A 144,179-nucleotide genomic window follows, 5' to 3' on the forward strand; every position below is an offset into this window, starting at 1 on the left:
CTGGCTGCGTCAAGCATTCCAATGACTCGGTATCTGCGGCGCCCCCCTCAAGAAGACTCTCAAAGTATTTGTCGCTCATCATGGTACACGTGCGTCGTCAAGTTTGGTCAATGCATTTTCGTTGGCGTTGGTTTACTGCGCTTACCGTTCAACTAGAGCGAGTATAGGGTGACGCAAGCAAAACTCTAACTTCGAGAACTTTTTCGTCTTGAGAGCCTTTATGCACTCTTTTATCCTCTCTTCTGTGAGCTCCGCGCCGTAGTTATGCAGGATTGCTTTCATGTCCGCCTTGCTAGGGGTGTAGGAGACTTATACCCATGGCGCGCGCTGAACGCCAAGTTAACGAGCTGGTCAGAACGCCTCTTAACGTCTTTCGAAGACTGCGAAGACAAACCTCAGCAGTATGTCGATCTGACCCACCTCAGGTGTGACGATAAACAGATGCGACTATTTGGTTGCTGAAGAAGTGGGATTGGGGACTGGGATTGCAGACTCGCAATCTGGTGAGTCCGCGACTGCTACCTCGTGTTGACACCGCGTGTCAGTGCCGTTGGTGTTCACAGACGTGCTACGTGTAACGCCACGACGGCTAAAGCCATCAAACGACCGCAGCGTAGAGACAGGCTTCCGCACAATGTGCGGAGCTCGTTGGTGATGATGTAGTTAGACACGAGGTAATTGTGAAGATCGATCACACTTTCTATCGGCAGCGTCTGTCTGCCAGGGCTTATGTAGTCAGGCTGGCTAGAGCGGTCTCGTATCGCTTCTCGTACTTTCTCACCTCCTCGGCATTCATGCGTTGTTTGACGTCGTCGTGAGTCACGGCCTTGCCTACCATCTCTCTCGACTTCCCCGAGGCTACGAGAATCGCGAGTTTCTCCCTCGCGTCTGCTATCTCAGTTTGCTTACCTCCTGTAGCTGGCTGCGTCAAGCATTCCAATGACTCGGTATCTGCGGCGCCCCCCTCAAGAAGACTCTCAAAGTATTTGTCGCTCATCATGGTACACGTGCGTCGTCAAGTTTGGTCAATGCATTTTCGTTGGCGTTGGTTTACTGCGCTTACCGTTCAACTAGAGCGAGTATAGGGTGACGCAAGCAAAACTCTAACTTCGAGAACTTTTTCGTCTTGAGAGCCTTTATGCACTCTTTTATCCTCTCTTCTGTGAGCTCCGCGCCGTAGTTATGCAGGATTGCTTTCATGTCCGCCTTGCTAGGGGTGTAGGAGACTTATACCCATGGCGCGCGCTGAACGCAAAGTTAACGAGCTGGTCAGAACGCCTCTTAACGTCTTTCGAAGACTGCGAAGACAAACCTCAGCAGTATGTCGATCTGACCCACCTCAGGTGTGACGATAAACAGATGCGACTATTTGGTTGCTGAAGAAGTGGGATTGGGGACTGGGATTGCAGACTCGCAATCTGGTGAGTCCGCGACTGCTACCTCGTGTTGACACCGCGTGTCAGTGCCGTTGGTGTTCACAGACGTGCTACGTGTAACGCCACGACGGCTAAAGCCATCAAACGACCGCAGCGTAGAGACAGGCTTCCGCACAATGTGCGGAGCTCGTTGGTGATGATGTAGTTAGACACGAGGTAATTGTGAAGATCGATCACACTTTCTATCGGCAGCGTCTGTCTGCCAGGGCTTATGTAGTCAGGCTGGCTAGAGCGGTCTCGTATCGCTTCTCGTACTTTCTCACCTCCTCGGCATTCATGCGTTGTTTGACGTCGTCGTGAGTCACGGCCTTGCCTACCATCTCTCTCGACTTCCCCGAGGCTACGAGAATCGCGAGTTTCTCCCTCGCGTCTGCTATCTCAGTTTGCTTACCTCCTGTAGCTGGCTGCGTCAAGCATTCCAATGACTCGGTATCTGCGGCGCCCCCCTCAAGAAGACTCTCAAAGTATTTGTCGCTCATCATGGTACACGTGCGTCGTCAAGTTTGGTCAATGCATTTTCGTTGGCGTTGGTTTACTGCGCTTACCGTTCAACTAGAGCGAGTATAGGGTGACGCAAGCAAAACTCTAACTTCGAGAACTTTTTCGTCTTGAGAGCCTTTATGCACTCTTTTATCCTCTCTTCTGTGAGCTCCGCGCCGTAGTTATGCAGGATTGCTTTCATGTCCGCCTTGCTAGGGGTGTAGGAGACTTATACCCATGGCGCGCGCTGAACGCCAAGTTAACGAGCTGGTCAGAACGCCTCTTAACGTCTTTCGAAGACTGCGAAGACAAACCTCAGCAGTATGTCGATCTGACCCACCTCAGGTGTGACGATAAACAGATGCGACTATTTGGTTGCTGAAGAAGTGGGATTGGGGACTGGGATTGCAGACTCGCAATCTGGTGAGTCCGCGACTGCTACCTCGTGTTGACACCGCGTGTCAGTGCCGTTGGTGTTCACAGACGTGCTACGTGTAACGCCACGACGGCTAAAGCCATCAAACGACCGCAGCGTAGAGACAGGCTTCCGCACAATGTGCGGAGCTCGTTGGTGATGATGTAGTTAGACACGAGGTAATTGTGAAGATCGATCACACTTTCTATCGGCAGCGTCTGTCTGCCAGGGCTTATGTAGTCAGGCTGGCTAGAGCGGTCTCGTATCGCTTCTCGTACTTTCTCACCTCCTCGGCATTCATGCGTTGTTTGACGTCGTCGTGAGTCACGGCCTTGCCTACCATCTCTCTCGACTTCCCCGAGGCTACGAGAATCGCGAGTTTCTCCCTCGCGTCTGCTATCTCAGTTTGCTTACCTCCTGTAGCTGGCTGCGTCAAGCATTCCAATGACTCGGTATCTGCGGCGCCCCCCTCAAGAAGACTCTCAAAGTATTTGTCGCTCATCATGGTACACGTGCGTCGTCAAGTTTGGTCAATGCATTTTCGTTGGCGTTGGTTTACTGCGCTTACCGTTCAACTAGAGCGAGTATAGGGTGACGCAAGCAAAACTCTAACTTCGAGAACTTTTTCGTCTTGAGAGCCTTTATGCACTCTTTTATCCTCTCTTCTGTGAGCTCCGCGCCGTAGTTATGCAGGATTGCTTTCATGTCCGCCTTGCTAGGGGTGTAGGAGACTTATACCCATGGCGCGCGCTGAACGCCAAGTTAACGAGCTGGTCAGAACGCCTCTTAACGTCTTTCGAAGACTGCGAAGACAAACCTCAGCAGTATGTCGATCTGACCCACCTCAGGTGTGACGATAAACAGATGCGACTATTTGGTTGCTGAAGAAGTGGGATTGGGGACTGGGATTGCAGACTCGCAATCTGGTGAGTCCGCGACTGCTACCTCGTGTTGACACCGCGTGTCAGTGCCGTTGGTGTTCACATGACGTGCTACGTGTAACGCCACGACGGCTAAAGCCATCAAACGACCGCAGCGTAGAGACAGGCTTCCGCACAATGTGCGGAGCTCGTTGGTGATGATGTAGTTAGACACAAGGTAATTGTGAAGATCGATCACACTTTCTATCGGCAGCGTCTCTGTGCCAGGGCTTATGTAGTCAGGCTGGCTAGAGCGGTCTCGTATCGCTTCTCGTACTTTCTCACCTCCTCGGCACTCATGCGTTGTTTGACGTCGTCGTGAGTCACGGCCTTGCCTACCATCTCTCTCGACTTCTCCGAGGCTACGAGAATCGCGAGTTTCTCCCTCGCGTCTGCTATCTCAGTTTGCTTACCTCCGGTAGCTGACTGCGTCAAGCATTCCAATGACTCGATATCTGCGGCGCCCCCCTCAAGAAGACTCTCAAAGTATTTGTCGCTAATCATGGTACACGTGCGTCGTCAAGTGTGGTCAATGCGTTTTCGTTGGCGTTGGTTTACTGCGCTTACCGTTCAACTAGAGCGAGTATAGGGTGACGCAAGCAAAACTCTAACTTCGAGAACTTTTTCGTCTTGAGAGCCTTTATGCACTCTTTTATCCTCTCTTCTGAGAGCTCCGCGCCGTAGTTATGCAGGATTGCTTTTATGTCCGCCTTGCTAGGGGTATAGGAGACTTATACCCATGGCGCGCGCTGAACGCCAAGCTAACGAGCTGGTCAGAACGCCTCTTAAGGTCTTACGAAGACTGCGAAGACAAACCTCAGCAGTATGTCGATCTGACCCACCTCAGGTGTGACGATAAACAGATGCGACTATTTGGTTGCTAAAGAAGTGGGATTGGGGACTGGGATTGCAGACTCGCAACCTGGTGAGTCCGCGACTGCTACCTCGTGTTGACACCGCGTGTCAGTGCCGTTGGTGTTCACATGACGTGCTTTACGTGTAACGCCACGACGGCTAAAGCCATCAAACGACCGCAGCGTAGAGACAGGCTTCCGCACAATGTGCGGAGCTCGTTGGCGATGATGTAGTCAGACACGAGGTAATTGTGAAGATTGATCACACTGTCTATCGGTAGCGTCTGTCTGCCAGGGCTTATGTAGTCAGGCTGGCTGGAGCGGTCTCGTATCGCTTCTCGTACTTTCTCACCTCCTTAGCGCTCATGCGTTGTTTGACGTCGTCGTGAGTCACGGCCTTGACTACCATCTCTCTCGACTTCCCCGAGGCTACGAGAATCGCGAGTTTCTCCCTCGCGTCTCCTATCTCAGTTTGCTTACCTCCGATAGCTGGCTGCGTCAAGCATTCCAATGACTCGATATCTGCGGCGCCCCCGTCAAGAAGACTCTCAAAGTATTTGTCGCTCATCATGATACACGTGCGTCGTCAAGTGTGATCAATGCGTTTTCGTGGGCGTTGGTTTACTGCGCTTACCGTTCAACTAGAGCGAATTTAGGGTGACGCAAGCAAAACTCTAACTTCGAGAACTTTTTGGTCTTGAGAGCCTTTATGCACTCTTTTATCCTCTCTTCTGAGAGCTCCGCGCCGTAGTTATGCAGGATTGCTTTCATGTCCGCCTTGCTAGGGGTGTAGAAGACTTATACTTATGGCGCGCGCTGAACGCCAAGTCAACGAGCTGGTCAGAGCGCCTCTTAACGTCTTACGAAGACTGCGAAGACAAACTCCAGCAGTATGTCGATCTGACCCACCTCAGGTGTGACGATCAACAGAAGATCGTCGCCCTCGCGAAGCCTTCGTATGTTTTGTTGTAAACAAAGGTAGGGCGTACGATGTAGTCAAACTTGCCTCCCCGGAGAGCGCCCTTGGGTACAGAACGCCGTGGCCCTTAACGTCCTTATCTTTACACCCCTGAAAAAATCCCAAGTTGATCTGACCTGGATTCGAACCCCGGCCCTCTTGTTTGAGAAGCAAAGCCAGTACCACTGCGCCACTCTCTTGAAAACTAGAAATAACTACCGTATAGCCTTGTTTACCCAGCCTTATAAGGTATAGAGTAGTTTTCCCTTGATATCTCGAGGGTGGCGCTATGGCTCAGTGGTCCAGATAAGATAAACAAGACACTTTTTCAGGGGTGTTAAGGTAAGGACGATGGCATTAGGGGGGTGGGTTCACAGGGGTATAGGATATAAACGGTAGGGTCACAGGGGTGCAAGTTGGTGAGCGCTTGGTCATACATGGGTAAAGCGTAGTTATGTGATTAGGTGTATAGGGTAGTTACAGCCAAGTAATAAGGGTGGGTGAGGGTATTCAGGGGTATAGGGAACTTTGTGCTAGGTAAGAGAGGTGTAGTTTAGTTAGGGTTGGGTACTCAGGAGTATAGAATAGTTACAGCCAAGTTATTATTAATTAATGATTATTATTAACCAATTATTACTTTTAATTAATGTTTATATATTCTTATATATTATTATTAATAATTCTTAATAATTAAATATTACTCATACTTTATTAATAATTAATTAATATTAATTATTAATTATTATTAATTATTTTAATTAAATATTATTAATTAATATTTGTTATTAATTGTCATTGATTATTATTTATTATTATTCATTATTATTTTTTATCAATTATTATCAATTTTTAATTATTATTATTAATTATCATTAATTATTATTGATTATTATAAATTATTATTAATTACTAATTATTATTAATTATTATTAATTATAATTTATTATTTATTAAATTAATTATTGATTATTAATCATTGATTATTGAATATTGATTATTAATTATTGTTTATTAATTATTATTAATTAATATTAATTATTATTATTGATAATTAATTATTATTAAATATTATTAATTATTTTAGTTATTATTAACTATTATTAATTATTAATTATTAAATAATATTATTAATAATCATTATTAATTATTATTATTGATCATTAATTATTTTTATTATTATTATTATTATTATCAATAATGATTAATTATTATTATTAATAATAATTATTATTAATCAATTATTACTTTTAATTATTGTTTAATTATTGTTTAATTATTGTTTAATTATTATTATTATTATTATTATTATTATTATTATTATTATTATTATAATTATAATTATAATTATAATTATAATTATAATTATAATTATAATTATAATTATTATTATTATTATTATTATTATTATTATTATTATTATTATTATTATTATTATTATTATTATTATTATTATTATTATTATTATTATTATTATTATTATTATTATTATTATTATTATTATTATTATTATTATTATTATTATTATTATCTTAATAAATAATTATTACTCTTAATTTATGTTTAATTATTATTAATTATTATTACTATTTATTATTATTTATTACTAATTAATAATTATTATGAATTATTCTTCATTATCATTCATTATCAATTATTATCAATTATTATTAATTATTAATTATTATTAATTTTTATTAATTATTAAATATTATTAATTAATAATTGTTATTTATTATTAATTGTTATTATTATCTGTTATTATTTATTATTATTATTAATTGTTATTATTAATTGTTATTAATTATTATTATTATTATTTATTATTATTATTAATTGTTATTAATTATTAATTATTATATATTATTATTAATTATTATTAAATATTATTATTTATTAATTTTTAATTATAATTAATCATTATTTATTATTATTAATTATTATTAAATATTAGTAATTATTATTAATCATTACTAAACATTAGTAATTATTATTAATTAATATTAATTATCACTAATTATTATTAATTATTACTAGTTATTACTAATTATTATTAATCATTAGTAATTATTACTAATTATTACTAATTATTATTAATCATTATTAATTATTTTTAATCATTATTAATCATTATTAATCTTTATTAATTATTATTAATTATTATAAATCATTAATTATTATTAATCATTAATTATTGTCAATTATTTTTAATCATTATTAATCATTATAAAATTTTATTGATTATTATTAATTATTATTAATTATGATTAATTATTGTTAATCATTATTAATCATTGTTAATCATTATTAAATTTTTTAATCATTATTAATCATTGTTAATCATTATTAATTTTTTTAATCATTATTAATCATTATTAATCATTATTAATCATAATTAATCATTATTAATTATTATTAATTATTATTAATCATAATTAATCATTATTAATTATTATTAATTATTATTAATCATAATTAATCATTATTAATTATAATTAATTATTATTAATCATAATTAATCATTATTAATTATTATTAATCATAATTAATCATTATAAATTATTATTAATCATAATTAATCATTATTGATTATAATTATTCATGATTAATTATTACTAATCATAATTAATTATTACTAATTATTACTAATCATAATTAATCATTGATCAATGATGATCAATGATGATTAATGATGATTTATGATGATCAATGATGATTAATGATGAGTAATGATGATTAATGATGAGTAATGATGATTAATGATGAGTAATGATGATTAATGATGAGTAATGATGAGTAATGATGAGTAATGATGAGTAATGACGAGTAATGATGAGTAATGATGATTAATGATGAGTAATGATGAGTAATGATGAGTAATGATGATTAATGATGATTAATAATGAGTAATGATGATTAATGTTGAGTAATGATGAGTAATGATGAGTAATGATAATTAATGATGAGTAATGATGATTAATGATGATTAATGATGATTAATGATGATTAATGATGAGTAATGATGAGTAATGATGAGTAATGATGAGTAATGATGAGTAACGATGAGTAATGATGAGTAATGATGAGTAATGATGAGTAATGATGAGTAATGATGAGTAATGATGAGTAATGATCGTTCAACTAGAGCGAGTATAGGGTGACGCAAGCAAAACTCTAACTTCGAGAACTTTTTCGTCTTGAGGGCCTTCATGTACTCTTTCATCCTCTCTTCTGAGAGCTCCGCGCCGTAGTTATGCAGGATTGCTTTCATGTCCGCCTTGCTAGGGGTATAGGAGACTTATACCCATGGCGCGCGCTGAACGCCAAGCTAACGAGGTGGTCAGAACGCCTCTTAACGTCTTACGAAGACTGCGAAGACAAATTCTCAGCAGTATGTCGATCTGACTCACCTCAGGTGTGACGATAAACAGATGCGACTATTTGGTTGCTAAAGAAGTGGGATTTGGGACTGGGATTGCAGACTCGCAACCTGGTGAGTCCGCGACTGCTACCTCGTGTTGACACCGCGTGTCAGTGCCGTTGGTGTTCACATGACGTGCTTACGTGTAACGCCACGACGGCTAAAGCCATCAAACGACCGCAGCGTAGAGACAGGCTTCCGCACAATGTGTATATTTATTATTATTATTAATTGTTATTAATTATTAATTATTATATATTATTATTAATTATTATAAAATATTATTATTTATTAATTTTTAATTATTATTAATCATTATTTATTATTAATCATTATTTATTATTATTACTTATTATTAAATATTAGTAATTATTATTAATCATTACTAAACATTACTAATTATTATTAATTAATATTAATTATCACTAATTATTATTAATTATTACTAGTTATTACTAATTATTATTAATCATTAGTAATTATTACTAATTATTACTAATTGTTATTAATCATTATTAATTATATTTTAAATCATTATTAATCTTTATTAATTATTATTAATTATTATAAATCATTAATTATTATTAATCATTAATTATTGTCAATTATTTTTTAATCATTATTAATCATTATAAAATTTTATTGATTATTATTAATTATTATTAATTATGATTAATTATTGTTAATCATTATTAATCATTGTTAATCATTATTAAATTTTTTAATCATTATTAATCATTGTTTATCATTATTAATTTTTTTAATCATTATTAATCATTATTAATCATTATTAATCATTATTAATTATTATTAATTATTATTAATCATAATTAATCATTATTAATTATTATTAATTATTATTAATCATAATTAATCATTATTAATTATTATTAATCATAATTAATCATTATTAATTATTATTAATCATAATTAATCATTATTAATCATAATTATTCATGATTAATTATTACTAATCATAATTAATATTTACTAATTATTACTAATCATAATTAATCATTGATCAATGATGATCAATGATGATCATTGATGATTAATGATGATTTATGATGATCAATGATGATTAATGATGAGTAATGATGATTAATGATGATTAATGATGAGTAATGATGATTAATGATGAGTAATGATGAGTAATGATGAGTAATGACGAGTAATGACGAGTAATGATGAGTAATGATGAGTAATGATGAGTAATGATGAGTAATGATGAGTAATGATGATTAATGATGATTGATGATGAGTAATGATGAGTAATGATGAGTAATGATGAGTAATGATGAGTAATGATGAGTAATGATCATTAATGATGATTAATGATGATTAATGATGATTAATGATGATTAATGATGATTAATGATGATTAATGATGATCAATGATGAGTAATGATGAGTAATGATGAGTAATGATGAGTAATGATGAGTAACGATGAGTAATGATGAGTAATGATGAGTAATGATGAGTAATGATGAGTAATGATGATTAATGATGAGTAATGATGAGTAATGATGAGTAATGATGAGTAATGATGAGTAATGATGAGTAATGATGAGTAATGATGATTAATGATGAGTAATGATGATTAATGATGATTAATGATGAGTAATGACGATTAATGATGAGTAATGATGAGTAATGACGAGTAATGATGAGTAATGATGATTAATGATGAGTAATGATGAGTAATGAGGATTAATGATGAGTAATGATGATTAATGATGAGTAATGATGAGTAATGATAATTAATGATGAGTAATGGTGAGTAATGATGATTAATGATGATTAATGATGATTAATGATGATAAATGATGAGTAATGATGAGTAATGATGAGTAATGATGAGTAAGGATGATTAATGATGAGTAATGATGAGTAATGATGAGTAATGATGAGTAATGATGATTAATGATGAGTAATGATGAGTAATGATGAGTAATGATGAGTAATGATGAGTAATGATGAGTAATGATGATTAATGATGAGTAATGATGAGTAATGATGAGTAATGATGAGTAATGATGATTAATGATGAGTAATGATGATTAATGATGAGTAATGATGAGTAATGATGATTAATGATGATTAATAATGATTAATGATGATTAATGATGATTAATGATGATTAATGATGAGTAACGATGAGTAATGATGATTAATGATGAGTAATGATGATTAATGATGAGTAATGATGATTAATGATGAGTAATGATGAGTAATGATGATTAATGATGATTAATGATGAGTAATGATGATTAATGATGATTAATGATGAGTAATGATGAGTAATGATGATTAATGATGAGTAATGATGAGTAATGATGAGTAATGATGAGTAATGATGAGTAATGATGAGTAATGATGATCAATGATGATTAATGATGATTAATGATGATTAATGATGATCAATGATGATTAATGATGATCAATGATGATTAATGATGATCAATGATGATTAATGATGATTTATAATGATTAATGATGATCAATGATGATTAATGATGATCAATGATGATTAGTGATGATCAATGATGATTAATGATTAATGATTTCTACGGTCATAGGTGAGTTGAGCTTGCTTCCTTGTGTGTCTCAAGGCCGACGCCAAACTGTCTTTCATTGCGTCGGTGCACTGGCTGATAAAACAAAAGAAAGAAAGTCCTGGTTGTGAATTTTGCTTGCGGTGTGTAATTACTAATAGTTCTAAGTTATCATTACATAATCGTTTTATTCGTGAAGAAAATGGCTGATAAACACAGCATGGTGCCGTCCAGAGTCTTGTGGGGGAGTGAGTGATAATAGTCTGCAATGTCATCTACTTAGCATGGAATTCTCACCTGTCCCCATAACAATAAGTCACGAAGGAGCTTCTCAGAAGGTGCAAGTTGACACTCACTCCTGTTAGGTGGTAAAAGACAGACTTCATGTGGGTTGAGAATGCGGGACCACTAAAGGGTTTTCCTTTATCTGTCTAAAAACAAAAAGAAGTAAAGAATCACTCATCAATTCAATATCAATTCAAATGCAATGTTTTTTTCCATGTAACCCCCCCCCTCCCCCCTCCCCCCAAATTAGGGGGTTATAAAATGACCCCACAAAGGGATAGTAGTTGTTTTAAATGCTTTCATAGTCACCCTATGTAGGATTGTTAGATGTTCAAAATATTAATTCACCACCAAAACTAACCCTTCCTAGGATTGTAATGAGAGTATAACCTTTCCTGGGATGAGTGATGATGTACAAAATGTCTTGTTGGGGTGAGACAATTGGTTGAGATAACTTTTCAAAGATGACTATTTCGCTGGATTACTTTAGAAAGATAATTCGCAACCTTATAAGAATTAGGGTCCCATGTTCTATCCAACAATCACTAGTTCCAAGAAGATCAGTGAGCCCTTTGAAGAAATATAATTGGAAACTGAAGAGTCATAACTTACCAGGAGAAGAAAATTGTTGGTTGTGCCATCGTCAGAGGCGTCGAGAAGAATATCTCTGTATTTGTCCAGATATTCCCTTATGATGACGTTCAATCTGTGATCTTCCTGAAAGTGAAAAAAAAGAGAGTCAGCTAATATGATCACGTCACGGAGTCTACACAGAGTATTTAAGTAGAAAATATGTGAAAACAGTAGTAGCACACATAAAATTCAATTTGTGATAAGAAGAAGATTAAATGGTTACTTTATTATAGTTTAAACAAATAATCGTGTTTTCCCATATGCTGTTGTCACGCAATCTACAAGCACATGTCAAAATAAAGGATAAATCACAAATGAAAGACTTACTGGCAAATTTGTGACATCAACCCCATGAGAGCCATATGTTTTGTAATCCTCGAATCTGAACATGAGGGTGCCATCTGAATTCAAGACTAATGAATTCAGTTCCTGGACGTGTTCTCTGTCAACGGACGGGGCAATTCGCAGTGTCCGGATCTCTTGTCCTCTGGAAGGAGGTATCAATACGAAAAGCGCGATCGACAGCAGATTCCTGCTCTCCCTAGCCTTGGCACTCTAGACAAATCAAAGCAAACTTTTTTTAGCAAAATTGTGAGTCGAGTTCCGCTACCGCCGACCCAAGACGGTATGCCTAGGCCTTTCCAACAATGCAGTGCAATGCCCACAAATTACAGCTTTCACACATCAGGACTGCTGGTTGAAATCGCTACCTGTGAGCGTGCCATGTCAAATCTTTCTGTCTGCATGTCCACACAATGAATCACCTCATCCCTGCAATGAATCACATGAAACCATTAGTAACCAGTTTCAAGTTCTCTGGGTTCTGTGAGAGATAGCTAGCCGTGATACGGGGAGCTGTTGCCTACTCTTATGAATAGCACACAGTCATCCCCCCCTTTAAATTCTAAGTGAAGTGTTAGGAGACACGCACTGAATCACCTCATCCCTGCAATGAATCACATGAAACCGTGAGTAACCAGTTTCAAGTTCTCTGGGTTCTGAGAGAGGTAACTGTTCCTTACTTCTACGAATAGCAAACAGGTATCCCCTCCCTATAAATTGTAAGTGAAGTGTTAGGAGACTGTTAAAGAGTGGAAATGCAGGCGAAACAAGTTCTATCCTCTTTCAACCCCAACCTCCAGTCCAGAACTGAACCCAGAGCCGGATTCGAACTAGTTATTCGAACTACTTATTGGATTTATCATTGCAGCATACCATGGCAACCACTTATTTGCATTGACAAGGTCCTCTTGCGTGGGCTGCGCAGCGCGGGCCTGCCTCTGAAACGCATTGCAGGCACCCCTCAGCTGCGAAACGACTTTGACATCCCTGTAGAGGGTGACGGCGTGTTCTCGGTTCAAGAATTTTGCTGGGTAGATCAAGGAGGCAGCGTGATTGGCTGAAGTAAAGAATGATATAATAATGGCGTATGTTGTAACATATCATTAACACAGTCCAACATCTATTAAGCGAGTGTAAATCCCCGACATTAAATAACAACCGTTACAATATAAACATCAGTAGCAACCATGTTAACCCTGACATGAGCGCTCTTTCCAAATGTTAAACCCGGGACTTTCCACCGAATCACACACCACGACACAAGGGTAAAAACAGATATATTCGGTATCAGTCGTCTTGCATACAACTCTCTTCGAAATCCGTAATTGTCCAGTTACACAATAGCGCGATCAAATATCAGATTACTCTATCCGGCGATACTTACTTAAGCATACTTATTACTACTAAGTTTTGCGAAATGTGAATTTAGCATTCTAGACCGACCGCAGTTGTTAAAAAGCAGATGAATTGAACATGTTCACCTAGGGTAGACGATGCAAGCTTCCTGTCCGTCTGCAACGAGAAATGTTTAGCTCAGTTTTACGTTCGCTCGCGTCGTGTCGGTTCCAAAAATTCAAAACATGCCGCCGCCATTTTTAAAAGGAAGAATTGGGAGGGAGGCCTGGGTACTAGTACCGAGTTTCTTCGCGACGCGCTGACACCACATCGACGCGACGCGCAAATTATTGATTAAGCATATTTTCGACGGACTTACCTTTAAATAATCCAGATACCTTTCGAGTAACCGTGTTCTTAAAAATAGATCTGGGCTGATGTCTTTGTAATGAAGCGTGTCTCTACAGAACCCAAGATAACCTAGGGGGGGAGGGAATATAAGTCGTCATGTTGTCATGGTAACAGCTAGCAGCAAGGTGCGAAATCTGACTCTAAAAGAACGCTTACGCATGAAACTCACGAGACAAAATAAAACTTACATAGAATTCTCTCATTTGCCTTCGTCCAGGTCGAGGGAGAAATGGGCGACCCTTTTCTTTCCAAATTAATGTCTTTGGTGAAAAAAACCTTAACATCTCTTAAAAGCTTAGCCATCTCCGTTGTGAGTTCAGCGATCGGTATGGCATATTTTCGCGAAGAACGTTCATCCGCATGCACTTTTTTTTTTACTGTGTCGTCTGTTGAGGCCTGCGGGTCAGTAGCGGTGCTTTCATCGGCGGGCACGTGATTCTCCGTTTCTTCACTGTCATCTGTGATACTGTCATACTGGACCAAGCCCGCGGCCTGCGCCATCGTGTGCACTAAGACGGCTCGCGAGCAAGTGTGACTTGACGCTGACGCGCGCGTCCTTGACAATAGATAATGCGTATTCCAATGAATATGATAGATATGATCAGATATGATTGTTGCGTCGTGTTGGGTTCCCTGTTGATTTCTCGTCATTGGGCAATCACACTGTATAAGATAAGGGTTTGGTGCTGTTGACCGCGATGTATGGTTCAAAACACTAGGCGAACGCGGCATAGAGATAGCCAAGGAGATGGTAATTTATATTTAGTCCGATGCCCTGAAACAAAATTGTTCTTACTGTGGGAGCTGTTCGGTATGCCTGTGGTGGTGACGTCATCACTTCAATGAAGCAATAATCAGAGACCCTAGCGTGAAGGTCAGATCGAGACGATTTTGCGGTAGTGCACACGTGAAGCCGACTTTGATTTCACCTTGACAACGCGTCGTTTTTAGCGTGGCCTGTGAGGTGTCTCCCGAGATGCCTTACGGTCTTATTGTTCTCACTGTGGGGGAAGGGGGTTACCTGTGGTGGTGACGTCATCACTTCAATGAAGCAATAATCAGAGATCCTAGCGTGAAGGTTAGATCGGGACGATTTTGCGGTAGTGCACACGTGAAGCCGACTTTTATTTCACCTTGACAACGCGTCGTTTTTAGCGTGGCCTGTAAGGTGTCTTCCGAGATGCCTTACGGTCTTATTGTTCTCACTGTGGGGGAGAAGGGTTGCCTGTGGTGGTGACATCATCACTTCAATGAAGCAATAATCAGAGATCCTAGCGTGAAGGTTAGATCGAGACGATTTTGCGGTAGTGCACACGTGAAGCCGACTTCGATTTCACCTTGACAACGCGTCGTTTTTAGCGTGGCCTGTGAAGTGTCTCCCGAGATGCCTTACGGTCTCATTGTTCTCACTGTGGGGGGGGGGGGGGGTTGCCTGTGGTGGTGACGTCATCACTTCAATGAAGCAATAATCAGAGATCCTAGCGTGAAGGTTAGATCGAGACGATTTTGCGGTAGTGCACACGTGAAGCCGACTTTGATTTCACCTTGACAACGCGTCGTTTTTAGCGTGGCCTGTGAAGTGTCTCCCGAGATGCCTTACGGTCTTATTGTTCTCACTGTGGGGGAGGGGGGTTGCCTGTGGTGGTGACGTCATCACTTCAATGAAGCAATAATCAGAGAACCTAGCGTGAAGGTTAGATCGAGACGATTTTGCGGTAGTGCACACGTGAAGCCGACTTTGATTTCACCTTGACAACGCGTCGTTTTTAGCGTGGCCTGTGAGGTGTCTCCCGAGATGCCTTACGGTCTTATTGATCTCACTGTGGAGGAGGGGGGTTGCCTGTGGTGGTGACGTCATCACTTCAATGAAGCAATAATCAGAGATCCTAGCGTGAAGGTTAGATCGAGACGATTTTGCGGTAGTGCACACGTGAAGCCGACTTTGATTTCACCTTGACAACGCATCGTTTTTAGCGTGGCCTGTGATGTGTCTGACGAGATGCCTTACGGTCTTATTGTTCTCACTGTGGGGGAAGGGGGTTACCTGTGGTGGTGACGTCATCACTTCAATGAAGCAATAATCAGAGGACCTAGCGTGAAGGTTAGATCGGGACGATTTTGCGGTAGTGCACACGTGAAGCCGACTTTGATTTCACCTTGACAACGCGTCGTTTTTAGCGTGGCCTGTAAGGTGTCTTCCGAGATGCCTTACGGTCTTATTGTTCTCACTGTGGGGGAGAAGGGTTGCCTGTGGTGGTGACATCATCACTTCAATAAAGCAATAATCAGAGATCCTAGCGTGAAGGTTAGATCGAGACGATTTTGCGGTAGTGCACACGTGAAGCCGACTTCGATTTCACCTTGACAACGCGTCGTTTTTAGCGTGGCCTGTGAAGTGTCTCCCGAGATGCCTTACGGTCTCATTGTTCTCACTGTGGGGGGGTTGCCTGTGGTGGTGACGTCATCACTTCAATGAAGCAATAATCAGAGATCCTAGCGTGAAGGTTAGATCGAGACGATTTTGAGGTAGTGCACACGTGAAGCCGACTTTGATTTCACCTTGACAACGCGTCGTTTTTAGCGTGGCCTGTAAGGTGTCTCCCGAGATGCCTTACGGTCTTATTGTTCTCACTGTGGGGGAGGGGGGTTGCCTTTGGTGGTGACATCATCACTTTAATGAAGCAATAATCAAAGATCCTAGCGTGAAGGTTAGGTCGGGACGATTTTGCGGTAGTGCACACGTGAAGCCGACTTTGATTTCACCTTGACAACGCGTCGTTTTTAGCGTGGCCTGTGAAGTGTCTCCCGAGAGGCCTTACGGTCTTATTGTTCTCACTGTGGGGGAGGGGGGTTGCCTGTGGTGGTGACGTCATCACTTCAATGAAGCAATAATCAGAGATCCTAGCGTGAAGGTTAGATCGAGACAATTTTGCGGTAGTGCACACGTGAAGCCGACTTTGATTTCACCTTGACAACGCGTCGTTTTTAGCGTGGCCTGTGAGGTGTCTCCCGAGATGCCTTACGGTCTTATTGTTCTCACTGTGGGGGAGGGGGGTTGCCTGTGGTGGTGACGTCATCACTTCAATGAAGCAATAATCAGAGATCCTAGCGTGAAGGTTAGATCGAGACGATTTTGCGGTAGTGCACACGTGAAGCCGACTTTGATTTCACCTTGACAACGCATCGTTTTTAGCGTGGCCTGTGATGTGTCTGACGAGATGCCTTACGGTCTTATTGTTCTCACTGTGGGGGAAGGGGGTTACCTGTGGTGGTGACGTCATCACTTCAATGAAGCAATAATCAGAGGACCTAGCGTGAAGGTTAGATCGGGACGATTTTGCGGTAGTGCACACGTGAAGCCGACTTTGATTTCACCTTGACAACGCGTCGTTTTTAGCGTGGCCTGTAAGGTGTCTTCCGAGATGCCTTACGGTCTTATTGTTCTCACTGTGGGGGAGAAGGGTTGCCTGTGGTGGTGACATCATCACTTCAATAAAGCAATAATCAGAGATCCTAGCGTGAAGGTTAGATCGAGACGATTTTGCGGTAGTGCACACGTGAAGCCGACTTCGATTTCACCTTGACAACGCGTCGTTTTTAGCGTGGCCTGTGAAGTGTCTCCCGAGATGCCTTACGGTCTCATTGTTCTCACTGTGGGGGGGTTGCCTGTGGTGGTGACGTCATCACTTCAATGAAGCAATAATCAGAGATCCTAGCGTGAAGGTTAGATCGAGACGATTTTGAGGTAGTGCACACGTGAAGCCGACTTTGATTTCACCTTGACAACGCGTCGTTTTTAGCGTGGCCTGTAAGGTGTCTCCCGAGATGCCTTACGGTCTTATTGTTCTCACTGTGGGGGAGGGGGGTTGCCTTTGGTGGTGACATCATCACTTTAATGAAGCAATAATCAAAGATCCTAGCGTGAAGGTTAGGTCGGGACGATTTTGCGGTAGTGCACACGTGAAGCCGACTTTGATTTCACCTTGACAACGCGTCGTTTTTAGCGTGGCCTGTGAAGTGTCTCCCGAGAGGCCTTACGGTCTTATTGTTCTCACTGTGGGGGAGGGGGGTTGCCTGTGGTGGTGACGTCATCACTTCAATGAAGCAATAATCAGAGATCCTAGCGTGAAGGTTAGATCGAGACAATTTTGCGGTAGTGCACACGTGAAGCCGACTTTGATTTCACCTTGACAACGCGTCGTTTTTAGCGTGGCCTGTGAGGTGTCTCCCGAGATGCCTTACGGTCTTATTGTTCTCACTGTGGGGGAGGGGGGTTGCCTGTGGTGGTGACGTCATCACTTCAATGAAGCAATAATCAGAGATCCTAGCGTGAAGGTTAGATCGAGACGATTTTGCGGTAGTGCACACGTGAAGCCGACTTTGATTTCACCTTGACAACGCGTCGTTTTTAGCGTGGCCTGTAAGGTGTCTTCCGAGATGCCTTACGGTTTTATTGTTCTCACTGTGGGGGAGAAGGGTTGCCTGTGGTGGTGACATCATCACTTCAATAAAGCAATAATCAGAGATCCTAGCGTGAAGGTTAGATCGAGACGATTTTGCGGTAGTGCACACGTGAAGCCGACTTTGATTTCACCTTGACAACGCGTCGTTTTTAGCGTGGCCTGTGAAGTGTCTCCCGAGATGCGTTACGGTCTCATTGTTCTCACTGTGGGGGGGGGGTTGCCTGTGGTGGTGACGTCATCACTTCAATAAAGCAATAATCAGAGATCCTAGCGTGAAGGTTAGATCGAGACGATTTTGCGGTAGTGCACACATGAAGCCGACTTTGATTTCACCTTGACAACGCGTCGTTTTTAGCGTGGCCTGTGAAGTGTCTCCCGAGATGCCTTACGGTCTTATTGTTCTCACTGTGGGGGAGGGGGGTTGCCTGTGGTGGTGACGTCATCACTTCAATGAAGCAATAATCAGAGAACCTAGCGTGAAGGTTAGATCGAGACGATTTTGCGGTAGTGCACACGTGAAGCCGACTTTGATTTCACCTTGACAACGCGTCGTTTTTAGCGTGGCCTGTGAGGTGTCTTCCGAGATGCCTTACGGTCTTATTGTTCTCACTGTAGAGGAGGGGGGTTGCCTGTGGTGGTGACGTCATCACTTCAATGAAGCAATAATTAGAGATCCTAGCGTGAAGGTTAGATCGAGACGATTTTGCGGTAGTGCACACGTGAAGCCGACTTTGATTTCACCTTGACAACGCGTCGTTTTTAGCGTGGCCTGTGAAGTGTCTCCCGAGATGCCTTACGGTCTCATTGTTCTCACTGTGGGGGGAGGGGTTTGCCTGTGGTGGTGACGTCATCATTTCAATGAAGCAATAATCAGAGATCCTAGCGTGAAGGTTAGATCGAGACGATTTTGCGGTAGTGCACACGTGAAGCCGACTTTGATTTCACCTTGACAACGCATCATTTGTAGCGTGGCCTGTGAGGTGTCTCACGAGATGCCTTACGGTCTTATTGTTCTCACTGTGGGGGAAGGGGGTTACCTGTGGTGGTGACGTCATCACTTCAATGAAGCAATAATCAGAGGACCTAGCGTGAAGGTTAGATCGGGACGATTTTGCGGTAGTGCACACGTGAAGCCGACTTTGATTTCACCTTGACAACGCGTCGTTTTTAGCGTGGCCTGTAAGGTGTCTTCCGAGATGCCTTACGGTCTTATTGTTCTCACTGTGGGGGAGAAGGGTTGCCTGTGGTGGTGACATCATCTTTTCAATAAAGCCGACTTTGATTTCACCTTGACAACGCGTCGTTTTTAGCGTGGCCTGTAAGGTGTCTCCCGAGATGCCTTACGGTCTTATTGTTCTCACTGTGGGGGAGGGGGGTTGCCTGTGGTGGTGACATCATCACTTCAATAAAGCAATAATCAGAGATCCTAGCGTGAAGGTTAGATCGAGACGATTTTGCGGTAGTGCACACGTGAAGCCGACTTTGATTTCACCTTGACAACGCGTCGTTTTTAGCGTGGCCTGTGAAGTGTCTCCCGAGATGCCTTACGGTCTCATTGTTCTCACTGTGGGGGGGTTGCCTGTGGTGGTGACGTCATCACTTCAATGAAGCAATAATCAGAGATCCTAGCGTGAAGGTTAGATCGAGACGATTTTGCGGTAGTGCACACGTGAAGCCGACTTTGATTTCACCTTGACAACGCGTCGTTTTTAGCGTGGCCTGTAAGGTGTCTCCCGAGATACCTTACCGTCTTATTGTTCTCACTGTGGGGGAGAAGGGTTGCCTGTGGTGGTGACATCATCACTTCAATAAAGCAATAATCAGAGCTCCTAGCGTGAAGGTTAGATCGAGACGATTTTGCGGTAGTGCACACGTGAAGCCGACTTTGATTTCACCTTGACAACGCGTCGTTTTTAGCGTGGCCTGTGAAGTGTCTCCCGAGATGCCTTACGGTCTCATTGTTCTCACTGTGGGGGGGGTTGCCTGTGGTGGTGACGTCATCACTTCAATGAAGCAATAATCAGAGATCCTAGCGTGAAGGTTAGATCGAGACGATTTTGCTGTAGTGCACACGTGAAGCCGACTTTGATTTCACCTTGACAACGCATCGTTTTTAGCGTGGCCTGTGAGGTGTCTCACGAGATGCCTTACGGTCTTATTGTTCTCACTGTGGGGGAAGGGGGTTACCTGTGGTGGTGACGTCATCACTTCAATGAAGCAATAATCAGAGAACCTAGCGTGAAGGTTAGATCGAGACGATTTTGCGGTAGTGCACACGTGAAGCCGACTTTGATTTAACCTTGACAACGCGTCGATTTTAGCGTGGCCTGTGAGGTGTCTCCCGAGATGCCTTACGGTCTTATTGTTCTCACTGTGGGGGAGAAGGGTTGCCTGTGGTGGTGACATCATCACTTCAATGAAGCAATAATCAGAGATCCTAGCGTGAAGGTTAGATCGGGACGATTTTGCGGTAGTGCACACGTGAAGCCGACTTTGATTTCACCTTGACAACGCGTCGTTTTTAGCGTGGCCTGTAAGGTGTCTTCCGAGATGCCTTACGGTCTTATTGTTCTCACTGTGGGGGAGAAGGGTTGCCTGTGGTGGTGACATCATCACTTCAATAAAGCAATAATCAGAGATCCTAGCGTGAAGGTTAGATCGAGACGATTTTGCGGTAGTGCACACGTGAAGCCGACTTTGATTTCACCTTGACAACGCGTCGTTTTTAGCGTGGCCTGTGAAGTGTCTCCCGAGATGCCTTACGGTCTTATTGTTCTCACTGTGGGGGAGGGGGGTTGCCTGTTGTGGTGACGTCATCACTTCAATGAAGCAATAATCAGAGTACCTAGCGTGAAGGTTAGATCGAGACGATTTTGCGGTAGTGCACACGTGAAGCCGACTTTGATTTCAACTTGACAACGCGTCGTTTTTAGCGTGGCCTGTGAGGTATCTCCCGAGATGCCTTACGGTTTTATTGTTCTCACTGTGGGGGAAGGGGGTTACCTGTGGTGGTGACGTCATCACTTCAATGAAGCAATAATCAGAGATCCTAGCGTGAAGGTTAGATCGGGACGATTTTGCGGTAGTGCACACGTGAAGCCGACTTTGATTTCACCTTGACAACGCGTCGTTTTTAGCGTGGCCTGTAAGGTGTCTTCCGAGATGCCTTACGGTTTTATTGTTCTCACTGTGGGGGAGAAGGGTTGCCTGTGGTGGTGACATCATCACTTCAATAAAGCAATAATCAGAGATCCTAGCGTGAAGGTTAGATCGAGACGATTTTGCGGTAGTGCACACGTGAAGCCGACTTTGATTTCACCTTGACAACGCGTCGTTTTTAGCGTGGCCTGTGAAGTGTCTCCCGAGATGCGTTACGGTCTCATTGTTCTCACTGTGGGGGGGGGGTTGCCTGTGGTGGTGACGTCATCACTTCAATAAAGCAATAATCAGAGATCCTAGCGTGAAGGTTAGATCGAGACGATTTTGCGGTAGTGCACACGTGAAGCCGACTTTGATTTCACCTTGACAACGCGTCGTTTTTAGCGTGGCCTGTGAGGTGTCTCCCGAGATGCCTTACGGTCTTATTGTTCTCACTGTGGGGGAAGGGGGTTACCTGTGGTGGTGACGTCATCACTTCAATGAAGCAATAATCAGAGAACCTAGCGTGAAGGTTAGATCGAGACGATTTTGCGGTAGTGCACACGTGAAGCCGACTTTGATTTCACCTTGACAACGCGTCGTTTTTAGCGTGGCCTGTGAGGTGTCTTCCGAGATGCCTTACGGTCTTATTGTTCTTACTGTGGAGGAGTGGGGTTGCCTGTGGTGGTGACGTCATCACTTCAATGAAGCAATAATCAGAGATCCTAGCGTGAAGGTTAGATCGAGACGATTTTGCGGTAGTGCACACGTGAAGCCGACTTTGATTTCACCTTGACAACGCGTCGTTTTTAGCGTGGCCTGTGAAGTGTCTCCCGAGATGCCTTAAGGTCTTATTGTTCTCACTGTGGGGGAGGGGGGTTGCCTGTTGTGGTGACGTCATCACTTCAATGAAGCAATAATCAGAGAACCTAGCGTGAAGGTTAGATCGAGACGATTTTGCGGTAGTGCACACGTGAAGCCGACTTTGATTTGACCTTGACAACGCGTCGTTTTTATCGTGGCCTGTGAGGTGTCTCCCGAGATGCCTTACGGTCTTTTTGTTCTCACTGTGGGGGAAGGGGGTTACCTGTGGTGGTGACGTCATCACTTCAATGAAGCAATAATCAGAGATCCTAGCGTGAAGGTTAGATCGGGACGATTTTGCGGTAGTGCACACGTGAAGCCGACTTTGATTTCACCTTGACAACGCGTCGTTTTTAGCGTGGCCTGTAAGGTGTCTTCCGAGATGCCTTACGGTCTTATTGTTCTCACTGTGGGGGAGAAGGGTTGCCTGTGGTGGTGACATCATCACTTCAATGAAGCAATAATCAGAGATCCTAGCGTGAAGGTTAGATCGAGACGATTTTGCGGTAGTGCACACGTGAAGCCGACTTTGATTTCACCTTGACAACGCGTCGTTTTTAGCGTGGCCTGTAAGGTGTCTTCCGAGATGCCTTACGGTCTTATTGTTCTCACTGTGGGGGAGAAGGGTTGCCTGTGGTGGTGACATCATCACTTCAATGAAGCAATAATCAGAGATCCTAGCGTGAAGGTTAGATCGAGACGATTTTGCGGTAGTGCACACGTGAAGCCGACTTTGATTTCACCTTGACAACGCGTCGTTTTTAGCGTGGCCTGTGAAGTGTCTCCCGAGATGCCTTACGGTCTCATTGTTCTCACTGTGGGGGGGGGGTTGCCTGTGGTGGTGAGGTCATCACTTCAATGAAGCAATAATCAGAGATCCTAGCGTGAAGGTTAGATCGAGACGATTTTGCGGTAGTGCACACGTGAAGCCGACTTTGATTTCACCTTGACAACGCGTCGTTTTTAGCGTGGCCTGTAAGGTGTCTTCCGAGATGCCTTACGGTCTTATTGTTCTCACTGTGGGGGAGAAGGGTTGCCTGTGGTGGTGACGTCATCACTTCAATGAAGCAATAATCAGAGATCCTAGCGTGAAGGTTAGGTCGAGACGATTTTGCGGTAGTGCACACGTGAAGCCGACTTTGATTTCACCTTGACAACGCGTCGTTTTTAGCGTGGCCTGTGAAGTGTCTCCCGAGATGCCTTACGGTCTTATTGTTCTCACTGTGGGGGAGGAAGGTTGCCTGTGGTGGTGACGTCATCACTTCAATGAAGCAATAATCAGAGATCCTAGCGTGAAGGTTAGATCGAGACGATTTTGCGGTAGTGCACACGTGAAGCCGACTTTGATTTCACCTTGACAACGCGTCGTTTTTAGCGTGGCCTGTAAGGTGTCTCCAGAGATGCCTTACGGTCTTATTGTTCTCACTGTGGGGGGTTGCCTGTGGTGGTGACGTCATCACTTCAATGAAGCAATAATCAGAGATCCTAGCGTGAAGGTTAGATCGAGACGATTTTGCGGTAGTGCACACGTGAAGCCGACTTTGATTTCACCTTGACAACGCGTCGTTTTTAGCGTGGCCTGTGAAGTGTCTCCCGAGAGGCCTTACGGTCTTATTGTTCTCACTGTGGGGGAGGGGGGTTGCCTGTGGTGGTGACATCATCACTTCAATGAAGCAATAATCAGAGATCCTAGCGTGAAGGTTAGATCGAGACGATTTTGCGGTAGTGCACACGTGAAGCCGACTTTGATTTCACCTTGACAAAGCGTCGTTTTTAGCGTGGCCTGTAAGGTGTCTTCCGAGATGCCTTACGGTCTTATTGTTCTCACTGTGGGGGAGAAGGGTTGCCTGTGGTGGTGACATCATCACTTCAATGAAGCAATAATCAGAGATCCTAGCGTGAAGGTTAGATCGAGACGATTTTGCGGTAGTGCACACGTGAAGCCGACTTTGATTTCACCTTGACAACGCGTCGTTTTTAGCGTGGCCTGTGAAGTGTCTCCCGAGATGCCTTACGGTCTCATTGTTCTCACTGTGGGGGGGGGTTGCCTGTGGTGGTGAGGTCATCACTTCAATGAAGCAATAATCAGAGATCCTAGCGTGAAGGTTAGATCGAGACGATTTTGCGGTAGTGCACACGTGAAGCCGACTTTGATTTCACCTTGACAACGCGTCGTTTTTAGCGTGGCATGTAAGGTGTCTTCCGAGATGCCCTACGGTCTTATTGTTCTCACTGTGGGGGAGAAGGGTTGCCTGTGGTGGTGACGTCATCACTTCAATGAAGCAATAATCAGAGATCCTAGCGTGAAGGTTAGGTCGAGACGATTTTGCGGTAGTGCACACGTGAAGCCGACTTTGATTTCACCTTGACAACGCGTCGTTTTTAGCGTGGCCTGTGAAGTGTCTCCCGAGATGCCTTACGGTCTTATTGTTCTCACTGTGGGGGAGGAAGGTTGCCTGTGGTGGTGACGTCATCACTTCAATGAAGCAATAATCAGAGATCCTAGCGTGAAGGTTAGATCGAGACGATTTTGCGGTAGTGCACACGTGAAGCCGACTTTGATTTCACCTTGACAACGCGTCGTTTTTAGCGTGGCCTGTAAGGTGTCTCCAGAGATGCCTTACGGTCTTATTGTTCTCACTGTGGGGGGTTGCCTGTGGTGGTGACGTCATCACTTCAATGAAGCAATAATCAGAGATCCTAGCGTGAAGGTTAGATCGAGACGATTTTGCGGTAGTGCACACGTGAAGCCGACTTTGATTTCACCTTGACAACGCGTCGTTTTTAGCGTGGCCTGTGAAGTGTCTCCCGAGATGCCTTACGGTATCATTGTTCTCACTGTGGGGGGGGGGGTTGCCTGTGGTGGTGACGTCATCACTTCAATGAAGCAATAATCAGAGATCCTAGCGTGAAGGTTAGATCGAGACGATTTTGCGGTAGTGCACACGTGAAGCCGACTTTGATTTCACCTTGACAACGCGTCGCTTTTAGCGTGGCCTGTGAGGTGTCTTTCGAGATGCCTTACGGTCTTATTGTTCTCACTGTGGAGGAGTGGGGTTGCCTGTGGTGGTGACGTCATCACTTCAATGAAGCAATAATCAGAGATCCTAGCGTGAAGGTTAGATCGAGACGATTTTGCGGTAGTGCACACGTGAAGCCGACTTTGATTTCACCTTGACAACGCGTCGTTTTTAGCGTGGCCTGTGAGGTGTCTCCCGAGATGCCTTACGGTCTTATTGTTCTCACTGTGGGGGAAGGGGGTTACCTGTGGTGGTGACGTCATCACTTCAATGAAGCAATAATCAGAGAACCTAGCGTGAAGGTTAGATCGAGACGATTTTGCGGTAGTGCACACGTGAAGCCGACTTTGATTTCACCTTGACAACGCGTCGTTTTTAGCGTGGCCTGTGAGGTGTCTTCCGAGATGCCTTACGGTCTTATTGTTCTCACTGTGGAGGAGTGGGGTTGCCTGTGGTGGTGACGTCATCACTTCAATGAAGCAATAATCAGAGATCCTAGCGTGAAGGTTAGATCGAGACGATTTTGCGGTAGTGCACACGTGAAGCCGACTTTGATTTCACCTTGACAACGCGTCGTTTTTAGCGTGGCCTGTGAAGTGTCTCCCGAGATGCCTTAAGGTCTTATTGTTCTCACTGTGGGGGAGGGGGGTTGCCTGTTGTGGTGACGTCATCACTTCAATGAAGCAATAATCAGAGAACCTAGCGTGAAGGTTAGATCGAGACGATTTTGCGGTAGTGCACACGTGAAGCCGACTTTGATTTGACCTTGACAACGCGTCGTTTTTATCGTGGCCTGTGAGGTGTCTCCCGAGATGCCTTACGGTCTTTTTGTTCTCACTGTGGGGGAAGGGGGTTACCTGTGGTGGTGACGTCATCACTTCAATGAAGCAATAATCAGAGATCCTAGCGTGAAGGTTAGATCGGGACGATTTTGCGGTAGTGCACACGTGAAGCCGACTTTGATTTCACCTTGACATCGCGTCGTTTTTAGCGTGGCCTGTAAGGTGTCTTCCGAGATGCCTTACGGTCTTATTGTTCTCACTGTGGGGGAGAAGGGTTGCCTGTGGTGGTGACGTCATCACTTCAATGAAGCAATAATCAGAGATCCTAGCGTGAAGGTTAGATCGAGACGATTTTGCGGTAGTGCACACGTGAAGCCGACTTTGATTTCACCTTGACAACGCGTCGTTTTTAGCGTGGCCTGTAAGGTGTCTTCCGAGATGCCTTACGGTCTTATTGTTCTCACTGTGGGGGAGAAGGGTTGCCTGTGGTGGTGACATCATCACTTCAATGAAGCAATAATCAGAGATCCTAGCGTGAAGGTTAGATCGAGACGATTTTGCGGTAGTGCACACGTGAAGCCGACTTTGATTTCACCTTGACAACGCGTCGTTTTTAGCGTGGCCTGTGAAGTGTCTCCCGAGATGCCTTACGGTCTCATTGTTCTCACTGTGGGGGGGGGGGTTGCCTGTGGTGGTGAGGTCATCACTTCAATGAAGCAATAATCAGAGATCCTAGCGTGAAGGTTAGATCGAGACGATTTTGCGGTAGTGCACACGTGAAGCCGACTTTGATTTCACCTTGACAACGCGTCGTTTTTAGCGTGGCCTGTAAGGTGTCTTCCGAGATGCCCTACGGTCTTATTGTTCTCACTGTGGGGGAGAAGGGTTGCCTGTGGTGGTGACGTCATCACTTCAATGAAGCAATAATCAGAGATCCTAGCGTGAAGGTTAGGTCGAGACGATTTTGCGGTAGTGCACACGTGAAGCCGACTTTGATTTCACCTTGACAACGCGTCGTTTTTAGCGTGGCCTGTGAAGTGTCTCCCGAGATGCCTTACGGTCTTATTGTTCTCACTGTGGGGGAGGAAGGTTGCCTGTGGTGGTGACGTCATCACTTCAATGAAGCAATAATCAGAGATCCTAGCGTGAAGGTTAGATCGAGACGATTTTGCGGTAGTGCACACGTGAAGCCGACTTTGATTTCACCTTGACAACGCGTCGTTTTTAGCGTGGCCTGTAAGGTGTCTCCAGAGATGCCTTACGGTCTTATTGTTCTCACTGTGGGGGGTTGCCTGTGGTGGTGACGTCATCACTTCAATGAAGCAATAATCAGAGATCCTAGCGTGAAGGTTAGATCGAGACGATTTTGCGGTAGTGCACACGTGAAGCCGACTTTGATTTCACCTTGACAACGCGTCGTTTTTAGCGTGGCCTGTGAAGTGTCTCCCGAGAGGCCTTACGGTCTTATTGTTCTCACTGTGGGGGAGGGGGGTTGCCTGTGGTGGTGACATCATCACTTCAATGAAGCAATAATCAGAGATCCTAGCGTGAAGGTTAGATCGAGACGATTTTGCGGTAGTGCACACGTGAAGCCGACTTTGATTTCACCTTGACAACGCGTCGTTTTTAGCGTGGCCTGTAAGGTGTCTTCCGAGATGCCTTACGGTCTTATTGTTCTCACTGTGGGGGAGAAGGGTTGCCTGTGGTGGTGACATCATCACTTCAATGAAGCAATAATCAGAGATCCTAGCGTGAAGGTTAGATCGAGACGATTTTGCGGTAGTGCACACGTGAAGCCGACTTTGATTTCACCTTGACAACGCGTCGTTTTTAGCGTGGCCTGTGAAGTGTCTCCCGAGATGCCTTACGGTCTCATTGTTCTCACTGTGGGGGGGGGGTTGCCTGTGGTGGTGAGGTCATCACTTCAATGAAGCAATAATCAGAGATCCTAGCGTGAAGGTTAGATCGAGACGATTTTGCGGTAGTGCACACGTGAAGCCGACTTTGATTTCACCTTGACAACGCGTCGTTTTTAGCGTGGCATGTAAGGTGTCTTCCGAGATGCCCTACGGTCTTATTGTTCTCACTGTGGGGGAGAAGGGTTGCCTGTGGTGGTGACGTCATCACTTCAATGAAGCAATAATCAGAGATCCTAGCGTGAAGGTTAGGTCGAGACGATTTTGCGGTAGTGCACACGTGAAGCCGACTTTGATTTCACCTTGACAACGCGTCGTTTTTAGCGTGGCCTGTGAAGTGTTTCCCGAGATGCCTTACGGTCTTATTGTTCTCACTGTGGGGGAGGAAGGTTGCCTGTGGTGGTGACGTCATCACTTCAATGAAGCAATAATCAGAGATCCTAGCGTGAAGGTTAGATCGAGACGATTTTGCGGTAGTGCACACGTGAAGCCGACTTTGATTTCACCTTGACAACGCGTCGTTTTTAGCGTGGCCTGTAAGGTGTCTCCAGAGATGCCTTACGGTCTTATTGTTCTCACTGTGGGGGGTTGCTTGTGGTGGTGACGTCATCACTTCAATGAAGCAATAATCAGAGATCCTAGCGTGAAGGTTAGATCGAGACGATTTTGCGGTAGTGCACACGTGAAGCCGACTTTGATTTCACCTTGACAACGCGTCGTTTTTAGCGTGGCCTGTGAAGTGTCTCCCGAGATGCCTTACGGTATCATTGTTCTCACTGTGGGGGGGGGGGGGGGTTGCCTGTGGTGGTGACGTCATCACTTCAATGAAGCAATAATCAGAGATCCTAGCGTGAAGGTTAGATCGAGACGATTTTGCGGTAGTGCACACGTGAAGCCGACTTTGATTTCATCTTGACAACGCGTCGCTTTTAGCGTGGCCTGTAAGGTGTCTCCCGAGATGCCTTACGGTCTTATTGTTCTCACTGTGGGGGAGGGGGGTTGCCTTTGGTGGTGACATCATCACTTCAATGAAGCAATAATCAAAGATCCTAGCGTGAAGGTTAGGTCGGGACGATTTTGCGGTAGTGCACACGTGAAGCCGACTTTGATTTCACTTTGACAACGCGTCGTTTTTAGCGTGGCCTGTAAGGTGTCTTCCGAGATGCCTTACGGTCTTATTGTTCTCACTGTGGGGGAGAAGGGTTGCCTGTGGTGGTGACATCATCACTTCAATAAAGCAATAATCAGAGATCCTAGCGTGAAGGTTAGATCGAGACGATTTTGCGGTAGTGCACACGTGAAGCCGACTTTGATTTCACCTTGACAACGCGTCGTTTTTAGCGTGGCCTGTGAAGTGTCTCCCGAGATGCCTTACGGTCTCATTGTTCTTACTGTGGGGGGGTTGCCTGTGGTGGTGACGTCATCACTTCAATGAAGCAATAATCAGAGATCCTAGCGTGAAGGTTAGATCGAGACGATTTTGCGGTAGTGCACACGTGAAGCCGACTTTGATTTCACCTTGACAACGCGTCGTTTTTAGCGTGGCCTGTAAGGTGTCTCCCGAGATGCCTTACGGTCTTATTGTTCTCACTGTGGGGGAGGGGGGTTGCCTTTGGTGGTGACATCATCACTTCAATGAAGCAATAATCAAAGATCCTAGCGTGAAGGTTAGGTCGGGACGATTTTGCGGTAGTGCACACGTGAAGCCGACTTTGATTTCACTTTGACAACGCGTCGTTTTTAGCGTGGCCTGTAAGGTGTCTTCCGAGATGCCTTACGGTCTTATTGTTCTCACTGTGGGGGAGAAGGGTTGCCTGTGGTGGTGACATCATCACTTCAATAAAGCAATAATCAGAGATCCTAGCGTGAAGGTTAGATCGAGACGATTTTGCGGTAGTGCACACGTGAAGCCGACTTTGATTTCACCTTGACAACGCGTCGTTTTTAGCGTGGCCTGTGAAGTGTCTCCCGAGATGCCTTACGGTCTCATTGTTCTTACTGTGGGGGGGTTGCCTGTGGTGGTGACGTCATCACTTCAATGAAGCAATAATCAGAGATCCAAGCGTGAAGGTTAGATCGAGACGATTTTGCGGTAGTGCACACGTGAAGCCGACTTTGATTTCACCTTGACAACGCGTCGTTTTTAGCGTGGCCTGTAAGGTGTCTCCCGAGATGCCTTACGGTCTTATTGTTCTCACTGTGGGGGAGGGGGGTTGCCTTTGGTGGTGACATCATCACTTCAATGAAGCAATAATCAAAGATCCTAGCGTGAAGGTTAGGTCGGGACGATTTTGCGGTAGTGCACACGTGAAGCCGACTTTGATTTCACCTTGACAACGCGTCGTTTTTAGCGTGGCCTGTGAAGTGTCTCCCGAGATGCCTTACGGTCTCATTGTTCTCACTGTGGGGGGGGGGGGGGGTTGCCTGTGGTGGTGACGTCATCACTTCAATGAAGCAATAATCAGAGATCCTAGCGTGAAGGTTAGATCGAGACGATTTTGCGGTAGTGCACACGTGAAGCCGACTTTGATTTCACCTTGACAACGCATCGTTTTTAGCGTAGCCTGTGAGGTGTCTCACAAGATGCCTTACGGTCTTATTGTTCTCACTGTGGGGGAAGGGGGTTACCTGTGGTGGTGACGTCATCACTTCAATGAAGCAATAATCAGAGGACCTAGCGTGAAGGTTAGATCGGGACGATTTTGCGGTAGTGCACACGTGAAGCCGACTTTGATTTCACCTTGACAACGCGTCGTTTTTAGCGTGGCCTGTAAGGTGTCTTCCGAGATGCCTTACGGTCTTATTGTTCTCACTGTGGGGGAGAAGGGTTGCCTGTGGTGGTGACATCATCACTTCAATAAAGCAATAATCAGAGATCCTAGCGTGAAGGTTAGATCGAGACGATTTTGCGGTAGTGCACACGTGAAGCCGACTTTGATTTCACCTTGACAACGCGTCGTTTTTAGCGTGGCCTGTGAGGTGTCTTCCGAGATGCCTTACGGTCTTATTGTTCTCACTGTGGAGGAGGGGGGTTGCCTGTGGTGGTGACGTCATCACTTCAATGAAGCAATAATCAGAGATCCTAGCGTGAAGGTTAGATCGAGACGATTTTGCGGTAGTGCACACGTGAAGCCGACTTTGATTTCACCTTGACAACGCGTCGTTTTTAGCGTGGCCTGTGAAGTGTCTCCCGAGATGCCTTACGGTCTTATTGTTCTCACTGTGGGGGAGGGGGGTTGCCTGTTGTGGTGACGTCATCACTTCAATGAAGCAATAATCAGAGAACCTAGCGTGAAGGTTAGATCGAGACGATTTTGCGGTAGTGCACACGTGAAGCCGACTTTGATTTCACCTTGACAACGCGTCGTTTTTAGCGTGGCCTGTGAGGTGTCTTTCGAGATGCCTTACGGTCTTATTGTTCTCACTGTGGAGGAGGGGGGTTGCCTGTGGTGGTGACGTCATCACTTCAATGAAGCAATAATCAGAGATCCTAGCGTGAAGGTTAGATCGAGACGATTTTGCGGTAGTGCACACGTGAAGCCGACTTTGATTTCACCTTGACAACGCGTCGTTTTTAGCGTGGCCTGTGAAGTGTCTCCCGAGATGCCTTACGGTCTTATTGTTCTCACTGTGGGGGAAGGGGGTTACCTGTGGTGGTGACGTCATCACTTCAATGAAGCAATAATCAGAGATCCTAGCGTGAAGGTTAGATCGAGACGATTTTGCGGTAGTGCAAACGTGAAGCCGACTTTGATTTCACCTTGACAACGCGTCGTTTTTAGCGTGGCCTGTAAGGTGTCTTCCGAGATGCCTTACGGTCTTATTGTTCTCACTGTGGGGGAGAAGGGTTGCCTGTGGTGGTGACATCATCACTTCAATGAAGCAATAATCAAAGATCCTAGCGTGAAGGTTAGGTCGGGACGATTTTGCGGTAGTGCACACGTGAAGCCGACTTTGATTTCACCTTGACAACGCGTCGTTTTTAGCGTGGCCTGTGAAGTGTCTCCCGAGATGCCTTACGGTCTCATTGTTCTCACTGTGGGGGGGTTGCCTGTGGTGGTGACGTCATCACTTCAATGAAGCAATAATCAGAGATCCAAGCGTGAAGGTTAGATCGAGACGATTTTGCGGTAGTGCACACGTGAAGCCGACTTTGATTTCACCTTGACAACGCGTCGTTTTTAGCGTGGCCTGTAAGGTGTCTCCCGAGATGACTTACGGTCTTATTGTTCTCACTGTGGGGGAGGGGGGTTGCCTTTGGTGGTGACATCATCACTTCAATGAAGCAATAATCAAAGATCCTAGCGTGAAGGTTAGGTCGGGACGATTTTGCGGTAGTGCACACGTGAAGCCGACTTTGATTTCACCTTGACAACGCGTCGTTTTTAGCGTGGCCTGTGAAGTGTCTCCCGAGATGCCTTACGGTCTCATTGTTCTCACTGTGGGGGGGGGGTTGCCTGTGGTGGTGACGTCATCACTTCAATGAAGCAATAATCAGAGATCCTAGCGTGAAGGTTAGATCGAGACGATTTTGCGGTAGTGCACACGTGAAGCCGACTTTGATTTCACCTTGACAACGCATCGTTTTTAGCGTGGCCTGTGAGGTGTCTCACGAGATGCCTTACGGTCTTATTGTTCTCACTGTGGGGGAAGGGGGTTACCTGTGGTGGTGACGTCATCACTTCAATGAAGCAATAATCAGAGGACCTAGCGTGAAGGTTAGATCGGGACGATTTTGCGGTAGTGCACACGTGAAGCCGACTTTGATTTCACCTTGACAACGCGTCGTTTTTAGCGTGGCCTGTAAGGTGTCTTCCGAGATGCCTTACGGTCTTATTGTTCTCACTGTGGAAGAGAAGGGTTGCCTGTGGTGGTGACATCATCACTTCAATAAAGCAATAATCAGAGATCCTAGCGTGAAGGTTAGATCGAGACGATTTTGCGGTAGTGCACACGTGAAGCCGACTTTGATTTCACCTTGACAACGCGTCGTTTTTAGCGTGGCCTGTGAAGTGTCTCCCGAGATGCCTTACGGTCTCATTGTTCTCACTGTGGGGGGGGTTGCCTGTGGTGGTGACGTCATCACTTCAATGAAGCAATAATCAGAGATCCTAGCGTGAAGGTTAGATCGAGACGATTTTGCGGTAGTGCACACGTGAAGCCGACTTTGATTTCACCTTGACAACGCGTCGTTTTTAGCGTGGCCTGTGAGGTGTCTTCCGAGATGCCTTACGGTCTTATTGTTCTCACTGTGGAGGAGGGGGGTTGCCTGTGGTGGTGACGTCATCACTTCAATGAAGCAATAATCAGAGATCCTAGCGTGAAGGTTAGATCGAGACGATTTTGCGGTAGTGCACACGTGAAGCCGACTTTGATTTCACCTTGACAACGCGTCGTTTTTAGCGTGGCCTGTGAAGTGTCTCCCGAGATGCCTTACGGTCTTATTGTTCTCACTGTGGGGGAGGGGGGTTGCCTGTTGTGGTGACGTCATCACTTCAATGAAGCAATAATCAGAGAACCTAGCGTGAAGGTTAGATCGAGACGATTTTGCGGTAGTGCACACGTGAAGCCGACTTTGATTTCACCTTGACAACGCGTCGTTTTTAGCGTGGCCTGTGAGGTGTCTTCCGAGATGCCTTACGGTCTTATTGTTCTCACTGTGGAGGAGGGGGGTTGCCTGTGGTGGTGACGTCATCACTTCAATGAAGCAATAATCAGAGATCCTAGCGTGAAGGTTAGATCTAGACGATTTTGCGGTAGTGCACACGTGAAGCCGACTTTGATTTCACCTTGACAACGCGTCGGTTTTAGCGTGGCCTGTGAAGTGTCTCCCGAGATGCCTTACGGTCTTATTGTTCTCACTGTGGGGGAGGGGGGTTGCCTGTTGTGGTGACGTCATCACTTCAATGAAGCAATAATCAGAGAACCTAGCGTGAAAGTTAGATCGAGACGATTTTGCGGTAGTGCACACGTGAAGCCGACTTTGATTTCACCTTGACAACGCGTCGTTTTTAGCGTGGCCTGTGAGGTGTCTCCCGAGATGCCTTACGGTCTTATTGTTCTCACTGTGGGGGAAGGGGGTTACCTGTGGTGGTGACGTCATCACTTCAATGAAGCAATAATCAGAGATCCTAGCGTGAAGGTTAGATCGGGACGATTTTGCGGTAGTGCACACGTGAAGCCGACTTTGATTTCACCTTGACAACGCGTCGTTTTTAGCGTGGCCTGTGAGGTGTCTCACAAGATGCCTTACGGTCTTATTGTTCTCACTGTGGGGGAAGGGGGTTACCTGTGGTGGTGAGGTCATCACTTCAATGAAGCAATAATCAGAGGACCTAGCGTGAAGGTTAGATCGGGACGATTGTGCGGTAGTGCACACGTGAAGCCGACTTTGATTTCACCTTGACAACGCGTCGTTTTTAGCGTGGCCTGTAAGGTGTCTTCCGAGATGCCTTACGGTCTTATTGTTCTCACTGTGGGGGAGAAGGGTTGCCTGTGGTGGTGACATCATCACTTCAATAAAGCAATAATCAGAGATCCTAGCGTGAAGGTTAGATCGAGACGATTTTGCGGTAGTGCACACGTGAAGCCGACTTTGATTTCACCTTGACAACGCGTCGTTTTTACCGTGGCCTGTGAAGTGTCTCCCGAGATGCCTTACGGTCTCATTGTTCTCACTGTGGGGGGGTTGCCTGTGGTGGTGACGTCATCACTTCAATGAAGCAATAATCAGAGATCCTAGCGTGAAGGTTAGATCGAGACGATTTTGCGGTAGTGCACACGTGAAGCCGACTTTGATTTCACCTTGACAACGCGTCGTTTTTAGCGTGGCCTGTGAGGTGTCTTCCGAGATGCCTTACGGTCTTATTGTTCTCACTGTGGAGGAGGGGGGTTGCCTGTGGTGGTGACGTCATCACTTCAATGAAGCAATAATCAAAGATCCTAGCGTGAAGGTTAGGTCGGGACGATTTTGCGGTAGTGCACACGTGAAGCCGACTTTGATTTCACCTTGACAACGCGTTGTTTTTAGCGTGGCCTGTGAAGTGTCTCCCGAGATGCCTTACGGTCTCATTGTTCTCACTGTGGGGGGGTTGCCTGTGGTGGTGACGTCATCACTTCAATGAAGCAATAATCAGAGATCCAAGCGTGAAGGTTAGATCGAGACGATTTTGCGGTAGTGCACACGTGAAGCCGACTTTGATTTCACCTTGACAACGCGTCGTTTTTAGCGTGGCCTGTGAAGTGTCTCCCGAGATGCCTTACGGTCTCATTGTTCTCACTGTGGGGGGGGGGGGGTTGCCTGTGGTGGTGACGTCATCACTTCAATGAAGCAATAATCAGAGATCCTAGCGTGAAGGTTAGATCGAGACGATTTTGCGGTAGTGCACACGTGAAGCCGACTTTGATTTCACCTTGACAACGCATCGTTTTTAGCGTGGCCTGTGAGGTGTCTCACGAGATGCCTTACGGTCTTATTGTTCTCACTGTGGGGGAAGGGGGTTACCTGTGGTGGTGACGTCATCACTTCAATGAAGCAATAATCAGAGGACCTAGCGTGAAGGTTAGATCGGGACGATTTTGCGGTAGTGCACACGTGAAGCCGACTTTGATTTCACCTTGACAACGCGTCGTTTTTAGCGTGGCCTGTAAGGTGTCTTCCGAGATGCCTTACGGTCTTATTGTTCTCACTGTGGGGGAGAAGGGTTGCCTGTGGTGGTGACATCATCACTTCAATAAAGCAATAATCAGAGATCCTAGCGTGAAGGTTAGATCGAGACGATTTTGCGGTAGTGCACACGTGAAGCCGACTTTGATTTCACCTTGACAACGCGTCGTTTTTAGCGTGGCCTGTGAAGTGTCTCCCGAGATGCCTTACGGTCTCATTGTTCTCACTGTGGGGGGGGGTTGCCTGTGGTGGTGACGTCATCACTTCAATGAAGCAATAATCAGAGATCCTAGCGTGAAGGTTAGATCGAGACGATTTTGCAGTAGTGCACACGTGAAGCCGACTTTGATTTCACCTTGACAACGCGTCGTTTTTAGCGTGGCCTGTGAGGTGTCTTCCGAGATGCCTTACGGTCTTATTGTTCTCACTGTGGAGGAGGGGGGTTGCCTGTGGTGGTGACGTCATCACTTCAATGAAGCAATAATCAGAGATCCTAGCGTGAAGGTTAGATCGAGACGATTTTGCGGTAGTGCACACGTGAAGCCGACTTTGATTTCACCTTGACAACGCGTCGTTTTTAGCGTGGCCTGTGAAGTGTCTCCCGAGATGCCTTACGGTCTTATTGTTCTCACTGTGGGGGAGGGGGGTTGCCTGTTGTGGTGACGTCATCACTTCAATGAAGCAATAATCAGAGAACCTAGGGTGAAGGTTAGATCGAGACGATTTTGCGGTAGTGCACACGTGAAGCCGACTTTGATTTCACCTTGACAACGCGTCGTTTTTAGCGTGGCCTGTGAGGTGTCTTCCGAGATGCCTTACGGTCTTATTGTTCTCACTGTGGAGGAGGGGGGTTGCCTGTGGTGGTGACGTCATCACTTCAATGAAGCAATTATCAGAGATCCTAGCGTGAAGGTTAGATCGAGACGATTTTGCGGTAGTGCACACGTGAAGCCGACTTTGATTTCACCTTGACAACGCGTCGGTTTTAGCGTGGCCTGTGAAGTGTCTTCCGAGATGCCTTACGGTCTTATTGTTCTCACTGTGGGGGAAGGGGGTTGCCTGTTGTGGTGACGTCATTACTTCAATGAAGCAATAATCAGAGAACCTAGCGTGAAGGTTAGATCGAGACGATTTTGCGGTAGTGCACACGTGAAGCCGACTTTGATTTCACCTTGACAACGCGTCGTTTTTAGCGTGGCCTGTGAAGTGTCTCCCGAGATGCCTTACGGTCTTATTGTTCTCACTGTGGGGGAAGGGGGTTACCTGTGGTGGTGACGTCATCACTTCAATGAAGCAATAATCAGAGATCCTAGCGTGAAGGTTAGATCGGGACGATTTTGCGGTAGTGCACACGTGAAGCCGACTTTGATTTCACCTTGACAACGCGTCGTTTTTAGCGTGGCCTGTAAGGTGTCTTCCGAGATGCCTTACGGTCTTATTGTTCTCACTGTGGGGGAGAAGGGTTGCCTGTGGTGGTGACATCATCAATTCAATGAAGCAATAATCAGAGATCCTAGCGTGAAGGTTAGATCGAGACGATTTTGCGGTAGTGCACACGTGAAGCCGACTTTGATTTCACCTTGACAACGCGTCGTTTTTAGCGTGGCCTGTGAAGTGTCTCCCGAGATGCCTTACGGTCTCATTGTTCTCACTGTGGGGGGGTTGCCTGTGGTGGTGACGTCATCACTTCAATGAAGCAATAATCAGAGATCCTAGCGTGAAGGTTAAATCGAGACGATTTTGCGGTAGTGCACACGTGAAGCCGACTTTGATTTCACCTTGACAACGCGTCGTTTTTAGCGTGGCCTGTGAGGTGTCTCCCGAGATGCCTTACGGTCTTATTGTTCTCACTGTGGGGGAGGGGGGTTGCCTTTGGTGGTGACATCATCACTTTAATGAAGCAATAATCAAAGATCCTAGCGTGAAGGTTAGGTCGGGACGATTTTGCGGTAGTGCACACGTGAAGCCGACTTTGATTTCACCTTGACAACGCGTCGTTTTTAGCGTGGCCTGTGAAGTGTCTCCCGAGATGCCTTACGGTCTCATTGTTCTCACTGTGGGGGGGTTGCCTGTGGTGGTGACGTCATCACTTCAATGAAGCAATAATCAGAGATCCTAGCGTGAAGGTTAGATCGAGACGATTTTGCGGTAGTGCACACGTGAAGCCGACTTTGATTTCACCTTGACAACGCGTCGTTTTTAGCGTGGCCTGTGAGGTGTCTCCCGAGATGCCTTACGGTCTTATTGTTCTCACTGTGGGGGAGGGGGGTTGCCTTTGGTGGTGACATCATCACTTTAATGAAGCAATAATCAAAGATCCTAGCGTGAAGGTTAGGTCGGGACGATTTTGCGGTAGTGCACACGTGAAGCCGACTTTGATTTCACCTTGACAACGCGTCGTTTTTAGCGTGGCCTGTGAAGTGTCTCCCGAGATGCCTTACGGTCTTATTGTTCTCACTGTGGGGGAGGGGGGTTGCCTGTGGTGGTGACGTCATCACTTCAATGAAGCAATAATCAGAGAACCTAGCGTGAAGGTTAGATCGAGACGATTTTGCGGTAGTGCACACGTGAAGCCGACTTTGATTTCACCTTGACAACGCGTCGTTTTTAGCGTGGCCTGTGAAGTGTCTCCCGAGATGCCTTACGGTCTCATTGTTCTCACTGTGGGGGGGGGGGTTGCCTGTGGTGGTGACGTCATCACTTCAATGAAGCAATAATCAGAGATCCTAGCGTGAAGGTTAGATCGAGACGATTTTGCGGTAGTGCACACGTGAAGCCGACTTTGATTTCACCTTGACAACGCATCGTTTTTAGCGTGGCCTGTGAGGTGTCTCACGAGATGCCTTACGGTCTTATTGTTCTCACTGTGGGGGAAGGGGGTTACCTGTGGTGGTGACGTCATCACTTAAATGAAGCAATAATCAGAGGACCTAGCGTGAAGGTTAGATCGGGACGATTTTGCGGTAGTGCACACGTGAAGCCGACTTTGATTTCACCTTGACAACGCGTCGTTTTTAGCGTGGCCTGTAAGGTGTCTTCCGAGATGCCTTACGGTCTTATTGTTCTCACTGGGGGAGAAGGGTTGCCTGTGGTGGTGACGTCATCACTTCAATAAAGCAATAATCAGAGATCCTAGCGTGAAGGTTAGATCGAGAAGATTTTGCGGTAGTGCACACGTGAAGCCGACTTTGATTTCACCTTGACAACGCGTCGTTTTTAGCGTGGCCTGTGAAGTGTCTCCCGAGATGCCTTACGGTCTCATTGTTCTCACTGTGGGGGGGTTGCCTGTGGTGGTGACGTCATCACTTCAATGAAGCAATAATCAGAGATCCTAGCGTGAAGGTTAGATCGAGACGATTTTGCGGTAGTGCACACGTGAAGCCAACTTTGATTTCACCTTGACAACGCGTCGTTTTTAGCGTGGCCTGTAAGGTGTCTCCCGAGATGCCTTACGGTCTTATTGTTCTCACTGTGGGGGAGGGGGGTTGCCTTTGGTGGTGACATCATCACTTCAATGAAGCAATAATCAAAGATCCTAGCGTGAAGGTTAGGTCGGGACGATTTTGCGGTAGTGCACACGTGAAGCCGACTTTGATTTCACCTTGACAACGCGTCGTTTTTAGCATGGCCTGTAAGGTGTCTTCCGAGATGCCTTACGGTCTTCTTGTTCTCACTGTGGGGGAGAAGGGTTGCCTGTGGTGGTGACATCATCACTTCAATAAAGCAATAATCAGAGATCCTAGCGTGAAGGTTAGATCGAGACGATTTTGCGGTAGTGCACACGTGAAGCCGACTTTGATTTCACCTTGACAACGCGTCGTTTTTAGCGTGGCCTGTGAAGTGTCTCCCGAGATGCCTTACGGTCTCATTGTTCTCACTGTGGGGGGGGGGGTTGCCTGTGGTGGTGACGTCATCACTTCAATAAAGCAATAATCAGAGATCCTAGCGTGAAGGTTAGATCGAGAAGATTTTGCGGTAGTGCACACGTGAAGCCGACTTTGATTTCACCTTGACAACGCGTCGTTTTTAGCGTGGCCTGTGAAGTGTCTCCCGAGATGCCTTACGGTCTCATTGTTCTCACTTTGGGGGGGTTGCCTGTGGTGGTGACGTCATCACTTCAATGAAGCAATAATCAGAGATCCTAGCGTGAAGGTTAGATCGAGACGATTTTGCGGTAGTGCACACGTGAAGCCGACTTTGTTTTCACCTTGACAACGCGTCGTTTTTAGCGTGGCCTGTAAGGTGTCTCCCGAGATGCCTTACGGTCTTATTGTTCTCACTGTGGGGGAGGGGGGTTGCCTTTGGTGGTGACATCATCACTTCAATGAAGCAATAATCAAAGATCCTAGCGTGAAGGTTAGGTCGGGACGATTTTGCGGTAGTGCAAACGTGAAGCCGACTTTGATTTCACCTTGACAACGCGTCGTTTTTAGCGTGGCCTGTGAAGTGTCTCCCGAGATGCCTTACGGTCTCATTGTTCTCACTGTGGGGGGGGGGTTGCCTGTGGTGGTGACGTCATCACTTCAATGAAGCAATAATCAGAGATCCTAGCGTGAAGGTTAGATCGAGACGATTTTGAGGTAGTGCACACGTGAAGCCGACTTTGATTTCACCTTGACAACGCATCATTTTTAGCGTGGCCTGTGAGGTGTCTCACGAGATGCCTTACGGTCTTATTGTTCTCACTGTGGGGGAAGGAGGTTACCTGTGGTGGTGACGTCATCACTTCAATGAAGCAATAATCAGAGGACCTAGCGTGAAGGTTAGATCGGGACGATTTTGCGGTAGTGCACACGTGAAGCCGACTTTGATTTCACCTTGACAACGCGTCGTTTTTAGCGTGGCCTGTAAGGTGTCTTCCGAGATGCCTTACGGTCTTATTGTTCTCACTGTGGGAGAGAAGGGTTGCCTGTGGTGGTGACATCATCACTTCAATAAAGCCGACTTTGATTTCACCTTGACAACGCGTCGTTTTTAGCGTGGCCTGTAAGGTGTCTCCCGAGATGCCTTACGGTCTTATTGTTCTCACTGTGGGGGAGGGGGGTTGCCTGTGGTGGTGACATCATCACTTCAATAAAGCAATAATCAGAGATCCAAGCGTGAAGGTTAGATCGAGACGATTTTGCGGTAGTGCACACGTGAAGCCGACTTTGATTTCACCTTGACAACGCGTCGTTTTTAGCGTGGCCTGTGAAGTGTCTCCCGAGATGCCTTACGGTCTTATTGTTCTCACTGTGGGGGAGGGGGGTTGCCTGTGGTGGTGACATCATCACTTCAATGAAGCAATAATCAGAGATCCTAGCGTGAAGGTTAGATCGAGACGATTTTGCGGTAGTGCACACGTGAAGCCGACTTTGATTTCACCTTGACAACGCGTCGTTTTTAGCGTGGCATGTAAGGTGTCTTCCGAGATGCCTTACGGTCTTATTGTTCTCACTGTGGGGGAGAAGGGTTGCCTGTGGTGGTGACATCATCACTTCAATGAAGCAATAATCAGAGATCCTAGCGTGAAGGTTAGATCGAGACGATTTTGCGGTAGTGCACACGTGAAGCCGACTTTGATTTCACCTTGACAACGCGTCGTTTTTAGCGTGGCCTGTGAAGTGTCTCCCGAGATGCCTTACGGTCTCATTGTTCTCACTGTGGGGGGGGTTGCCTGTGGTGGTGAGGTCATCACTTCAATGAAGCAATAATCAGAAATCCTAGCGTGAAGGTTAGATCGAGACGATTTTGCGGTAGTGCACACGTGAAGCCGACTTTGATTTCACCTTGACAACGCGTCGTTTTTAGCGTGGCCTGTAAGGTGTCTTCCGAGATGCCCTACGGTCTTATTGTTCTCACTGTGGGGGAGAAGGGTTGCCTGTGGTGGTGACATCATCACTTCAATGAAGCAATAATCAGAGATCCTAGCGTGAAGGTTAGGTCGAGACGATTTTGCGGTAGTGCACACGTGAAGCCGACTTTGATTTCACCTTGACAACGCGTCGTTTTTAGCGTGGCCTGTGAAGTGTCTCCCGAGATGCCTTACGGTCTTATTGTTCTCACTGTGGGGGAGGAAGGTTGCCTGTGGTGGTGACGTCATCACTTCAATGAAGCAATAATCAGAGATCCTAGCGTGAAGGTTAGATCGAGACGATTTTGCGGTAGTGCACACGTGAAGCCGACTTTGATTTCACCTTGACAACGCGTCGTTTTTAGCGTGGCCTGTAAGGTGTCTCCAGAGATGCCTTACGGTCTTATTGTTCTCACTGTGGGGGGTTGCCTGTGGTGGTGACGTCATCACTTCAATGAAGCAATAATCAGAGATCCTAGCGTGAAGGTTAGATCGAGACGATTTTGCGGTAGTGCACACGTGAAGCCGACTTTGATTTCACCTTGACAACGCGTCGTTTTTAGCGTGGACTGTGAAGTGTCTCCCGAGAGGCCTTACGGTCTTATTGTTCTCACTGTGGGGGAGGGGGGTTGCCTGTGGTGGTGACGTCATCACTTCAATGAAGCAATAATCAGAGATCCTAGCGTGAAGGTTAGATCGAGACGATTTTGCGGCAGTGCACACGTGAAGCCGACTTTGATTTCACCTTGACAACGCGTCGTTTTTAGCGTGGCCTGTGAAGTGTCTCCCGACATGCCTTACGGTATCATTGTTCTCACTGTGGGGGGGGGTTGCCTGTGGTGGTGACGTCATCACTTCAATGAAGCAATAATCAGAGATCCTAGCGTGAAGGTTAGATCGAGACGATTTTGCGGTAGTGCACACGTGAAGCCGACTTTGATTTCACCTTGACAACGCGTCGTTTTTAGCGTGGCCTGTAAGGTGTCTCCCGAGATGCCTTACGGTCTTATTGTTTTCACTGTGGGGGAGGGGGGTTGCCTTTGGTGGTGACATCATCACTTCAATGAAGCAATAATCAAAGATCCTAGCGTGAAGGTTAGGTCGGGACGATTTTGCGGTAGTGCACACGTGAAGCCGACTTTGATTTCACTTTGACAACGCGTCGTTTTTAGCGTGGCCTGTAAGGTGTCTTCCGAGATGCCTTACGGTCTTATTGTTCTCACTGTGGGGGAGAAGGGTTGCCTGTAGTGGTGACATCATCACTTCAATAAAGCAATAATCAGAGATCCTAGCGTGAAGGTTAGATCGAGACGATTTTGCGGTAGTGCACACGTGAAGCCGACTTTGATTTCACCTTGACAACGCGTCGTTTTTAGCGTGGCCTGTGAAGTGTCTCCCGAGATGCCTTACGGTCTCATTGTTCTTACTGTGGGGGGGTTGCCTGTGGTGGTGACGTCATCACTTCAATGAAGCAATAATCAGAGATCCTAGCGTGAAGGTTAGATCGAGACGATTTTGCGGTAGTGCACACGTGAAGCCGACTTTGATTTCACCTTGACAACGCGTCGTTTTTAGCGTGGCCTGTAAGGTGTCTTCCGAGATGCCTTACGGTCTTATTGTTCTCACTGTGGGGGAGAAGGGTTGCCTGTGGTGGTGACATCATCACTTCAATAAAGCAATAATCAGAGATCCTAGCGTGAAGGTTAGATCGAGACGATTTTGCGGTAGTGCACACGTGAAGCCGACTTTGATTTCACCTTGACAACGCGTCGTTTTTAGCGTGGCCTGTGAAGTGTCTCCCGAGATGCCTTACGGTCTCATTGTTCTCACTGTGGGGGGGTTGCCTGTGGTGGTGACGTCATCACTTCAATGAAGCAATAATCAGAGATCCTAGCGTGAAGGTTAGATCGAGACGATTTTGCGGTAGTGCACACGTGAAGCCGACTTTGATTTCACCTTGACAACGCGTCGTTTTTAGCGTGGCCTGTGAGGTGTCTTCCGAGATGCCTTACGGTCTTATTGTTCTCACTGTGGAGGAGGGGGGTTGCCTGTGGTGGTGACGTCATCACTTCAATGAAGCAATAATCAGAGATCCTAGCGTGAAGGTTAGATCGAGACAATTTTGCGGTAGTGCACACGTGAAGCCGACTTTGATTTCACCTTGACAACGCGTCGTTTTTAGCGTGGCCTGTGAAGTGTCTCCCGAGATGCCTTACGGTCTTATTGTTCTCACTGTGGGGGAAGGGGGTTGCCTGTTGTGGTGACGTCATCACTTCAATGAAGCAATAATCAGAGAACCTAGCGTGAAGGTTAGATCGAGACGATTTTGCGGTAGTGCACACGTGAAGCCGACTTTGATTTCACCTTGACAACGCGTCGTTTTTAGCGTGGCCTGTGAGGTGTCTTCCGAGATGCCTTACGGTCTTATTGTTCTCACTGTGGAGGAGGGGGGTTGCCTGTGGTGGTGACGTCATCACTTCAATGAAGCAATAATCAGAGATCCTAGCGTGAAGGTTAGATCGAGACGATTTTGCGGTAGTGCACACGTGAAGCCGACTTTGATTTCACCTTGACAACGCGTCGTTTTTAGCGTGGCCTGTGAAGTGTCTCCCGAGATGCCTTACGGTCTTATTGTTCTCACTGTGGGGGAAGGGGGTTACCTGTGGTGGTGACGTTATCACTTCAATGAAGCAATAATCAGAGATCCTAGCGTGAAGGTTAGATCGAGACGATTTTGCGGTAGTGCAAACGTGAAGCCGACTTTGATTTCACCTTGACAACGCGTCGTTTTTAGCGTGGCCTGTAAGGTGTCTTCCGAGATGCCTTACGGTCTTATTGTTCTCACTGTGGGGGAGAAGGGTTGCCTGTGGTGGTGACATCATCACTTCAATGAAGCAATAATCAAAGATCCTAGCGTGAAGGTTAGGTCGGGACGATTTTGCGGTAGTGCACACGTGAAGCCGACTTTGATTTCACCTTGACAACGCGTCGTTTTTAGCGTGGCCTGTGAAGTGTCTCCCGAGATGCCTTACGGTCTCATTGTTCTCACTGTGGGGGGGTTGCCTGTGGTGGTGACGTCATCACTTCAATGAAGCAATAATCAGAGATCCAAGCGTGAAGGTTAGATCGAGACGATTTTGCGTTGGTGCACACGTGAAGCCGACTTTGATTTCACCTTGACAACGCGTCGTTTTTAGCGTGGCCTGTAAGGTGTCTCCCGAGATGCCTTACGGTCTTATTGTTCTCACTGTGGGGGAGGGGGGTTGCCTTTGGTGGTGACATCATCACTTCAATGAAGCAATAATCAAAGATCCTAGCGTGAAGGTTAGGTCGGGACGATTTTGCGGTAGTGCACACGTGAAGCCGACTTTGATTTCACCTTGACAACGCGTCGTTTTTAGCGTGGCCTGTGAAGTGTCTCCCGAGATGCCTTACGGTCTCATTGTTCTCACTGTGGGGGGGGGGTTGCCTGTGGTGGTGACGTCATCACTTCAATGAAGCAATAATCAGAGATCCTAGCGTGAAGGTTAGATCGAGACGATTTTGCGGTAGTGCACACGTGAAGCCGACTTTGATTTCACCTTGACAACGCATCGTTTTTAGCGTGGCCTGTGAGGTGTCTCACGAGATGCCTTACGGTCTTATTGTTCTCAGTGTGGGGGAAGGGGGTTACCTGTGGTGGTGACGTCATCACTTCAATGAAGCAATAATCAGAGGACCTAGCGTGAAGGTTAGATCGAGACGATTTTGCGGTAGTGCACACGTGAAGCCGACTTTGATTTCACCTTGACAACGCGTCGTTATTAGCGTGGCCTGTAAGGTGTCTTCCGAGATGCCTTACGGTCTTATTGTTCTCACTGTGGGGGAGAAGGGTTGCCTGTGGTGGTGACATCATCACTTCAATAAAGCAATAATCAGAGATCCTAGCGTGAAGGTTAGATCGAGACGATTTTGCGGTAGTGCACACGTGAAGCCGACTTTGATTTCACCTTGACAACGCGTCGTTTTTAGCGTGGCCTGTGAAGTGTCTTCCGAGATGCCTTACGGTCTCATTGTTCTCACTGTGGGGGGGGTTGCCTGTGGTGGTGACGTCATCACTTCAATGAAGCAATAATCAGAGATCCTAGCGTGAAGGTTAGATCGAGACGATTTTGCGGTAGTGCACACGTGAAGCCGACTTTGATTTCACCTTGACAACGCGTCGTTTTTAGCGTGGCCTGTGAGGTGTCTTCCGAGATGCCTTACGGTCTTATTGTTCTCACTGTGGAGGAGGGGGGTTGCCTGTGGTGGTGACGTCATCACTTCAATGAAGCAATAATCAGAGATCCTAGCGTGAAGGTTAGATCGAGACGATTTTGCGGTAGTGCACACGTGAAGCCGACTTTGATTTCACCTTGACAACGCGTCGTTTTTAGCGTGGCCTGTGAAGTGTCTCCCGAGATGCCTTACGGTCTTATTGTTCTCACTGTGGGGGAGGGGGGTTGCCTGTTGTGGTGACGTCATCACTTCAATGAAGCAATAATCAGAGAACCTAGCGTGAAGGTTAGATCGAGACGATTTTGCGGTAGTGCACACGTGAAGCCGACTTTGATTTCACCTTGACAACGCGTCGTTTTTAGCGTGGCCTGTGAGGTGTCTTCCGAGATGCCTTACGGTCTTATTGTACTCACTGTGGAGGAGGGGGGTTGCCTGTGGTGGTGACGTCATCACTTCAATGAAGCAATAATCAGAGATCCTAGCGTGAAGGTTAGATCGAGACGATTTTGCGGTAGTGCACACGTGAAGCCGACTTTGATTTCACCTTGACAACGCGTCGGTTTTAGCGTGGCCTGTGAAGTGTCTCCCGAGATGCCTTACGGTCTTATTGTTCTCACTGTGGGGGAGGGGGGTTGCCTGTTGTGGTGACGTCATCACTTCAATGAAGCAATAATCAGAGAACCTAGCGTGAAGGTTAGATCGAGACGATTTTGCGGTAGTGCACACGTGAAGCCGACTTTGATTTCACCTTGACAACGCGTCGTTTTTAGCGTGGCCTGTGAGGTGTCTCCCGAGATGCCTTACGGTCTTATTGTTCTCACTGTGGGGGAAGGGGGTTACCTGTGGTGGTGACGTCATCACTTCAATGAAGCAATAATCAGAGATCCTAGCGTGAAGGTTAGATCGAGACGATTTTGCGGTAGTGCACACGTGAAGCCGACTTTGATTTCACCTTGACAACGCGTCGTTTTTAGCGTGGCCTGTGAAGTGTCTCCCGAGATGCCTTACGGTCCTATTGTTCTCACTGTGGGGGAGGGGGGTTGCCTGTTGTGGTGACGTCATCACTTCAATGAAGCAATAATCAGAGAACCTAGCGTGAAGGTTAGATCGAGACGATTTTGCGGTAGTGCACACGTGAAGCCGACTTTGATTTCACCTTGACAACGCGTCGTTTTTAGCGTGGCCTGTGAGGTGTCTTCCGAGATGCCTTACGGTCTTATTGTACTCACTGTGGAGGAGGGGGGTTGCCTGTGGTGGTGACGTCATCACTTCAATGAAGCAATAATCAGAGATCCTAGCGTGAAGGTTAGATCGAGACGATTTTGCGGTAGTGCACACGTGAAGCCGACTTTGATTTCACCTTGACAACGCGTCGGTTTTAGCGTGGCCTGTGAAGTGTCTCCCGAGATGCCTTACGGTCTTATTGTTCTCACTGTGGGGGAGGGGGGTTGCCTGTTGTGGTGACGTCATCACTTCAATGAAGCAATAATCAGAGAACCTAGCGTGAAGGTTAGATCGAGACGATTTTGCGGTAGTGCACACGTGAAGCCGACTTTGATTTCACTTTGACAACGCGTCGTTTTTAGCGTGGCCTGTGAGGTGTCTCCCGAGATGCCTTACGGTCTTATTGTTCTCACTGTGGGGGAAGGGGGTTACCTGTGGTGGTGACGTCATCACTTCAATGAAGCAATAATCAGAGATCCTAGCGTGAAGGTTAGATCGGGACGATTTTGCGGTAGTGCACACGTGAAGCCGACTTTGATTTCACCTTGACAACGCGTCGTTTTTAGCGTGGCCTGTGAGGTGTCTCACGAGATGCCTTACGGTCTTATTGTTCTCACTGTGGGGGAAGGGGGCTACCTGTGGTGGTGACGTCATCACTTCAATGAAGCAATAATCAGAGGACCTAGCGTGAAGGTTAGATCGGGACGATTGTGCGGTAGTGCACACGTGAAGCCGACTTTGATTTCACCTTGACAACGCGTCGTTTTTAGCGTGGCCTGTAAGGTGTCTTCCGAGATGCCTTACGGTCTTATTGTTCTCACTGTGGGGGAGTAGGGTTGCCTGTGGTGGTGACATCATCACTTCAATAAAGCAATAATCAGAGATCCTAGCGTTAAGGTTAGATCGAGACGATTTTGCGGTAGTGCACACGTGAAGCCGACTTTGATTTCACCTTGACAACGCGTCGTTTTTACCGTGGCCTGTGAGGTGTCTTCCGAGATGCCTTACGGTCTTATTGTTCTCACTGTGGAGGAGGTTGGTTGCCTGTGGTGGTGACGTCATCACTTCAATGAAGCAATAATCAAAGATCCTAGCGTGAAGGTTAGGTCGGGACGATTTTGCGGTAGTGCACACGTGAAGCCGACTTTGATTTCACCTTGACAACGCGTCGTTTTTAGCGTGGCCTGTGAAGTGTCTCCCGAGATGCCTTACGGTCTCATTGTTCTCACTGTGGGGGGGTTGCCTGTGGTGGTGACGTCATCACTTCAATGAAGCAATAATCAGAGATCCAAGCGTGAAGGTTAGATCGAGACGATTTTGCGGTAGTGCACACGTGAAGCCGACTTTGATTTCACCTTGACAACGCGTCGTTTTTAGCGTGGCCTGTAAGGTGTCTCCCGAGATGCCTTACGGTCTTATTGTTCTCACTGTGGGGGAGGGGGGTTGCCTTTGGTGGTGACATCATCACTTCAATGAAGCAATAATCAAAGATCCTAGCGTGAAGGTTAGGTCGGGACGATTTTGCGGTAGTGCACACGTGAAGCCGACTTTGATTTCACCTTGACAACGCGTCGTTTTTAGCGTGGCCTGTGAAGTGTCTCCCGAGATGCCTTACGGTCTCATTGTTCTCACTGTGGGGGGGGGGGGTTGCCTGTGGTGGTGACGTCATCACTTCAATGAAGCAATAATCAGAGATCCTAGCGTGAAGGTTAGATCGAGACGATTTTGCGGTAGTGCACACGTGAAGCCGACTTTGATTTCACCTTGACAACGCATCGTTTTTAGCGTGGCCTGTGAGGTGTCTCACGAGATGCCTTACGGTCTTATTGTTCTCACATTGGGGGAAGGGGGTTACCTGTGGTGGTGACGTCATCACTTCAATGAAGCAATAATCAGAGGACCTAGCGTGAAGGTTAGATCGGGACGATTTTGCGGTAGTGCACACGTGAAGCCGACTTTGATTTCACCTTGACAACGCGTCGTTTTTAGCGTGGCCTGTAAGGTGTCTTCCGAGATGCCTTACGGTCTTATTGTTCTCACTGTGGGGGAGAAGGGTTGCCTGTGGTGGTGACATCATCACTTCAATAAAGCAATAATCAGAGATCCTAGCGTGAAGGTTAGATCGAGACGATTTTGCGGTAGTGCACACGTGAAGCCGACTTTGATTTCACCTTGACAACGCATCGTTTTTAGCGTGGCCTGTGAAGTGTCTCCCGAGATGCCTTACGGTCTCATTGTTCTCACTGTGGGGGGGGTTGCCTGTGGTGGTGACGTCATCACTTCAATGAAGCAATAATCAGAGATCCTAGCGTGAAGGTTAGATCGAGACGATTTTGCAGTAGTGCACACGTGAAGCCGACTTTGATTTCACCTTGACAACGCGTCGTTTTTAGCGTGGCCTGTGAGGTGTCTTCCGTGATGCCTTACGGTCTTATTGTTCTCACTGTGGAGGAGGGGGGTTGCCTGTGGTGGTGACGTCATCACTTCAATGAAGCAATAATCAGAAATCCTAGCGTGAAGGTTAGATCGAGACGATTTTGCGGTAGTGCACACGTGAAGCCGACTTTGATTTCACCTTGACAACGCGTCGTTTTTAGCGTGGCCTGTGAAGTGTCTCCCGAGATGCCTTACGGTCTTATTGTTCTCACTGTGGGGGAGGGGGGTTGCCTGTTGTGGTGACGTCATCACTTCAATGAAGCAATAATCAGAGAACCTAGGGTGAAGGTTAGATCGAGACGATTTTGCGGTAGTGCACACGTGAAGCCGACTTTGATTTCACCTTGACAACGCGTCGTTTTTAGCGTGGCCTGTGAGGTGTCTTCCGAGATGCCTTACGGTCTTATTGTTCTCACTGTGGAGGAGGGGGGTTGCCTGTGGTGGTGACGTCATCACTTCAATGAAGCAATAATCAGAGATCCTAGCGTGAAGGTTAGATCGAGACGATTTTGCGGTAGTGCACACGTGAAGCCGACTTTGATTTCACCTTGACAACGCGTCGGTTTTAGCGTGGCCTGTGAAGTGTCTTCCGAGATGCCTTACGGTCTTATTGTTCTCACTGTGGGGGAGGGGGGTTGCCTGTTGTGGTGACGTCATCACTTCAATGAAGCAATAATCAGAGAACCTAGCGTGAAGGTTAGATCGAGACGATTTTGCGGTAGTGCACACGTGAAGCCGACTTTGATTTCACCTTGACAACGCGTCGTTTTTAGCGTGGCCTGTAAGGTGTCTCTCGAGATGCCTTACGGTCTTATTGTTCTCACTGTGGGGGAAGGGGGTTACCTGTGGTGGTGACGTCATCACTTCAATGAAGCAATAATCAGAGATCCTAGCGTGAAGGTTAGATCGGGACGATTTTGCGGTAGTGCACACGTGAAGCCGACTTTGATTTCACCTTGACAACGCGTCGTTTTTAGCGTGGCCTGTAAGGTGTCTTCCGAGATGCATTACGGTCTTATTGTTCTCACTGTGGGGGAGAAGGGTTGCCTGTGGTGGTGACATCATCACTTCAATGAAGCAATAATCAGAGATCCTAGCGTGAAGGTTAGATCGAGACGATTTTGCGGTAGTGCACACGTGAAGCCGACTTTGATTTCACCTTGACAACGCGTCGTTTTTAGCGTGGCCTGTGAAGTGTCTCCCGAGATGCCTTACGGTCTCATTGTTCTCACTGTGGGGGGGTTGCCTGTGGTGGTGACGTCATCACTTCAATGAAGCAATAATCAGAGATCCTAGCGTGAAGGTTAAATCGAGACGATTTTGCGGTAGTGCACACGTGAAGCCGACTTTGATTTCACCTTGACAACGCGTCGTTTTTAGCGTGGCCTGTGAAGTGTCTCCCGAGATGCCTTACGGTCTTATTGTTCTCACTGTGGGGGAGGGGGGTTGCCTGTTGTGGTGACGTCATCACTTCAATGAAGCAATAATCAGAGAACCTAGGGTGAAGGTTAGATCGAGACGATTTTGCGGTAGTGCACACGTGAAGCCGACTTTGATTTCACCTTGACAACGCGTCGTTTTTAGCGTGGCCTGTGAGGTGTCTTCCGAGATGCCTTACGGTCTTATTGTTCTCACTGTGGAGGAGGGGGGTTGCCTGTGGTGGTGACGTCATCACTTCAATGAAGCAATAATCAGAGATCCTAGCGTGAAGGTTAGATCGAGACGATTTTGCGGTAGTGCACACGTGAAGCCGACTTTGATTTCACATTGACAACGCGTCGGTTTTAGCGTGGCCTGTGAAGTGTCTTCCGAGATGCCTTACGGTCTTATTGTTCTCACTGTGGGGGAGGGGGGTTGCCTGTTGTGGTGACGTCATCACTTCAATGAAGCAATAATCAGAGAACCTAGCGTGAAGGTTAGATCGAGACGATTTTGCGGTAGTGCACACGTGAAGCCGACTTTGATTTCACCTTGACAACGCGTCGTTTTTAGCGTGGCCTGTGAGGTGTCTCCCGAGATGCCTTACGGTCTTATTGTTCTCACTGTGGGGGAAGGGGGTTACCTGTGGTGGTGACGTCATCACTTCAATGAAGCAATAATCAGAGATCCTAGCGTGAAGGTTAGATCGGGACGATTTTGCGGTAGTGCACACGTGAAGCCGACTTTGATTTCACCTTGACAACGCGTCGTTTTTAGCGTGGCCTGTAAGGTGTCTTCCGAGATGCCTTACGGTCTTATTGTTCTCACTGTGGGGGAGAAGGGTTGCCTGTGGTGGTGACATCATCACTTCAATGAAGCAATAATCAGAGATCCTAGCTTGAAGGTTAGATCGAGACGATTTTGCGGTAGTGCACACGTGAAGCCGACTTTGATTTCACCTTGACAACGCGTCGTTTTTAGCGTGGCCTGTGAAGTGTCTCCCGAGATGCCTTACGGTCTCATTGTTCTCACTGTGGGGGGGTTGCCTGTGGTGGTGACGTCATCACTTCAATGAAGCAATAATCAGAGATCCTAGCGTGAAGGTTAAATCGAGACGATTTTGCGGTAGTGCACACGTGAAGCCGACTTTGATTTCACCTTGACAACGCGTCGTTTTTAGCGTGGCCTGTGAGGTGTCTCCCGAGATGCCTTACGGTCTTATTATTCTCACTGTGGGGGAGGGGGGTTGCCTTTGGTGGTGACATCATCACTTTAATGAAGCAATAATCAAAGATCCTAGCGTGAAGGTTAGGTCGGGACGATTTTGCGGTAGTGCACACGTGAAGCCGACTTTGATTTCACCTTGACAACGCGTCGTTTTTAGCGTGGCCTGTGAAGTGTCTCCCGAGATGCCTTACGGTCTCATTGTTCTCACTGTGGGGGGGTTGCCTGTGGTGGTGACGTCATCACTTCAATGAAGCAATAATCAGAGATCCTAGCGTGAAGGTTAGATCGAGACGATTTTGCGGTAGTGCACACGTGAAGCCGACTTTGATTTCACCTTGACAACGCGTCGTTTTTAGCGTGGCCTGTGAGGTGTCTCCCGAGATGCCTTACGGTCTTATTGTTCTCACTGTGGGGGAGGGGGGTTGCCTTTGGTGGTGACATCATCACTTTAATGAAGCAATAATCAAAGATCCTAGCGTGAAGGTTAGGTCGGGACGATTTTGCGGTAGTGCACACGTGAAGCCGACTTTGATTTCACCTTGACAACGCGTCGTTTTTAGCGTGGCCTGTGAAGTGTCTCCCGAGATGCCTTACGGTCTTTTTGTTCTCACTGTGGGGGAGGGGGGTTGCCTGTGGTGGTGACGTCATCACTTCAATGAAGCAATAATCAGAGAACCTAGCGTGAAGGTTAGATCGAGACGATTTTGCGGTAGTGCACACGTGAAGCCGACTTTGATTTCACCTTGACAACGCGTCGTTTTTAGCGTGGCCTGTGAAGTGTCTCCCGAGATGCCTTACGGTCTCATTGTTCTCACTGTGGGGGGGGGGTTGCCTGTGGTGGTGACGTCATCACTTCAATGAAGCAATAATCAGAGATCCTAGCGTGAAGGTTAGATCGAGACGATTTTGCGGTAGTGCACACGTGAAGCCGACTTTGATTTCACCTTGACAACGCATCGTTTTTAGCGTGGCCTGTGAGGTGTCTCACGAGATGCCTTACGGTCTTATTGTTCTCACTGTGGGGGAAGGGGGTTACCTGTGGTGGTGACGTCATCACTTCAATGAAGCAATAATCAGAGGACCTAGCGTGAAGGTTAGATCGGGACGATTTTGCGGTAGTGCACACGTGAAGCCGACTTTGATTTCACCTTGACAACGCGTCGTTTTTAGCGTGGCCTGTAAGGTGTCTTCCGAGATGCCTTACGGTCTTATTGTTCTCACTGGGGGAGAAGGGTTGCCTGTGGTGGTGACATCATCACTTCAATAAAGCAATAATCAGAGATCCTAGCGTGAAGGTTAGATCGAGACGATTTTGCGGTAGTGCACACGTGAAGCCGACTTTGATTTCACATTGACAACGCGTCGTTTTAAGCGTGGCCTGTGAAGTGTCTCCCGAGATGCCTTACGGTCTCATTGTTCTCACTGTGGGGGGGGTTGCCTGTGGTGGTGACGTCATCACTTCAATAAAGCAATAATCAGAGATCCTAGCGTGAAGGTTAGATCGAGAAGATTTTGCGGTAGTGCACACGTGAAGCCGACTTTGATTTCACCTTGACAACGCGTCGTTTTTAGCGTGGCCTGTGAAGTGTCTCCCGAGATGCCTTACGGTCTCATTGTTCTCACTGTGGGGGGGTTGCCTGTGGTGGTGACGTCATCACTTCAATGAAGCAATAATCAGAGATCCTAGCGTGAAGGTTAGATCGAGACGATTTTGCGGTAGTGCACACGTGAAGCCAACTTTGATTTCACCTTGACAACGCGTCGTTTTTAGCGTGGCCTGTAAGGTGTCTCCCGAGATGCCTTACGGTCTTATTGTTCTCACTGTGGGGGAGGGGGGTTGCCTTTGGTGGTGACATCATCACTTCAATGAAGCAATAATCAAAGATCCTAGCGTGAAGGTTAGGTCGGGACGATTTTGCGGTAGTGCACACGTGAAGCCGACTTTGATTTCACCTTGACAACGCGTCGTTTTTAGCGTGGCCTGTAAGGTGTCTTCCGAGATGCCTTACGGTCTTATTGTTCTCACTGTGGGGGAGAAGGGTTGCCTGTGGTGGTGACATCATCACTTCAATAAAGCAATAATCAGAGATCCTAGCGTGAAGGTTAGATCGAGACGATTTTGCGGTAGTGCACACGTGAAGCCGACTTTGATTTCACCTTGACAACGCGTCGTTTTTAGCGTGGCCTGTGAAGTGTCTCCCGAGATGCCTTACGGTCTCATTGTTCTCACTGTGGGGGGGGGGGTTGCCTGTGGTGGTGACGTCATCACTTCAATAAAGCAATAATCAGAGATCCTAGCGTGAAGGTTAGATCGAGACGATTTTGCGGTAGTGCACACGTGAAGCCGACTTTGATTTCACCTTGACAACGCGTCGTTTTTAGCGTGGCCTGTGAAGTGTCTCCCGAGATGCCTTACGGTCTCATTGTTCTCACTTTGGGGGGGTTGCCTGTGGTGGTGACGTCATCACTTCAATGAAGCAATAATCAGAGATCCTAGCGTGAAAGTTAGATCAAGACGATTTTGCGGTAGTGCACACGTGAAGCCAACTTTGATTTCACCTTGACAACGCGTCGTTTTTAGCGTGGCCTGTAAGGTGTCTCCCGAGATGCCTTACGGTCTTATTGTTCTCACTGTGGGGGAGAAGGGTTGCCTGTGGTGGTGACATCATCACTTCAATAAAGCCGACTTTGATTTCACCTTGACAACGCGTTGTTTTTAGCGTGGCCTGTAAGGTGTCTCCCGAGATGCCTTACGGTCTTAATGTTCTCACTGTGGGGGAGGGGGGTTGCCTGTGGTGGTGACATCATCACTTCAATAAAGCAATAATCAGAGATCCAAGCGTGAAGGTTAGATCGAGACGATTTTGCGGTAGTGCACACGTGAAGCCGACTTTGATTTCACCTTGACAACGCGTCGTTTTTAGCGTGGCCTGTGAAGTGTCTCCCGAGATGCCTTACGGTCTCATTGTTCTCACTGTGGGGGGGGGGGGGTTGCCTGTGGTGGTGACGTCATCACTTCAATGAAGCAATAATCAGAGATCCTAGCGTGAAGGTTAGATCGAGACGATTTTGCGGTAGTGCACACGTGAAGCCGACTTTGATTTCACCTTGACAACGCATCGTTTTTAGCGTGGCCTGTGAGGTGTCTCACGAGATGCCTTACGGTCTTATTGTTCTCACTGTGGGGGAAGGGGGTTACCTGTGGTGGTGACGTCATCACTTCAATGAAGCAATAATCAGAGGACCTAGCGTGAAGGTTAGATCGGGACGATTTTGCGGTAGTGCACACGTGAAGCCGACTTTGATTTCACCTTGACAACGCGTCGTTTTTAGCGTGGCCTGTAAGGTGTCTTCCGAGATGCCTTACGGTCTTATTGTTCTCACTGTGGGGGAGAAGGGTTGCCTGTGGTGGTGACATCATCACTTCAATAAAGCAATAATCAGAGATCCTAGCGTGAAGGTTAGATCGAGACGATTTTGCGGTAGTGCACACGTGAAGCCGACTTTGATTTCACCTTGACAACGCGTCGTTTTTAGCGTGGCCTGTGAAGTGTCTCCCGAGATGCCTTACGGTCTCATTGTTCTCAATGTGGGGGGGGTTGCCTGTGGTGGTGACGTCATCACTTCAATAAAGCAATAATCAGAGATCCTAGCGTGAAGGTTAGATCGAGAAGATTTTGCGGTAGTGCACACGTGAAGCCGACTTTGATTTCACCTTGACAACGCGTCGTTTTTAGCGTGGTCTGTGAAGTGTCTCCCGAGATGCCTTACGGTTTCATTGTTCTCACTGTGGGGGGGTTGCCTGTGATGGTGACGTCATCACTTCAATGAAGCAATAATCAGAGATCCTAGCGTGAAGGTTAGATCGAGACGATTTTGCGGTAGTGCACACGTGAAGCCAACTTTGATTTCACCTTGACAACGCGTCGTTTTTAGCGTGGCCTGTAAGGTGTCTCCCGAGATGCCTTACGGTCTTATTGTTCTCACTGTGGGGGAGGGGGGTTGCCTTTGGTGGTGACATCATCACTTCAATGAAGCAATAATCAAAGATTCTAGCGTGAAGGTTAGGTCGGGACGATTTTGCGGTAGTGCACACGTGAAGCCGACTTTGATTTCACCTTGACAACGCGTCGTTTTTAGCGTGGCCTGTAAGGTGTCTTCCGAGATGCCTTACGGTCTTATTGTTCTCACTGTGGGGGAGAAGGGTTGGCTGTGGTGGTGACATCATCACTTTAATAAAGCAATAATCAGAGATCCTAGCGTGAAGGTTAGATCGAGACGATTTTGCGGTAGTGCACACGTGAAGCCGACTTTGATTTCACCTTGACAACGCGTCGTTTTTAGCGTGGCCTGTGAAGTGTCTCCCGAGATGCCTTACGGTCTCATTGTTCTCACTGTGGGGGGGGGTTGCCTGTGGTGGTGACGTCATCACTTCAATAAAGCAATAATCAGAGATCCTAGCGTGAAGGTTAGATCGAGAAGATTTTGCGGTAGTGCACACGTGAAGCCGACTTTGATTTCACCTTGACAACGCGTCGTTTTTAGCGTGGCCTGTGAAGTGTCTCCCGAGATGCCTTACGGTCTCATTGTTCTCACTTTGGGGGGGTTGCCTGTGGTGGTGACGTCATCACTTCAATAAAGCAATAATCAGAGATCCTAGCGTGAAGGTTAGATCGAGACGATTTTGCGGTAGTGCACACGTGAAGCCAACTTTGATTTCACCTTGACAACGCGTCGTTTTTAGCGTTGCCTGTAAGGTGTCTCCCGAGATGCCTTACGGTCTTATAGTTCTCACTGTGGGGGAGGGGGGTTGCCTTTGGTGGTGACATCATCACTTCAATGAAGCAATAATCAAAGATCCTAGCGTGAAGGTTAGGTCGGGACGATTTTGCGGTAGTGCACACGTGAAGCCGACTTTGATTTCACCTTGACAACGCGTCGTTTTTAGCGTGGCCTGTGAAGTGTCTCCCGAGATGCCTTACGGTCTCATTGTTCTCACTGTGGGGGGGGGTTGCCTGTGGTGGTGACGTCATCACTTCAATGAAGCAATAATCAGAGATCCTAGCGTGAAGGTTAGATCGAGACGATTTTGAGGTAGTGCACACGTGAAGACGACTTTGATTTCACCTTGACAACGCATCATTTTTAGCGTGGCCTGTGAGGTGTCTCACGAGATGCCTTACGGTCTTATTGTTCTCACTGTGGGGGAAGGAGGTTACCTGTGGTGGTGACGTCATCACTTCAATGAAGCAATAATCAGAGGACCTAGCGTGAAGGTTAGATCGGGACGATTTTGCGGTAGTGCACACGTGAAGCCGACTTTGATTTCACCTTGACAACGCGTCGTTTTTAGCGTGGCCTGTAAGGTGTCTTCCGAGATGCCTTACGGTCTTATTGTTCTCACTGTGGGGGAGAAGGGTTGCCTGTGGTGGTGACATCATCACTTCAATGAAGCAATAATCAAAGATCCTAGCGTGAAGGTTAGGTCGGGACGATTTTGCGGTAGTGCACACGTGAAGCCGACTTTGATTTCACCTTGACAACGCGTCGTTTTTAGCGTGGCCTGTGAAGTGTCTCCCGAGATGCCTTACGGTCTCATTGTTCTCACTGTGGGGGGGGGTTGCCTGTGGTGGTGACGTCATCACTTCAATGAAGCAATAATCAGAGATCCTAGCGTGAAGGTTAGATCGAGACGATTTTGAGGTAGTGCACACGTGAAGACGACTTTGATTTCACCTTGACAACGCATCATTTTTAGCGTGGCCTGTGAGGTGTCTCACGAGATGCCTTACGGTCTTATTGTTCTCACTGTGGGGGAAGGAGGTTACCTGTGGTGGTGACGTCATCACTTCAATGAAGCAATAATCAGAGGACCTAGCGTGAAGGTTAGATCGGGACGATTTTGCGGTAGTGCACACGTGAAGCCGACTTTGATTTCACCTTGACAACGCGTCGTTTTTAGCGTGGCCTGTAAGGTGTCTTCCGAGATGCCTTACGGTCTTATTGTTCTCACTGTGGGGGAGAAGGGTTGCCTGTGGTGGTGACATCATCACTTCAATAAAGCCGACTTTGATTTCACCTTGACAACGCGTCGTTTTTAGCGTGGCCTGTAAGGTGTCTCCCGAGATGCCTTACGGTCTTATTGTTCTCACTGTGGGGGAGGGGGGTTGCCTGTGGTGGTGACATCATCACTTCAATAAAGCAATAATCAGAGATCCTAGCGTGAAGGTTAGATCGAGACGATTTTGCGGTAGTGCACACGTGAAGCCGACTTTGATTTCACCTTGACAACGCGTCGTTTTTAGCGTGGCCTGTGAAGTGTCTCCCGAGATGCCTTACGGTCTCATTGTTCTCACTGTGGGGGGGGGGGTTGCCTGTGGTGGTGACGTCATCACTTCAATGAAGCAATAATCAGAGATCCTAGCGTGAAGGTTAGATCGAGACGATTTTGCGGTAGTGCACACGTGAAGCCGACTTTGATTTCACCTTGACAACGCGTCGTTTTTAGCGTGGCCTGTGAAGTGTCTCCCGAGATGCCTTACGGTCTCATTGTTCTCACTGTGGGGGGGGGGGCTACCTGTGGTGGTGACGTCATCACTTCAATTAAGCAATAATCAGAGGACCTAGCGTGAAGGTTAGATCGGGACGATTGTGCGGTAGTGCACACGTGAAGCCGACTTTGATTTCACCTTGACAACGCGTCGTTTTTAGCGTGGCCTGTAAGGTGTCTTCCGAGATGCCTTACGGTCTTATTGTTCTCACTGTGGGGGAGTAGGGTTGCCTGTGGTGGTGACATCATCACTTCAATAAAGCAATAATCAGAGATCCTAGCGTTAAGGTTAGATCGAGACGATTTTGCGGTAGTGCACACGTGAAGCCGACTTTGATTTCACCTTGACAACGCGTCGTTTTTACCGTGGCCTGTGAGGTGTCTTCCGAGATGCCTTACGGTCTTATTGTTCTCACTGTGGAGGAGGTTGGTTGCCTGTGGTGGTGACGTCATCACTTCAATGAAGCAATAATCAAAGATCCTAGCGTGAAGGTTAGGTCGGGACGATTTTGCGGTAGTGCACACGTGAAGCCGACTTTGATTTCACCTTGACAACGCGTCGTTTTTAGCGTGGCCTGTGAAGTGTCTCCCGAGATGCCTTACGGTCTCATTGTTCTCACTGTGGGGGGGTTGCCTGTGGTGGTGACGTCATCACTTCAATGAAGCAATAATCAGAGATCCAAGCGTGAAGGTTAGATCGAGACGATTTTGCGGTAGTGCACACGTGAAGCCGACTTTGATTTCACCTTGACAACGCGTCGTTTTTAGCGTGGCCTGTAAGGTGTCTCCCGAGATGCCTTACGGTCTTATTGTTCTCACTGTGGGGGAGGGGGGTTGCCTTTGGTGGTGACATCATCACTTCAATGAAGCAATAATCAAAGATCCTAGCGTGAAGGTTAGGTCGGGACGATTTTGCGGTAGTGCACACGTGAAGCCGACTTTGATTTCACCTTGACAACGCGTCGTTTTTAGCGTGGCCTGTGAAGTGTCTCCCGAGATGCCTTACGGTCTCATTGTTCTCACTGTGGGGGGGGGGGGTTGCCTGTGGTGGTGACGTCATCACTTCAATGAAGCAATAATCAGAGATCCTAGCGTGAAGGTTAGATCGAGACGATTTTGCGGTAGTGCACACGTGAAGCCGACTTTGATTTCACCTTGACAACGCATCGTTTTTAGCGTGGCCTGTGAGGTGTCTCACGAGATGCCTTACGGTCTTATTGTTCTCACATTGGGGGAAGGGGGTTACCTGTGGTGGTGACGTCATCACTTCAATGAAGCAATAATCAGAGGACCTAGCGTGAAGGTTAGATCGGGACGATTTTGCGGTAGTGCACACGTGAAGCCGACTTTGATTTCACCTTGACAACGCGTCGTTTTTAGCGTGGCCTGTAAGGTGTCTTCCGAGATGCCTTACGGTCTTATTGTTCTCACTGTGGGGGAGAAGGGTTGCCTGTGGTGGTGACATCATCACTTCAATAAAGCAATAATCAGAGATCCTAGCGTGAAGGTTAGATCGAGACGATTTTGCGGTAGTGCACACGTGAAGCCGACTTTGATTTCACCTTGACAACGCATCGTTTTTAGCGTGGCCTGTGAAGTGTCTCCCGAGATGCCTTACGGTCTCATTGTTCTCACTGTGGGGGGGGTTGCCTGTGGTGGTGACGTCATCACTTCAATGAAGCAATAATCAGAGATCCTAGCGTGAAGGTTAGATCGAGACGATTTTGCAGTAGTGCACACGTGAAGCCGACTTTGATTTCACCTTGACAACGCGTCGTTTTTAGCGTGGCCTGTGAGGTGTCTTCCGTGATGCCTTACGGTCTTATTGTTCTCACTGTGGAGGAGGGGGGTTGCCTGTGGTGGTGACGTCATCACTTCAATGAAGCAATAATCAGAAATCCTAGCGTGAAGGTTAGATCGAGACGATTTTGCGGTAGTGCACACGTGAAGCCGACTTTGATTTCACCTTGACAACGCGTCGTTTTTAGCGTGGCCTGTGAAGTGTCTCCCGAGATGCCTTACGGTCTTATTGTTCTCACTGTGGGGGAGGGGGGTTGCCTGTTGTGGTGACGTCATCACTTCAATGAAGCAATAATCAGAGAACCTAGGGTGAAGGTTAGATCGAGACGATTTTGCGGTAGTGCACACGTGAAGCCGACTTTGATTTCACCTTGACAACGCGTCGTTTTTAGCGTGGCCTGTGAGGTGTCTTCCGAGATGCCTTACGGTCTTATTGTTCTCACTGTGGAGGAGGGGGGTTGCCTGTGGTGGTGACGTCATCACTTCAATGAAGCAATAATCAGAGATCCTAGCGTGAAGGTTAGATCGAGACGATTTTGCGGTAGTGCACACGTGAAGCCGACTTTGATTTCACCTTGACAACGCGTCGGTTTTAGCGTGGCCTGTGAAGTGTCTTCCGAGATGCCTTACGGTCTTATTGTTCTCACTGTGGGGGAGGGGGGTTGCCTGTTGTGGTGACGTCATCACTTCAATGAAGCAATAATCAGAGAACCTAGCGTGAAGGTTAGATCGAGACGATTTTGCGGTAGTGCACACGTGAAGCCGACTTTGATTTCACCTTGACAACGCGTCGTTTTTAGCGTGGCCTGTAAGGTGTCTCTCGAGATGCCTTACGGTCTTATTGTTCTCACTGTGGGGGAAGGGGGTTACCTGTGGTGGTGACGTCATCACTTCAATGAAGCAATAATCAGAGATCCTAGCGTGAAGGTTAGATCGGGACGATTTTGCGGTAGTGCACACGTGAAGCCGACTTTGATTTCACCTTGACAACGCGTCGTTTTTAGCGTGGCCTGTAAGGTGTCTTCCGAGATGCATTACGGTCTTATTGTTCTCACTGTGGGGGAGAAGGGTTGCCTGTGGTGGTGACATCATCACTTCAATGAAGCAATAATCAGAGATCCTAGCGTGAAGGTTAGATCGAGACGATTTTGCGGTAGTGCACACGTGAAGCCGACTTTGATTTCACCTTGACAACGCGTCGTTTTTAGCGTGGCCTGTGAAGTGTCTCCCGAGATGCCTTACGGTCTCATTGTTCTCACTGTGGGGGGGTTGCCTGTGGTGGTGACGTCATCACTTCAATGAAGCAATAATCAGAGATCCTAGCGTGAAGGTTAAATCGAGACGATTTTGCGGTAGTGCACACGTGAAGCCGACTTTGATTTCACCTTGACAACGCGTCGTTTTTAGCGTGGCCTGTGAAGTGTCTCCCGAGATGCCTTACGGTCTTATTGTTCTCACTGTGGGGGAGGGGGGTTGCCTGTTGTGGTGACGTCATCACTTCAATGAAGCAATAATCAGAGAACCTAGGGTGAAGGTTAGATCGAGACGATTTTGCGGTAGTGCACACGTGAAGCCGACTTTGATTTCACCTTGACAACGCGTCGTTTTTAGCGTGGCCTGTGAGGTGTCTTCCGAGATGCCTTACGGTCTTATTGTTCTCACTGTGGAGGAGGGGGGTTGCCTGTGGTGGTGACGTCATCACTTCAATGAAGCAATAATCAGAGATCCTAGCGTGAAGGTTAGATCGAGACGATTTTGCGGTAGTGCACACGTGAAGCCGACTTTGATTTCACCTTGACAACGCGTCGGTTTTAGCGTGGCCTGTGAAGTGTCTTCCGAGATGCCTTACGGTCTTATTGTTCTCACTGTGGGGGAGGGGGGTTGCCTGTTGTGGTGACGTCATCACTTCAATGAAGCAATAATCAGAGAACCTAGCGTGAAGGTTAGATCGAGACGATTTTGCGGTAGTGCACACGTGAAGCCGACTTTGATTTCACCTTGACAACGCGTCGTTTTTAGCGTGGCCTGTGAGGTGTCTCCCGAGATGCCTTACGGTCTTATTGTTCTCACTGTGGGGGAAGGGGGTTACCTGTGGTGGTGACGTCATCACTTCAATGAAGCAATAATCAGAGATCCTAGCGTGAAGGTTAGATCGGGACGATTTTGCGGTAGTGCACACGTGAAGCCGACTTTGATTTCACCTTGACAACGCGTCGTTTTTAGCGTGGCCTGTAAGGTGTCTTCCGAGATGCCTTACGGTCTTATTGTTCTCACTGTGGGGGAGAAGGGTTGCCTGTGGTGGTGACATCATCACTTCAATGAAGCAATAATCAGAGATCCTAGCTTGAAGGTTAGATCGAGACGATTTTGCGGTAGTGCACACGTGAAGCCGACTTTGATTTCACCTTGACAACGCGTCGTTTTTAGCGTGGCCTGTGAAGTGTCTCCCGAGATGCCTTACGGTCTCATTGTTCTCACTGTGGGGGGGTTGCCTGTGGTGGTGACGTCATCACTTCAATGAAGCAATAATCAGAGATCCTAGCGTGAAGGTTAAATCGAGACGATTTTGCGGTAGTGCACACGTGAAGCCGACTTTGATTTCACCTTGACAACGCGTCGTTTTTAGCGTGGCCTGTGAGGTGTCTCCCGAGATGCCTTACGGTCTTATTATTCTCACTGTGGGGGAGGGGGGTTGCCTTTGGTGGTGACATCATCACTTTAATGAAGCAATAATCAAAGATCCTAGCGTGAAGGTTAGGTCGGGACGATTTTGCGGTAGTGCACACGTGAAGCCGACTTTGATTTCACCTTGACAACGCGTCGTTTTTAGCGTGGCCTGTGAAGTGTCTCCCGAGATGCCTTACGGTCTCATTGTTCTCACTGTGGGGGGGTTGCCTGTGGTGGTGACGTCATCACTTCAATGAAGCAATAATCAGAGATCCTAGCGTGAAGGTTAGATCGAGACGATTTTGCGGTAGTGCACACGTGAAGCCGACTTTGATTTCACCTTGACAACGCGTCGTTTTTAGCGTGGCCTGTGAGGTGTCTCCCGAGATGCCTTACGGTCTTATTGTTCTCACTGTGGGGGAGGGGGGTTGCCTTTGGTGGTGACATCATCACTTTAATGAAGCAATAATCAAAGATCCTAGCGTGAAGGTTAGGTCGGGACGATTTTGCGGTAGTGCACACGTGAAGCCGACTTTGATTTCACCTTGACAACGCGTCGTTTTTAGAGTGGCCTGTGAAGTGTCTCCCGAGATGCCTTACGGTCTTTTTGTTCTCACTGTGGGGGAGGGGGGTTGCCTGTGGTGGTGACGTCATCACTTCAATGAAGCAATAATCAGAGAACCTAGCGTGAAGGTTAGATCGAGACGATTTTGCGGTAGTGCACACGTGAAGCCGACTTTGATTTCACCTTGACAACGCGTCGTTTTTAGCGTGGCCTGTGAAGTGTCTCCCGAGATGCCTTACGGTCTCATTGTTCTCACTGTGGGGGGGGGGTTGCCTGTGGTGGTGACGTCATCACTTCAATGAAGCAATAATCAGAGATCCTAGCGTGAAGGTTAGATCGAGACGATTTTGCGGTAGTGCACACGTGAAGCCGACTTTGATTTCACCTTGACAACGCATCGTTTTTAGCGTGGCCTGTGAGGTGTCTCACGAGATGCCTTACGGTCTTATTGTTCTCACTGTGGGGGAAGGGGGTTACCTGTGGTGGTGACGTCATCACTTCAATGAAGCAATAATCAGAGGACCTAGCGTGAAGGTTAGATCGGGACGATTTTGCGGTAGTGCACACGTGAAGCCGACTTTGATTTCACCTTGACAACGCGTCGTTTTTAGCGTGGCCTGTAAGGTGTCTTCCGAGATGCCTTACGGTCTTATTGTTCTCACTGGGGGAGAAGGGTTGCCTGTGGTGGTGACATCATCACTTCAATAAAGCAATAATCAGAGATCCTAGCGTGAAGGTTAGATCGAGACGATTTTGCGGTAGTGCACACGTGAAGCCGACTTTGATTTCACATTGACAACGCGTCGTTTTAAGCGTGGCCTGTGAAGTGTCTCCCGAGATGCCTTACGGTCTCATTGTTCTCACTGTGGGGGGGGTTGCCTGTGGTGGTGACGTCATCACTTCAATAAAGCAATAATCAGAGATCCTAGCGTGAAGGTTAGATCGAGAAGATTTTGCGGTAGTGCACACGTGAAGCCGACTTTGATTTCACCTTGACAACGCGTCGTTTTTAGCGTGGCCTGTGAAGTGTCTCCCGAGATGCCTTACGGTCTCATTGTTCTCACTGTGGGGGGGTTGCCTGTGGTGGTGACGTCATCACTTCAATGAAGCAATAATCAGAGATCCTAGCGTGAAGGTTAGATCGAGACGATTTTGCGGTAGTGCACACGTGAAGCCAACTTTGATTTCACCTTGACAACGCGTCGTTTTTAGCGTGGCCTGTAAGGTGTCTCCCGAGATGCCTTACGGTCTTATTGTTCTCACTGTGGGGGAGGGGGGTTGCCTTTGGTGGTGACATCATCACTTCAATGAAGCAATAATCAAAGATCCTAGCGTGAAGGTTAGGTCGGGACGATTTTGCGGTAGTGCACACGTGAAGCCGACTTTGATTTCACCTTGACAACGCGTCGTTTTTAGCGTGGCCTGTAAGGTGTCTTCCGAGATGCCTTACGGTCTTATTGTTCTCACTGTGGGGGAGAAGGGTTGCCTGTGGTGGTGACATCATCACTTCAATAAAGCAATAATCAGAGATCCTAGCGTGAAGGTTAGATCGAGACGATTTTGCGGTAGTGCACACGTGAAGCCGACTTTGATTTCACCTTGACAACGCGTCGTTTTTAGCGTGGCCTGTGAAGTGTCTCCCGAGATGCCTTACGGTCTCATTGTTCTCACTGTGGGGGGGGGGGTTGCCTGTGGTGGTGACGTCATCACTTCAATAAAGCAATAATCAGAGATCCTAGCGTGAAGGTTAGATCGAGACGATTTTGCGGTAGTGCACACGTGAAGCCGACTTTGATTTCACCTTGACAACGCGTCGTTTTTAGCGTGGCCTGTGAAGTGTCTCCCGAGATGCCTTACGGTCTCATTGTTCTCACTTTGGGGGGGTTGCCTGTGGTGGTGACGTCATCACTTCAATGAAGCAATAATCAGAGATCCTAGCGTGAAAGTTAGATCAAGACGATTTTGCGGTAGTGCACACGTGAAGCCAACTTTGATTTCACCTTGACAACGCGTCGTTTTTAGCGTGGCCTGTAAGGTGTCTCCCGAGATGCCTTACGGTCTTATTGTTCTCACTGTGGGGGAGAAGGGTTGCCTGTGGTGGTGACATCATCACTTCAATAAAGCCGACTTTGATTTCACCTTGACAACGCGTTGTTTTTAGCGTGGCCTGTAAGGTGTCTCCCGAGATGCCTTACGGTCTTAATGTTCTCACTGTGGGGGAGGGGGGTTGCCTGTGGTGGTGACATCATCACTTCAATAAAGCAATAATCAGAGATCCAAGCGTGAAGGTTAGATCGAGACGATTTTGCGGTAGTGCACACGTGAAGCCGACTTTGATTTCACCTTGACAACGCGTCGTTTTTAGCGTGGCCTGTGAAGTGTCTCCCGAGATGCCTTACGGTCTCATTGTTCTCACTGTGGGGGGGGGGGGTTGCCTGTGGTGGTGACGTCATCACTTCAATGAAGCAATAATCAGAGATCCTAGCGTGAAGGTTAGATCGAGACGATTTTGCGGTAGTGCACACGTGAAGCCGACTTTGATTTCACCTTGACAACGCATCGTTTTTAGCGTGGCCTGTGAGGTGTCTCACGAGATGCCTTACGGTCTTATTGTTCTCACTGTGGGGGAAGGGGGTTACCTGTGGTGGTGACGTCATCACTTCAATGAAGCAATAATCAGAGGACCTAGCGTGAAGGTTAGATCGGGACGATTTTGCGGTAGTGCACACGTGAAGCCGACTTTGATTTCACCTTGACAACGCGTCGTTTTTAGCGTGGCCTGTAAGGTGTCTTCCGAGATGCCTTACGGTCTTATTGTTCTCACTGTGGGGGAGAAGGGTTGCCTGTGGTGGTGACATCATCACTTCAATAAAGCAATAATCAGAGATCCTAGCGTGAAGGTTAGATCGAGACGATTTTGCGGTAGTGCACACGTGAAGCCGACTTTGATTTCACCTTGACAACGCGTCGTTTTTAGCGTGGCCTGTGAAGTGTCTCCCGAGATGCCTTACGGTCTCATTGTTCTCAATGTGGGGGGGGTTGCCTGTGGTGGTGACGTCATCACTTCAATAAAGCAATAATCAGAGATCCTAGCGTGAAGGTTAGATCGAGAAGATTTTGCGGTAGTGCACACGTGAAGCCGACTTTGATTTCACCTTGACAACGCGTCGTTTTTAGCGTGGTCTGTGAAGTGTCTCCCGAGATGCCTTACGGTTTCATTGTTCTCACTGTGGGGGGGTTGCCTGTGATGGTGACGTCATCACTTCAATGAAGCAATAATCAGAGATCCTAGCGTGAAGGTTAGATCGAGACGATTTTGCGGTAGTGCACACGTGAAGCCAACTTTGATTTCACCTTGACAACGCGTCGTTTTTAGCGTGGCCTGTAAGGTGTCTCCCGAGATGCCTTACGGTCTTATTGTTCTCACTGTGGGGGAGGGGGGTTGCCTTTGGTGGTGACATCATCACTTCAATGAAGCAATAATCAAAGATTCTAGCGTGAAGGTTAGGTCGGGACGATTTTGCGGTAGTGCACACGTGAAGCCGACTTTGATTTCACCTTGACAACGCGTCGTTTTTAGCGTGGCCTGTAAGGTGTCTTCCGAGATGCCTTACGGTCTTATTGTTCTCACTGTGGGGGAGAAGGGTTGGCTGTGGTGGTGACATCATCACTTTAATAAAGCAATAATCAGAGATCCTAGCGTGAAGGTTAGATCGAGACGATTTTGCGGTAGTGCACACGTGAAGCCGACTTTGATTTCACCTTGACAACGCGTCGTTTTTAGCGTGGCCTGTGAAGTGTCTCCCGAGATGCCTTACGGTCTCATTGTTCTCACTGTGGGGGGGGGTTGCCTGTGGTGGTGACGTCATCACTTCAATAAAGCAATAATCAGAGATCCTAGCGTGAAGGTTAGATCGAGAAGATTTTGCGGTAGTGCACACGTGAAGCCGACTTTGATTTCACCTTGACAACGCGTCGTTTTTAGCGTGGCCTGTGAAGTGTCTCCCGAGATGCCTTACGGTCTCATTGTTCTCACTTTGGGGGGGTTGCCTGTGGTGGTGACGTCATCACTTCAATAAAGCAATAATCAGAGATCCTAGCGTGAAGGTTAGATCGAGACGATTTTGCGGTAGTGCACACGTGAAGCCAACTTTGATTTCACCTTGACAACGCGTCGTTTTTAGCGTTGCCTGTAAGGTGTCTCCCGAGATGCCTTACGGTCTTATAGTTCTCACTGTGGGGGAGGGGGGTTGCCTTTGGTGGTGACATCATCACTTCAATGAAGCAATAATCAAAGATCCTAGCGTGAAGGTTAGGTCGGGACGATTTTGCGGTAGTGCACACGTGAAGCCGACTTTGATTTCACCTTGACAACGCGTCGTTTTTAGCGTGGCCTGTGAAGTGTCTCCCGAGATGCCTTACGGTCTCATTGTTCTCACTGTGGGGGGGGGTTGCCTGTGGTGGTGACGTCATCACTTCAATGAAGCAATAATCAGAGATCCTAGCGTGAAGGTTAGATCGAGACGATTTTGAGGTAGTGCACACGTGAAGACGACTTTGATTTCACCTTGACAACGCATCATTTTTAGCGTGGCCTGTGAGGTGTCTCACGAGATGCCTTACGGTCTTATTGTTCTCACTGTGGGGGAAGGAGGTTACCTGTGGTGGTGACGTCATCACTTCAATGAAGCAATAATCAGAGGACCTAGCGTGAAGGTTAGATCGGGACGATTTTGCGGTAGTGCACACGTGAAGCCGACTTTGATTTCACCTTGACAACGCGTCGTTTTTAGCGTGGCCTGTAAGGTGTCTTCCGAGATGCCTTACGGTCTTATTGTTCTCACTGTGGGGGAGAAGGGTTGCCTGTGGTGGTGACATCATCACTTCAATGAAGCAATAATCAAAGATCCTAGCGTGAAGGTTAGGTCGGGACGATTTTGCGGTAGTGCACACGTGAAGCCGACTTTGATTTCACCTTGACAACGCGTCGTTTTTAGCGTGGCCTGTGAAGTGTCTCCCGAGATGCCTTACGGTCTCATTGTTCTCACTGTGGGGGGGGGTTGCCTGTGGTGGTGACGTCATCACTTCAATGAAGCAATAATCAGAGATCCTAGCGTGAAGGTTAGATCGAGACGATTTTGAGGTAGTGCACACGTGAAGACGACTTTGATTTCACCTTGACAACGCATCATTTTTAGCGTGGCCTGTGAGGTGTCTCACGAGATGCCTTACGGTCTTATTGTTCTCACTGTGGGGGAAGGAGGTTACCTGTGGTGGTGACGTCATCACTTCAATGAAGCAATAATCAGAGGACCTAGCGTGAAGGTTAGATCGGGACGATTTTGCGGTAGTGCACACGTGAAGCCGACTTTGATTTCACCTTGACAACGCGTCGTTTTTAGCGTGGCCTGTAAGGTGTCTTCCGAGATGCCTTACGGTCTTATTGTTCTCACTGTGGGGGAGAAGGGTTGCCTGTGGTGGTGACATCATCACTTCAATAAAGCCGACTTTGATTTCACCTTGACAACGCGTCGTTTTTAGCGTGGCCTGTAAGGTGTCTCCCGAGATGCCTTACGGTCTTATTGTTCTCACTGTGGGGGAGGGGGGTTGCCTGTGGTGGTGACATCATCACTTCAATAAAGCAATAATCAGAGATCCTAGCGTGAAGGTTAGATCGAGACGATTTTGCGGTAGTGCACACGTGAAGCCGACTTTGATTTCACCTTGACAACGCGTCGTTTTTAGCGTGGCCTGTGAAGTGTCTCCCGAGATGCCTTACGGTCTCATTGTTCTCACTGTGGGGGGGGGGGTTGCCTGTGGTGGTGACGTCATCACTTCAATGAAGCAATAATCAGAGATCCTAGCGTGAAGGTTAGATCGAGACGATTTTGCGGTAGTGCACACGTGAAGCCGACTTTGATTTCACCTTGACAACGCATCGTTTTTAGCGTGGCCTGTGAGGTGTCTCACGAGATGCCTTACGGTCTTATTGTTCTCACTGTGGGGGAAGGGGGTTACCTGTGGTGGTGACGTCATCACTTCAATGAAGCAATAATCAGAGATCCTAGCGTGAAGGTTAGGTCGAGACGATTTTGCGGTAGTGCACACGTGAAGCCGACTTTGATTTCACCTTGACAACGCGTTGTTTTTAGCGTGGCCTGTGAAGTGTCTCCCGAGATGCCTTACGGTCTTATTGTTCTCACTGTGGGGGAGGAAGGTTGCCTGTGGTGGTGACGTCATCACTTCAATGAAGCAATAATCAGAGATCCTAGCGTGAAGGTTAGATCGAGACGATTTTGCGGTAGTGCACACGTGAAGCCGACTTTGATTTCACCTTGACAACGCGTCTTTTTTAGCGTGGCCTGTAAGGTGTCTCCCGAGATGCCTTACGGTCTTATTGTTCTCACTGTGGGGGGTTGCCTGTGGTGGTGACGTCATCACTTCAATGAAGCAATAATCAGAGATCCTAGCGTGAAGGTTAGATCGAGACGATTTTGCGGTAGTGCACACGTGAAGCCGACTTTGATTTCACCTTGACAACGCATCGTTTTTAGCGTGGCCTGTGATGTGTCTGACGAGATGCCTTACGGTCTTATTGTTCTCACTGTGGGGGAAGGGGGTTACCTGTGGTGGTGACGTCATCACTTCAATGAAGCAATAATCAGAGGACCTAGCGTGAAGGTTAGATCGGGACGATTTTGCGGTAGTGCACACGTGAAGCCGACTTTGATTTCACCTTGACAACGCGTCGTTTTTAGCGTGGCCTGTAAGGTGTCTTCCGAGATGCCTTACGGTCTTATTGTTCTCACTGTGGGGGAGAAGGGTTGCCTGTGGTGGTGACATCATCACTTCAATAAAGCAATAATCAGAGATCCTAGCGTGAAGGTTAGATCGAGACGATTTTGCGGTAGTGCACACGTGAAGCCGACTTTGATTTCACCTTGACAACGTTTCGTTTTTAGCGTGGCCTGTGAAGTGTCTCCCGAGATGCCTTACGGTCTCATTGTTCTCACTGTGGAGGAGGGGGGTTGCCTGTGGTGGTGACGTCATCACTTCAATGAAGCAATAATCAGAGATCCTAGCGTGAAGGTTAGATCGAGACGATTTTGCGGTAGTGCACACGTGAAGCCGACTTTGATTTCACCTTGACAACGCGTCGTTTTTAGCGTGGCCTGTGAAGTGTCTCCCGAGATGCCTTACGGTCTCATTGTTCTCACTGTGGGGGGGGGGGTTGCCTGTGGTGGTGACGTCATCACTTCAATGAAGCAATAATCAGAGATCCTAGCGTGAAGGTTAGATCGAGACGATTTTGCGGTAGTGCACACGTGAAGCCGACTTTGATTTCACCTTGACAACGCATCGTTTTTAGGGTGGCCTGTGAGGTGTCTCACGAGATGCCTTACGGTCTTATTGTTCTCACTGTGGGGGAAGGGGGTTACCTGTGGTGGTGACGTCATCACTTCAATGAAGCAATAATCAGAGATCCTAGCGTGAAGGTTAGATCGAGACGATTTTGCAGTAGTGCACACGTGAAGCCGACTTTGATTTCACCTTGACAACGCGTCGTTTTTAGCGTGGCCTGTGAAGTGTCTCCCGAGATGCCTTACGGTCTCATTGTTCTCACTGTGGGGGGGTTGCCTGTGGTGGTGACGTCATCACTTCAATGAAGCAATAATCAGAGATCCTAGCGTGAAGGTTAGATCGAGACGATTTTGCGGTAGTGCACACGTGAAGCCGACTTTGATTTCACCTTGACAACGCATCGTTTTTAGCGTGGCCTGTGATGTGTCTGACGAGATGCCTTACGGTCTTATTGTTCTCACTGTGGGGGAGGGGGGTTGCCTGTGGTGGTGACGTCATCACTTCAATGAAGCAATAATCAGAGAACCTAGCGTGAAGGTTAGATCGAGACGATTTTGCGGTAGTGCACACGTGAAGCCGACTTTGATTTCACCTTGACAACGCGTCGTTTTTAGCGTGGCCTGTGAGGTGTCTTCCGAGATGCCTTACGGTCTTATTGTTCTCACTGTGGAGGAGGGGGGTTGCCTGTGGTGGTGACGTCATCACTTCAATGAAGCAATAAGCAGAGATCCTAGCGTGAAGGTTAGATCGAGACGATTTTGCGGTAGTGCACACGTGAAGCCGACTTTGATTTTACATTGACAACGCGTCGTTTTTAGCGTGGCCTGTGAAGTGTCTCCCGAGATGCCTTACGGTCTCATTGTTCTCACTGTGGGGGGGGGTTGCCTGTGGTGGTGACGTCATCACTTCAATGAAGCAATAATCAGAGATCCTAGCGTGAAGGTTAGATCGAGACGATTTTGCGGTAGTGCACACGTGAAGCCGACTTTGATTTCACCTTGACAACGCATCATTTTTAGCGTGGCCTGTGAGGTGTCTCACGAGATGCCTTACGGTCTTATTGTTCTCACTGTGGGGGAAGGGGGTTACCTGTGGTGGTGACGTCATCACTTCAATGAAGCAATAATCAGAGGACATAGCGTGAAGGTTAGATCGGGACGATTTTGCGGTAGTGCACACGTGAAGCCGACTTTGATTTCACCTTGACAACGCGTCGTTTTTAGCGTGGCCTGTAAGGTGTCTTCCGAGATGCCTTACGGTCTTATTGTTCTCACTGTGGGGGAGAAGGGTTGCCTGTGGTGGTGACATCATCACTTCAATAAAGCCGACTTTGATTTCAAATTGACAACGCGTCGTTTTTAGCGTGGCCTGTAAGGTGTCTCCCGAGATGGCTTACGGTCTTATTGTTCTCACTGTGGGGGAGGGGGGTTGCCTGTGGTGGTGACATCATCACTTCAATAAAGTAATAATCAGAGATCCTAGCGTGAAGGTTAGATCGAGACGATTTTGCGGTAGTGCACACGTGAAGCCGACTTTGATTTAACCTTGACAACGCGTCGTTTTTAGCGTGGCCTGTGAAGTGTCTCCCGAGATGCCTTACGGTCTCATTGTTCTCACTGTGGGGGGGGGTTGCCTGTGGTGGTGACGTTATCACTTCAATGAAGCAATAATCAGAGATCCTAGCGTGAAGGTTAGATCGAGACGATTTTGCGGTAGTGCACACGTCAAGCCGACATTGATTTCACCTTGACAACGCATCGTTTTTAGCGTGGCCTGTAAGGTGTCTCCCGAGATGCCTTACGGTCTTATTGTTCTCACTGTGGGGGAGAAGGGTTGCCTGTGGTGGTGACATCATCACTTCAATAAAGCAATAATCAGAGATCCTAGCGTGAAGGTTAGATCGAGACGATTTTGCGGTAGTGCACACGTGAAGCCGACTTTGATTTCACCTTGACAACGCGTCGTTTTTAGCGTGGCCTGTGAAGTGTCTCCCGAGATGCCTTACGGTCTCATTGTTCTCACTGTGGGGGGGGGGGGTTGCCTGTGGTGGTGACGTCATCACTTCAATGAAGCAATAATCAGAGATCCTAGCGTGAAGGTTAGATCGAGACGATTTTGCGGTAGTGCACACGTGAAGCCGACTTTGATTTCACCTTGACAACGCATCGTTTTTAGCGTGGCCTGTGAGGTGTCTCACGAGATGCCTTACGGTCTTATTGTTCTCACTGTGGGGGAAGGGGGTTACCTGTGGTGGTGCCGTCATCACTTCAATGAAGCAATAATCAGAGGACCTAGCGTGAAGGTTAGATCGGGACGATTTTGCGGTAGTGCACACGTGAAGCCGACTTTGATTTCACCTTGACAACGCGTCGTTTTTAGCGTGGCCTGTAAGGTGTCTTCCGAGATGCCTTACGGTCTTATTGTTCTCACTGTGGGGGAGAAGGGTTGCCTGTGGTGGTGACATCATCACTTCAATAAAGCAATAATCAGAGATCCTAGCGTGAAGGTTAGATCGAGACGATTTTGCGGTAGTGCACACGTGAAGCCGACTTTGATTTCACCTTGACAACGCGTCGTTTTTAGCGTGGCCTGTGAAGTGTCTCCCGAGATGCCTTACGGTCTTATTGTTCTCACTGTGGGGGAGGGGGGTTGCCTGTTGTGGTGACGTCATCACTTCAATGAAGCAATAATCAGAGAACCTAGCGTGAAGGTTAGATCGAGACGATTTTGCGGTAGTGCACACGTGAAGCCGACTTTGATTTCAACTTGACAACGCGTCGTTTTTAGCGTGGCCTGTGAGGTATCTCCCGAGATGCCTTACGGTCTTATTGTTCTCACTGTGGGGGAAGGGGGTTACCTGTGGTGGTGACGTCATCACTTCAATGAAGCAATAATCAGAGATCCTAGCGTGAAGGTTAGATCGGGACGATTTTGCGGTAGTGCACACGTGAAGCCGACTTTGATTTCACCTTGACAACGCGTCGTTTTTAGCGTGGCCTGTAAGGTGTCTTCCGAGATGCCTTACGGTTTCATTGTTCTCACTGTGGGGGAGAAGGGTTGCCTGTGGTGGTGACATCATCACTTCAATAAAACAATAATCAGAGATCCTAGCGTGAAGGTTAGATCGAGACGATTTTGCGGTAGTGCACACGTGAAGCCGACTTTGATTTCACCTTGACAACGCGTCGTTTTTAGCGTGGCCTGTAAGGTGTCTCCCGAGATGCCTTACGGTCTCATTGTTCTCACTGTGGGGGGGGGTTGACTGTGGTGGTGACGTCATCACTTCAATGAAGCAATAATCAGAGATCCTAGCGTGAAGGTTAGATCGAGACGATTTTGCGGTAGTGCACACGTGAAGCCGACTTTGATTTCACCTTGACAACGCGTCGTTTTTAGCGTGGCCTGTGAGGTGTCTCCCGAGATGCCTTACGGTCTTATTGTTCTCACTGTGGGGGAAGGGGGTTACCTGTGGTGGTGACGTCATCACTTTAATGAAGCAATAATCAGAGAACCTAGCGTGAAGGTTAGATCGAGACGATTTTGCGGTAGTGCACACGTGAAGCCGACTTTGATTTCACCTTGACAACGCGTCGTTTTTAGCGTGGCCTGTGAGGTGTCTTCCGAGATGCCTTACGGTCTTATTGTTCTCACTGTGGAGGAGTGGGGTTGCCTGTGGTGGTGACGTCATCACTTCAATGAAGCAATAATCAGAGATCCTAGCGTGAAGGTTAGATCGAGACGATTTTGCGGTAGTGCACACGTGAAGCCGACTTTGATTTCACCTTGACAACGCGTCGATTTTAGCGTGCATGTGAAGTGTCTCCCGAGATGCCTTAAGGTCTTATTTTTCTCACTGTGGGGGAGGGGGGTTGCCTGTTGTGGTGACGTCATCACTTCAATGAAGCAATAATCAGAGAACCTAGCGTGAAGGTTAGATCGAGACGATTTTGCGGTAGTGCACACGTGAAGCCGACTTTGATTTGACCTTGACAACGCGTCGTTTTTAGCGTGGCCTGTAAGGTGTCTTCCGAGATGCCTTACGGTCTTATTGTTCTCACTGTGGGGGAGAAGGGTTGCCTGTGGTGGTGACATCATCACTTCAATAAAGCAATAATCAGAGATCCTAGCGTGAAGGTTAGATCGAGACGATTTTGCGGTAGTGCACACGTGAAGCCGACTTTGATTTCACCTTGACAACGCGTCGTTTTTAGCGTGGCCTGTGAAGTGTCTCCCGAGATGCCTTACGGTCTCATTGTTCTCACTGTGGAGGAGGGGGGTTGCCTGTGGTGGTGACGTCATCACTTCAATGAAGCAATAATCAGAGATCCTAGCGTGAAGGTTAGATCGAGACGATTTTGCGGTAGTGCACACGTGAAGCCGACTTTGATTTCACCTCGACAACGCGTCGTTTTTAGCGTGGCCTGTAAGGTGTCTTCCGAGATGCCTTACGGTCTTATTGTTCTCACTGTGGGGGAGAAGGGTTGCCTGTGGTGGTGACATCATCACTTCAATAAAGCAATAATCAGAGATCCTAGCGTGAAGGTTAGATCGAGACGATTTTGCGGTAGTGCACACGTGAAGCCGACTTTGATTTCACCTTGACAACGCGTCGTTTTTAGGGTGGCCTGTGAGGTGTCTCACGAGATGCCTTACGGTCTTATTGTTCTCACTGTGGGGGAAGGGGGTTACCTGTGGTGGTGACGTCATCACTTCAATGAAGCAATAATCAGAGATCCTAGCGTGAAGGTTAGATCGAGACGATTTTGCGGTAGTGCACACGTGAAGCCGACTTTGATTTCACCTTGACAACGCGTCGTTTTTAGCGTGGCCTGTGAAGTGTCTCCCGAGATGCCTTACGGTCTCATTGTTCTCACTGTGGGGGGGTTGCCTGTGGTGGTGACGTCATCACTTCAATGAAGCAATAATCAGAGATCCTAGCGTGAAGGTTAGATCGAGACGATTTTGCGGTAGTGCACACGTGAAGCCGACTTTGATTTCACCTTGACAACGCGTCGTTTTTAGCGTGGCCTGTGAAGTGTCTCCCGAGATGCCTTACGGTCTTATTGTTCTCACTGTGGGGGAGGGGGGTTGCCTGTGGTGGTGACGTCATCACTTCAATGAAGCAATAATCAGAAAACCAAGCGTGAAGGTTAGATCGAGACGATTTTGCGGTAGTGCACACGTGAAGCCGACTTTGATTTCACCTTGACAACGCGTCGTTTTTAGCGTGGCCTGTGAGGTGTCTTCCGAGATGCCTTACGGTCTTATTGTTCTCACTGTGGAGGAGGGGGGTTGCCTGTGGTGGTGACGTCATCACTTCAATGAAGCAATAATCAGAGATCCTAGCGTGAAGGTTAGATCGAGACGATTTTGCGGTAGTGCACACGTGAAGCCGACTTTGATTTTACATTGACAACGCGTCGTTTTTAGCGTGGCCTGTGAAGTGTCTCCCGAGATGCCTTACGGTCTCATTGTTCTCACTGTGGGGGGGGTTGCCTGTGGTGGTGACGTCATCACTTCAATGAAGCAATAATCAGAGATCCTAGCGTGAAGGTTAGATCGAGACGATTTTGCGGTAGTGCACACGTGAAGCCGACTTTGATTTCACCTTGACAACGCATCATTTTTAGCGTGGCCTGTGAGGTGTCTCACGAGATGCCTTACGGTCTTATTGTTCTCACTGTGGGGGAAGGGGGTTACCTGTGGTGGTGACGTCATCACTTCAATGAAGCAATAATCAGAGGACATAGCGTGAAGGTTAGATCGGGACGATTTTGCGGTAGTGCACACGTGAAGCCGACTTTGATTTCACCTTGACAACGCGTCGTTTTTAGCGTGGCCTGTAAGGTGTCTTCCGAGATGCCTTACGGTCTTATTGTTCTCACTGTGGGAGAGAAGGGTTGCCTGTGGTGGTGACATCATCACTTCAATAAAGCCGACTTTGATTTCAAATTGACAACGCGTCGTTTTTAGCGTGGCCTGTAAGGTGTCTCCCGAGATGGCTTACGGTCTTATTGTTCTCACTGTGGGGGAGGGGGGTTGCCTGTGGTGGTGACATCATCACTTCAATAAAGTAATAATCAGAGATCCTAGCGTGAAGGTTAGATCGAGACGATTTTGCGGTAGTGCACACGTGAAGCCGACTTTGATTTCACCTTGACAACGCGTCGTTTTTAGCGTGGCCTGTGAAGTGTCTCCCGAGATGCCTTACGGTCTCATTGTTCTCACTGTGGGGGGGGGTTGCCTGTGGTGGTGACGTTATCACTTCAATGAAGCAATAATCAGAGATCCTAGCGTGAAGGTTAGATCGAGACGATTTTGCGGTAGTGCACACGTCAAGCCGACATTGATTTCACCTTGACAACGCATCGTTTTTAGCGTGGCCTGTAAGGTGTCTCCCGAGATGCCTTACGGTCTTATTGTTCTCACTGTGGGGGAGAAGGGTTGCCTGTGGTGGTGACATCATCACTTCAATAAAGCAATAATCAGAGATCCTAGCGTGAAGGTTAGATCGAGACGATTTTGCGGTAGTGCACACGTGAAGCCGACTTTGATTTCACCTTGACAACGCGTCGTTTTTAGCGTGGCCTGTAAGGTGTCTTCCGAGATGCCTTACGGTCTTATTGTTCTCACTGTGGGGGAGAAGGGTTGCCTGTGGTGGTGACATCATCACTTCAATAAAGCAATAATCAGAGATCCTAGCGTGAAGGTTAGATCGAGACGATTTTGCGGTAGTGCACACGTGAAGCCGACTTTGATTTCACCTTGACAACGCGTCGTTTTTAGCGTGGCCTGTGAAGTTTCTCCCGAGATGCCTTACGGTCTCATTGTTCTCACTGTGGGGGGGGTTGCCTGTGGTGGTGACGTTATCACTTCAATGAAGCAATAATCAGAGATCCTAGCGTGAAGGTTAGATCGAGACGATTTTGCGGTAGTGCACACGTGAAGCCGACTTTGATTTCACCTTGACAACGCATCGTTTTTAGCGTGGCCTGTGAGGTGTCTCACGAGATGCCTTACGGTCTTATTGTTCTCACTGTGGGGGAAGGGGGTTACCTGTGGTGGTGCCGTCATCACTTCAATGAAGCAATAATCAGAGGACCTAGCGTGAAGGTTAGATCGGGACGATTTTGCGGTAGTGCACACGTGAAGCCGACTTTGATTTCACCTTGACAACGCGTCGTTTTTAGCGTGGCCTGTAAGGTGTCTTCCGAGATGCCTTACGGTCTTATTGTTCTCACTGTGGGGGAGAAGGGTTGCCTGTGGTGGTGACATCATCACTTCAATAAAGCAATAATCAGAGATCCTAGCGTGAAGGTTAGATCGAGACGATTTTGCGGTAGTGCACACGTGAAGCCGACTTTGATTTCACCTTGACAACGCGTCGTTTTTAGCGTGGCATGTGAAGTGTCTCCCGAGATGCCTTACGGTCTTATTGTTCTCACTGTGGGGGAGGGGGGTTGCCTGTTGTGGTGACGTCATCACTTCAATGAAGCAATAATCAGAGAACCTAGCGTGAAGGTTAGATCGAGACGATTTTGCGGTAGTGCACACGTGAAGCCGACTTTGATTTCAACTTGACAACGCGTCGTTTTTAGCGTGGCCTGTAAGGTGTCTCCAGAGATGCCTTACGGTCTTATTGTTCTCACTGTGGGGGAAGGGGGTTACCTGTGGTGGTGACGTCATCACTTCAATGAAGCAATAATCAGAGATCCTAGCGTGAAGGTTAGATCGGGACGATTTTGCGGTAGTGCACACGTGAAGCCGACTTTGATTTCACCTTGACAACGCGTCGTTTTTAGCGTGGCCTGTAAGGTGTCTTCCGAGATGCCTTACGGTTTCATTGTTCTCACTGTGGGGGAGAAGGGTTGCCTGTGGTGGTGACATCATTACTTCAATAAAACAATAATCAGAGATCCTAGCGTGAAGGTTAGATCGAGACGATTTTGCGGTAGTGCACACGTGAAGCCGACTTTGATTTCACCTTGACAACGCGTCGTTTTTAGCGTGGCCTGTAAGGTGTCTCCCGAGATGCCTTACGGTCTCATTGTTCTCACTGTGGGGGGGGGGGTTGACTGTGGTGGTGACGTCATCACTTCAATGAAGCAATAATCAGAGATCCTAGCGTGAAGGTTAGATCGAGACGATTTTGCGGTAGTGCACACGTGAAGCCGACTTTGATTTCACCTTGACAACGCGTCGTTTTTAGCGTGGCCTGTGAGGTGTCTCCCGAGATGCCTTACGGTCTTATTGTTCTCACTGTGGGGGAAGGGGGTTACCTGTGGTGGTGACGTCATCACTTTAATGAAGCAATAATCAGAGAACCTAGCGTGAAGGTTAGATCGAGACGATTTTGCGGTAGTGCACACGTGAAGCCGACTTTGATTTCACCTTGACAACGCGTCGTTTTTAGCGTGGCCTGTGAGGTGTCTTCCGAGATGCCTTACGGTCTTATTGTTCTCACTGTGGAGGAGTGGGGTTGCCTGTGGTGGTGACGTCATCACTTCAATGAAGCAATAATCAGAGATCCTAGCGTGAAGGTTAGATCGAGACGATTTTGCGGTAGTGCACACGTGAAGCCGACTTTGATTTCACCTTGACAACGCGTCGATTTTAGCGTGCATGTGAAGTGTCTCCCGAGATGCCTTAAGGTCTTATTGTTCTCACTGTGGGGGAGGGGGGTTGCCTGTTGTGGTGACGTCATCACTTCAATGAAGCAATAATCAGAGAACCTAGCGTGAAGGTTAGATCGAGACGATTTTGCGGTAGTGCACACGTGAAGCCGACTTTGATTTGACCTTGACAACGCGTCGTTTTTAGCGTGGCCTGTGAGGTGTCTCCCGAGATGCCTTACGGTCTTATTGTTCTCACTGTGGGGGAAGGGGGTTACCTGTGGTGGTGACGTCATCACTTCAATGAAGCAATAATCAGAGATCCTAGCGTGAAGGTTAGATCGAGACGATTTTGCGGTAGTGCACACGTGAAGCCGACTTTGATTTCACCTTGACAACGCATCGTTTTTAGCGTGGCCTGTGAGGTGTCTCACGAGATGCCTTACGGTCTTATTGTTCTCACTGTGGGGGAAGGGGGTTACCTGTGGTGGTGCCGTCATCACTTCAATGAAGCAATAATCAGAGGACCTAGCGTGAAGGTTAGATCGGGACGATTTTGCGGTAGTGCACACGTGAAGCCGACTTTGATTTCACCTTGACAACGCGTCGTTTTTTGAGTGGCCTGTAAGGTGTCTTCCGAGATGCCTTACGGTCTTATTGTTTTCACTGTGGGGGAGAAGGGTTGCCTGTGGTGGTGACGTCATCACTTCAATGAAGCAATAATCAGAGATCCTAGCGTGAAGGTTAGGTCGAGACGATTTTGCGGTAGTGCACACGTGAAGCCGACTTTGATTTCACCTTGACAACGCGTCGTTTTTAGCGTGGCCTGTGAAGTGTCTCCCGAGATGCCTTACGGTCTTATTGTTCTCACTGTGGGGGAGGAAGGTTGCCTGTGGTGGTGACGTCATCACTTCAATGAAGCAATAATCAGAGATCCTAGCGTGAAGGTTAGATCGAGACGATTTTGGGGTAGTGCACACGTGAAGCCGACTTTGATTTCACCTTGACAACGCGTCGTTTTTAGCGTGGCCTGTAAGGTGTCTCCCGAGATGCCTTACGGTCTTATTGTTCTCACTGTGGGGGGTTGCCTGTGGTGGTGACGTCATCACTTCAATGAAGCAATAATCAGAGATCCTAGCGTGAAGGTTAGATCGAGACGATTTTGCGGTAGTGCACACGTGAAGCCGACTTTGATTTCACCTTGACAACGCATCGTTTTTAGCGTGGCCTGTGATGTGTCTGACGAGATGCCTTACGGTCTTATTGTTCTCACTGTGGGGGAAGGGGGTTACCTGTGGTGGTGCCGTCATCACTTCAATGAAGCAATAATCAGAGGACCTAGCGTGAAGGTTAGATCGGGACGATTTTGCGGTAGTGCACACGTGAAGCCGACTTTGATTTCACCTTGACAACGCGTCGTTTTTAGCGTGGCCTGTAAGGTGTCTTCCGAGATGCCTTACGGTCTTATTGTTTTCACTGTGGGGGAGAAGGGTTGCCTGTGGTGGTGACGTCATCACTTCAATGAAGCAATAATCAGAGATCCTAGCGTGAAGGTTAGGTCGAGACGATTTTGCGGTAGTGCACACGTGAAGCCGACTTTGATTTCACCTTGACAACGCGTCGTTTTTAGCGTGGCCTGTAAGGTGTCTTCCGAGATGCCTTACGGTCTTATTGTTCTCACTGTGGGGGAGAAGGGTTGCCTGTGGTGGTGACATCATCACTTCAATAAAGCAATAATCAGAGATCCTAGCGTGAAGGTTAGATCGAGACGATTTTGAGGTAGTGCACACGTGAAGCCGACTTTGATTTCACCTTGACAACGCGTCGTTTTTAGCGTGGCCTGTGAAGTGTCTCCCGAGATGCCTTACGGTCTCATTGTTCTTACTGTGGGGGGGTTGCCTGTGGTGGTGACGTCATCACTCCAATGAAGCAATAATCAGAGATCCTAGCGTGAAGGTTAGATCGAGACGATTTTGAGGTAGTGCACACGTGAAGCCGACTTTGATTTCACCTTGACAACGCGTCGCTTTTAGCGTGACCTGTAAGGTGTCTCCCGAGATGCCTTACGGTCTTATTGTTCTCACTGTGGGGGAGGGGGGTTGCCTTTGATGGTGACATCATCACTTTAATGAAGCAATAATCAAAGATCCTAGCGTGAAGGTTAGGTCGGGACGATTTTGCGGTAGTGCACACGTGAAGCCGACTTTGATTTCACCTTGACAACGCGTCGTTTTTAGCGTGGCCTGTGAAGTGTCTCCCGAGATGCCTTACGGTCTTATTGTTCTCACTGTGGGGGAGGGGGGTTGCCTGTGGTTGTGACGTCATCACTTCAATGAAGCAATAATCAGAGATCCTAGCGTGAAGGTTAGATCGAGACGATTTTGCGGTAGTGCACACGTGAAGCCGACTTTGATTTCACCTTGACAACGCGTCGTTTTTAGCGTGGCCTGTGAAGTGTCTCCCGAGATGCCTTACGGTCTCATTGTTCTCACTGTGGGGGGGGGGTTGCCTGTGGTGGTGACGTCATCACTTCAATGAAGCAATAATCAGAGATCCTAGCGTGAAGGTTAGATCGAGACGATTTTGCGGTAGTGCACACGTGAAGCCGACTTTGATTTCACCTTGACAACGCATCGTTTTTAGGGTGGCCTGTGAGGTGTCTCACGAGATGCCTTACGGTCTTATTGTTCTCACTGTGGGGGATGGGGGTTACCTGTGGTGGTGACGTCATCACTTCAATGACGCAATAATCAGAGGACCTAGCGTGAAGGTTAGATCGGGACGATTTTGCGGTAGTGCACACGTGAAGCCAACTTTGATTTCACCTTGACAACGCGTCGTTTTTAGCGTGGCCTGTAAGGTGTCTTCCGAGATGCCTTACGGTCTTATTGTTCTCACTGTGGGGGAGAAGGGTTGCCTGTGGTGGTGACATCATCACTTCAATAAAGCAATAATCAGAGATCAAAGCGTGAAGGTTAGATCGAGACGATTTTGCGGTAGTGCACACGTGAAGCCGACTTTGATTTCACCTTGACAACGCGTCGTTTTTAGCGTGGCCTGTGAAGTGTCTCCCGAGATGCCTTACGGTCTCATTGTTCTCACTGTGGGGGGGGTTGCCTGTGGTGGTGACGTCATCACTTCAATAAAGCAATAATCAGAGATCCTAGCGTGAAGGTTAGATCGAGACGATTTTGCGGTAGTGCACACGTGAAGCCGACTTTGATTTCACCTTGACAACGCGTCGTTTTTAGCGTGGCCTGTGAAGTGTCTCCCGAGATGCCTTACGGTCTCATTGTTCTCACTGTGGGGGGGTTGCCTGTTTTGGTGACGTCATCACTTCAATGAAGCAATAATCAGAGATCCTAGCGTGAAGGTTAGATCGAGACGATTTTGCGGTAGTGCACACGTGAAGCCGACTTTGATTTCACCTTGACAACGCGTCGTTTTTAGCGTGGCCTGTGAAGTGTCTCCCGAGATGCCCTACGGTCTTATTGTTCTCACTGTGGGGGAGGGGGGTTGCCTGTGGTGGTGACGTCATCACTTCCATTAAGCAATAATCAGAGAACCTAGCGTGAAGGTTAGATCGAGACGATTTTGCGGTAGTGCACACGTGAAGCCGACTTTGATTTCACCTTGACAACGCGTCGTTTTTAGCGTGGCCTGTGAGGTGTCTTCCGAGATGCCTTACTGTCTTATTGTTCTCACTGTGGGGGAGGGGGGTTGCCTTTGGTGGTGACATCATCACTTCAATGAAGCAATAATCAAAGATCCTAGCGTGAAGGTTAGGTCGGGACGATTTTGCGGTAGTGCACACGTGAAGCCGACTTTGATTTCACCTTGACAACGCGTCGTTTTTAGCGTGGCCTGTAAGGTGTCTTCCGAGATGCCTTACGGTCTTATTGTTCTCACTGTGGGGGAGAAGGGTTGCCTGTGGTGGTGACATCATCACTTCAATAAAGCAATAATCAGAGATCCTAGCGTGAAGGTTAGATCGAGACGATTTTGCGGTAGTGCACACGTGAAGCCGACTTTGATTTCACCTTGACAATGCGTCGTTTTTAGCGTGGCCTGTGAGGTGTCTCCCGAGATGCCTTACGGTCTTATTGTTCTCACTGTGGGGGAAGGGGGTTACCTGTGGTGGTGACGTCATCACTTCAATGAAGCAATAATCAGAGATCCTAGCGTGAAGGCTAGATCGGGACGATTTTGCGGTAGTGCACACGTGAAGCCGACTTTGATTTCACCTTGACAACGCGTCGTTTTTAGCGTGGCCTGTGAGGTGTCTCCCGAGATGCCTTACGGTCTTATTGTTCTCACTGTGGGGGAGAAGGGTTGCCTGTGGTGGTGACGTCATCACTTCAATGAAGCAATAATCAGAGATCCTAGCGTGAAGGTTAGATCGAGACGATTTTGCGGTAGTGCACACGTGAAGCCGACTTTGATTTCACCTTGACAACGCGTCGTTTTTAGCGTGGCCTGTGAAGTGTCTCCCGAGATGCCTTACGGTCTTATTGTTCTCACTGTGGGGGAGGGGGGTTGCCTGTGGTGGTGACGTCATCACTTCAATGAAGCAATAATCAGAGAACCTAGCGTGAAGGTTAGGTCGAGACGATTTTGCGGTAGTGCACACGTGAAGCCGACTTTGATTTCACCTTGACAACGCGTTGTTTTTAGCGTGGCCTGTGAGGTGTCTTCCGAGATGCCTTACTGTCTTATTGTTCTCACTGTGGGGGAGGGGGGTTGCCTTTGGTGGTGACATCATCACTTCAATGAAGCAAAAATCAAAGATCCTAGCGTGAAGGTTAGGTCGGGACGATTTTGCGGTAGTGCACACGTGAAGCCGACTTTGATTTCACCTTGACAACGCGTCGTTTTTAGCGTGGCCTGTAAGGTGTCTTCCGAGATGCCTTACGGTCTTATTGTTCTCACTGTGGGGGAGAAGGGTTGCCTGTGGTGGTGACATCATCACTTCAATAAAGCAATAATCAGAGATCCTAGCGTGAAGGTTAGATCGAGACGATTTTGCGGTAGTGCACACGTGAAGCCGACTTTGATTTCACCTTGACAACGCGTCGTTTTTAGCGTGGCCTGTGAGGTGTCTCCCGAGATGCCTTACGGTCTTATTGTTCTCACTGTGGGGGAAGGGGGTTACCTGTGGTGGTGACGTCATCACTTCAATGAAGCAATAATCAGAGATCCTAGCGTGAAGGCTAGATCGGGACGATTTTGCGGTAGTGCACACGTGAAGCCGACTTTGATTTCACCTTGACAACGCGTCGTTTTTAGCGTGGCCTGTAAGGTGTCTTCCGAGATGCCTTACGGTCTTATTGTTCTCACTGTGGGGGAGAAGGGTTGCCTGTGGTGGTGACGTCATCACTTCAATGAAGCAATAATCAGAGATCCTAGCGTGAAGGTTAGATCGAGACGATTTTGCGGTAGTGCACACGTGAAGCCGACTTTGATTTCACCTTGACAACGCGTCGTTTTTAGCGTGGCCTGTGAAGTGTCTCCCGAGATGCCTTACGGTCTCATTGTTCTCACTGTGGGGGGGGGGGGTTGCCTGTGGTGGTGAGGTCATCACTTCAATGAAGCAATAATCAGAGATCCTAGCGTGAAGGTTAGATCGAGACGATTTTGCGGTAGTGCACACGTGAAGCCGACTTTGATTTCACCTTGACAACGCATCGTTTTTAGCGTGGCCTGTGAGGTGTCTCCCGAGATGCCTTACGGTCTTATTGTTCTCACTGTGGGGGAGAAGGGTTGCCTGTGGTGGTGACGTCATCACTTCAATGAAGCAATAATCAGAGATCCTAGCGTGAAGGTTAGGTCGAGACGATTTTGCGGTAGTGCACACGTGAAGCCGACTTTGATTTCACCTTGACAACGCGTCGTTTTTAGCGTGGATTGTGAAGTGTTTCCCGAGATGCCTTACGGTCTTATTGTTCTCACTGTGGGGGAGGAAGGTTGCCTGTGGTGGTGACGTCATCACTTCAATGAAGCAATAATCAGAGATCCTAGCGTGAAGGTTAGATCGAGACGATTTTGCGGTAGTGCACACGTGAAGCCGACTTTGATTTCACCTTGACAACGCGTCGTTTTTAGCGTGGCCTGTAAGGTGTCTCCCGAGATGCCTTACGGTCTTATTGTTCTCACTGTGGGGGGTTGCCTGTGGTGGTGACGTCATCACTTCAATGAAGCAATAATCAGAGATCCTAGCGTTAAGGTTAGATCGAGACGATTTTGCGGTAGTGCACACGTGAAGCCGACTTTGATTTCACCTTGACAACGCGTCGTTTTTAGCGTGGCCTGTGAAGTGTCTCCCGAGAGGCCTTACGGTCTTATTGTTCTCACTGTGGGGGAGGGGGGTTGCCTGTGGTGGTGACGTCATCACTTCAATGAAGCAATAATGAGAGATCCTAGCGTGAAGGTTAGATCGAGACAATTTTGCGGTAGTGCACACGTGAAGCCGACTTTGATTTCACCTTGACAACGCGTCGTTTTTAGCGTGGCCTGTGAGGTGTCTCCCGAGATGCCTTACGGTCTTATTGTTCTCACTGTGGGGGAGGGGGGTTGCCTGTGGTGGTGACGTCATCACTTCAATGAAGCAATAATCAGAGATCCTAGCGTGAAGGTTAGATCGAGACGATTTTGCGGTAGTGCACACGTGAAGCCGACTTTGATTCACCTTGACAACGCGTCGTTTTTAGCGTTGAGTGTGAAGTGTCTCCCGAGATGCCTTACCGTCTCATTGTTCTCACTGTGGGGGAGGGGGGTTACCTGTGGTGGTGACGTCATCACTTCAATGAAGCAATAATCAGAGATCCTAGCGTGAAGGTTAGATCGAGACGATTTTGCGGCAGTGCACACGTGAAGCCGACTTTGATTTCACCTTGACAACGCGTCGTTTTTAGCGTGGCCTGTGAAGTGTCTCCCGAGATGCCTTACGGTCTCATTGTTCTCACTGTGGGGGGGGGTTGCCTGTGGTGGTGACGTCATCACTTCAATGAAGCAATAATCAGAGATCCTAGCGTGAAGGTTAGATCGAGACGATTTTGCGGTAGTGCACACGTGAAGCCGACTTTGATTTCACCTTGACAACGCGTCGTTTTTAGCGTGGCCTGTAAGGTGTCTCCCGAGATGCCTTACGGTCTTATTGTTCTCACTGTGGGGGAGGGGGGTTGCCTTTGGTGGTGACATCATCACTTCAATGAAGCAATAATCAAAGATCCTAGCGTGAAGGTTAGGTCGGGACGATTTTGCGGTAGTGCACACGTGAAGCCGACTTTGATTTCACCTTGACAACGCGTCGTTTTTAGCGTGGCCTGTAAGGTGTCTTCCGAGATGCCTTACGGTCTTTTTGATCTCACTGTGGGGGAGAAGGGTTGCCTGTGGTGGTGACATCATCACTTCAATAAAGCAAAAATCAGAGATCCTAGCGTGAAGGTTAGATCGAGACGATTTTGCGGTAGTGCACACGTGAAGCCGACTTTGATTTCACCTTGACAACGCGTCGTTTTTAGCGTGGCCTGTGAAGTGTCTCCCGAGATGCCTTACGGTCTCATTGTTCTCACTGTGGGGGGGTTGCCTGTGGTGGTGACGTCATCACTTCAATGAAGCAATAATCAGAGATCCAAGCGTGAAGGTTAGATCGAGACGATTTTGCGGTAGTGCACACGTGAAGCCGACTTTGATTTCACCTTGACAACGCGTCGTTTTTAGCGTGGCCTGTAAGGTGTCTCACGAGATGCCTTACGGTCTTATTGTTCTCAGTGTGGGGGAGGGGGGTTGCCTTTGGTGGTGACATCATCACTTCAATGAAGCAATAATCAAAGATCCTAGCGTGAAGGTTAGATCGGGACGATTTTGCGGTAGTGCACACGTGAAGCCGACTTTGATTTCACCTTGACAACGCGTCGTTTTTAGCGTGGCCTGTAAGGTGTCTTCCGAGATGCCTTACGGTCTTATTGTTCTCACTGTGGGGGAGAAGGGTTGCCTGTGGTGGTGACATCATCACTTCAATAAAGCAATAATCAGAGATCCTAGCGTGAAGGTTAGATCGAGACGATTTTGCGGTAGTGCACACGTGAAGCCGACTTTGATTTCACCTTGACAACGCGTCGTTTTTAGCGTGGCCTGTGAAGTGTCTCCCGAGATGCCTTACCGTCTCATTGTTCTCACTGTGGGGGGGTTGCCTGTGGTGGTGACGTCATCACTTCAATGAAGCAATAATCAGAGATCCTAGCGTGAAGGTTAGATCGAGACGATTTTGCAGTAGTGCACACGTGAAGCCGACTTTGATTTCACCTTGACAACGCGTCGTTTTTAGCGTGGCCTGTGAGGTGTCTTCCGAGATGCCTTACGGTCTTATTGTTCTCACTGTGGAGGAGGGGGGTTGCCTGTGGTGGTGACGTCATCACTTCAATGAAGCAATAATCAGAGATCCTAGCGTGAAGGTTAGATCGAGACGATTTTGCGGTAGTGCACACGTGAAGCCGACTTTGATTTCACCTTGACAACGCGTCGTTTTTAGCGTGGCCTGTGAAGTGTCTCCCGAGATGCCTTACGGTCTTATTGTTCTCACTGTGGGGGAGGGGGGTTGCCTGTTGTGGTGACGTCATCACTTCAATAAAGCAATAATCAGAGAACCTAGCGTGAAGGTTAGATCGAGACGATTTTGCGGTAGTGCACACGTGAAGCCGACTTTGATTTCACCTTGACAACGCGTCGTTTTTAGCGTGGCCTGTGAGGTGTCTTCCGAGATGCCTTACGGTCTTATTGTTCTCACTGTGGAGGAGGGGGGTTGCCTGTGGTGGTGACGTCAACACTTCAATGAAGCAATTATCAGAGATCCTAGCGTGAAGGTTAGATCGAGACGATTTTGCGGTAGTGCACACGTGAAGCCGACTTTGATTTCACCTTGACAACGCGTCGTTTTTAGCGTGGCCTGTGAAGTGTCTCCCGAGATGCCTTACGGTCTCATTGTTCTCACTGTGGGGGGGGGGGGTTGCCTGTGGTGGTGACGTCATCACTTCAATGAAGCAATAATCAGAGATCCTAGCGTGAAGGTTAGATCGAGACGATTTTGCGGTAGTGCACACGTGAAGCCGACTTTGATTTGACCTTGACAACGCGTCGTTTTTAGCGTGGCCTGTGAGGTGTCTCCCGAGATGCCTTACGGTCTTATTGTTCTCACTGTGGGGGAAGGGGGTTACCTGTGGTGGTGACGTCATCACTTCAATGAAGCAATAATCAGAGAACCTAGCGTGAAGGTTAGATCGAGACGATTTTGCGGTAGTGCACACGTGAAGCCGACTTTGATTTCACCTTGACAACGCGTCTTTTTTAGCGTGGCCTGTGAGGTGTCTTCCGAGATGCCTTACGGTCTTATTGTTCTCACTGTGGAGGAGTGGGGTTGCCTGTGGTGGTGACGTCATCACTTCAATGAAGCAATAATCAGAGATTCTAGCGTGAAAGTTAGATCGAGACGATTTTGCGGTAGTGCACACGTGAAGCCGACTTTGATTTCACCTTGACAACGCGTCGTTTTTAGCGTGGCCTGTGAAGTGTCTCCCGAGATGCCTTAAGGTCTTATTGTTCTCACTGTGGGGGAGGGGGGTTGCCTGTTGTGGTGACGTCATCACTTCAATGAAGCAATAATCAGAGAACCTAGCGTGAAGGTTAGATCGAGACGATTTTGCGGTAGTGCACACGTGAAGCCGACTTTGATTTGACCTTGACAACGCGTCGTTTTTAGCGTGGCCTGTGAGGTGTCTCCCGAGATGCCTTACGGTCTTTTTGTTCTCACTGTGGGGGAAGGGGGTTACCTGTGGTGGTGCCGTCATCACTTCAATGAAGCAATAATCAGAGGACCTAGCGTGAAGGTTAGATCGGGACGATTTTGCGGTAGTGCACACGTGAAGCCGACTTTGATTTCACCTTGACAACGCGTCGTTTTTAGCGTGGCCTGTAAGGTGTCTTCCGAGATGCCTTACGGTCTTATTGTTCTCACTGTGGGGGAGAAGGGTTACCTGTGGTGGTGACGTCATCACTTCAATGAAGCAATAATCAGAGATCCTAGCGTGAAGGTTAGATCGGGACGATTTTGCGGTAGTGCACACGTGAAGCCGACTTTGATTTCACCTTGACAACGCGTCGTTTTTAGCGTGGCCTATAAGGTGTCTTCCGAGATGCCTTACGGTTTTATTGTTCTCACTGTGGGGGAGAAGGGTTGCCTGTGGTGGTGACATCATCACTTCAATAAAGCAATAATCAGAGATCCTAGCGTGAAGGTTAGATCGAGACGATTTTGCGGTAGTGCACACGTGAAGCCGACTTTGATTTCACCTTGACAACGCGTCGTTTTTAGCGTGGCCTGTGAAGTGTCTCCCGAGATGCCTTACGGTCTCATTGTTCTCACTGTGGGGGGGGGTTGCCTGTGGTGGTGACGTCATCACTTCAATGAAGCAATAATCAGAGATCCTAGCGTGAAGGTTAGATCGAGACGATTTTGCGGTAATGCACACGTGAAGCCGACTTTGATTTCACCTTGACAACGCGTCGTTTTTAGCGTGGCCTGTGAGGTGTCTCCCGAGATGCCTTACGGTCTCATTGTTCTCACTGTGGGGGGGGGGGGGGGTTGCCTGTGGTGGTGACGTCATCACTTCAATGAAGCAATAATCAGAGATCCTAGCGTGAAGGTTAGATCGAGACGATTTTGCGGTAGTGCACACGTGAAGCCGACTTTGATTTGACCTTGACAACGCGTCGTTTTTAGCGTGGCCTGTGAGGTGTCTCCCGAGATGCCTTACGGTCTTATTGTTTTCACTGTGGGGGAAGGGGGTTACCTGTGGTGGTGACGTCATCACTTCAATGAAGCAATAATCAGAGATCCTAGCGTGAAGGTTAGATCGGGACGATTTTGCGGTAGTGCACACGTGAAGCCGACTTTGATTTCACCTTGACAACGCGTCGTTTTTAGCGTGGCCTGTGAGGTGTCTTCCGAGATGCCTTACGGTCTTATTGTTCTCACTGTGGGGGAGGGGTTTGCCTGTTGTGGTGACGTCATCACTTCAATGAAGCAATAATCAGAGAACCTAGCGTGAAGGTTAGATCGAGACGATTTTGCGGTAGTGCACACGTGAAGCCGACTTTGATTTCACCTTGACAACGCGTCGTTTTTAGCGTGGCCTGTAAGGTGTCTTCCGAGATGCCTTACGGTCTTATTGTTCTCACTGTGGGGGAGAAGGGTTGCCTGTGGTGGTGACATCATCACTTCAATGAAGCAATAATCAGAGATCCTAGCGTGAAGGCTAGATCGAGACGATTTTGCGGTAGTGCACACGTGAAGCCGACTTTGATTTCACCTTGACAACGCGTCGTTTTTAGCGTGGCCTGTGAAGTGTCTCCCGAGATGCCTTACGGTCTCATTGTTCTCACTGTTGGGGGCGGTTGCCTGTGGTGGTGAGGTCATCACTTCAATGAAGCAATAATCAGAGATCCTAGCGTGAAGGTTAGATCGAGACGATTTTGCGGTAGTGCACACGTGAAGCCGACTTTGATTTCACCTTGACAACGCGTCGTTTTTAGCGTGGCCTGTAAGGTGTCTCCAGAGATGCCTTACGGTCTTATTGTTCTCACTGTGGGGGGTTGCCTGTGGTGGTGACGTCATCACTTCAATGAAGCAATAATCAGAGATCCTAGCGTGAAGGTTAGATCGAGACGATTTTGCGGTAGTGCACACGTGAAGCCGACTTTGATTTCACCTTGACAACGCGTCGTTTTTAGCGTGGCCTGTGAAGTGTCTCCCGAGAGGCCTTACTGTCTTATTGTTCTCACTGTGGGGGAGGGGGGTTGCCTGTGGTGGTGACGTCATCACTTCAATGAAGCAATAATCAGAGATCCTAGCGTGAAGGTTAGATCGAGACGATTTTGCGGCAGTGCACACGTGAAGCCGACTTTGATTTCACCTTGACAACGCGTCGTTTTTAGCGTGGCCTGTGAAGTGTCTCCCGAGATGCCTTACGGTATCATTGTTCTCACTGTGGGGGGGGGGGTTGCCTGTGGTGGTGACGTCATCACTTCAATAAAGCAATAATCAGAGATCCTAGCGTGAAGGTTAGATCGAGACGATTTTGCGGTAGTGCACACGTGAAGCCGACTTTGATTTCACCTTGACAACGCGTCGTTTTTAGCGTGGCCTGTAAGGTGTCTCCCGAGATGCCTTACGGTCTTATTGTTCTCACTGTGGGGGAGGGGGGTTGCCTTTGGTGGTGACATCATCACTTCAATGAAGCAATAATCAAAGATCCTAGCGTGAAGGTTAGGTCGGGACGATTTTGCGGTAGTGCACACGTGAAGCCGACTTTGATTTCACTTTGACAACGCGTCGTTTTTAGCGTGGCCTGTAAGGTGTCTTCCGAGATGCCTTACGGTCTTATTGTTCTCACTGTGGGGGAGAAGGGTTGCCTGTGGTGGTGACATCATCACTTCAATAAAGCAATAATCAGAGATCCTAGCGTGAAGGTTAGATCGAGACGATTTTGCGGTAGTGCACACGTGAAGCCGACTTTGATTTCACCTTGACAACGCGTCGTTTTTAGCGTGGCCTGTGAAGTGTCTCCCGAGATGCCTTACGGTCTCATTTTTCTTACTGTGGGGGGGTTGCCTGTGGTGGTGACGTCATCACTTCAATGAAGCAATAATCAGAGATCCTAGCGTGAAGGTTAGATCGAGACGATTTTGCGGTAGTGCACACGTGAAGCCGACTTTGATTTCACCTTGACAACGCGTCGTTTTTAGCGTGGCCTGTAAGGTGTCTCCCGAGATGCCTTACGGTCTTATTGTTCTCACTGTGGGGGAGGGGGGTTGCCTTTGGTGGTGACATCATCACTTCAATGAAGCAATAATCAAAGATCCTAGCGTGAAGGTTAGGTCGGGACGATTTTGCGGTAGTGCACACGTGAAGCCGACTTTGATTTCACTTTGACAACGCGTCGTTTTTAGCGTGGCCTGTAAGGTGTCTTCCAAGATGCCTTACGGTCTTATTGTTCTCACTGTGGGGGAGAAGGGTTGCCTGTGGTGGTGACATCATCACTTCAATAAAGCAATAATCAGAGATCCTAGCGTGAAGGTTAGATCGAGACGATTTTGCGGTAGTGCACACGTGAAGCCGACTTTGATTTCACCTTGACAACGCGTCGTTTTTAGCGTGGCCTGTGAAGTGTCTCCCGAGATGCCTTACGGTCTCATTGTTCTTACTGTGGGGGGGTTGCCTGTGGTGGTGACGTCATCACTTCAATGAAGCAATAATCAGAGATCCAAGCGTGAAGGTTAGATCGAGACGATTTTGCGGTAGTGCACACGTGAAGCCGACTTTGATTTCACCTTGACAACGCGTCGTTTTTAGCGTGGCCTGTAAGGTGTCTCCCGAGATGCCTTACGGTCTTATTGTTCTCACTGTGGGGGAGGGGGGTTGCCTTTGGTGGTGACATCATCACTTCAATGAAGCAATAATCAAAGATCCTAGCGTGAAGGTTAGGTCGGGACGATTTTGCGGTAGTGCACACGTGAAGCCGACTTTGATTTCACCTTGACAACGCGTCGTTTTTAGCGTGGCCTGTGAGGTGTCTCACGAGATGCCTTACGGTCTTATTGTTCTCACTGTGGGGGAAGGGGGTTACCTGTGGTGGTGACGTCATCACTTCAATGAAGCAATAATCAGAGGACCTAGCGTGAAGGTTAGATCGGGACGATTGTGCGGTAGTGCACACGTGAAGCCGACTTTGATTTCACCTTGACAACGCGTCGTTTTTAGCGTGGCCTGTAAGGTGTCTTCCGAGATGCCTTACGGTCTTATTGTTCTCACTGTGGGGGAGAAGGGTTGCCTGTGGTGGTGACATCATCACTTCAATAAAGCAATAATCAGAGATCCTAGCGTGAAGGTTAGATCGAGACGATTTTGCGGTAGTGCACACGTGAAGCCGACTTTGATTTCACCTTGACAACGCGTCGTTTTTACCGTGGCCTGTGAGGTGTCTCCCGAGATGCCTTACGGTCTCATTGTTCTCACTGTGGGGGGGGGGGGGGGGGTTGCCTGTGGTGGTGACGTCATCACTTCAATGAAGCAATAATCAGAGATCCTAGCGTGAAGGTTAGATCGAGACGATTTTGCGGTAGTGCACACGTGAAGCCGACTTTGATTTGACCTTGACAACGCGTCGTTTTTAGCGTGGCCTGTGAGGTGTCTCCCGAGATGCCTTACGGTCTTATTGTTCTCACTGTGGGGGAAGGGGGTTACCTGTGGTGGTGACGTCATCACTTCAATGAAGCAATAATCAGAGATCCTAGCGTGAAGGTTAGATCGGGACGATTTTGCGGTAGTGCACACGTGAAGCCGACTTTGATTTCACCTTGACAACGCGTCGTTTTTAGCGTGGCCTGTGAGGTGTCTTCCGAGATGCCTTACGGTCTTATTGTTCTCACTGTGGGGGAGGGGTTTGCCTGTTGTGGTGACGTCATCACTTCAATGAAGCAATAATCAGAGAACCTAGCGTGAAGGTTAGATCGAGACGATTTTGCGGTAGTGCACACGTGAAGCCGACTTTGATTTCACCTTGACAACGCGTCGTTTTTAGCGTGGCCTGTAAGGTGTCTTCCGAGATGCCTTACGGTCTTATTGTTCTCACTGTGGGGGAGAAGGGTTGCCTGTGGTGGTGACATCATCACTTCAATGAAGCAATAATCAGAGATCCTAGCGTGAAGGTTAGATCGAGACGATTTTGCGGTAGTGCACACGTGAAGCCGACTTTGATTTCACCTTGACAACGCGTCGTTTTTAGCGTGGCCTGTGAAGTGTCTCCCGAGATGCCTTACGGTCTCATTGTTCTCACTGTGGGGGGCGGTTGCCTGTGGTGGTGAGGTCATCACTTCAATGAAGCAATAATCAGAGATCCTAGCGTGAAGGTTAGATCGAGACGATTTTGCGGTAGTGCACACGTGAAGCCGACTTTGATTTCACCTTGACAACGCGTCGTTTTTAGCGTGGCCTGTAAGGTGTCTCCAGAGATGCCTTACGGTCTTATTGTTCTCACTGTGGGGGGTTGCCTGTGGTGGTGACGTCATCACTTCAATGAAGCAATAATCAGAGATCCTAGCGTGAAGGTTAGATCGAGACGATTTTGCGGTAGTGCACACGTGAAGCCGACTTTGATTTCACCTTGACAACGCGTCGTTTTTAGCGTGGCCTGTGAAGTGTCTCCCGAGAGGCCTTACGGTCTTATTGTTCTCACTGTGGGGGAGGGGGGTTGCCTGTGGTGGTGACGTCATCACTTCAATGAAGCAATAATCAGAGATCCTAGCGTGAAGTTTAGATCGAGACGATTTTGCGGCAGTGCACACGTGAAGCCGACTTTGATTTCACCTTGACAACGCGTCGTTTTTAGCGTGGCCTGTGAAGTGTCTCCCGAGATGCCTTACGGTATCATTGTTCTCACTGTGGGGGGGGGGGTTGCCTGTGGTGGTGACGTCATCACTTCAATAAAGCAATAATCAGAGATCCTAGCGTGAAGGTTAGATCGAGACGATTTTGCGGTAGTGCACACGTGAAGCCGACTTTGATTTCACCTTGACAACGAGTCGTTTTTAGCGTGGCCTGTAAGGTGTCTCCCGAGATGCCTTACGGTCTTATTGTTCTCACTGTGGGGGAGGGGGGTTGCCTTTGGTGGTGACATCATCACTTCAATGAAGCAATAATCAAAGATCCTAGCGTGAAGGTTAGGTCGGGACGATTTTGCGGTAGTGCACACGTGAAGCCGACTTTGATTTCACTTTGACAACGCGTCGTTTTTAGCGTGGCCTGTAAGGTGTCTTCCGAGATGCCTTACGGTCTTATTGTTCTCACTGTGGGGGAGAAGGGTTGCCTGTGGTGGTGACATCATCACTTCAATAAAGCAATAATCAGAGATCCTAGCGTGAAGGTTAGATCGAGACGATTTTGCGGTAGTGCACACGTGAAGCCGACTTTGATTTCACCTTGACAACGCGTCGTTTTTAGCGTGGCCTGTGAAGTGTCTCCCGAGATGCCTTACGGTCTCATTTTTCTTACTGTGGGGGGGTTTTCTGTGGTGGTGACGTCATCACTTCAATGAAGCAATAATCAGAGATCCTAGCGTGAAGGTTAGATCGAGACGATTTTGCGGTAGTGCACACGTGAAGCCGACTTTGATTTCACCTTGACAACGCGTCGTTTTTAGCGTGGCCTGTAAGGTGTCTCCCGAGATGCCTTACGGTCTTATTGTTCTCACTGTGGGGGAGGGGGGTTGCCTTTGGTGGTGACATCATCACTTCAATGAAGCAATAATCAAAGATCCTAGCGTGAAGGTTAGGTCGGGACGATTTTGCGGTAGTGCACACGTGAAGCCGACTTTGATTTCACTTTGACAACGCGTCGTTTTTAGCGTGGCCTGTAAGGTGTCTTCCGAGATGCCTTACGGTCTTATTGTTCTCACTGTGGGGGAGAAGGGTTGCCTGTGGTGGTGACATCATCACTTCAATAAAGCAATAATCAGAGATCCTAGCGTGAAGGTTAGATCGAGACGATTTTGCGGTAGTGCACACGTGAAGCCGACTTTGATTTCACCTTGACAACGCGTCGTTTTTAGCGTGGCCTGTGAAGTGTCTCCCGAGATGCCTTACGGTCTCATTGTTCTTACTGTGGGGGGGTTGCCTGTGGTGGTGACGTCATCACTTCAATGAAGCAATAATCAGAGATCCAAGCGTGAAGGTTAGATCGAGACGATGTTGCGGTAGTGCACACGTGAAGCCGACTTTGATTTCACCTTGACAACGCGTCGTTTTTAGCGTGGCCTGTAAGGTGTCTCCCGAGATGCCTTACGGTCTTATTGTTCTCACTGTGGGGGAGGGGGGTTGCCTTTGGTGGTGACATCATCACTTCAATGAAGCAATAATCAAAGATCCTAGCGTGAAGGTTAGGTCGGGACGATTTTGCGGTAGTGCACACGTGAAGCCGACTTTGATTTCACCTTGACAACGCGTCGTTTTTAGCGAGGCCTGTGAGGTGTCTCACGAGATGCCTTACGGTCTTATTGTTCTCACTGTGGGGGAAGGGGGTTACCTGTGGTGGTGACGTCATCACTTCAATGAAGCAATAATCAGAGGACCTAGCGTGAAGGTTAGATCGGGACGATTGTGCGGTAGTGCACACGTGAAGCCGACTTTGATTTCACCTTGACAACGCGTCGTTTTTAGCGTGGCCTGTAAGGTGTCTTCCGAGATGCCTTACGGTCTTATTGTTCTCACTGTGGGGGAGAAGGGTTGCCTGTGGTGGTGACATCATCACTTCAATAAAGCAATAATCAGAGATCCTAGCGTGAAGGTTAGATCGAGACGATTTTGCGGTAGTGCACACGTGAAGCCGACTTTGATTTCACCTTGACAACGCGTCGTTTTTACCGTGGCCTGTGAGGTGTCTTCCGAGATGCCTTACGGTCTTATTGTTCTCTCTGTGGAGGAGGGGGGTTGCCTGTGGTGGTGACGTCATCACTTCAATGAAGCAATAATCAAAGATCCTAGCGTGAAGGTTAGGTCGGGACGATTTTGCGGTAGTGCACACGTGAAGCCGACTTTGATTTCACCTTGACAACGCGTCGTTTTTAGCGTGGCCTGTGAAGTGTCTCCCGAGATGCCTTACGGTCTCATTGTTCTCACTGTGGGGGGGTTGCCTGTGGTGGTGACGTCATCACTTCAATGAAGCAATAATCAGAGATCCAAGCGTGAAGGTTAGATCGAGACGATTTTGCGGTAGTGCACACGTGAAGCCGACTTTGATTTCACCTTGACAACGCGTCGTTTTTAGCGTGGCCTGTAAGGTGTCTCCCGAGATGCCTTACGGTCTTATTGTTCTCACTGTGGGGGAGGGGGGTTGCCTTTGGTGGTGACATCATCACTTCAATGAAGCAATAATCAAAGATCCTAGCGTGAAGGTTAGGTCGGGACGATTTTGCGGTAGTGCACACGTGAAGCCGACTTTGATTTCACCTTGACAACGCGTCGTTTTTAGCGTGGCCTGTGAAGTGTCTCCCGAGATGCCTTACGGTCTCATTGTTCTCACTGTGGGGGGGGGGGGTTGCCTGTGGTGGTGACGTCATCACTTCAATGAAGCAATAATCAAAGATCCTAGCGTGAAGGTTAGGTCGGGACGATTTTGCGGTAGTGCACACGTGAAGCCGACTTTGATTTCACTTTGACAACGCGTCGTTTTTAGCGTGGCCTGTAAGGTGTCTTCCGAGATGCCTTACGGTCTTATTGTTCTCACTGTGGGGGAGAAGGGTTGCCTGTGGTGGTGACATCATCACTTCAATAAAGCAATAATCAGAGATCCTAGCGTGAAGGTTAGATCGAGACGATTTTGCGGTAGTGCACACGTGAAGCCGACTTTGATTTCACCTTGACAACGCGTCGTTTTTAGCGTGGCCTGTGAAGTGTCTCCCGAGATGCCTTACGGTCTCATTTTTCTTACTGTGGGGGGGTTTTCTGTGGTGGTGACGTCATCACTTCAATGAAGCAATAATCAGAGATCCTAGCGTGAAGGTTAGATCGAGACGATTTTGCGGTAGTGCACACGTGAAGCCGACTTTGATTTCACCTTGACAACGCGTCGTTTTTAGCGTGGCCTGTAAGGTGTCTCCCGAGATGCCTTACGGTCTTATTGTTCTCACTGTGGGGGAGGGGGGTTGCCTTTGGTGGTGACATCATCACTTCAATGAAGCAATAATCAAAGATCCTAGCGTGAAGGTTAGGTCGGGACGATTTTGCGGTAGTGCACACGTGAAGCCGACTTTGATTTCACTTTGACAACGCGTCGTTTTTAGCGTGGCCTGTAAGGTGTCTTCCGAGATGCCTTACGGTCTTATTGTTCTCACTGTGGGGGAGAAGGGTTGCCTGTGGTGGTGACATCATCACTTCAATAAAGCAATAATCAGAGATCCTAGCGTGAAGGTTAGATCGAGACGATTTTGCGGTAGTGCACACGTGAAGCCGACTTTGATTTCACCTTGACAACGCGTCGTTTTTAGCGTGGCCTGTGAAGTGTCTCCCGAGATGCCTTACGGTCTCATTGTTCTTACTGTGGGGGGGTTGCCTGTGGTGGTGACGTCATCACTTCAATGAAGCAATAATCAGAGATCCAAGCGTGAAGGTTAGATCGAGACGATGTTGCGGTAGTGCACACGTGAAGCCGACTTTGATTTCACCTTGACAACGCGTCGTTTTTAGCGTGGCCTGTAAGGTGTCTCCCGAGATGCCTTACGGTCTTATTGTTCTCACTGTGGGGGAGGGGGGTTGCCTTTGGTGGTGACATCATCACTTCAATGAAGCAATAATCAAAGATCCTAGCGTGAAGGTTAGGTCGGGACGATTTTGCGGTAGTGCACACGTGAAGCCGACTTTGATTTCACCTTGACAACGCGTCGTTTTTAGCGAGGCCTGTGAGGTGTCTCACGAGATGCCTTACGGTCTTATTGTTCTCACTGTGGGGGAAGGGGGTTACCTGTGGTGGTGACGTCATCACTTCAATGAAGCAATAATCAGAGGACCTAGCGTGAAGGTTAGATCGGGACGATTGTGCGGTAGTGCACACGTGAAGCCGACTTTGATTTCACCTTGACAACGCGTCGTTTTTAGCGTGGCCTGTAAGGTGTCTTCCGAGATGCCTTACGGTCTTATTGTTCTCACTGTGGGGGAGAAGGGTTGCCTGTGGTGGTGACATCATCACTTCAATAAAGCAATAATCAGAGATCCTAGCGTGAAGGTTAGATCGAGACGATTTTGCGGTAGTGCACACGTGAAGCCGACTTTGATTTCACCTTGACAACGCGTCGTTTTTACCGTGGCCTGTGAGGTGTCTTCCGAGATGCCTTACGGTCTTATTGTTCTCACTGTGGAGGAGGGGGGTTGCCTGTGGTGGTGACGTCATCACTTCAATGAAGCAATAATCAAAGATCCTAGCGTGAAGGTTAGGTCGGGACGATTTTGCGGTAGTGCACACGTGAAGCCGACTTTGATTTCACCTTGACAACGCGTCGTTTTTAGCGTGGCCTGTGAAGTGTCTCCCGAGATGCCTTACGGTCTCATTGTTCTCACTGTGGGGGGGTTGCCTGTGGTGGTGACGTCATCACTTCAATGAAGCAATAATCAGAGATCCAAGCGTGAAGGTTAGATCGAGACGATTTTGCGGTAGTGCACACGTGAAGCCGACTTTGATTTCACCTTGACAACGCGTCGTTTTTAGCGTGGCCTGTAAGGTGTCTCCCGAGATGCCTTACGGTCTTATTGTTCTCACTGTGGGGGAGGGGGGTTGCCTTTGGTGGTGACATCATCACTTCAATGAAGCAATAATCAAAGATCCTAGCGTGAAGGTTAGGTCGGGACGATTTTGCGGTAGTGCACACGTGAAGCCGACTTTGATTTCACCTTGACAACGCGTCGTTTTTAGCGTGGCCTGTGAAGTGTCTCCCGAGATGCCTTACGGTCTCATTGTTCTCACTGTGGGGGGGGGGGAATTGCCTGTGGTGGTGACGTCATCACTTCAATGAAGCAATAATCAGAGATCCTAGCGTGAAGGTTAGATCGAGACGATTTTGCGGTAGTGCACACGTGAAGCCGACTTTGATTTCACCTTGACAACGCATCGTTTTTAGCGTCGCCTGTGAGGTGTCTCACGAGATGCCTTACGGTCTTATTGTTCTCACTGTGGGGGAAGGGGGTTACCTGTGGTGGTGACGTCATCACTTCAATGAAGCAATAATCAGAGGACCTAGCGTGAAGGTTAGATCGGGACGATTTTGCGGTAGTGCACACGTGAAGCCGACTTTGATTTCACCTTGACAACGCGTCGTTTTTAGCGTGGCCTGTAAGGTGTCTTCCGAGATGCCTTACGGTCTTATTGTTCTCACTGTGGGGGAGAAGGGTTGCCTGTGGTGGTGACATCATCACTTCAATAAAGCAATAATCAGAGATCCTAGCGTGAAGGTTAGATCGAGACGATTTTGCGGTAGTGCACACGTGAAGCCGACTTTGATTTCACCTTGACAACGCGTCGTTTTTAGCGTGGCCTGTGAAGTGTCTCCCGAGATGCCTTACGGTCTTATTGTTCTCACTGTGGGGGAGGGGGGTTGCCTGTGGTGGTGACATCATCACTTCAATAAAGCAATAATCAGAGATCCAAGCGTGAAGGTTAGATCGAGACGATTTTGCGGTAGTGCACACGTGAAGCCGACTTTGATTTCACCTTGACAACGCGTCGTTTTTAGCGTGGCCTGTGAAGTGTCTCCCGAGATGCCTTACGGTCTTATTGTTCTCACTGTGGGGGAGGGGGGTTGCCTGTGGTGGTGACGTCATCACTTCAATGAAGCAATAATCAGAGAACCTAGCGTGAAGGTTAGATCGAGACGATTTTGCGGTAGTGCACACGTGAAGCCGACTTTGATTTCACCTTGACAACGCGTCGTTTTTAGCGTGGCCTGTGAAGTGTCTCCCGAGATGCCTTACGGTCTTATTGTTCTCACTGTGGGGGGGGGGGGGGGTTGCCTGTGGTGGTGACGTCATCACTTCAATGAAGCAATAATCAGAGATCCTAGCGTGAAGGTTAGATCGAGACGATTTTGCGGTAGTGCACACGTGAAGCCGACTTTGATTTCACCTTGACAACGCATCGTTTTTAGCGTGGCCTGTGAGGTGTCTCACGAGATGCCTTACGGTCTTATTGTTCTCACTGTGGGGGAAGGGGGTTACCTGTGGTGGTGACGTCATCACTTCAATGAAGCAATAATCAGAGGACCTAGCGTGAAAGTTAGATCGGGACGATTTTGCGGTAGTGCACACGTGAAGCCGACTTTGATTTCACCTTGACAACGCGTCGTTTTTAGCGTGGCCTGTAAGGTGTCTTCCGAGATGCCTTACGGTCTTATTGTTCTCACTGTGGGGGAGAAGGGTTGCCTGTGGTGGTGACATCATCACTTCAATAAAGCAATAATCAGAGATCCTAGCGTGAAGGTTAGATCGAGACGATTTTGCGGTAGTGCACACGTGAAGCCGACTTTGATTTCACCTTGACAACGCGTCGTTTTTAGCGTGGCCTGTGAAGTGTCTCCCGAGATGCCTTACGGTCTCATTGTTCTCACTGTGGGGGGGGTTGCCTGTGGTGGTGACGTCATCACTTCAATAAAGCAATAATCAGAGATCCTAGCGTGAAGGTTAGATCGAGAAGATTTTGCGGTAGTGCACACGTGAAGCCGACTTTGATTTCACCTTGACAACGCGTCGTTTTTAGCGTGGTCTGTGAAGTGTCTCCCGAGATGCCTTACGGTCTCATTGTTCTCACTGTGGGGGGGTTGCCTGTGATGGTGACGTCATCACTTCAATGAAGCAATAGTCAGAGATCCTAGCGTGAAGGTTAGATCGAGACGATTTTGCGGTAGTGCACACGTGAAGCCAACTTTGATTTCACCTTGACAACGCGTCGTTTTTAGCGTGGCCTGTAAGGTGTCTCCCGAGATGCCTTACGGTCTTATTGTTCTCACTGTGGGGGAGGGGGGTTGCCTTTGGTGGTGACATCATCACTTCAATGAAGCAATAATCAAAGATCCTAGCGTGAAGGTTAGGTCGGGACGATTTTGCGGTAGTGCACACGTGAAGCCGACTTTGATTTCACCTTGACAACGCGTCGTTTTTAGCGTGGCCTGTAAGGTGTCTTCCGAGATGCCTTACGGTCTTATTGTTCTCACTGTGGGGGAGAAGGGTTGCCTGTGGTGGTGACATCATCACTTTAATAAAGCAATAATCAGAGATCCTAGCGTGAAGGTTAGATCGAGACGATTTTGCGGTAGTGCACTCGTGAAGCAGACTTTGATTTCACCTTGACAACGCGTCGTTTTTAGCGTGGCCTGTGAAGTGTCTCCCGAGATGCCTTACGGTCTCATTGTTCTCACTGTGGGGGGGGGGTTGCCTGTGGTGGTGACGTCATCACTTCAATAAAGCAATAATCAGAGATCCTAGCGTGAAGGTTAGATCGAGACGATTTTGCGGTAGTGCACACGTGAAGCCAACTTTGATTTCACCTTGACAACGCGTCGTTTTTAGCGTGGCCTGTAAGGTGTGTCCCGAGATGCCTTACGGTCTTATAGTTCTCACTGTGGGGGAGGGGGGTTGCCTTTGGTGGTGACATCATCACTTCAATGAAGCAATAATCAAAGATCCTAGCGTGAAGGTTAGGTCGGGACGATTTTGCGGTAGTGCACACGTGAAGCCGACTTTGATTTCACCTTGACAACGCGTCGTTTTTAGCGTGGCCTGTGAAGTGTCTCCCGAGATGCCTTACGGTCTCATTGTTCTCACTGTGGGGGGGGGTTGCCTGTGGTGGTGACGTCATCACTTCAATGAAGCAATAATCAGAGATCCTAGCGTGAAGGTTAGATCGAGACGATTTTGAGGTAGTGCACACGTGAAGACGACTTTGATTTCACCTTGACAACGCATCATTTTTAGCGTGGCCTGTGAGGTGTCTCACGAGATGCCTTACGGTCTTATTGTTCTCACTGTGGGGGAAGGAGGTTACCTGTGGTGGTGACGTCATCACTTCAATGAAGCAATAATCAGAGGACCTAGCGTGAAGGTTAGATCGGGACGATTTTGCGGTAGTGCACACGTGAAGCCGACTTTGATTTCACCTTGACAACGCGTCGTTTTTAGCGTGGCCTGTAAGGTGTCTTCCGAGATGCCTTACGGTCTTATTGTTCTCACTGTGGGGGAGAAGGGTTGCCTGTGGTGGTGACATCATCACTTCAATAAAGCCGACTTTGATTTCACCTTGACAACGCGTCGTTTTTAGCGTGGCCTGTAAGGTGTCTCCCGAGATGCCTTACGGTCTTATTGTTCTCACTGTGGGGGAGGGGGGTTGCCTGTGGTGGTGACATCATCACTTCAATAAAGCAATAATCAGAGATCCTAGCGTGAAGGTTAGATCGAGACGATTTTGCGGTAGTGCACACGTGAAGCCGACTTTGATTTCACCTTGACAACGCGTCGTTTTTAGCGTGGCCTGTGAAGTGTCTCCCGAGATGCCTTACGGTCTCATTGTTCTCACTGTGGGGGGGGGGTTGCCTGTGGTGGTGACGTCATCACTTCAATGAAGCAATAATCAGAGATCCTAGCGTGAAGGTTACATCGAGACGATTTTGCGGTAGTGCACACGTGAAGCCGACTTTGATTTCACCTTGACAACGCATCGTTTTTAGCGTGGCCTGTGAGGTGTCTCACGAGATGCCTTACGGTCTTATTGTTCTCACTGTGGGGGAAGGGGGTTACCTGTGGTGGTGACATCATCACTTCAATGAAGCAATAATCAAAGATCCTAGCGTGAAGGTTAGGTCGGGACGATTTTGCGGTAGTGCACACGTGAAGCCGACTTTGATTTCACCTTGACAACGCGTCGTTTTTAGCGTGGCCTGTGAAGTGTCTCCCGAGATGCCTTACGGTCTCATTGTTCTCACTGTGGGGGGGGGGGGGTTGCCTGTGGTGGTGACGTCATCACTTCAATGAAGCAATAATCAGAGATCCTAGCGTGAAGGTTAGATCGAGACGATTTTGCGGTAGTGCACACGTGAAGCCGACTTTGATTTCACCTTGACAACGCATCGTTTTTAGCGTCGCCTGTGAGGTGTCTCACGAGATGCCTTACGGTCTTATTGTTCTCACTGTGGGGGAAGGGGGTTACCTGTGGTGGTGACGTCATCACTTCAATGAAGCAATAATCAGAGGACCTAGCGTGAAGGTTAGATCGGGACGATTTTGCGGTAGTGCACACGTGAAGCCGACTTTGATTTCACCTTGACAACGCGTCGTTTTTAGCGTGGCCTGTAAGGTGTCTTCCGAGATGCCTTACGGTCTTATTGTTCTCACTGTGGGGGAGAAGGGTTGCCTGTGGTGATGACATCATCACTTCAATAAAGCAATAATCAGAGATCCTAGCGTGAAGGTTAGATCGAGACGATTTTGCGGTAGTGCACACGTGAAGCCGACTTTGATTTCACCTTGACAACGCGTCGTTTTTAGCGTGGCCTGTGAAGTGTCTCCCGAGATGCCTTACGGTCTCATTGTTCTCACTGTGGGGGGGGTTGCCTGTGGTGGTGACGTCATCACTTCAATGAAGCAATAATCAGAGATCCTAGCGTGAAGGTTAGATCGAGACGATTTTGCAGTAGTGCACACGTGAAGCCGACTTTGATTTCACCTTGACAACGCGTCGTTTTTAGCGTGGCCTGTGAGGTGTCTTCCGTGATGCCTTACGGTCTTATTGTTCTCACTGTGGAGGAGGGGGGTTGCCTGTGGTGGTGACGTCATCACTTCAATGAAGCAATAATCAGAGATCCTAGCGTGAAGGTTAGATCGAGACGATTTTGCGGTAGTGCACACGTGAAGCCGACTTTGATTTCACCTTGACAACGCGTCGTTTTTAGCGTGGCCTGTAAAGTGTCTCCCGAGATGCCTTACGGTCTTATTGTTCTCACTGTGGGGGAGGGGGGTTGCCTGTTGTGGTGACGTCATCACTTCAATGAAGCAATAATCAGAGAACCTAGGGTGAAGGTTAGATCGAGACGATTTTGCGGTAGTGCACACGTGAAGCCGACTTTGATTTCACCTTGACAACGCGTCGTTTTTAGCGTGGCCTGTGAGGTGTCTTCCGAGATGCCTTACGGTCTTATTGTTCTCACTGTGGAGGAGGGGGGTTGCCTGTGGTGGTGACGTCATCACTTCAATGAAGCAATAATCAGAGATCCTAGCGTGAAGGTTAGATCGAGACGATTTTGCGGTAGTGCACACGTGAAGCCGACTTTGATTTCACCTTGACAACGCGTCGGTTTTAGCGTGGCCTGTGAAGTGTCTTCCGAGATGCCTTACGGTCTTATTGTTCTCACTGTGGGGGAGGGGGGTTGCCTGTTGTGGTGACGTCATCACTTCAATGAAGCAATAATCAGAGAACCTAGCGTGAAGGTTAGATCGAGACGATTTTGCGGTAGTGCACACGTGAAGCCGACTTTGATTTCACCTTGACAACGCGTCGTTTTTAGCGTGGCCTGTGAGGTGTCTCCCGAGATGCCTTACGGTCTTATTGTTCTCACTGTGGGGGAAGGGGGTTACCTGTGGTGGTGACGTCATCACTTCAATGAAGCAATAATCAGAGATCCTAGCGTGAAGGTTAGATCGGGACGATTTTGCGGTAGTGCACACGTGAAGCCGACTTTGATTTCACCTTGACAACGCGTCGATTTTAGCGTGGCCTGTAAGGTGTCTTCCGAGATGCCTTACGGTCTTATTGTTCTCACTGTGGGGGAGAAGGGTTGCCTGTGGTGGTGACATCATCACTTCAATAAAGCAATAATCAGAGATCCTAGCGTGAAGGTTAGATCGAGACGATTTTGCGGTAGTGCACACGTGAAGCCGACTTTGATTTCACCTTGACAACGCGTCGTTTTTAGCGTGGCCTGTGAAGTGTCTCCCGAGATGCCTTACGGTCTCATTGTTCTCACTGTGGGGGGGTTGCCTGTGGTGGTGACGTCATCACTTCAATGAAGCAATAATCAGAGATCCTAGCGTGAAGGTTAAATCGAGACGATTTTGCGGTAGTGCACACGTGAAGCCGACTTTGATTTCACCTTGACAACGCGTCGTTTTTAGCGTGGCCTGTGAGGTGTCTCCCGAGATGCCTTACGGTCTTATTATTCTCACTGTGGGGGAGGGGGGTTGCCTTTGGTGGTGACATCATCACTTTAATGAAGCAATAATCAAAGATCCTAGCGTGAAGGTTAGGTCGGGACGATTTTGCGGTAGTGCACACGTGAAGCCGACTTTGATTTCACCTTGACAACGCGTCGTTTTTAGCGTGGCCTGTGAAGTGTCTCCCGAGATGCCTTACGGTCTCATTGTTCTCACTGTGGGGGGGTTGCCTGTGGTGGTGACGTCATCACTTCAATGAAGCAATAATCAGAGATCCTAGCGTGAAGGTTAGATCGAGACGATTTTGCGGTAGTGCACACGTGAAGCCGACTTTGATTTCACCTTGACAACGCGTCGTTTTTAGCGTGGCCTGTGAGGTGTCTCCCGAGATGCCTTACGGTCTTATTGTTCTCACTGTGGGGGAGGGGGGTTGCCTTTGGTGGTGACATCATCACTTTAATGAAGCAATAATCAAAGATCCTAGCGTGAAGGTTAGGTCGGGACGATTTTGCGGTAGTGCACACGTGAAGCCGACTTTGATTTCACCTTGACAACGCGTCGTTTTTAGCGTGGCCTGTGAAGTGTCTCCCGAGATGCCTTACGGTCTTATTGTTCTCACTGTGGGGGAGGGGGGTTGCCTGTGGTGGTGACGTCATCACTTCAATGAAGCAATAATCAGAGAACCTAGCGTGAAGGTTAGATCGAGACGATTTTGCGGTAGTGCACACGTGAAGCCGACTTTGATTTCACCTTGACAACGCGTCGTTTTTAGCGTGGCCTGTGAAGTGTCTCCCGAGATGCCTTACGGTCTCATTGTTCTCACTGTGGGGGGGGGGGGGGTTGCCTGTGGTGGTGACGTCATCACTTCAATGAAGCAATAATCAGAGATCCTAGCGTGAAGGTTAGATCGAGACGATTTTGCGGTAGTGCACACGTGAAGCCGACTTTGATTTCACCTTGACAACGCGTCGTTTTTAGCGTGGCCTGTGAAGTGTCTCCCGAGATGCCTTACGGTCTCATTGTTCTCACTGTGGGGGGGGGGGTTGCCTGTGGTGGTGACGTCATCACTTCAATGAAGCAATAATCAGAGATCCTAGCGTGAAGGTTAGATCGAGACGATTTTGCGGTAGTGCACACGTGAAGCCGACTTTGATTTCACCTTGACAACGCATCGTTTTTAGCGTGGCCTGTGAGGTGTCTCACGAGATGCCTTACGGTCTTATTGTTCTCACTGTGGGGGAAGGGGGTTACCTGTGGTGGTGACGTCATCACTTCAATGAAGCAATAATCAGAGGACCTAGCGTGAAGGTTAGATCGGGACGATTTTGCGGTAGTGCACACGTGAAGCCGACTTTGATTTCACCTTGACAACGCGTCGTTTTTAGCGTGGCCTGTAAGGTGTCTTCCGAGATGCCTTACGGTCTTATTGTTCTCACTGGGGGAGAAGGGTTGCCTGTGGTGGTGACATCATCACTTCAATAAAGCAATAATCAGAGATCCTAGCATGAAGGTTAGATCGAGACGATTTTGCGGTAGTGCACACGTGAAGCCGACTTTGATTTCACCTTGACAACTCGTCGTTTTAAGCGTGGCCTGTGAAGTGTCTCCCGAGATGCCTTACGGTCTCATTGTTCTCACTGTGGGGGGGGGTTGCCTGTGGTGGTGACGTCATCACTTCAATAAAGCAATAATCAGAGATCCTAGCGTGAAGGTTAGATCGAGAAGATTTTGCGGTAGTGCACACGTGAAGCCGACTTTGATTTCACCTTGACAACGCGTCGTTTTTAGCGTGGCCTGTGAAGTGTCTCCCGAGATGCCTTACGGTCTCATTGTTCTCACTGTGGGGGGGTTGCCTGTGGTGGTGACGTCATCACTTCAATGAAGCAATAATCAGAGATCCTAGCGTGAAGGTTAGATCGAGACGATTTTGCGGTAGTGCACACGTGAAGCCAACTTTGATTTCACCTTGACAACGCGTCGTTTTTAGCGTGGCCTGTAAGGTGTCTCCCGAGATGCCTTACGGTCTTATTGTTCTCACTGTGGGGGAGGGGGGTTGCCTTTGGTGGTGACATCATCACTTCAATGAAGCAATAATCAAAGATCCTAGCGTGAAGGTTAGGTTGGGACGATTTTGCGGTAGTGCACACGTGAAGCCGACTTTGATTTCACCTTGACAACGCGTCGTTTTTAGCGTGGCCTGTAAGGTGTCTTCCGAGATGCCTTACGGTCTTATTGTTCTCACTGTGGGGGAGAAGGGTTGCCTGTGGTGGTGACATCATCACTTTAATAAAGCAATAATCAGAGATCCTAGCGTGAAGGTTAGATCGAGACGATTTTGCGGTAGTGCACACGTGAAGCCGACTTTGATTTCACCTTGACAACGCGTCGTTTTTAGCGTGGCCTGTGAAGTGTCTCCCGAGATGCCTTACGGTCTCATTGTTCTCACTGTGGGGGGGGGGTTGCCTGTGGTGGTGACGTCATCACTTCAATAAAGCAATAATCAGAGATCCTAGCGTGAAGGTTAGATCGAGAAGATTTTGCGGTAGTGCACACGTGAAGCCGACTTTGATTTCACCTTGACAACGCGTCGTTTTTAGCGTGGCCTGTGAAGTGTCTCCCGAGATGCCTTACGGTCTCATTGTTCTCACTTTGGGGGGGTTGCCTGTGGTGGTGACGTCATCACTTCAATGAAGCAATAATCAGAGATCCTTGGGTGAAGGTTAGATCGAGACGATTTTGCGGTAGTGCACACGTGAAGCCAACTTTGATTTCACCTTGACAACGCGTCGTTTTTAGCGTGGCCTGTAAGGTGTCTCCCGAGATGCCTTACGGTCTTATTGTTCTCACTGTGGGGGAGAAGGGTTGCCTGTGGTGGTGACATCATCACTTCAATAAAGCCGACTTTGATTTCACCTTGACAACGCGTCGTTTTTAGCGTGGCCTGTAAGGTGTCTCCCGAGATGCCTTACGGTCTTATTGTTCTCACTGTGGGGGAGGGGGGTTGCCTGTGGTGGTGACATCATCACTTCAATAAAGCAATAATCAGAGATCCAAGCGTGAAGGTTAGATCGAGACGATTTTGCGGTAGTGCACACGTGAAGCCGACTTTGATTTCACCTTGACAACGCGTCGTTTTTAGCGTGGCCTGTGAAGTGTCTCCCGAGATGCCTTACGGTCTTATTGTTCTCACTGTGGGGGAGGGGGGTTGCCTGTGGTGGTGACGTCATCACTTCAATGAAGCAATAATCAGAGAACCTAGCGTGAAGGTTAGATCGAGACGATTTTGCGGTAGTGCACACGTGAAGCCGACTTTGATTTCACCTTGACAACGCGTCGTTTTTAGCGTGGCCTGTGAAGTGTCTCCCGAGATGCCTTACGGTCTCATTGTTCTCACTGTGGGGGGGGGGGGGGGGGTTGCCTGTGGTGGTGACGTCATCACTTCAATGAAGCAATAATCAGAGATCCTAGCGTGAAGGTTAGATCGAGACGATTTTGCGGTAGTGCACACGTGAAGCCGACTTTGATTTCACCTTGACAACGCATCGTTTTTAGCGTGGCCTGTGAGGTGTCTCACGAGATGCCTTACGGTCTTATTGTTCTCACTGTGGGGGAAGGGGGTTACCTGTGGTGGTGACGTCATCACTTCAATGAAGCAATAATCAGAGGACCTAGCGTGAAGGTTAGATCGGGACGATTTTGCGGTAGTGCACACGTGAAGCCGACTTTGATTTCACCTTGACAACGCGTCGTTTTTAGCGTGGCCTGTAAGGTGTCTTCCGAGATGCCTTACGGTCTTATTGTTCTCACTGTGGGGGAGAAGGGTTGCCTGTGGTGGTGACATCATCACTTCAATAAAGCAATAATCAGAGATCCTAGCGTGAAGGTTAGATCGAGACGATTTTGCGGTAGTGCACACGTGAAGCCGACTTTGATTTCACCTTGACAACGCGTCGTTTTTAGCGTGGCCTGTGAAGTGTCTCCCGAGATGCCTTACGGTCTCATTGTTCTCACTGTGGGGGGGGTTGCCTGTGGTGGTGACGTCATCACTTCAATAAAGCAATAATCAGAGATCCTAGCGTGAAGGTTAGATCGAGAAGATTTTGCGGTAGTGCACACGTGAAGCCGACTTTGATTTCACCTTGACAACGCGTCGTTTTTAGCGTGGTCTGTGAAGTGTCTCCCGAGATGCCTTACGGTCTCATTGTTCTCACTGTGGGGGGGTTGCCTGTGATGGTGACGTCATCACTTCAATGAAGCAATAATCAGAGATCCTAGCGTGAAGGTTAGATCGAGACGATTTTGCGGTAGTGCACACGTGAAGCCAACTTTGATTTCACCTTGACAACGCGTCGTTTTTAGCGTGGCCTGTAAGGTGTCTCCCGAGATGCCTTACGGTCTTATTGTTCTCACTGTGGGGGAGGGGGGTTGCCTTTGGTGGTGACATCATCACTTCAATGAAGCAATAATCAAAGATCCTAGCGTGAAGGTTAGGTCGGGACGATTTTGCGGTAGTGCACACGTGAAGCCGACTTTGATTTCACCTTGACAACGCGTCGTTTTTAGCGTGGCCTGTAAGGTGTCTTCCGAGATGCCTTACGGTCTTATTGTTCTCACTGTGGGGGAGAAGGGTTGCCTGTGGTGGTGACATCATCACTTTAATAAAGCAATAATCAGAGATCCTAGCGTGAAGGTTAGATCGAGACGATTTTGCGGTAGTGCACACGTGAAGCAGACTTTGATTTCACCTTGACAACGCGTCGTTTTTAGCGTGGCCTGTGAAGTGTCTCCCGAGATGCCTTACGGTCTCATTGTTCTCACTGTGGGGGGGGGGGGTTGCCTGTGGTGGTGACGTCATCACTTCAATAAAGCAATAATCAGAGATCCTAGCGTGAAGGTTAGATCGAGAAGATTTTGCGGTAGTGCACACGTGAAGCCGACTTTGATTTCACCTTGACAACGCGTCGTTTTTAGCGTGGCCTGTGAAGTGTCTCCCGAGATGCCTTACGGTCTCATTGTTCTCACTTTGGGGGGGTTGCCTGTGGTGGTGACGTCATCACTTCAATGAAGCAATAATCAGAGATCCTAGCGTGAAGGTTAGATCGAGACGATTTTGCGGTAGTGCACACGTGAAGCCAACTTTGATTTCACCTTGACAACGCGTCGTTTTTAGCGTGGCCTGTAAGGTGTGTCCCGAGATGCCTTACGGTCTTATAGTTCTCACTGTGGGGGAGGGGGGTTGCCTTTGGTGGTGACATCATCACTTCAATGAAGCAATAATCAAAGATCCTAGCGTGAAGGTTAGGTCGGGACGATTTTGCGGTAGTGCACACGTGAAGCCGACTTTGATTTCACCTTGACAACGCGTCGTTTTTAGCGTGGCCTGTGAAGTGTCTCCCGAGATGCCTTACGGTCTCATTGTTCTCACTGTGGGGGGGGGGTTGCCTGTGGTGGTGACGTCATCACTTCAATGAAGCAATAATCAGAGATCCTAGCGTGAAGGTTAGATCGAGACGATTTTGAGGTAGTGCACACGTGAAGACGACTTTGATTTCACCTTGACAACGCATCATTTTTAGCGTGGCCTGTGAGGTGTCTCACGAGATGCCTTACGGTCTTATTGTTCTCACTGTGGGGGAAGGAGGTTACCTGTGGTGGTGACGTCATCACTTCAATGAAGCAATAATCAGAGGACCTAGCGTGAAGGTTAGATCGGGACGATTTTGCGGTAGTGAACACGTGAAGCCGACTTTGATTTCACCTTGACAACGCGTCGTTTTTAGCGTGGCCTGTAAGGTGTCTTCCGAGATGCCTTACGGTCTTATTGTTCTCACTGTGGGGGAGAAGGGTTGCCTGTGGTGGTGACATCATCACTTCAATAAAGCCGACTTTGATTTCACCTTGACAACGCGTCGTTTTTAGCGTGGCCTGTAAGGTGTCTCCCGAGATGCCTTACGGTCTTATTGTTCTCACTGTGGGGGAGGGGGGTTGCCTGTGGTGGTGACATCATCACTTCAATAAAGCAATAATCAGAGATCCTAGCGTGAAGGTTAGATCGAGACGATTTTGCGGTAGTGCACACGTGAAGCCGACTTTGATTTCACCTTGACAACGCGTCGTTTTTAGCGTGGCCTGTGAAGTGTCTCCCGAGATGCCTTACGGTCTCATTGTTCTCACTGTGGGGGGGGGGGTTGCCTGTGGTGGTGACGTCATCACTTCAATGAAGCAATAATCAGAGATCCTAGCGTGAAGGTTAGATCGAGACGATTTTGCGGTAGTGCACACGTGAAGCCGACTTTGATTTCACCTTGACAACGCATCGTTTTTAGCGTGGCCTGTGAGGTGTCTCACGAGATGCCTTACGGTCTTATTGTTCTCACTGTGGGGGAAGGGGGTTACCTGTGGTGGTGACGTCATCACTTCAATGAAGCAATAATCAGAGGACCTAGCGTGAAGGTTAGATCGGGACGATTTTGCGGTAGTGCACACGTGAAGCCGACTTTGATTTCACCTTGACAACGCGTCGTTTTTAGCGTGGCCTGTAAGGTGTCTTCCGAGATGCCTTACGGTCTTATTGTTCTCACTGTGGGGGAGAAGGGTTGCCTGTGGTGGTGACATCATCACTTCAATAAAGCAATAATCAGAGATCCTAGCGTGAAGGTTAGATCGAGACGATTTTGCGGTAGTGCACACGTGAAGCCGACTTTGATTTCACCTTGACAACGCGTCGTTTTTAGCGTGGCCTGTGAAGTGTCTCCCGAGATGCCTTACGGTCTCATTGTTCTCACTGTGGGGGGGGTTGCCTGTGGTGGTGACGTCATCACTTCAATAAAGCAATAATCAGAGATCCTAGCGTGAAGGTTAGATCGAGAAGATTTTGCGGTAGTGCACACGTGAAGCCGACTTTGATTTCACCTTGACAACGCGTCGTTTTTAGCGTGGTCTGTGAAGTGTCTCCCGAGATGCCTTACGGTCTCATTGTTCTCACTGTGGGGGGGTTGCCTGTGATGGTGACGTCATCACTTCAATGAAGCAATAATCAGAGATCCTAGCGTGAAGGTTAGATCGAGACGATTTTGCGGTAGTGCACACGTGAAGCCAACTTTGATTCCACCTTGACAACGCGTCGTTTTTAGCGTGGCCTGTAAGGAGTCTCCCGAGATGCCTTACGGTCTTATTGTTCTCACTGTGGGGGAGGGGGGTTGCCTTTGGTGGTGACATCATCACTTCAATGAAGCAATAATCAAAGATCCTAGCGTGAAGGTTAGGTCGGGACGATTTTGCGGTAGTGCACACGTGAAGCCGACTTTGATTTCACCTTGACAACGCGTCGTTTTTAGCGTGGCCTGTAAGGTGTCTTCCGAGATGCCTTACGGTCTTATTGTTCTCACTGTGGGGGAGAAGGGTTGCCTGTGGTGGTGACATCATCACTTTAATAAAGCAATAATCAGAGATCCTAGCGTGAAGGTTAGATCGAGACGATTTTGCGGTAGTGCACACGTGAAGCAGACTTTGATTTCACCTTGACAACGCGTCGTTTTTAGCGTGGCCTGTGAAGTGTCTCCCGAGATGCCTTACGGTCTCATTGTTCTCACTGTGGGGGGGGGGTTGCCTGTGGTGGTGACGTCATCACTTCAATAAAGCAATAATCAGAGATCCTAGCGTGAAGGTTAGATCGAGAAGATTTTGCGGTAGTGCACACGTGAAGCCGACTTTGATTTCACCTTGACAACGCGTCGTTTTTAGCGTGGCCTGTGAAGTGTCTCCCGAGATGCCTTACGGTCTCATTGTTCTCACTTTGGGGGGGTTGCCTGTGGTGGTGACGTCATCACTTCAATGAAGCAATAATCAGAGATCCTAGCGTGAAGGTTAGATCGAGACGATTTTGCGGTAGTGCACACGTGAAGCCAACTTTGATTTCACCTTGACAACGCGTCGTTTTTAGCGTGGCCTGTAAAGTGTGTCCCGAGATGCCTTACGGTCTTATAGTTCTCACTGTGGGGGAGGGGGGTTGCCTTTGGTGGTGACATCATCACTTCAATGAAGCAATAATCAAAGATCCTAGCGTGAAGGTTAGGTCGGGACGATTTTGCGGTAGTGCACACGTGAAGCCGACTTTGATTTCACCTTGACAACGCGTCGTTTTTAGCGTGGCCTGTGAAGTGTCTCCCGAGATGCCTTACGGTCTCATTGTTCTCACTGTGGGGGGGGGTTGCCTGTGGTGGTGACGTCATCACTTCAATGAAGCAATAATCAGAGATCCTAGCGTGAAGGTTAGATCGAGACGATTTTGAGGTAGTGCACACGTGAAGACGACTTTGATTTCACCTTGACAACGCATCATTTTTAGCGTGGCCTGTGAGGTGTCTCACGAGATGCCTTACGGTCTTATTGTTCTCACTGTGGGGGAAGGAGGTTACCTGTGGTGGTGACGTCATCACTTCAATGAAGCAATAATCAGAGGACCTAGCGTGAAGGTTAGATCGGGACGATTTTGCGGTAGTGCACACGTGAAGCCGACTTTGATTTCACCTTGACAACGCGTCGTTTTTAGCGTGGCCTGTAAGGTGTCTTCCGAGATGCCTTACGGTCTTATTGTTCTCACTGTGGGGGAGAAGGGTTGCCTGTGGTGGTGACATCATCACTTCAATAAAGCCGACTTTGATTTCACCTTGACAACGCGTCGTTTTTAGCGTGGCCTGTAAGGTGTCTCCCGAGATGCCTTACGGTCTTATTGTTCTCACTGTGGGGGAGGGGGGTTGCCTGTGGTGGTGACATCATCACTTCAATAAAGCAATAATCAGAGATCCTAGCGTGAAGGTTAGATCGAGACGATTTTGCGGTAGTGCACACGTGAAGCCGACTTTGATTTCACCTTGACAACGCGTCGTTTTTAGCGTGGCCTGTGAAGTGTCTCCCGAGATGCCTTACGGTCTCATTGTTCTCACTGTGGGGGGGGGGGTTGCCTGTGGTGGTGACGTCATCACTTCAATGAAGCAATAATCAGAGATCCTAGCGTGAAGGTTAGATCGAGACGATTTTGCGGTAGTGCACACGTGAAGCCGACTTTGATTTCACCTTGACAACGCGTCGTTTTTAGCGTGGCCTGTGAAGTGTCTCCCGAGATGCCTTACGGTCTTATTGTTCTCACTGTGGGGGAGGAAGGTTGCCTGTGGTGGTGACGTCATCACTTCAATGAAGCAATAATCAGAGATCCTAGCGTGAAGGTTAGATCGAGACGATTTTGCGGTAGTGCACACGTGAAGCCGACTTTGATTTCACCTTGACAACGCGTCTTTTTTAGCGTGGCCTGTAAGGTGTCTCCCGAGATGCCTTACGGTCTTATTGTTCTCACTGTGGGGGGTTGCCTGTGGTGGTGACGTCATCACTTCAATGAAGCAATAATCAGAGATCCTAGCGTGAAGGTTAGATCGAGACGATTTTGCGGTAGTGCACACGTGAAGCCGACTTTGATTTCACCTTGACAACGCATCGTTTTTAGCGTGGCCTGTGATGTGTCTGACGAGATGCCTTACGGTCTTATTGTTCTCACTGTGGGGGAAGGGGGTTACCTGTGGTGGTGACGTCATCACTTCAATGAAGCAATAATCAGAGGACCTAGCGTGAAGGTTAGATCGGGACGATTTTGCGGTAGTGCACACGTGAAGCCGACTTTGATTTCACCTTGACAACGCGTCGTTTTTAGCGTGGCCTGTAAGGTGTCTTCCGAGATGCCTTACGGTCTTATTGTTCTCACTGTGGGGGAGAAGGGTTGCCTGTGGTGGTGACATCATCACTTCAATAAAGCAATAATCAGAGATCCTAGCGTGAAGGTTAGATCGAGACGATTTTGCGGTAGTGCACACGTGAAGCCGACTTTGATTTCACCTTGACAACGCGTCGTTTTTAGCGTGGCCTGTAAGGTGTCTTCCGAGATGCCTTACGGTTTCATTGTTCTCACTGTGGGGGAGAAGGGTTGCCTGTGGTGGTGACGTCATCACTTCAATGAAGCAATAATCAGAGATCCTAGCGTGAAGGTTAGATCGAGACGATTTTGCGGTAGTGCACACGTGAAGCCGACTTTGATTTCACCTTGACAACGCGTCGTTTTTAGCGTGGCCTGTGAAGTGTCTCCCGAGATGCCTTACGGTCTCATTGTTCTCACTGTGGGGGGGGGGGGGGTTGCCTGTGGTGGTGACGTCATCACTTCAATGAAGCAATAATCAGAGATCCTAGCGTGAAGGTTAGATCGAGACGATTTTGCGGTAGTGCACACGTGAAGCCGACTTTGATTTCACCTTGACAACGCATCGTTTTTAGGGTGGCCTGTGAGGTGTCTCACGAGATGCCTTACGGTCTTATTGTTCTCACTGTGGGGGAAGGGGGTTACCTGTGGTGGTGACGTCATCACTTCAATGAAGCAATAATCAGAGATCCTAGCGTGAAGGTTAGATCGAGACGATTTTGCGGTAGTGCACACGTGAAGCCGACTTTGATTTCACCTTGACAACGCGTCGTTTTTAGCGTGGCCTGTGAAGTGTCTCCCGAGATGCCTTACGGTCTCATTGTTCTCACTGTGGGGGGGTTGCCTGTGGTGGTGACGTCATCACTTCAATGAAGCAATAATCAGAGATCCTAGCGTGAAGGTTAGATCGAGACGATTTTGCTGTAGTGCACACGTGAAGCCGACTTTGATTTCACCTTGACAACGCGTCGTTTTTAGCGTGGCCTGTGAAGTGTCTCCCGAGATGCCTTACGGTCTTATTGTTCTCACTGTGGGGGAGGGGGGTTGCCTGTGGTGGTGACGTCATCACTTCAATGAAGCAATAATCAGAGAACCTAGCGTGAAGGTTAGATCGAGACGATTTTGCGGTAGTGCACACGTGAAGCCGACTTTGATTTCACCTTGACAACGCGTCGTTTTTAGCGTGGCCTGTGAGGTGTCTTCCGAGATGCCTTACGGTCTTATTGTTCTCACTGTGGAGGAGGGGGGTTGCTTGTGGTGGTGACGTCATCACTTCAATGAAGCAATAAGCAGAGATCCTAGCGTGAAGGTTAGATCGAGACGATTTTGCGGTAGTGCACACGTGAAGCCGACTTTGATTTTACTTTGACAACGCGTCGTTTTTAGCGTGGCCTGTGAAGTGTCTCCCGAGATGCCTTACGGTCTCATTGTTCTCACTGTGGGGGGGGGTTGCCTGTGGTGGTGACGTCATCACTTCAATGAAGCAATAATCAGAGATCCTAGCGTGAAGGTTAGATCGAGACGATTTTGCGGTAGTGCACACGTGAAGCCGACTTTGATTTCACCTTGACAGCGCATCATTTTTAGCGTGGCCTGTGAGGTGTCTCACGAGATGCCTTACGGTCTTATTGTTCTCACTGTGGGGGAAGGGGGTTACCTGTGGTGGTGACGTCATCACTTCAATGAAGCAATAATCAGAGGACATAGCGTGAAGGTTAGATCGGGACGATTTTGCGGTAGTGCACACGTGAAGCCGACTTTGATTTCACCTTGACAACGCGTCGTTTTTAGCGTGGCCTGTAAGGTGTCTTCCGAGATGCCTTACGGTCTTATTGTTCTCACTGTGGGGGAGAAGGGTTGCCTGTGGTGGTGACATCATCACTTCAATAAAGCCGACTTTGATTTCAAATTGACAACGCGTCGTTTTTAGCGTGGCCTGTAAGGTGTCTCCCGAGATGGCTTACGGTCTTATTGTTCTCACTGTGGGGGGGGTTGCCTGTGGTGGTGACGTTATCACTTCAATGAAGCAATAATCAGAGATCCTAGCGTGAAGGTTAGATCGAGACGATTTTGCGGTAGTGCACACGTCAAGCCGACATTGATTTCACCTTGACAACGCATCGTTTTTAGCGTGGCCTGTAAGGTGTCTCCCGAGATGCCTTACGGTCTTATTGTTCTCACTGTGGGGGAGAAGGGTTGCCTGTGGTGGTGACATCATCACTTCAATAAAGCAATAATCAGAGATCCTAGCGTGAAGGTTAGATCGAGACGATTTTGCGGTAGTGCACACGTGAAGCCGACTTTGATTTCACCTTGACAACGCGTCGTTTTTAGCGTGGCCTGTGAGGTGTCTTCCGAGATGCCTTACGGTCTTATTGTTCTCACTGTGGAGGAGTGGGGTTGCCTGTGGTGGTGACGTCATCACTTCAATGAAGCAATAATCAGAGATCCTAGCGTGAAGGTTAGATCGAGACGATTTTGCGGTAGTGCACACGTGAAGCCGACTTTGATTTCACCTTGACAACGCGTCGATTTTAGCGTGCATGTGAAGTGTCTCCCGAGATGCCTTAAGGTCTTATTGTTCTCACTGTGGGGGAGGGGGGTTGCCTGTTGTGGTGACGTCATCACTTCAATGAAGCAATAATCAGAGAACCTAGCGTGAAGGTTAGATCGAGACGATTTTGCGGTAGTGCACACGTGAAGCCGACTTTGATTTGACCTTGACAACGCGTCGTTTTTAGCGTGGCCTGTGAGGTGTCTCCCGAGATGCCTTACGGTCTTATTGTTCTCACTGTGGGGGAAGGGGGTTACCTGTGGTGGTGACGTCATCACTTCAATGAAGCAATAATCAGAGGACCTAGCGTGAAGGTTAGATCGGGACGATTTTGCGGTAGTGCACACGTGAAGCCGACTTTGATTTCACCTTGACAACGCGTCGTTTTTAGCGTGGCCTGTAAGGTGTCTTCCGAGATGCCTTACGGTCTTATTGTTCTCACTGTGGGGGAGAAGGGTTGCCTGTGGTGGTGACATCATCACTTCAATAAAGCAATAATCAGAGATCCTAGCGTGAAGGTTAGATCGAGACGATTTTGCGGTAGTGCACACGTGAAGCCGACTTTGATTTCACCTTGACAACGCGTCGTTTTTAGCGTGGCCTGTGAAGTGTCTCCCGAGATGCCTTACGGTCTCATTGTTCTCACTGTGGGGGGGGTTGCCTGTGGTGGTGACGTCATCACTTCAATAAAGCAATAATCAGAGATCCTAGCGTGAAGGTTAGATCGAGAAGATTTTGCGGTAGTGCACACGTGAAGCCGACTTTGATTTCACCTTGACAACGCGTCGTTTTTAGCGTGGTCTGTGAAGTGTCTCCCGAGATGCCTTACGGTCTCATTGTTCTCACTGTGGGGGGGTTGCCTGTGATGGTGACGTCATCACTTCAATGAAGCAATAATCAGAGATCCTAGCGTGAAGGTTAGATCGAGACGATTTTGCGGTAGTGCACACGTGAAGCCAACTTTGATTCCACCTTGACAACGCGTCGTTTTTAGCGTGGCCTGTAAGGAGTCTCCCGAGATGCCTTACGGTCTTATTGTTCTCACTGTGGGGGAGGGGGGTTGCCTTTGGTGGTGACATCATCACTTCAATGAAGCAATAATCAAAGATCCTAGCGTGAAGGTTAGGTCGGGACGATTTTGCTGTAGTGCACACGTGAAGCCGACTTTGATTTCACCTTGACAACGCGTCGTTTTTAGCGTGGCCTGTAAGGTGTCTTCCGAGATGCCTTACGGTCTTATTGTTCTCACTGTGGGGGAGAAGGGTTGCCTGTGGTGGTGACATCATCACTTTAATAAAGCAATAATCAGAGATCCTAGCGTGAAGGTTAGATCGAGACGATTTTGCGGTAGTGCACACGTGAAGCAGACTTTGATTTCACCTTGACAACGCGTCGTTTTTAGCGTGGCCTGTGAAGTGTCTCCCGAGATGCCTTACGGTCTCATTGTTCTCACTGTGGGGGGGGGGTTGCCTGTGGTGGTGACGTCATCACTTCAATAAAGCAATAATCAGAGATCCTAGCGTGAAGGTTAGATCGAGAAGATTTTGCGGTAGTGCACACGTGAAGCCGACTTTGATTTCACCTTGACAACGCGTCGTTTTTAGCGTGGCCTGTGAAGTGTCTCCCGAGATGCCTTACGGTCTCATTGTTCTCACTTTGGGGGGGTTGCCTGTGGTGGTGACGTCATCACTTCAATGAAGCAATAATCAGAGATCCTAGCGTGAAGGTTAGATCGAGACGATTTTGCGGTAGTGCACACGTGAAGCCAACTTTGATTTCACCTTGACAACGCGTCGTTTTTAGCGTGGCCTGTAAAGTGTGTCCCGAGATGCCTTACGGTCTTATAGTTCTCACTGTGGGGGAGGGGGGTTGCCTTTGGTGGTGACATCATCACTTCAATGAAGCAATAATCAAAGATCCTAGCGTGAAGGTTAGGTCGGGACGATTTTGCGGTAGTGCACACGTGAAGCCGACTTTGATTTCACCTTGACAACGCGTCGTTTTTAGCGTGGCCTGTGAAGTGTCTCCCGAGATGCCTTACGGTCTCATTGTTCTCACTGTGGGGGGGGGTTGCCTGTGGTGGTGACGTCATCACTTCAATGAAGCAATAATCAGAGATCCTAGCGTGAAGGTTAGATCGAGACGATTTTGAGGTAGTGCACACGTGAAGACGACTTTGATTTCACCTTGACAACGCATCATTTTTAGCGTGGCCTGTGAGGTGTCTCACGAGATGCCTTACGGTCTTATTGTTCTCACTGTGGGGGAAGGAGGTTACCTGTGGTGGTGACGTCATCACTTCAATGAAGCAATAATCAGAGGACCTAGCGTGAAGGTTAGATCGGGACGATTTTGCGGTAGTGCACACGTGAAGCCGACTTTGATTTCACCTTGACAACGCGTCGTTTTTAGCGTGGCCTGTAAGGTGTCTTCCGAGATGCCTTACGGTCTTATTGTTCTCACTGTGGGGGAGAAGGGTTGCCTGTGGTGGTGACATCATCACTTCAATAAAGCCGACTTTGATTTCACCTTGACAACGCGTCGTTTTTAGCGTGGCCTGTAAGGTGTCTCCCGAGATGCCTTACGGTCTTATTGTTCTCACTGTGGGGGAGGGGGGTTGCCTGTGGTGGTGACATCATCACTTCAATAAAGCAATAATCAGAGATCCTAGCGTGAAGGTTAGATCGAGACGATTTTGCGGTAGTGCACACGTGAAGCCGACTTTGATTTCACCTTGACAACGCGTCGTTTTTAGCGTGGCCTGTGAAGTGTCTCCCGAGATGCCTTACGGTCTCATTGTTCTCACTGTGGGGGGGGGGGTTGCCTGTGGTGGTGACGTCATCACTTCAATGAAGCAATAATCAGAGATCCTAGCGTGAAGGTTAGATCGAGACGATTTTGCGGTAGTGCACACGTGAAGCCGACTTTGATTTCACCTTGACAACGCGTCGTTTTTAGCGTGGCCTGTGAAGTGTCTCCCGAGATGCCTTACGGTCTTATTGTTCTCACTGTGGGGGAGGAAGGTTGCCTGTGGTGGTGACGTCATCACTTCAATGAAGCAATAATCAGAGATCCTAGCGTGAAGGTTAGATCGAGACGATTTTGCGGTAGTGCACACGTGAAGCCGACTTTGATTTCACCTTGACAACGCGTCTTTTTTAGCGTGGCCTGTAAGGTGTCTCCCGAGATGCCTTACGGTCTTATTGTTCTCACTGTGGGGGGTTGCCTGTGGTGGTGACGTCATCACTTCAATGAAGCAATAATCAGAGATCCTAGCGTGAAGGTTAGATCGAGACGATTTTGCGGTAGTGCACACGTGAAGCCGACTTTGATTTCACCTTGACAACGCATCGTTTTTAGCGTGGCCTGTGATGTGTCTGACGAGATGCCTTACGGTCTTATTGTTCTCACTGTGGGGGAAGGGGGTTACCTGTGGTGGTGACGTCATCACTTCAATGAAGCAATAATCAGAGGACCTAGCGTGAAGGTTAGATCGGGACGATTTTGCGGTAGTGCACACGTGAAGCCGACTTTGATTTCACCTTGACAACGCGTCGTTTTTAGCGTGGCCTGTAAGGTGTCTTCCGAGATGCCTTACGGTCTTATTGTTCTCACTGTGGGGGAGAAGGGTTGCCTGTGGTGGTGACATCATCACTTCAATAAAGCAATAATCAGAGATCCTAGCGTGAAGGTTAGATCGAGACGATTTTGCGGTAGTGCACACGTGAAGCCGACTTTGATTTCACCTTGACAACGCGTCGTTTTTAGCGTGGCCTGTAAGGTGTCTTCCGAGATGCCTTACGGTTTCATTGTTCTCACTGTGGGGGAGAAGGGTTGCCTGTGGTGGTGACGTCATCACTTCAATGAAGCAATAATCAGAGATCCTAGCGTGAAGGTTAGATCGAGACGATTTTGCGGTAGTGCACACGTGAAGCCGACTTTGATTTCACCTTGACAACGCGTCGTTTTTAGCGTGGCCTGTGAAGTGTCTCCCGAGATGCCTTACGGTCTCATTGTTCTCACTGTGGGGGGGGGGGGGTTGCCTGTGGTGGTGACGTCATCACTTCAATGAAGCAATAATCAGAGATCCTAGCGTGAAGGTTAGATCGAGACGATTTTGCGGTAGTGCACACGTGAAGCCGACTTTGATTTCACCTTGACAACGCATCGTTTTTAGGGTGGCCTGTGAGGTGTCTCACGAGATGCCTTACGGTCTTATTGTTCTCACTGTGGGGGAAGGGGGTTACCTGTGGTGGTGACGTCATCACTTCAATGAAGCAATAATCAGAGATCCTAGCGTGAAGGTTAGATCGAGACGATTTTGCGGTAGTGCACACGTGAAGCCGACTTTGATTTCACCTTGACAACGCGTCGTTTTTAGCGTGGCCTGTGAAGTGTCTCCCGAGATGCCTTACGGTCTCATTGTTCTCACTGTGGGGGGGTTGCCTGTGGTGGTGACGTCATCACTTCAATGAAGCAATAATCAGAGATCCTAGCGTGAAGGTTAGATCGAGACGATTTTGCTGTAGTGCACACGTGAAGCCGACTTTGATTTCACCTTGACAACGCGTCGTTTTTAGCGTGGCCTGTGAAGTGTCTCCCGAGATGCCTTACGGTCTTATTGTTCTCACTGTGGGGGAGGGGGGTTGCCTGTGGTGGTGACGTCATCACTTCAATGAAGCAATAATCAGAGAACCTAGCGTGAAGGTTAGATCGAGACGATTTTGCGGTAGTGCACACGTGAAGCCGACTTTGATTTCACCTTGACAACGCGTCGTTTTTAGCGTGGCCTGTGAGGTGTCTTCCGAGATGCCTTACGGTCTTATTGTTCTCACTGTGGAGGAGGGGGGTTGCCTGTGGTGGTGACGTCATCACTTCAATGAAGCAATAAGCAGAGATCCTAGCGTGAAGGTTAGATCGAGACGATTTTGCGGTAGTGCACACGTGAAGCCGACTTTGATTTTACTTTGACAACGCGTCGTTTTTAGCGTGGCCTGTGAAGTGTCTCCCGAGATGCCTTACGGTCTCATTGTTCTCACTGTGGGGGGGGGTTGCCTGTGGTGGTGACGTCATCACTTCAATGAAGCAATAATCAGAGATCCTAGCGTGAAGGTTAGATCGAGACGATTTTGCGGTAGTGCACACGTGAAGCCGACTTTGATTTCACCTTGACAGCGCATCATTTTTAGCGTGGCCTGTGAGGTGTCTCACGAGATGCCTTACGGTCTTATTGTTCTCACTGTGGGGGAAGGGGGTTACCTGTGGTGGTGACGTCATCACTTCAATGAAGCAATAATCAGAGGACATAGCGTGAAGGTTAGATCGGGACGATTTTGCGGTAGTGCACACGTGAAGCCGACTTTGATTTCACCTTGACAACGCGTCGTTTTTAGCGTGGCCTGTAAGGTGTCTTCCGAGATGCCTTACGGTCTTATTGTTCTCACTGTGGGGGAGAAGGGTTGCCTGTGGTGGTGACATCATCACTTCAATAAAGCCGACTTTGATTTCAAATTGACAACGCGTCGTTTTTAGCGTGGCCTGTAAGGTGTCTCCCGAGATGGCTTACGGTCTTATTGTTCTCACTGTGGGGGGGGTTGCCTGTGGTGGTGACGTTATCACTTCAATGAAGCAATAATCAGAGATCCTAGCGTGAAGGTTAGATCGAGACGATTTTGCGGTAGTGCACACGTCAAGCCGACATTGATTTCACCTTGACAACGCATCGTTTTTAGCGTGGCCTGTAAGGTGTCTCCCGAGATGCCTTACGGTCTTATTGTTCTCACTGTGGGGGAGAAGGGTTGCCTGTGGTGGTGACATCATCACTTCAATAAAGCAATAATCAGAGATCCTAGCGTGAAGGTTAGATCGAGACGATTTTGCGGTAGTGCACACGTGAAGCCGACTTTGATTTCACCTTGACAACGCGTCGTTTTTAGCGTGGCCTGTGAGGTGTCTTCCGAGATGCCTTACGGTCTTATTGTTCTCACTGTGGAGGAGTGGGGTTGCCTGTGGTGGTGACGTCATCACTTCAATGAAGCAATAATCAGAGATCCTAGCGTGAAGGTTAGATCGAGACGATTTTGCGGTAGTGCACACGTGAAGCCGACTTTGATTTCACCTTGACAACGCGTCGATTTTAGCGTGCATGTGAAGTGTCTCCCGAGATGCCTTAAGGTCTTATTGTTCTCACTGTGGGGGAGGGGGGTTGCCTGTTGTGGTGACGTCATCACTTCAATGAAGCAATAATCAGAGAACCTAGCGTGAAGGTTAGATCGAGACGATTTTGCGGTAGTGCACACGTGAAGCCGACTTTGATTTGACCTTGACAACGCGTCGTTTTTAGCGTGGCCTGTGAGGTGTCTCCCGAGATGCCTTACGGTCTTATTGTTCTCACTGTGGGGGAAGGGGGTTACCTGTGGTGGTGACGTCATCACTTCAATGAAGCAATAATCAGAGATCCTAGCGTGAAGGTTAGATCGAGACGATTTTGCGGTAGTGCACACGTGAAGCCGACTTTGATTTCACCTTGACAACGCATCGTTTTTAGCGTGGCCTGTGAGGTGTCTCACGAGATGCCTTACGGTCTTATTGTTCTCACTGTGGGGGAAGGGGGTTACCTGTGGTGGTGCCGTCATCACTTCAATGAAGCAATAATCAGAGGACCTAGCGTGAAGGTTAGATCGGGACGATTTTGCGGTAGTGCACACGTGAAGCCGACTTTGATTTCACCTTGACAACGCGTCGTTTTTAGCGTGGCCTGTAAGGTGTCTTCCGAGATGCCTTACGGTCTTATTGTTTTCACTGTGGGGGAGAAGGGTTGCCTGTGGTGGTGACGTCATCACTTCAATGAAGCAATAATCAGAGATCCTAGCGTGAAGGTTAGGTCGAGACGATTTTGCGGTAGTGCACACGTGAAGCCGACTTTGATTTCACCTTGACAACGCGTCGTTTTTAGCGTGGCCTGTGAAGTGTCTCCCGAGATGCCTTACGGTCTTATTGTTCTCACTGTGGGGGAGGAAGGTTGCCTGTGGTGGTGACGTCATCACTTCAATGAAGCAATAATCAGAGATCCTAGCGTGAAGGTTAGATCGAGACGATTTTGCGGTAGTGCACACGTGAAGCCGACTTTGATTTCACCTTGACAACGCGTCGTTTTTAGCGTGGCCTGTAAGGTGTCTCCCGAGATGCCTTACGGTCTTATTGTTCTCACTGTGGGGGGTTGCCTGTGGTGGTGACGTCATCACTTCAATGAAGCAATAATCAGAGATCCTAGCGTGAAGGTTAGATCGAGACGATTTTGCGGTAGTGCACACGTGAAGCCGACTTTGATTTCACCTTGACAACGCATCGTTTTTAGCGTGGCCTGTGATGTGTCTGACGAGATGCCTTACGGTCTTATTGTTCTCACTGTGGGGGAAGGGGGTTACCTGTGGTGGTGCCGTCATCACTTCAATGAAGCAATAATCAGAGGACCTAGCGTGAAGGTTAGATCGGGACGATTTTGCGGTAGTGCACACGTGAAGCCGACTTTGATTTCACCTTGACAACGCGTCGTTTTTAGCGTGGCCTGTAAGGTGTCTTCCGAGATGCCTTACGGTCTTATTGTTTTCACTGTGGGGGAGAAGGGTTGCCTGTGGTGGTGACGTCATCACTTCAATGAAGCAATAATCAGAGATCCTAGCGTGAAGGTTAGGTCGAGACGATTTTGCGGTAGTGCACACGTGAAGCCGACTTTGATTTCACCTTGACAACGCGTCGTTTTTAGCGTGGCCTGTAAGGTGTCTTCCGAGATGCCTTACGGTCTTATTGTTCTCACTGTGGGGGAGAAGGGTTGCCTGTGGTGGTGACATCATCACTTCAATAAAGCAATAATCAGAGATCCTAGCGTGAAGGTTAGATCGAGACGATTTTGAGGTAGTGCACACGTGAAGCCGACTTTGATTTCACCTTGACAACGCGTCGTTTTTAGCGTGGCCTGTGAAGTGTCTCCCGAGATGCCTTACGGTCTCATTGTTCTCACTGTGGGGGGGTTGCCTGTGGTGGTGACGTCATCACTCCAATGAAGCAATAATCAGAGATCCTAGCGTGAAGGTTAGATCGAGACGATTTTGAGGTAGTGCACACGTGAAGCCGACTTTGATTTCACCTTGACAACGCGTCGCTTTTAGCGTGGCCTGTAAGGTGTCTCCCGAGATGCCTTACGGTCTTATTGTTCTCACTGTGGGGGAGGGGGGTTGCCTTTGATGGTGACATCATCACTTTAATGAAGCAATAATCAAAGATCCTAGCGTGAAGGTTAGGTCGGGACGATTTTGCGGTAGTGCACACGTGAAGCCGACTTTGATTTCACCTTGACAACGCGTCGTTTTTAGCGTGGCCTGTGAAGTGTCTCCCGAGATGCCTTACGGTCTTATTGTTCTCACTGTGGGGGAGGGGGGTTGCCTGTGGTTGTGACGTCATCACTTCAATGAAGCAATAATCAGAGAACCTAGCGTGAAGGTTAGATCGAGACGATTTTGCGGTAGTGCACACGTGAAGCCGACTTTGATTTCACCTTGACAACGCGTCGTTTTTAGCGTGGCCTGTAAGGTGTCTTCCGAGATGCCTTACGGTCTTATTGTTCTCACTGTGGAGGAGGGGGGTTGCCTGTGGTGGTGACGTCATCACTTCAATGAAGCAATAATCAGAGATCCTAGCGTGAAGGTTAGATCGAGACGATTTTGCGGTAGTGCACACGTGAAGCCGACTTTGATTTCACCTTGACAACGCGTCGTTTTTAGCGTGGCCTGTGAAGTGTCTCCCGAGATGCCTTACGGTCTCATTGTTCTCACTGTGGGGGGGGGGTTGCCTGTGGTGGTGACGTCATCACTTCAATGAAGCAATAATCAGAGATCCTAGCGTGAAGGTTAGATCGAGACGATTTTGCGGTAGTGCACACGTGAAGCCGACTTTGATTTCACCTTGACAACGCATCGTTTTTAGGGTGGCCTGTGAGGTGTCTCACGAGATGCCTTACGGTCTTATTGTTCTCACTGTGGGGGAAGGGGGTTACCTGTGGTGGTGACGTCATCACTTCAATGAAGCAATAATCAGAGGACCTAGCGTGAAGGTTAGATCGGGACGATTTTGCGGTAGTGCACACGTGAAGCCGACTTTGATTTCACCTTGACAACGCGTCGTTTTTAGCGTGGCCTGTAAGGTGTCTTCCGAGATGCCTTACGGTCTTATTGTTCTCACTGTGGGGGAGAAGGGTTGCCTGTGGTGGTGACATCATCACTTCAATAAAGCAATAATCAGAGATCAAAGCGTGAAGGTTAGATCGAGACGATTTTGCGGTAGTGCACACGTGAAGCCGACTTTGATTTCACCTTGACAACGCGTCGTTTTTAGCGTGGCCTGTGAAGTGTCTCCCGAGATGCCTTACGGTCTCATTGTTCTCACTGTGGGGGGGGTTGCCTGTGGTGGTGACGTCATCACTTCAATAAAGCAATAATCAGAGATCCTAGCGTGAAGGTTAGATCGAGACGATTTTGCGGTAGTGCACACGTGAAGCCGACTTTGATTTCACCTTGACAACGCGTCGTTTTTAGCGTGGCCTGTGAAGTGTCTCCCGAGATGCCTTACGGTCTCATTGTTCTTACTGTGGGGGGGTTGCCTGTTTTGGTGACGTCATCACTTCAATGAAGCAATAATCAGAGATCCTAGCGTGAAGGTTAGATCGAGACGATTTTGCGGTAGTGCACACGTGAAGCCGACTTTGATTTCACCTTGACAACGCGTCGTTTTTAGCGTGGCCTGTGAAGTGTCTCCCGAGATGCCTTACGGTCTTATTGTTCTCACTGTGGGGGAGGGGGGTTGCCTGTGGTGGTGACGTCATCACTTCAATGAAGCAATAATCAGAGAACCTAGCGTGAAGGTTAGATCGAGACGATTTTGCGGTAGTGCACACGTGAAGCCGACTTTGATTTCACCTTGACAACGCGTCGTTTTTAGCGTGGCCTGTGAGGTGTCTTCCGAGATGCCTTACTGTCTTATTGTTCTCACTGTGGGGGAGGGGGGTTGCCTTTGGTGGTGACATCATCACTTCAATGAAGCAATAATCAAAGATCCTATTGTGAAGGTTAGGTCGGGACGATTTTGCGGTAGTGCACACGTGAAGCCGACTTTGATTTCACCTTGACAACGCGTCGTTTTTAGCGTGGCCTGTAAGGTGTCTTCCGAGATGCCTTACGGTCTTATTGTTCTCACTGTGGGGGAGAAGGGTTGCCTGTGGTGGTGACATCATCACTTCAATAAAGCAATAATCAGAGATCCTAGCGTGAAGGTTAGATCGAGACGATTTTGCGGTAGTGCACACGTGAAGCCGACTTTGATTTCACCTTGACAACGCGTCGTTTTTAGCGTGGCCTGTGAGGTGTCTCCCGAGATGCCTTACGGTCTTATTGTTCTCACTGTGGGGGAAGGGGGTTACCTGTGGTGGTGACGTCATCACTTCAATGAAGCAATAATCAGAGATCCTAGCGTGAAGGCTAGATCGGGACGATTTTGCGGTAGTGCACACGTGAAGCCGACTTTGATTTCACCTTGACAACGCGTCGTTTTTAGCGTGGCCTGTAAGGTGTCTTCCGAGATGCCTTACGGTCTTATTGTTCTCACTGTGGGGGAGAAGGGTTGCCTGTGGTGGTGACGTCATCACTTCAATGAAGCAATAATCAGAGATCCTAGCGTGAAGGTTAGATCGAGACGATTTTGCGGTAGTGCACACGTGAAGCCGACTTTGATTTCACCTTGACAACGCGTCGTTTTTAGCGTGGCCTGTGAAGTGTCTCCCGAGATGCCTTACGGTCTCATTGTTCTCACTGTGGGGGGGGGGGGGGGGGTTGCCTGTGGTGGTGAGGTCATCACTTCAATGAAGCAATAATCAGAGATCCTAGCGTGAAGGTTAGATCGAGACGATTTTGCGGTAGTGCACACGTGAAGCCGACTTTGATTTCACCTTGACAACGCGTCGTTTTTAGCGTGGCCTGTGAGGTGTCTCCCGAGATGCCTTACGGTCTTATTGTTCTCACTGTGGGGGAGAAGGGTTGCCTGTGGTGGTGACGTCATCACTTCAATGAAGCAATAATCAGAGATCCTAGCGTGAAGGTTAGGTCGAGACGATTTTGCGGTAGTGCACACGTGAAGCCGACTTTGATTTCACCTTGACAACGCGTCGTTTTTAGCGTGGCCTGTGAAGTGTTTCCCGAGATGCCTTACGGTCTTATTGTTCTCACTGTGGGGGAGGAAGGTTGCCTGTGGTGGTGACGTCATCACTTCAATGAAGCAATAATCAGAGATCCTAGCGTGAAGGTTAGATCGAGACGATTTTGCGGTAGTGCACACGTGAAGCCGACTTTGATTTCACCTTGACAACGCGTCGTTTTTAGCGTGGCCTGTAAGGTGTCTCCCGAGATGCCTTACGGTCTTATTGCTCTCACTGTGGGGGAGGAAGGTTGCCTGTGGTGGTGACGTCATCACTTCAATGAAGCAATAATCAGAGATCCTAGCGTGAAGGTTAGATCGAGACGATTTTGCGGTAGTGCACACGTGAAGCCGACTTTGATTTCACCTTGACAACGCGTCGTTTTTAGCGTGGCCTGTGAAGTGTCTCCCGAGATGCCTTACGGTCTCATTGTTCTCACTTTGGGGGGGTTGCCTGTGGTGGTGACGTCATCACTTCAATGAAGCAATAATCAGAGATCCTAGCGTGAAGGTTAGATCGAGACGATTTTGCGGTAGTGCACACGTGAAGCCAACTTTGATTTCACCTTGACAACGCGTCGTTTTTAGCGTGGCCTGTAAAGTGTGTCCCGAGATGCCTTACGGTCTTATAGTTCTCACTGTGGGGGAGGGGGGTTGCCTTTGGTGGTGACATCATCACTTCAATGAAGCAATAATCAAAGATCCTAGCGTGAAGGTTAGGTCGGGACGATTTTGCGGTAGTGCACACGTGAAGCCGACTTTGATTTCACCTTGACAACGCGTCGTTTTTAGCGTGGCCTGTGAAGTGTCTCCCGAGATGCCTTACGGTCTCATTGTTCTCACTGTGGGGGGGGGTTGCCTGTGGTGGTGACGTCATCACTTCAATGAAGCAATAATCAGAGATCCTAGCGTGAAGGTTAGATCGAGACGATTTTGAGGTAGTGCACACGTGAAGACGACTTTGATTTCACCTTGACAACGCATCATTTTTAGCGTGGCCTGTGAGGTGTCTCACGAGATGCCTTACGGTCTTATTGTTCTCACTGTGGGGGAAGGAGGTTACCTGTGGTGGTGACGTCATCACTTCAATGAAGCAATAATCAGAGGACCTAGCGTGAAGGTTAGATCGGGACGATTTTGCGGTAGTGCACACGTGAAGCCGACTTTGATTTCACCTTGACAACGCGTCGTTTTTAGCGTGGCCTGTAAGGTGTCTTCCGAGATGCCTTACGGTCTTATTGTTCTCACTGTGGGGGAGAAGGGTTGCCTGTGGTGGTGACATCATCACTTCAATAAAGCCGACTTTGATTTCACCTTGACAACGCGTCGTTTTTAGCGTGGCCTGTAAGGTGTCTCCCGAGATGCCTTACGGTCTTATTGTTCTCACTGTGGGGGAGGGGGGTTGCCTGTGGTGGTGACATCATCACTTCAATAAAGCAATAATCAGAGATCCTAGCGTGAAGGTTAGATCGAGACGATTTTGCGGTAGTGCACACGTGAAGCCGACTTTGATTTCACCTTGACAACGCGTCGTTTTTAGCGTGGCCTGTGAAGTGTCTCCCGAGATGCCTTACGGTCTCATTGTTCTCACTGTGGGGGGGGGGGGTTGCCTGTGGTGGTGACGTCATCACTTCAATGAAGCAATAATCAGAGATCCTAGCGTGAAGGTTAGATCGAGACGATTTTGCGGTAGTGCACACGTGAAGCCGACTTTGATTTCACCTTGACAACGCGTCGTTTTTAGCGTGGCCTGTGAAGTGTCTCCCGAGATGCCTTACGGTCTTATTGTTCTCACTGTGGGGGAGGAAGGTTGCCTGTGGTGGTGACGTCATCACTTCAATGAAGCAATAATCAGAGATCCTAGCGTGAAGGTTAGATCGAGACGATTTTGCGGTAGTGCACACGTGAAGCCGACTTTGATTTCACCTTGACAACGCGTCTTTTTTAGCGTGGCCTGTAAGGTGTCTCCCGAGATGCCTTACGGTCTTATTGTTCTCACTGTGGGGGGTTGCCTGTGGTGGTGACGTCATCACTTCAATGAAGCAATAATCAGAGATCCTAGCGTGAAGGTTAGATCGAGACGATTTTGCGGTAGTGCACACGTGAAGCCGACTTTGATTTCACCTTGACAACGCATCGTTTTTAGCGTGGCCTGTGATGTGTCTGACGAGATGCCTTACGGTCTTATTGTTCTCACTGTGGGGGAAGGGGGTTACCTGTGGTGGTGACGTCATCACTTCAATGAAGCAATAATCAGAGGACCTAGCGTGAAGGTTAGATCGGGACGATTTTGCGGTAGTGCACACGTGAAGCCGACTTTGATTTCACCTTGACAACGCGTCGTTTTTAGCGTGGCCTGTAAGGTGTCTTCCGAGATGCCTTACGGTCTTATTGTTCTCACTGTGGGGGAGAAGGGTTGCCTGTGGTGGTGACATCATCACTTCAATAAAGCAATAATCAGAGATCCTAGCGTGAAGGTTAGATCGAGACGATTTTGCGGTAGTGCACACGTGAAGCCGACTTTGATTTCACCTTGACAACGCGTCGTTTTTAGCGTGGCCTGTAAGGTGTCTTCCGAGATGCCTTACGGTTTCATTGTTCTCACTGTGGGGGAGAAGGGTTGCCTGTGGTGGTGACGTCATCACTTCAATGAAGCAATAATCAGAGATCCTAGCGTGAAGGTTAGATCGAGACGATTTTGCGGTAGTGCACACGTGAAGCCGACTTTGATTTCACCTTGACAACGCGTCGTTTTTAGCGTGGCCTGTGAAGTGTCTCCCGAGATGCCTTACGGTCTCATTGTTCTCACTGTGGGGGGGGGGGGGGTTGCCTGTGGTGGTGACGTCATCACTTCAATGAAGCAATAATCAGAGATCCTAGCGTGAAGGTTAGATCGAGACGATTTTGCGGTAGTGCACACGTGAAGCCGACTTTGATTTCACCTTGACAACGCATCGTTTTTAGGGTGGCCTGTGAGGTGTCTCACGAGATGCCTTACGGTCTTATTGTTCTCACTGTGGGGGAAGGGGGTTACCTGTGGTGGTGACGTCATCACTTCAATGAAGCAATAATCAGAGATCCTAGCGTGAAGGTTAGATCGAGACGATTTTGCGGTAGTGCACACGTGAAGCCGACTTTGATTTCACCTTGACAACGCGTCGTTTTTAGCGTGGCCTGTGAAGTGTCTCCCGAGATGCCTTACGGTCTCATTGTTCTCACTGTGGGGGGGTTGCCTGTGGTGGTGACGTCATCACTTCAATGAAGCAATAATCAGAGATCCTAGCGTGAAGGTTAGATCGAGACGATTTTGCTGTAGTGCACACGTGAAGCCGACTTTGATTTCACCTTGACAACGCGTCGTTTTTAGCGTGGCCTGTGAAGTGTCTCCCGAGATGCCTTACGGTCTTATTGTTCTCACTGTGGGGGAGGGGGGTTGCCTGTGGTGGTGACGTCATCACTTCAATGAAGCAATAATCAGAGAACCTAGCGTGAAGGTTAGATCGAGACGATTTTGCGGTAGTGCACACGTGAAGCCGACTTTGATTTCACCTTGACAACGCGTCGTTTTTAGCGTGGCCTGTGAGGTGTCTTCCGAGATGCCTTACGGTCTTATTGTTCTCACTGTGGAGGAGGGGGGTTGCCTGTGGTGGTGACGTCATCACTTCAATGAAGCAATAAGCAGAGATCCTAGCGTGAAGGTTAGATCGAGACGATTTTGCGGTAGTGCACACGTGAAGCCGACTTTGATTTTACTTTGACAACGCGTCGTTTTTAGCGTGGCCTGTGAAGTGTCTCCCGAGATGCCTTACGGTCTCATTGTTCTCACTGTGGGGGGGGGTTGCCTGTGGTGGTGACGTCATCACTTCAATGAAGCAATAATCAGAGATCCTAGCGTGAAGGTTAGATCGAGACGATTTTGCGGTAGTGCACACGTGAAGCCGACTTTGATTTCACCTTGACAGCGCATCATTTTTAGCGTGGCCTGTGAGGTGTCTCACGAGATGCCTTACGGTCTTATTGTTCTCACTGTGGGGGAAGGGGGTTACCTGTGGTGGTGACGTCATCACTTCAATGAAGCAATAATCAGAGGACATAGCGTGAAGGTTAGATCGGGACGATTTTGCGGTAGTGCACACGTGAAGCCGACTTTGATTTCACCTTGACAACGCGTCGTTTTTAGCGTGGCCTGTAAGGTGTCTTCCGAGATGCCTTACGGTCTTATTGTTCTCACTGTGGGGGAGAAGGGTTGCCTGTGGTGGTGACATCATCACTTCAATAAAGCCGACTTTGATTTCAAATTGACAACGCGTCGTTTTTAGCGTGGCCTGTAAGGTGTCTCCCGAGATGGCTTACGGTCTTATTGTTCTCACTGTGGGGGGGGTTGCCTGTGGTGGTGACGTTATCACTTCAATGAAGCAATAATCAGAGATCCTAGCGTGAAGGTTAGATCGAGACGATTTTGCGGTAGTGCACACGTCAAGCCGACATTGATTTCACCTTGACAACGCATCGTTTTTAGCGTGGCCTGTAAGGTGTCTCCCGAGATGCCTTACGGTCTTATTGTTCTCACTGTGGGGGAGAAGGGTTGCCTGTGGTGGTGACATCATCACTTCAATAAAGCAATAATCAGAGATCCTAGCGTGAAGGTTAGATCGAGACGATTTTGCGGTAGTGCACACGTGAAGCCGACTTTGATTTCACCTTGACAACGCGTCGTTTTTAGCGTGGCCTGTGAGGTGTCTTCCGAGATGCCTTACGGTCTTATTGTTCTCACTGTGGAGGAGTGGGGTTGCCTGTGGTGGTGACGTCATCACTTCAATGAAGCAATAATCAGAGATCCTAGCGTGAAGGTTAGATCGAGACGATTTTGCGGTAGTGCACACGTGAAGCCGACTTTGATTTCACCTTGACAACGCGTCGATTTTAGCGTGCATGTGAAGTGTCTCCCGAGATGCCTTAAGGTCTTATTGTTCTCACTGTGGGGGAGGGGGGTTGCCTGTTGTGGTGACGTCATCACTTCAATGAAGCAATAATCAGAGAACCTAGCGTGAAGGTTAGATCGAGACGATTTTGCGGTAGTGCACACGTGAAGCCGACTTTGATTTGACCTTGACAACGCGTCGTTTTTAGCGTGGCCTGTGAGGTGTCTCCCGAGATGCCTTACGGTCTTATTGTTCTCACTGTGGGGGAAGGGGGTTACCTGTGGTGGTGACGTCATCACTTCAATGAAGCAATAATCAGAGATCCTAGCGTGAAGGTTAGATCGAGACGATTTTGCGGTAGTGCACACGTGAAGCCGACTTTGATTTCACCTTGACAACGCATCGTTTTTAGCGTGGCCTGTGAGGTGTCTCACGAGATGCCTTACGGTCTTATTGTTCTCACTGTGGGGGAAGGGGGTTACCTGTGGTGGTGCCGTCATCACTTCAATGAAGCAATAATCAGAGGACCTAGCGTGAAGGTTAGATCGGGACGATTTTGCGGTAGTGCACACGTGAAGCCGACTTTGATTTCACCTTGACAACGCGTCGTTTTTAGCGTGGCCTGTAAGGTGTCTTCCGAGATGCCTTACGGTCTTATTTTTTTCACTGTGGGGGAGAAGGGTTGCCTGTGGTGGTGACGTCATCACTTCAATGAAGCAATAATCAGAGATCCTAGCGTGAAGGTTAGGTCGAGACGATTTTGCGGTAGTGCACACGTGAAGCCGACTTTGATTTCACCTTGACAACGCGTCGTTTTTAGCGTGGCCTGTGAAGTGTCTCCCGAGATGCCTTACGGTCTTATTGTTCTCACTGTGGGGGAGGAAGGTTGCCTGTGGTGGTGACGTCATCACTTCAATGAAGCAATAATCAGAGATCCTAGCGTGAAGGTTAGATCGAGACGATTTTGCGGTAGTGCACACGTGAAGCCGACTTTGATTTCACCTTGACAACGCGTCGTTTTTAGCGTGGCCTGTAAGGTGTCTCCCGAGATGCCTTACGGTCTTATTGTTCTCACTGTGGGGGGTTGCCTGTGGTGGTGACGTCATCACTTCAATGAAGCAATAATCAGAGATCCTAGCGTGAAGGTTAGATCGAGACGATTTTGCGGTAGTGCACACATGAAGCCGACTTTGATTTCACCTTGACAACGCATCGTTTTTAGCGTGGCCTGTGATGTGTCTGACGAGATGCCTTACGGTCTTATTGTTCTCACTGTGGGGGAAGGGGGTTACCTGTGGTGGTGCCGTCATCACTTCAATGAAGCAATAATCAGAGGACCTAGCGTGAAGGTTAGATCGGGACGATTTTGCGGTAGTGCACACGTGAAGCCGACTTTGATTTCACCTTGACAACGCGTCGTTTTTAGCGTGGCCTGTAAGGTGTCTTCCGAGATGCCTTACGGTCTTATTGTTTTCACTGTGGGGGAGAAGGGTTGCCTGTGGTGGTGACGTCATCACTTCAATGAAGCAATAATCAGAGATCCTAGCGTGAAGGTTAGGTCGAGACGATTTTGCGGTAGTGCACACGTGAAGCCGACTTTGATTTCACCTTGACAACGCGTCGTTTTTAGCGTGGCCTGTAAGGTGTCTTCCGAGATGCCTTACGGTCTTATTGTTCTCACTGTGGGGGAGAAGGGTTGCCTGTGGTGGTGACATCATCACTTCAATAAAGCAATAATCAGAGATCCTAGCGTGAAGGTTAGATCGAGACGATTTTGAGGTAGTGCACACGTGAAGCCGACTTTGATTTCACCTTGACAACGCGTCGTTTTTAGCGTGGCCTGTGAAGTGTCTCCCGAGATGCCTTACGGTCTCATTGTTCTCACTGTGGGGGGGTTGCCTGTGGTGGTGACGTCATCACTCCAATGAAGCAATAATCAGAGATCCTAGCGTGAAGGTTAGATCGAGACGATTTTGAGGTAGTGCACACGTGAAGCCGACTTTGATTTCACCTTGACAACGCGTCGCTTTTAGCGTGGCCTGTAAGGTGTCTCCCGAGATGCCTTACGGTCTTATTGTTCTCACTGTGGGGGAGGGGGGTTGCCTTTGATGGTGACATCATCACTTTAATGAAGCAATAATCAAAGATCCTAGCGTGAAGGTTAGGTCGGGACGATTTTGCGGTAGTGCACACGTGAAGCCGACTTTGATTTCACCTTGACAACGCGTCGTTTTTAGCGTGGCCTGTGAAGTGTCTCCCGAGATGCCTTACGGTCTTATTGTTCTCACTGTGGGGGAGGGGGGTTGCCTGTGGTTGTGACGTCATCACTTCAATGAAGCAATAATCAGAGAACCTAGCGTGAAGGTTAGATCGAGACGATTTTGCGGTAGTGCACACGTGAAGCCGACTTTGATTTCACCTTGACAACGCGTCGTTTTTAGCGTGGCCTGTAAGGTGTCTTCCGAGATGCCTTACGGTCTTATTGTTCTCACTGTGGAGGAGGGGGGTTGCCTGTGGTGGTGACGTCATCACTTCAATGAAGCAATAATCAGAGATCCTAGCGTGAAGGTTAGATCGAGACGATTTTGCGGTAGTGCACACGTGAAGCCGACTTTGATTTCACCTTGACAACGCGTCGTTTTTAGCGTGGCCTGTGAAGTGTCTCCCGAGATGCCTTACGGTCTCATTGTTCTCACTGTGGGGGGGTTGCCTGTGGTGGTGACGTCATCACTCCAATGAAGCAATAATCAGAGATCCTAGCGTGAAGGTTAGATCGAGACGATTTTGAGGTAGTGCACACGTGAAGCCGACTTTGATTTCACCTTGACAACGCGTCGCTTTTAGCGTGGCCTGTAAGGTGTCTCCCGAGATGCCTTACGGTCTTATTGTTCTCACTGTGGGGGAGGGGGGTTGCCTTTGATGGTGACATCATCACTTTAATGAAGCAATAATCAAAGATCCTAGCGTGAAGGTTAGGTCGGGACGATTTTGCGGTAGTGCACACGTGAAGCCGACTTTGATTTCACCTTGACAACGCGTCGTTTTTAGCGTGGCCTGTGAAGTGTCTCCCGAGATGCCTTACGGTCTTATTGTTCTCACTGTGGGGGAGGGGGGTTGCCTGTGGTTGTGACGTCATCACTTCAATGAAGCAATAATCAGAGAACCTAGCGTGAAGGTTAGATCGAGACGATTTTGCGGTAGTGCACACGTGAAGCCGACTTTGATTTCACCTTGACAACGCGTCGTTTTTAGCGTGGCCTGTAAGGTGTCTTCCGAGATGCCTTACGGTCTTATTGTTCTCACTGTGGAGGAGGGGGGTTGCCTGTGGTGGTGACGTCATCACTTCAATGAAGCAATAATCAGAGATCCTAGCGTGAAGGTTAGATCGAGACGATTTTGCGGTAGTGCACACGTGAAGCCGACTTTGATTTCACCTTGACAACGCGTCGTTTTTAGCGTGGCCTGTGAAGTGTCTCCCGAGATGCCTTACGGTCTCATTGTTCTCACTGTGGGGGGGGGGTTGCCTGTGGTGGTGACGTCATCACTTCAATGAAGCAATAATCAGAGATCCTAGCGTGAAGGTTAGATCGAGACGATTTTGCGGTAGTGCACACGTGAAGCCGACTTTGATTTCACCTTGACAACGCATCGTTTTTAGGGTGGCCTGTGAGGTGTCTCACGAGATGCCTTACGGTCTTATTGTTCTCACTGTGGGGGAAGGGGGTTACCTGTGGTGGTGACGTCATCACTTCAATGAAGCAATAATCAGAGGACCTAGCGTGAAGGTTAGATCGGGACGATTTTGCGGTAGTGCACACGTGAAGCCGACTTTGATTTCACCTTGACAACGCGTCGTTTTTAGCGTGGCCTGTAAGGTGTCTTCCGAGATGCCTTACGGTCTTATTGTTCTCACTGTGGGGGAGAAGGGTTGCCTGTGGTGGTGACATCATCACTTCAATAAAGCAATAATCAGAGATCAAAGCGTGAAGGTTAGATCGAGACGATTTTGCGGTAGTGCACACGTGAAGCCGACTTTGATTTCACCTTGACAACGCGTCGTTTTTAGCGTGGCCTGTGAAGTGTCTCCCGAGATGCCTTACGGTCTCATTGTTCTCACTGTGGGGGGGGTTGCCTGTGGTGGTGACGTCATCACTTCAATAAAGCAATAATCAGAGATCCTAGCGTGAAGGTTAGATCGAGACGATTTTGCGGTAGTGCACACGTGAAGCCGACTTTGATTTCACCTTGACAACGCGTCGTTTTTAGCGTGGCCTGTGAAGTGTCTCCCGAGATGCCTTACGGTCTCATTGTTCTTACTGTGGGGGGGTTGCCTGTTTTGGTGACGTCATCACTTCAATGAAGCAATAATCAGAGATCCTAGCGTGAAGGTTAGATCGAGACGATTTTGCGGTAGTGCACACGTGAAGCCGACTTTGATTTCACCTTGACAACGCGTCGTTTTTAGCGTGGCCTGTGAAGTGTCTCCCGAGATGCCTTACGGTCTTATTGTTCTCACTGTGGGGGAGGGGGGTTGCCTGTGGTGGTGACGTCATCACTTCAATGAAGCAATAATCAGAGAACCTAGCGTGAAGGTTAGATCGAGACGATTTTGCGGTAGTGCACACGTGAAGCCGACTTTGATTTCACCTTGACAACGCGTCGTTTTTAGCGTGGCCTGTGAGGTGTCTTCCGAGATGCCTTACTGTCTTATTGTTCTCACTGTGGGGGAGGGGGGTTGCCTTTGGTGGTGACATCATCACTTCAATGAAGCAATAATCAAAGATCCTATTGTGAAGGTTAGGTCGGGACGATTTTGCGGTAGTGCACACGTGAAGCCGACTTTGATTTCACCTTGACAACGCGTCGTTTTTAGCGTGGCCTGTAAGGTGTCTTCCGAGATGCCTTACGGTCTTATTGTTCTCACTGTGGGGGAGAAGGGTTGCCTGTGGTGGTGACATCATCACTTCAATAAAGCAATAATCAGAGATCCTAGCGTGAAGGTTAGATCGAGACGATTTTGCGGTAGTGCACACGTGAAGCCGACTTTGATTTCACCTTGACAACGCGTCGTTTTTAGCGTGGCCTGTGAGGTGTCTCCCGAGATGCCTTACGGTCTTATTGTTCTCACTGTGGGGGAAGGGGGTTACCTGTGGTGGTGACGTCATCACTTCAATGAAGCAATAATCAGAGATCCTAGCGTGAAGGCTAGATCGGGACGATTTTGCGGTAGTGCACACGTGAAGCCGACTTTGATTTCACCTTGACAACGCGTCGTTTTTAGCGTGGCCTGTAAGGTGTCTTCCGAGATGCCTTACGGTCTTATTGTTCTCACTGTGGGGGAGAATGGTTGCCTGTGGTGGTGACGTCATCACTTCAATGAAGCAATAATCAGAGATCCTAGCGTGAAGGTTAGATCGAGACGATTTTGCGGTAGTGCACACGTGAAGCCGACTTTGATTTCACCTTGACAACGCGTCGTTTTTAGCGTGGCCTGTGAAGTGTCTCCCGAGATGCCTTACGGTCTCATTGTTCTCACTGTGGGGGGGGGGGGGGGGTTGCCTGTGGTGGTGAGGTCATCACTTCAATGAAGCAATAATCAGAGATCCTAGCGTGAAGGTTAGATCGAGACGATTTTGCGGTAGTGCACACGTGAAGCCGACTTTGATTTCACCTTGACAACGCGTCGTTTTTAGCGTGGCCTGTGAGGTGTCTCCCGAGATGCCTTACGGTCTTATTGTTCTCACTGTGGGGGAGAAGGGTTGCCTGTGGTGGTGACGTCATCACTTCAATGAAGCAATAATCAGAGATCCTAGCGTGAAGGTTAGGTCGAGACGATTTTGCGGTAGTGCACACGTGAAGCCGACTTTGATTTCACCTTGACAACGCGTCGTTTTTAGCGTGGCCTGTGAAGTGTTTCCCGAGATGCCTTACGGTCTTATTGTTCTCACTGTGGGGGAGGAAGGTTGCCTGTGGTGGTGACGTCATCACTTCAATGAAGCAATAATCAGAGATCCTAGCGTGAAGGTTAGATCGAGACGATTTTGCGGTAGTGCACACGTGAAGCCGACTTTGATTTCACCTTGACAACGCGTCGTTTTTAGCGTGGCCTGTAAGGTGTCTCCCGAGATGCCTTACGGTCTTATTGCTCTCACTGTGGGGGAGGAAGGTTGCCTGTGGTGGTGACGTCATCACTTCAATGAAGCAATAATCAGAGATCCTAGCGTGAAGGTTAGATCGAGACGATTTTGCGGTAGTGCACACGTGAAGCCGACTTTGATTTCACCTTGACAACGCGTCTTTTTTAGCGTGGCCTGTAAGGTGTCTCCCGAGATGCCTTACGGTCTTATTGTTCTCACTGTGGGGGGTTGCCTGTGGTGGTGACGTCATCACTTCAATGAAGCAATAATCAGAGATCCTAGCGTGAAGGTTAGATCGAGACGATTTTGCGGTAGTGCACACGTGAAGCCGACTTTGATTTCACCTTGACAACGCATCGTTTTTAGCGTGGCCTGTGATGTGTCTGACGAGATGCCTTACGGTCTTATTGTTCTCACTGTGGGGGAAGGGGGTTACCTGTGGTGGTGACGTCATCACTTCAATGAAGCAATAATCAGAGGACCTAGCGTGAAGGTTAGATCGGGACGATTTTGCGGTAGTGCACACGTGAAGCCGACTTTGATTTCACCTTGACAACGCGTCGTTTTTAGCGTGGCCTGTAAGGTGTCTTCCGAGATGCCTTACGGTCTTATTGTTCTCACTGTGGGGGAGAAGGGTTGCCTGTGGTGGTGACATCATCACTTCAATAAAGCAATAATCAGAGATCCTAGCGTGAAGGTTAGATCGAGACGATTTTGCGGTAGTGCACACGTGAAGCCGACTTTGATTTCACCTTGACAGCGCATCATTTTTAGCGTGGCCTGTGAGGTGTCTCACGAGATGCCTTACGGTCTTATTGTTCTCACTGTGGGGGAAGGGGGTTACCTGTGGTGGTGACGTCATCACTTCAATGAAGCAATAATCAGAGGACATAGCGTGAAGGTTAGATCGGGACGATTTTGCGGTAGTGCACACGTGAAGCCGACTTTGATTTCACCTTGACAACGCGTCGTTTTTAGCGTGGCCTGTAAGGTGTCTTCCGAGATGCCTTACGGTCTTATTGTTCTCACTGTGGGGGAGAAGGGTTGCCTGTGGTGGTGACATCATCACTTCAATAAAGCCGACTTTGATTTCAAATTGACAACGCGTCGTTTTTAGCGTGGCCTGTAAGGTGTCTCCCGAGATGGCTTACGGTCTTATTGTTCTCACTGTGGGGGGGGTTGCCTGTGGTGGTGACGTTATCACTTCAATGAAGCAATAATCAGAGATCCTAGCGTGAAGGTTAGATCGAGACGATTTTGCGGTAGTGCACACGTCAAGCCGACATTGATTTCACCTTGACAACGCATCGTTTTTAGCGTGGCCTGTAAGGTGTCTCCCGAGATGCCTTACGGTCTTATTGTTCTCACTGTGGGGGAGAAGGGTTGCCTGTGGTGGTGACATCATCACTTCAATAAAGCAATAATCAGAGATCCTAGCGTGAAGGTTAGATCGAGACGATTTTGCGGTAGTGCACACGTGAAGCCGACTTTGATTTCACCTTGACAACGCGTCGTTTTTAGCGTGGCCTGTGAAGTGTCTCCCGAGATGCCTTACGGTCTCATTGTTCTCACTGTGGGGGGGGGGGGGGTTGCCTGTGGTGGTGACGTCATCACTTCAATGAAGCAATAATCAGAGATCCTAGCGTGAAGGTTAGATCGAGACGATTTTGCGGTAGTGCACACGTGAAGCCGACTTTGATTTCACCTTGACAACGCATCGTTTTTAGCGTGGCCTGTGAGGTGTCTCACGAGATGCCTTACGGTCTTATTGTTCTCACTGTGGGGGAAGGGGGTTACCTGTGGTGGTGCCGTCATCACTTCAATGAAGCAATAATCAGAGGACCTAGCGTGAAGGTTAGATCGGGACGATTTTGCGGTAGTGCACACGTGAAGCCGACTTTGATTTCACCTTGACAACGCGTCGTTTTTAGCGTGGCCTGTAAGGTGTCTTCCGAGATGCCTTACGGTCTTATTGTTCTCACTGTGGGGGAGAAGGGTTGCCTGTGGTGGTGACATCATCACTTCAATAAAGCAATAATCAGAGATCCTAGCGTGAAGGTTAGATCGAGACGATTTTGCGGTAGTGCACACGTGAAGCCGACTTTGATTTCACCTTGACAACGCGTCGTTTTTAGCGTGGCCTGTGAAGTGTCTCCCGAGATGCCTTACGGTCTTATTGTTCTCACTGTGGGGGAGGGGGGTTGCCTGTTGTGGTGACGTCATCACTTCAATGAAGCAATAATCAGAGAACCTAGCGTGAAGGTTAGATCGAGACGATTTTGCGGTAGTGCACACGTGAAGCCGACTTTGATTTCAACTTGACAACGCGTCGTTTTTAGCGTGGCCTGTGAGGTATCTCCCGAGATGCCTTACGGTCTTATTGTTCTCACTGTGGGGGAAGGGGGTTACCTGTGGTGGTGACGTCATCACTTCAATGAAGCAATAATCAGAGATCCTAGCGTGAAGGTTAGATCGGGACGATTTTGCGGTAGTGCACACGTGAAGCCGACTTTGATTTCACCTTGACAACGCGTCGTTTTTAGCGTGGCCTGTAAGGTGTCTTCCGAGATGCCTTACGGTTTCATTGTTCTCACTGTGGGGGAGAAGGGTTGCCTGTGGTGGTGACATCATCACTTCAATAAAACAATAATCAGAGATCCTAGCGTGAAGGTTAGATCGAGACAATTTTGCGGTAGTGCACACGTGAAGCCGACTTTGATTTCACCTTGACAACGCGTCGTTTTTAGCGTGGCCTGTAAGGTGTCTCCCGAGATGCCTTACGGTCTCATTGTTCTCACTGTGGGGGGGGGGTTGACTGTGGTGGTGACGTCATCACTTCAATGAAGCAATAATCAGAGATCCTAGCGTGAAGGTTAGATCGAGACGATTTTGCGGTAGTGCACACGTGAAGCCGACTTTGATTTCACCTTGACAACGCGTCGTTTTTAGCGT

At 48.3% G+C, this 144,179-nt stretch overlaps 1 protein-coding gene across 1 annotated transcript; it reads right to left on the reverse strand.

Annotated features, from left to right (window-relative positions):
* Positions 1 to 11,039: 11,039 nt before the first annotated feature.
* LOC125559783 lies at positions 11,040 to 14,371 on the reverse strand. Its single transcript, XM_048721468.1, has 9 exons — positions 14,232 to 14,371; positions 14,012 to 14,112; positions 13,779 to 13,809; positions 13,171 to 13,354; positions 12,666 to 12,726; positions 12,283 to 12,510; positions 11,935 to 12,039; positions 11,335 to 11,468; positions 11,040 to 11,133 (listed from the first exon to the last, which is right to left on the reverse strand). Exons 1-9 carry the CDS (start codon positions 14,344 to 14,346, stop codon positions 11,040 to 11,042), a joined length of 1,053 nt encoding a protein of 350 aa, XP_048577425.1. The 5' UTR covers positions 14,347 to 14,371.
* Between the last annotated feature and the right edge of the window lie 129,808 nt (positions 14,372 to 144,179).

Source organism: Nematostella vectensis, chromosome 14 (genome assembly GCF_932526225.1).
Source record: "Nematostella vectensis chromosome 14, jaNemVect1.1, whole genome shotgun sequence".
Taxonomy (NCBI): Eukaryota; Metazoa; Cnidaria; class Anthozoa; order Actiniaria; family Edwardsiidae; genus Nematostella; species Nematostella vectensis.

Excerpts from the sequence above, each read along its gene's own strand:
- LOC125559783 (XM_048721468.1), bottom strand. The coding sequence starts at position 14,346 with ATGGCTAAGCTTTTAAGAGATGTTAAGGTTTTTTTCACCAAAGACATT. Across the intron at positions 14,113-14,231 it reads GGCAAATGAGAGAATTCTAT|GTTATCTTGGGTTCTGTAGA; the intron begins GTAAGTTTTATT and ends CTCCCCCCCTAG. Across the intron at positions 11,134-11,334 it reads ACTTATTGTTATGGGGACAG|CCAGTGCACCGACGCAATGA; the intron begins GTGAGAATTCCA and ends TTGTTTTATCAG.